A 144,179-nucleotide genomic window follows, 5' to 3' on the forward strand; every position below is an offset into this window, starting at 1 on the left:
CTATCATTCAAGGCACACATTGCATCAGTCACCCGGTCCTGTAGGTTCACACTCTATAAACTGTAAACTGTAAACTGTAGCATTAGTTAGTATTAGCATTTGTTAGCATTAGCATTTGTCAAAAAAAAGTAGGGTTCCAGGGGTCGCACAGCAATGTGTCACACATCCACACGTTCATCTCGACGAGCTATACAACTTACCAAGAGAAAGGCACTATCGAAAATGTAAGACTTAAAATCTATGTTTTGACGCCTTATGTGTTTTGAAAGCCTTATGTAATTTTAGGGGGTTTTGAAGACAATCTGAAAAAAAAAAAACATTTCATATCCACGCGTTCATCTCGAAGAGCTATACAACATACTAAAAGACAGGCGCTTAAAACCTATTGGTTTCCGAGTTATCGCACTTTGAACAAACTAGCATTAGCATTTGTTAGCATTAGCATTTGTCGAAAGAAAGTAGGGTTCCAGGGGTCGCACAGCAATGTGTCACACATCCACACGTTCGTCCCGACGAGCTATACAACATACCAAAAGACTGGCACTATCGAAAATTTAAGACTTAAAATCTATGTTTTGATGCCTTATGTAATTTTGGGGGTTTTGAAGACAATCTGAAAAAAATGAATTAATTTCATATCCACGTGTTCGTCTTGAAGAGCTATACAACATACTAAGAGACAGGCGCTTAACCTATTGGTTTCCGGTTTATCGCACTTTGAAAAATCTAAGATTGCATTTGTCGAAAAAAAGTAGGGTTCCAGGGGTCGGACAGCAATGTGTGACACATCCACACGTTCGTCTAGACAAGCTATACAACATAGAAAAAGAAAGGCACTATCGGAAATGTAAGACTTAAAATCTATGTTTTGACGCCTTACTATTATAGTCTTATGTAATTTTGGGGGTGATGAAGACAATCTGAAAAAAAAAAAAATAATAATTTCATATCCACGCGTTCGTCTTGAAGAGCTATACAACATAGAAAAAGAAAGGCACTATCGGAAATTTAAGACGTAAAATCTATGTTTTGACGCCTTACTATAGTCTTATGTAATTTTGGGGGTTTTGAAGACAATCTGAAAAAAATGAATTAATAGGGTTCCAGGGGTTGCAGAGCAATGTGTCACACATCCACACGCTCGTCTCGACGAGCTATACAACATACCAAAAGATAGGCAATATCGGAAATTTAAGACGTAAAATCTATGTTTTGACGCCTTACTATAGTCTTATGTAATTTTTGGGGTTTTGAAGACAATCTGAAAAAAATGAATTAATTTCATATCCATGCGTTCGTCTTGAAGAGCTATACAACATACTAAGAGACAGGTGCTTAAAACCTATTGGTTTCCGAGTTATCGCACTTTGAAAAATCTAGGATTGCATTTGTCGAAAAAAAGTAGTGTTCCAGGGGTCGCACAGCAATGTGTCACACATCCACACGTTCGTCTCGATGAGCTATACAACATACCAAAAGATAGGCACTATCAGAAATTTAAGACTTAAAATCTAAGTTTTGACGCCTTACTATAGTCTTATGTAATTTTGGGGGTTTTGAAGACAATCTTAAAAAAAATAATTAATTTCATATCCACGCGTTCGTCTCGAAGAGCTATACAACATACTAAGAGACAGGCTATTAAAACCTATTGGTTTCCGAGTTATCGCACTTTGAAAAATCTAGGATTGCATTTGTCGAAAAAAAGTAGGGTTCCAGGGGTCGCACAGCAATGTGTCACATATCCACACGTTCGTCTCGACGAGCTATACAACATACCAAAAGATAGGCACTATCGGAAATTTAAGACTTAAAATCTAAGTTTTGACGCCTTACTATAGTCTTATGTAATTTTGGGGGTTTTGAAGACAATCTAAAAAAAAAAAATTAATTTCATATCCACGTGTTCGTCTCGAAGAGCTATACAACATACTAAGAGACAGCCGCTTAAAACCTATTGGTTTCCGAGTTATCGCACTTTGAGAAATCTAGGATTGCATTTGTCGAGAAAAAGTATGGTTCCAGGGGTCGCACAGCAATGTGTCACACATCCACACGTTCGACTCGACGAGCTATACAACATACCAAAAGATAGGCACTAACGGAAATTTAAGACTTAAAATCTAAGTTTTGACGCCTTACTATATAGTCTTATGTAATTTTGGGGGTTTTGAAGACAATCTAAAAAAAAAAATTTAATTTCATATCCACGTGTTCGTCTCGAAGAGCTATACAACATACTAAGAGACAGCCGCTTAAAACCTATTGGTTTCCGAGTTATCGCACTTTGAGAAATCTAGGATTGCATTTGTCGAGAAAAAGTATGGTTCCAGGGGTCGCACAGCAATGTGTCACACAACGACATGTTCGTCTCGACGAGCTATACAACATACCAAAAGATAGGCATTTTCGGAAATTTAAGACTTAACATCTAAGTTTTTACGCCTTACTATATATAGTCTTATGTAATTTTGGGGGTTTTGAAGACAATCTAAAAAAAATGAATTAATTTCATATCCACGCGTTCGTCTCGAAGAGCTATACAACATACTAAGAGACAGCCGCTTAAAACCTATTGGTTTCCGAGTTATCGCACTTTGAGAAATCTAGGATTGCATTTGTCGAGAAAAAGTATGGTTCCAGGGGTCGCACAGCAATGTGTCACACATCCACGCGTTCGACTCGACGAGCTATACAACATACCAAAAGATAGGCACTAACGGAAATTCTACCACTTTTTCGAGTCACGTGTTCAAATACTGGATTCTGATTGGCTAAATTCCGGAGGTTATGACAGAACAACTGCCGCAAAGTTGTGTGAGGACTTGTCCGAGATCAATGCACCTCAGTGTACATCCGGGGACTTCAGGAGGTAGTCGGAACACCTTTCCCCCAACCAACAAATGACCGTGGCAACGGTCCTATGTTTACTAACGTGCATGCTATAGTCGCCGATTTATTTGGATCCAATGCAATCCGCCAACTTTAAAGCCCCTTTTCTCTGAACCTATGCCTTTCTGGAAGCGAACAGCCTCTATTTACGGCCGGAACGGTACTTCTAACTGACGTTAGCTTAGCTGTAAGCTAGACGCATGGATTAGTATGGAGTTGGCGCCATCTGTTGGTGAGTAGAAGATGTTGTTGGTGGAACTATCTGCTGTCTCGCGGAAGTTTTATAGGCAATAATGATTGTAACTTAAGATCCTTGCAAGTTACAACTATGTGTTTTCTTTCATGTATAAGGGAAAAAGTGGTAGAAAAGCTATTTACCACTCGGGGTCGGACATTATGCTCTGATAATGTCCTGTGTGAGGGTGTTATCGGACTCGGCTTCGCCTCGTCCGATCACCCCCTCACACAGGACATTATCAGAGCATAATGTCCTCTCACTCGGGGTAAATTGCTTACTTTAAGACTTAAAATCTAAGTTTTGACGCCTTACTATAGTCTTATGTAATTTTGGGGGTTTTGAAGACAATCTAAAAAAAATTAATTAATTTCATATCCACGCGTTCGTCTCGAAGAGCTATACAACATACTAAGAGACAGCCGCTTAAAACCTATTGGTTTCCGAGTTATCGCACTTTGAGAAATCTAGGATTGCATTTGTCGAGAAAAAGTATGGTTCCAGGGGCCGCACAGCAATGTGTCACACATCGACATGTTCGTCTCGACGAGCTATACAACATACCAAAAGATAGAAATTATCGTAAATTTAAGACTTAAAATCTAAGTTTTGACGCCTTACTATTAGTCTTATGTAATTTTGGGGGTTTTGAAGACAATCTAAAAAAAATGAATTAATTTCATATCCACGCGTTCGTCTCGAAGAGCTATACAACATACTAAGAGACAGGTGCTTAAAACCTATTGGTTTCCGAGTTATCGCACTTTGAAAAATCTAGGATTGCATTTGTCGAAAAAAAGTAGGGTTCCAGGGGTCGCACAGCAATGTGTCACACATCCACACGTTCGTCTCGATGAGCTATACAACATACCAAAAGATAGGCACTATCAGAAATTTAAGACTTAAAATCTAAGTTTTGACGCCTTACTTCTTATGTAATTTTGGGGGTTTTGAAGACAATCTTAAAAAAAATTATTAATTTCATATCCACGCGTTCGTCTCAAAGAGCTATACAACATACTAAGAGACAGGCTATTAAAACCTATTGGTTTCCGAGTTATCGCACTTTGAAAAATCTAGGATTGCATTTGTCGAAAAAAAGTAGGGTTCCAGGGGTCGCATAGCAATGTGTCACATATCCACACGTTCGTCTCGACGAGCTATACAACATACCAAAAGATAGGCACTATCGGAAATTTAAGACTTAAAATCTAAGTTTTGACGCCTTACTATAGTCTTATGTAATTTTGGGGGTTTTGAAGACAATCTAAAAAAATTAATTAATTTCATATCCACGCGTTCGTCTCGAAGAGCTATACAACATACTAAGAGACAGGCGCTTAAAACCTATTGGTTTCCAAGTTATCGCACTTTGAAAAATATAGGATTGCATTTGTCGAAAAAAAGTAGTGTTCCAGGGGTCGCACAGCAATGTGTCACACACCCACACGTTCGTCTCGGTGAGCTATACAACATACTAAAAGATAGGCATTATCGGGAAATTTAAAATCTGTTTTGACGACATACTATAGTCTTATGTAATTTTGGGGGTTTTGAAGACAATCTAAAACAATTAATTAATTTCATATCCACGTGTTCGTCTCGAAGAGCTATACAACATACTAAGAGACAGCCGCTTAAAACCTATTGGTTTCCGAGTTATCGCACTTTGAGAAATCTAGGATTGCATTTGTCGAGAAAAAGTATGGTTCCAGGGGCCGCACAGCAATGTGTCACACATCCACACGTTCGACTCGACGAGCTATACAACATACCAAAAGATAGGCACTAACGGAAATTTAAGACTTAAAATCTAAGTTTTGACGCCTTACTATAGTCTTATGTAATTTTGGGGGTTTTGAAGACAATCTAAAAAAAATTAATTAATTTCATATCCACGTGTTCGTCTCGAAGAGCTATACAACATACTAAGAGACAGCCGCTTAAAACCTATTGGTTTCCGAGTTATCGCACTTTGAGAAATCTAGGATTGCATTTGTCGAGAAAAAGTATGGTTCCAGGGGCCGCACAGCAATGTGTCACACATCCACACGTTCGACTCGACGAGCTATACAACATACCAAAAGATAGGCACTAACGGAAATTTAAGACTTAAAATCTAAGTTTTGACGCCTTACTATAGTCTTATGTAATTTTGGGGGTTTTGAAGACAATCTAAAAAAAATTAATTAATTTCATATCCACGTGTTCGTCTCGAAGAGCTATACAACATACTAAGAGACAGCCGCTTAAAACCTATTGGTTTCCGAGTTATCGCACTTTGAGAAATCTAGGATTGCATTTGTCGAGAAAAAGTATGGTTCCAGGGGCCGCACAGCAATGTGTCACACAACGACATGTTCGTCTCGACGAGCTATACAACATACCAAAAGATAGGCATTTTCGGAATTTTAAGACTTAACATCTAAGTTTTTACGCCTTACTATAGTCTTATGTAATTTTGGGGGTTTTGAAGACAATCTAAAAAAAATGAATTAATTTCATATCCACGCGTTCGTCTCGAAGAGCTATACAACATAGTAAGAGACAGCCGCTTAAAACCTATTGGTTTCCGAGTTATCGCACTTTGAGAAATCTAGGATTGCATTTGTCGAGAAAAAGTATGGTTCCAGGGGTCGCACAGCAATGTGTCACACATCCACACGTTCGACTCGACGAGCTATACAACATACCAAAAGATAGGCACTAACGGAAATTTAAGACTTAAAATCTGAGTTTTGACGCCTTACTATAGTCTTATGTAATTTTGGGGGTTTTGAAGACAATCTAAAAACAATTAATTAATTTCATATCCACGCGTTCGTCTCGAAGAGCTATACAACATACTAAGAGACAGCCGCTTAAAACCTATTGGTTTCCGAGTTATCGCACTTTGAAAAATCTAGGATTGCATTTGTCGAAAAAAAGTAGGGTTCCAGGGGTCGCACAGCAATGTGTCACATATCCACACGTTCGTCTCGACGAGCTATACAACATACCAAAAGATAGGCACTATCGGAAATTTAAGACTTAAAATCTAAGTTTTGACGCCTTACTATATATAGTCTTATGTAATTTTGGGGGTTTTGAAGACAATCTAAAAAAAATAATTAATTTCATATCCACGCGTTCGTCTCGAAGAGCTATACAACATACTAAGAGACAGGCGCTTAAAACCTATTGGTTTCCGAGTTATCGCACTTTGAAAAATATAGGATTGCATTTGTCGAAAAAAAGTAGGGTTCCAGGGGTCGCACAGCAATGTGTCACACATCCACAAGTTTGTCTCGACGAGCTATACAACATACCAAAAGATAGGCACTATCGGAAATTTAAGACTTAAAATCTAAGTTTTGACGCCTTACTATAGTCTTATGTAATTTTGGGGGTTTTGAAGACAATCTGATTTTTTTTTTATTAATTTCATATCCACGCGTTCGTCTCGAAGAGCTATACAACATACTAAGAGACAGGTGCTTAAAACCTATTGGTTTCCGAGTTATCGCACTTTGAAAAATCTAGGATTGCATTTGTCGAAAAAAAGTAGGGTTCCAGGGGTCGCACAGCAATGTGTCACATATCCACACGTTCGTCTCGACGAGCTATACAACATACCAAAAGATAGGCACTATCGGAAATTTAAGACTTAAAATCTAAGTTTTGACGCCTTACTATAGTCTTATGTAATTTTGGGGGTTTTGAAGACAATCTAAAAAAAATAATTAATTTCATATCCACGCGTTCGTCTCGAAGAGCTATACAACATACTAAGAGACAGGCGCTTAAAACCTATTGGTTTCCGAGTTATCGCACTTTGAAAAATATAGGATTGCATTTGTCGAAAAAAAGTAGGGTTCCAGGGGTCGCACAGCAATGTGTCACACATCCACAAGTTTGTCTCGACGAGCTATACAACATACCAAAAGATAGGCACTATCGGAAATTTAAGACTTAAAATCTAAGTTTTGACGCCTTACTATAGTCTTATGTAATTTTGGGGGTTTTGAAGACAATCTGATTTTTTTTTTATTAATTTCATATCCACGCGTTCGTCTCGAAGAGCTATACAACATACTAAGAGACAGGTGCTTAAAACCTATTGGTTTCCGAGTTATCGCACTTTGAAAAATCTAGGATTGCATTTGTCGAAAAAAAGTAGGGTTCCAGGGGTCGCACAGCAATGTGTCACATATCCACACGTTCGTCTCGACGAGCTATACAACATACCAAAAGATAGGCACTATCGGAAATTTAAGACTTAAAATCTAAGTTTTGACGCCTTACTATAGTCTTATGTAATTTTGGGGGTTTTGAAGACAATCTAAAAAAAATAATTAATTTCATATCCACGCGTTCGTCTCGAAGAGCTATACAACATACTAAGAGACAGGCGCTTAAAACCTATTGGTTAATTTAAAATCTGTTTTGACGACATACTATAGTCTTATGTAATTTTGGGGGTTTTGAAGACAATCTGAAAAAAGTGAATTTATTTCATGTCCACGCCTTCGTCTTGACAAGCTATACAACATACTAAGAGACATCCGCTTAGAACCTATTGGTTTCCGAGTTATTGCACTTTGAAAAATCTAGGATTGCATTTGTCGAGAAAAAGTATGGTTCCAGGGGTCGCACAGCAATGTGTCACACATCCACACGTTCGTCTCGATGAGCTATACAACAAATGTTTTGACGACATCTTCGGTGTCTTTGGTGGTTTTCGAGGAAAAAAGGTGAAAAATCTTGGGTTTCGACAAAATATCAGGTTTTTATTTTCTGTGTTCTAGATCTATAAATTCTACGTGTTCTAGATCTATAAATTGTTTTCTAGATCTGTGTTTTTTAGATTCTATGTGTTCTATATCTATAAATGCACAGATCTAGAACACAGAATGTATAGATATAGCACATACAATTTAAAGATGTAGATTATATAGAAACAGGACAGAAGGAGAATTAATGAAAAAATGATTTTAAATGAAAAGAACAAAAAGATCAAAAAATGTATTAATACAGTTGTACGACCAAGTTCCAACCCCTCAAATCAACATTCCTGTAAGTGCAATCAGCAGGACACCGCAGGGAATTGAACCCCATCCTAGTGAACCAGGAGTGCCAGACCAGCGTCTTTTGCTTCTTGACGTATTTACAGGTTGAAGACAAACGTTAACTATTAGACTTTTACGACACTGGACTTTACACCCTATGTGCTAAGAAGACACTGATAGAAGGAAATATTCTTGCATTAAATACATACATAGAATCAAACAATTTAAATAAACATTTAAAAATAAAATATGTTTTTTTTTTTTTCAAAATGTTGTAAATACAAAAATCAAGTGCAAACAAAAATGAATAAACATAAGTAGTAGTGAAGACAGCAGATACAAGATCACAATGTGGCGCGAAGCATCTGCCATTTTTACCAGTGAGTCCTGGGCAGGTTTCCCTTTTTGAGGCTTGAGCTAAAATGCCTTAAAATCACTCCCAATGTAAATGAGGTGAACAGTTGCCTTCAACAACAATATACACCAGAAACAACAGTAGGCCTAGTAACATTAGCTGCAGTTTGGTCTGTTAAACCCTCACCCTTAAGGACTTCAACACTTTTGGACTGACATTTTATAATATGACTCTATAAATATTATACATGAAGATAGTTGAGGTCCAGAGGGTCTCTGGACATCTTTCAGAGCCACTATAATAATACCTGTATGCAATAAAATAAATCCTGAGTTTTGAAGCAGGGCACTGCAGGGAATTGAACCCTATATATACATATAATACATACAACATAATCGCTAAAATATGCTATAAATATTATGTGCTGCTGGGAGTCAAAATTATGAATATATTGTGGGGGTGCCTCGGATGAAAATTATATTTATAGGGGTGCCCTGAGCCAAAAAAGTTTGGTCTATAGGATGTCTATAGTATGAGTTATACATCAATCTATAACATGCTGATAAATATATTCTTTGTAAACAACACCACCTTCTTATTCCCCTATGAGATACAATAATCCATCACACAGCAATAAGACAGGAGAGCGATTCAGAGTGAGAATGGAATGTTTACTATGGAGAGAGAGAATTCAAGACAGGTACAGTACAGACATAATGGTTCAATGGTTCGTGCTCTCTCTGACAAATTATGTTTTGACATGAGTATAAGTATGGTCATTTGGTCAGTCAGTGGATGACGTTTCAACAGTTCATAGGATTTTTCTTGTCCACAAATGACAAAACAAAGAGTCCATATACAGTAGGTGCCTGGGGAAGAGATGTCCTTGCTGTTGTCTGGATGACACCAGATGTCCCAGGCTGAGCCTTACAAACCAAAACAATTCTCATTGTTTTGGGTACAGGCTCCATGGCAGTAGATAAGGCCTCCTTTCTACCAGACAGAGACCTTGTGGGTCTGGTGCATGACATTAAAGATGGCACAGTCACGAGCTGTGCCTATAGGGTCAGTTGGTCAGTTGGTCATCAATATGAATTGATAAAAAGATGATAAAAAACCACTACAAAATGCCTAACACACATGCCATCTCTAAATTACATTTAAGCTTTGCATAAGCCTGCTAGGTTGCCTAGGCTAGGGCTAATGTCACAGCTACAAGCTAGGGGCTAAAGTGGAGTCTGAAGAGGTGAGTCTTCAGATCACAGCAGAAGTTTGGGAGTGAGTCTGTTCTAATTGCAGCGGTGAGTTTATTCCACTGTTTGGGGGCCAGGAGGGAGAAGAGAGCAGGGACAGAAAGGCTAGGACATACAATAGTGATTCATTCAATAGCATTCATCATTTGAATATAAACAGTTGAGTTCTTCTTCCAGCCATTTAGAGAGCACACTGTAATGTTGATGTGTTAATTCTTGGTAAGGTATTTGGAACAGATTTAAAATGCCAAGTTAAAATCCTCTTGTGTTTCAGTGTTGCAGTGGTCTTGTTTATGATTGTGTTTCAGTATTGTTGAATGTCACATGACGTTCTATCTGAGCAGAATTGATTCAGATACATAATATGATACTATGTAAAGTGGCTTGAACCTACAGTATAATAAAATGCATTTTAAAATAAAATAAAAAATCAATAAACACAAAATTAACTGAATGTGTCCTTGAAGGACAAATTTGTTTTTTTACAACAAGGTTTCATATTTTAGATTGTAATTAGATTAAAGAAAAGATGAGTGTTGAAGTTTCATTTACTGCTTTCTATTGTTTTATCCATTTTAGAGAGTTTGATTTCAGTGGGTGGGGGCATGCGTGCAAGTGGCTAAATATGTCTTTTTAGACTTAATGAGCCAACAAATTTGTTATTATTTACAGCAAGTCACACCTAACCATGAAAGGAAACCATTTAGTGCATGTACAGTAGGCTTATTGTGTTTAAAAAGACACTTTGCCACTTGCACGCATGCCCCCAACCACTGAAATCAAACTCACTAAATTGGCTAAAATAATAGAAAGAAGTAGGCCTAAATGAAATCATTTTAACACTCATCTTGTCTTTTCTCTAATTACAATCTAAAATATGAACCCTTGTTGTAAAAAAAAACAACGTTGTCCTTTACATAGGGCTTCCATGCTAATCCTCTCTGAAGTGCATTAAAGTCTCTCATGTTTAAATTGCTGCCCAAAACAGTCGGGTGGATTACGACCGATCAGCAGTGGTGGAAAAAGTACTCACATGTTTTACTTAAGTAAAAGTATCAATACTGCCATCGTGCCATGTAGAAATAGCCTACGTTAGAAGTAAAAGTCTGGAATTCAAAATGTACTAAATGTAGACATATATTGGTATCAAAATGTACTTAAAGTACCACAAGTATAAAGTACTCATTATGTCCCATTTCAAGATTTCAAATGTTTTTTTTTTATTTTTGTTTTTTTATATCAGATCTACAAGCTGCGTCTGACACTTTGAAAGCTTGTAGATCGCCTATTTCCAAATGTCTGAAATGTATATAAGGCAGAAGTGGTTAATGCTGTATGTTATGTAATAATAATCAAAATCTACAAAGTTAAAAGTATAATCTTTCTCTGAGAAGTTATATAGTGGAAATTGGAAATACTCCGGTAAAGTAAAAAAGACACATGAAGACAGTACGGGGAAGCAAAAACTCCAATCATTGATTAACATGTGATGCAACCCAGTCAGACAGTAAATGTTGAACCAGTAAACATGTTGCCTTATCGTCCACTGTGATCATGTTATATATTGACTGTGCATGTTTACCCATACTGCTTTACGGTATACTGTATTTACTGTACCGCTTCACCTCTGTTTCTGTTTCTCTGCTGTGTTTCATATTGCGGTGCTGCTGTGACGCAGGATCACTAATGTTGCAAACCGCATCTACCACATTTGGTAGGCCTAGGTCAGGGGTCGGCAACCCAAAATGTTGAAAGAGCCATATTGGACCAAAAAACCCCAAAACAAATCTGTCTGGAGCCGCGAAAAATTATAAAAGCTTTATATATCATCGTTGTCGGGTAGAAACCTTGTATGTCCAAAACTTCATTTTGTATTTATGAAAACCCTTTACTTTGCGTAAAAAAACATACAAATTTGAGATACAAGGTTTCTGCCCGACAGTGACGATAAAAAAATAGTTAAAACAAAAAAAAAAAATTTTCCATTTTCATATGGAAATACATTTCATTGTATCTCGGTTGCGTTGTAAATGAGTGCTTGCTCTCAATTGTATTTCCGAGTTTAAATAAAGGTAACAAACAACCATTTTCATACATTTTTGAAAAAGCTCCAGGGAGCCACTAGGGTGGCGCTAAAGAGCCGCATGCGGCTCTAGAGCCGCGGTTTGCAGACCCCCGGCCTAGGTCGAACAAAGTGGTTTTGAGAATCTAATTGTAATCTTACAGGAGGAAGTGCTCGTCGTACGTTGTGTCTCTGAACAGCACTGACGATAACACTTTGAACATAATTCATAGTGACCATCTCGGGGTTCAACCATTCTGTCGGGTGCTGGTTTACAATTATTCTAGAACCCCCAATGAGTCTATCATTGAGGATGGTTCTCTCTGTGTCTACTGCAAAGTCACATTCATACACATAAACATCAGTGCCTTGTCGTATAAAGCCATTTCTCCTGTGCTCATCAAGTCTCTCTAGGTTATTCCTAGTCGACATGCCGACTTTTATACATTCTTTTATTTTACCTTCAACTGTTATCTGCGTTGTGAAGCAATATATATAACCTTGAGTTACTTCTATGTCCTCAGAAGGATTGTAGTCACTGTCTGAAGTGTCAACCGCACTGCAAACGCTAGATGTTTCAGACTGATGTTCTATATTTTGACCACTCGCATATGAAAATCGACTCCCCAGGCCATAGCCCAGGCCAAAGGCTCCGAGCCCGGCCGCGATGCCGGCAACCAGGAACGGCAACGGCATGCCTCCACCTCAACAGGATCCTCTGGTTGAAGTAAAGTTGAAGATGAACACCTTGATGGGAGAAAAAAGTAGTAAATACATATAAAACAGGATCTACCTTGATCCTTATGCCTAAACATTTTAGGCATTTTGTAATATTTTGAAGGAAAATAATAATAGTTATATATATATATATATATATATATATATATATATATATATATATATATATATATATATATATGTGTGTTGTAACGGTTTCCACTTGTATTCGTGCAGGGGTGCCAGGTAGACTCTGTCTACCAGAGAAATATTTGATTAGATACTTCTCCTTTTTTATATATTTATGAGTTCTTCCTCATCTGGAGTTTAAACCATGTGAATACCGCACAAAGGATTTATATATAAAATATAACCCTTGTTGAGAAATAAACCAACACCACACTTTGACAATTCGAGTTCAGTTCACTTCTTTAGTGATTGAAAACAGCCCAAAGCATTCAACTCATCATCATCAAGTTCATCACAATTCAAAACATAACCCAGATCAGATCATCAATGCAAAACAAACCATAAACCAAACAATAAACCAACAGGAGGAGATCACTTTGCAAAACAAACAGAAGAAAAACAAAAACAAAATGTAGTCAGCTCACTCACAGAACCTTGGTTACGTACAAGTTACGTTTCAACCCGAAAACACACTGGAACGTAACACAGCATTGGCCGTGTACAATAGAATTCAATGAATGAACAACAGGTCTTTTAATAAATGAATAACTGTCCGTCCTCCGGAATGAACGCACGGCGCGCACGCACGCAAGCACGCAACGCAAGGCGAGACAATGCAAAGTCAATGTCAATGTTCCTCCACTTCACCGAGGAAGTCGGCAGGTTCACACAAGTCAAAACGAAATAAAGTTAACTCTCCCAGTTAGGATCGATTCAGACAGGCATGCATGAAGAGCTCAGATGAGTGAATTACCGTCCTGCGCAGCAGTGATGATGAACGGGATCACGGGAACAACTCCATTGGTGGCGGCGGCGTTCAAGTTCACGGCCAAGCAATGTTGTTCCTCGTTGAACAACACATCCTCCAGCGTCGCATCGGGCTGTTGTTTAATGCTCCGTGTTGGGATGCAATGGCTCCTCTTCCGCGGGGTTTAACGTCCACAACGGCCGGCCTAACGCACACTTTTTCACGGGCTAAACAAACAGCATTCACGCTGTGTGTAGAGGGTCTGACTTCCTCACGTTCACAGGTCCAACGGCGCTCACATCTCAAGCTCGCGCCAGGCGCAATGACAGGGCATTTAAAGTCAACGTCACAACGATGACTGCAGGTTGGGAAACGGACGGCTCGGGGACCATTTCGGGCCGTCACACTCCTCCCCCCCTGAAAGAAGTAAGGTCCTATCCTTACGTATCCATTAATTCATTTTCCATACCGCTTTGGGCTCCTTTTCCTTAACTGGTAACGAGAGGTCGGTACTTTAGCCACCAGCAAACTTTCCTCCTCTTCATCCGTATTCACAGACTTCTCCGCTGAGGGGAAAACAACTTTAGGTTGTGAGACTTCTGGGTCCGGGAAGCCAAGAAAAGTCTCCTCGTCGCTTTCCTCCTCCAAGATATCCAGAACTTTCCTGCGTTCCATTTCCTCCATTTCCTCTGCCGAGGGGTAACAGGCCTTAAGGCGTGAGACATGGACAACACGCATGTCTTCACCTGTGTCTTCCTTAACCGCTCGGTAGTTCAGAGGGCCTAGTTGCTCCACAATCCTATATGGACCTTGCCATTTAGGGGCAAGTTTGGCTGCGAAGGATTTTTCCTTCTTGGAATACGGATGGGTTCGTAACCACACCCGATCACGGACCTGGAACTGAAGTTCTCGTCTCTTCTTGTCGTAGTTCCTCTTCTGTTTGACTCTAGCTTTTGTCAGGTTCTTATCGACAAGAGCTTTCAAGTCATGAAGCTGAACTACCTGGTCGTAACAGGCAGAGTCTGGAGTAGCGTTCTGGGGTTGTAGAACCAGGTCTAAGGGTCCGCGAAGAGGACGACTTAGGTTCAACTCTGCAGGTGTGACTCCAATGGACTCGTGCACTGCAGAATTAAGAGCAAAGCGGAACTCATGAAGATGCTGATCCCAGTGTTTGTGCTGGGTTCCTACGTAAGAGGCGATCATGGTCTTCAGAGTTCGATTCACTCTCTCAGTGAGGTTCGTTTGAGGGTGATAAGCTGTGGTCAGCTTATGCTTCAGGTTCCACCGTTGGCAGGTCTCCTTGAAGAGGTCTGAGACAAACTGAGAACCTCTGTCTGACAAGATGAACTCTGGTACTCCCCAGCGTGTCAAGATCTCCCTTGTCAAGATGTTAGAGACAGTCTTTGCTGTGGCTTGACGCAGACCAAAGAGCTCTACCCACTTAGAGTAGTAATCCACGAAGACAAGCAAGTATTCGTTCTGCTTTGAGCTCTTCGGGAATGGACCCATTATATCCACTCCTAGCATTTCCCAGGGTTGGGAGACAATGGTCTGCTGCAACATGCCCGCAGTCTTCCTGCCTTCAGGCTTATACACTTGACAAACCCGACAGTTTTTGGTGTAGGTCTTGACATCCAAGCTGAGGTTTGGCCAGTAAAGCAAGGCTTGCAGACGTTTGTACGTTTTGAATCTGCCCAGATGACCTGCTATTGGGTGTTCATGGAAGTGTTGTAAGAGTGATAAACGGAAGGCTTGTGGGATGTACACTTGGTAGAGGGTTCTGTGGGGTAACTCCAACACACGGTAGACTTTGTCTTCGATGATAGTCAACTTTGTGGTAGAGTTGAGGACCTGTTCTCCATCTTCCAGGATTTTCTGGTAGATGGCTTGGATTTCTGGATCTTCCTGCTGGGCTTTCCAGACGGTCTCGTCTGAGACAGGAAAGTCCTCCTTGGGTGAGTCTCGTTGACAAGACAGCACTGTAGCACAAGTAGGTGGAGATCCAGGGTGGACATAGTCTACCGGAGCTCGGGATAGAGCGTCAGGGACTGTGTTGTATTTCCCCTTCCTGTATTCCACTGCAAAGGTGAATTCTTGTAAACGAAGTGCCCACCTGATGAGTCTGGTACTGGGGTTGTGCGTTTTGAACACCCACACAAGGGAGGAATGATCAGTGACGACAGTGAAGAACCGGCCTTCAAGATAGTATCGCCACTTTTCAAGTGCCCACACAACAGCAAGACATTCCTGCTCTGTTGTTGAATAGTTGCGTTCAGCTCGGTTGAGTGTTCTACTGGCAAACGCCAACACTTCTTCAGTACCAAGTCCAGTCCGTTGAGCAAGTACTGCGCCTAGTCCCACATCGCTGGCATCTGTATATACCACAAAGGGTAAATCAAAGTTTGGGTGTCCTAGTATTGGTGGGGTGACAAGGTGGTGTTTAAGGGTGTCAAAGGCAGCCTGACATTCCGCTGTCCATTTAAACTTCACCCCTTTCCGCTTCAGAGCATTCAGAGGGTCGGCTACTTGCGAGAAATTTGGCACGTACCGGTGGTACCATCCGGCCATACCTAAAAATCGTTGCAGAGCCTTGAGATTGGTTGGTACAGGTAAGTCCTGGACTGCTCTGATCTTTCCAGGGTCCACTTCGATTCCTGTGGCAGACACAATGTGTCCAAGGAACTTCAGCGAAGTCTGACAGAAGTTGCTCTTTTTCATGTTGACAGTTAAGCCAGCTTCCCTCAGTTTGTCCAATACCTCCTGGAGGTCTTTGAAGTGTTGCTCTCTGGTTTGAGAGTAAATGATTATATCATCGAGATAAACGAAACAGCTTTTCCCCTTCAGCTCCCCCAATGCCGTCTCCATAAGTCTTTGGAAGGTAGCTGGCGCGTTCTTCAGCCCGAAAGGCATAACTTTGAACTGGAACAGGCCTTCTGCACAAACAAAGGCAGTCATGTCACGGCTAGGTGGATCCATTTCAACCTGCCAGTATCCACTATTGAGGTCAAGAGTGGTGAAGATGACTGAGCCAGACAAGGAATCCAAGATCTCGTTGATGGTAGGCAGAGGGTAAGCATCGTTTTGGGTAACACTGTTCAACTTCCTGTAGTCCACACAGTACCTGTAGTCTCCTGTCTTCTTGGGGATGAGGACAACAGGAGAGGCCCAGGGCGACATGGACCGTTCAATGATGTCTTTGGCCAGCATATCCTGCAGAAGTTCATGTTGGATGCGGAACTTAGCTGGAGACAACCGGTATGGTTTTTGCTTGATGGGCATATCTTGGGTGATGTGGATTTTGTGCTTCAAAAGCCCTGTGCGTCCCAGCAGTGATGTACACACATCAGAATTCCTGCGCAGCTGATCCAACAGTTTGAACTCTTCGGACTGTTCCAGCTGAGCTCTCTTTACTGCAAGTTCAAGTAGATCAACTGGTTTGTCCTGGCTGGGCAGGAAGGGAGCAACAGCAGAAAAGAATGCGACAGTGGGCCGCCAATCTTCAAGTTTTGCCCCTTCTGACAAGAATGAATACTTTTTCCCCGGGTTGTGAGGGAACCAGTAACAGTTGTGTGTGACATCCATCTGGATACCACTGAGGTACATGAAATCAAGTCCCAACACAGCAGGGAAAGCAAGAGTTTGGGGAGGTAGAATGACTGAAGGAATCCCATAAGTCTGATTATTCAGTCGCAGTTCAACCTCACTCCATCCAAGAGGTTGCTTGGCTTCACCATCAGCCAGATACAAAGGACCTTCAACCCAAGGGTGAAGTTTCTGGTTTTTGCCCTTCACTTCCTTCCACAACTGCTCATTGAGTAGAGTGTAGGACGATCCAGTGTCCAGGATGGCCTTTCCTGTCCACTTTCCTACAGACAGAGGTAACACCAGCTGACGTGGTATTGGTCGATGAGGTGGAATTATAGAAGGATGAAGATAAGCATTTTCTCTGGGTCTTTCAGGCTGAGTCAAAGAACTTAGTGTAGGTGGGTGCTGAGAGTTAGGATTAGATGATTGTGTTTTATTTGAGGATTTTTGGTTTCTGGGGTGGTTGGGTAGCAGAGAGTAACAAGCCTCTGGGGAATGTCCCTTCTTGTTACATCTCCAACAGAATAGTCCAACATTGGATGCAGACTCGGACTGAGAGGATTGAGTTTGGTTAGTTTGGTTGGGTTGTTTGTTTGGCTGCTTGTTTGAGGGTTTGGTGCGCTGTTCGTATTGTTGTTGCAATTCTCTGTCTTTTTCAAACTGCTGCCCCAGCCGAACAAGTGCATCAACAGTAGTTGCTCGCTCTCTGAGTTGGCTGGCAAGCAGAGGATTGATATTTTTGAGAATCAACTTGATGACCTCATCCTCCTGTATTTCCGGTCTCCAGCGTTTACACAGCGAGTAGTAGCTGTAAGCAAAGTCTCGGATACTTTCCTTCTCACCTTGAACTCTGTTTCTGACTCTGTCGGCCAACTCGTCAGTATAGTCCTCAGACAAGAAAGCAGAAGAAAACTTGCGTTCAAAGTCAGGCCAAGAGTGAGTGTTGAAGCGTACCACATTCCACCAATCTCTAGCGGTTCCATGAAGCACATTTCGTAATGTGGCAAGCAGTTCATCATCCGCAAGAGGATTGAGGGCAAGGAAGTCGCGACACCTCTCAAGGTAAAGGAGGGGATCAGGAGTGTCATCCATTTTCCCAAAAGTAGGAAACTCCAACTTAATGGGCAGTTTAAGTGGCCGTCTACACACCTCTGTGTGTGCAGACGCATGAGCATCAGAGCCAGAAGGAATGGCAGAAGTGGTAGGTGATGGACTAAGAAGGTCCTGGGTTTGAGGACCAGGATGCATAGTGGAGTGCATCCGAGAGGGCGTGGTCGGAACTGGTTTGGGGTTTTTGGGGAACAAGGCCTGTTTTCCAGAGGGCGGTGCCGAGGTGGTCACCACAGAAACTGTTTGCTGTGACTTTTGCTTGAGAGTGGTCATGTCGACAGACATGTCCTTTAACAGTTTGCTGCATTGTGAGAGCTCCACCTGTAAGTGCGCTACTGCATCCATCAAAGGAGTAATTGTTGCATTTACTTCCTCGAGAAGCTCTTGGTGGTTGTGTTCTTCCTGTAGGTGGACTACTGCATTAATCAAAGGAGCAATTGTTGTATTCACTTCCTTGAGAAGCTCCTTGTGGTGATTTTGCAAGCGCCACTGAACGGCAGATGTGAGTTGGGTTCTGTGGTAATCAAAGTGTTTGTCCATAGCAATAGTTATTTCACGTTGCACATTTTGAGTCAGGGTGTCCATTGCATTTTTAATCTCCTCATTGGGTGAGTCTTCCCAAAAGTTTGGCAGATTGAGGTGTTCTGTTACGTTGGTGAACTCCATATCGACTGCTGAATGACTGGTCCTTCCTCCTGGATCTAGCACATTCCCAGGAATTTGAAATTCTCCAGATTGATGGTCAGGTTCTCCATTATTTCCATTTTCCAGCTCAGAATCAGAATCTGAATCATTTGCAACCAGAACAGCCGTATTGACGGGATGGTTTTCACTGTGGGCTTCGTTGCTTGTTGGATTATAAAATGGGTTATAGTAGGTTGAGTGGGTTGTTACATTTTGAATGGTTTCCATGTTTGCTCCATTGATGAGTTGATTGTCGACTCCATTGTTTGATTGATCGGTTGGATTGATTGTTTGATCGTTTGGATTGATTGTTTGATCGGTTGGATTGATTGTTTGAGTGTTTGGATTGATTGTTTGATCGGTTGGATTGATTGTTTGAGTGACTTGATTTTGTTCCATGTTTGGCTGAGTGACTTGTCCTTGATCCATGTTTAGTTTTATTATTCTCAATGTTTTATTTGTCCCATCTGGGGTGCCACTTTTATGTAACGGTTTCCACTTGTATTCGTGCAGGGGTGCCAGGTAGACTCTGTCTACCAGAGAAATATTTGATTAGATACTTCTCCTTTTTTATATATTTATGAGTTCTTCCTCATCTGGAGTTTAAACCATGTGAATACCGCACAAAGGATTTATATATAAAATATAACCCTTGTTGAGAAATAAACCAACACCACACTTTGACAATTCGAGTTCAGTTCACTTCTTTAGTGATTGAAAACAGCCCAAAGCATTCAACTCATCATCATCAAGTTCATCACAATTCAAAACATAACCCAGATCAGATCATCAATGCAAAACAAACCATAAACCAAACAATAAACCAACAGGAGGAGATCACTTTGCAAAACAAACAGAAGAAAAACAAAAACAAAATGTAGTCAGCTCACTCACAGAACCTTGGTTACGTACAAGTTACGTTTCAACCCGAAAACACACTGGAACGTAACACAGCATTGGCCGTGTACAATAGAATTCAATGAATGAACAACAGGTCTTTTAATAAATGAATAACTGTCCGTCCTCCGGAATGAACGCACGGCGCGCACGCACGCAAGCACGCAACGCAAGGCGAGACAATGCAAAGTCAATGTCAATGTTCCTCCACTTCACCGAGGAAGTCGGCAGGTTCACACAAGTCAAAACGAAATAAAGTTAACTCTCCCAGTTAGGATCGATTCAGACAGGCATGCATGAAGAGCTCAGATGAGTGAATTACCGTCCTGCGCAGCAGTGATGATGAACGGGATCACGGGAACAACTCCATTGGTGGCGGCGGCGTTCAAGTTCACGGCCAAGCAATGTTGTTCCTCGTTGAACAACACATCCTCCAGCGTCGCATCGGGCTGTTGTTTAATGCTCCGTGTTGGGATGCAATGGCTCCTCTTCCGCGGGGTTTAACGTCCACAACGGCCGGCCTAACGCACACTTTTTCACGGGCTAAACAAACAGCATTCACGCTGTGTGTAGAGGGTCTGACTTCCTCACGTTCACAGGTCCAACGGCGCTCACATCTCAAGCTCGCGCCAGGCGCAATGACAGGGCATTTAAAGTCAACGTCACAACGATGACTGCAGGTTGGGAAACGGACGGCTCGGGGACCATTTCGGGCCGTCACAGTGTGTGTGTACCCTGCACAGCATACACACACAAACACACAAACATCACGGATGGTTCTGCATACCTTAGTCCCAGAGATCAGTCAGGAGCAGAGTGGTGTTGTGGTGATGGTTTTATAACCTGTTCAGAGGGAGGGCCCACATTAAAACCAACACACCATAGGTCATATTATGATCTCAGGGCATGAGATAAGATTTACATGCAAACGCTATCAAATGGTTTATTATGTATTGAAGTCATAAAAAGAACAAAATACAAGACACCGTTTCAAAGGTCCTGTATCCTAAAATTCATTATTGTTCTTTTATTACGACCGCAGGTCGCAGTTTACTATCAAACCGTCACATCTTGACCCTATCTGTACTTACGTACGTATAATGGTTTATTATGTATTGAAGTCATAAAAAGAACAAAATACAAGACACCGTTTCAAAGGTCCTGTATCCTAAAATTCATTATTGTTCTTTTATTACGACCGCAGGTCGCAGTTTACTATCAAACCGTCACATCTTGACCCTATCTGTACTTACGTACGTATAATGGTTTATTATGTATTGAAGTCATAAAAAGAACAAAATACAAGACACCGTTTCAAAGGTCCCGTATCCTAAAATTCATTATTGTTCTTTTATTACGACCGTAGGTCGCAGTTTACTATCAAACCGTCACATCTTGACCCTATCTGTACTTACGTACGTATGTGTAAAGCTTGTCTTTTTTGTTGATTGACTCTCATGCTCTGACATCACTGTGATATCAGGGGAACCAAATCCCTTTTATGCCCATACAGTATAAGGAGATCCCTGTGATGCCAGGGGATCCAAATCCCTTTTATAGGACATATATACATAGATGGAGATCCCTGATGTCATCAATATTAAGCCCATATCTGTGAATATCTATGGGTATATTGGGGTCTCAATATGCTGTATGGGTAAATGGTCCAATATACATCACTGACCTAACCCTCGCCCTTTATCCCACAACCTTAATTAGAATCGCCCCGTGTGTTTGTGTGTGTGTTTGTGTGTGTTTCCATCTGTATAATTAGAATCGCCCCGTGTGTTTGTGTGTGTGTTTGTGTGTGTTTCCATCTGTAACTCCACGTTCAGCAGTTGTTCAATTGTCTAAAAAACATAATACAAAAATCAATAACGCATGTACCTTGCCCAACATCAACTTTATCACCTTCAGATGTGTCTCTACTTCTCATAATCCCCAAATGTTTAAAATATTTTCCCAAATTTTGGCCTGTAGGCGGCTTTGTCCTGTGATGCGATTTACATCACAAATGGGCGTCACCAAGCAGCGCACTCCCAGTCCGGGGGCAATTCCAGAGAGAGCAACATCACAGTCTGTCTGCTTCACACCAAGGGGGACTAACAGGCACACACACAAAGGGGCCAGGCCCCTGCAGGGGGCTGTAGGCTAGTTGTATATTAAGTATAAACATTAGGAGATTGCAGGCTGAGGTCCTTTAGTATCCAATTCAACTTTAGTCGGGGGCGTTAGGGAGCTAACATGGTCATTCTGCACAGATGTAGCCCAGGGCTTGCTCTAATGATTCAGCTAGGGCACCCGAGTCGGCGACCTTCGGGGTCGCCACAGCGGCCAAGTCAAGTTGGGCTCCCATTGACTTTCAATACAGGAGGAAAATACCCAGAAAAACATCTGCTTTAAGTAGGATGTGAGGGGTCTAACTAGGGGTCTGTCATGATTCTGAATCCATTGCAAGCATTTGTTTTGCATAAAAAAACTTTCCTTGGTCTAAAAACAACCTAACCCAACTTGATTATTGTAAGGATTAAAAGCATCTGCTAAATGTGTAAACTGTAAACCCTAACCCTGACCTCACCAACCCTCCCGTTGTTGTGGAACAGATGGGATGTAGAAAAAGCGAGATTTCACAGTGTGTGTGTGTGTGTGTGTGTGTGTGTGTGTGTGTGTGTGTGTGTGTGTGTGTGGTAGTAACTACAGGAAATCAAAGGAGCGTTCTAAACCAGATCAAACTGGTTCGTTCTTTTGATGCCTCACAAAGCACTGGTTCTCAGCACTGGTGTGCTCAGTGGCGTCAGTTCAGAAAAAGCTAAGGTATGGCAACATGACTGGTGTCTTGCATGCGCGCGAAGACACCAGTCATACCTTAGCAACAGGCATGATACATTTATTTGAAGAAGTACATTCAATTTTTTCCCCCTTTCTACGGTTTCTTGGGCTGGATATGGCAGCCTGGAACGGTTGTTCAAGTGCAGCTAAACTTGTCATGTTAGTAAACGTGTCACAATTAACAATAATGAATTGCACCTGTGCAGCTGACCTGCGGAACCTGGGAATATACAGTACCATTTTGTCAAGATGGGGAGAATACAAGTGTGGGGAATAATTATAATACCTTGTTAAAGTGACAATTTTTTAAAATTTTGCATTTGTAGTTATTTTACTGTAATTTAACAACATAATAACCAGCACAGACAGACAAAGAGACATTCATGGATTTACATTTATAAAGTAACTTTTATTTTCCCCCCTGGACCCAGGGTATGGCAGCTGCATACCCCTGCCATACCCAATTGACGCCCCTGGGTGTAACTTTATCTCTCTGCGTTGTGTGAATTGGAGACAACCTCTGTTTAATTCTGACAAAAGACAGAAACACACACGTCTCCAAGTGAGTGTTTTTTCATGCACAAGAGCAAGCTCCTTTCTCTCTTTTAATGCGGAAATACAGAAGCAGGCAACAATCCTTATAAAACACTTTACCTGACAAGACAGCACAAGTGCTCCTTTCTCTACAACGTCACTGTATAAGTAATTTGTAACTTCAATTATTAATGTGTTTCGCACAGAACGATAACAAAAGCCACAAACCTATTTTAATGGAGAAATACAGAATGAAGAGGTGGAGGTTGTGGCAGGACATTTATACAGGAGACAGTTAGGAGGGGACTTAAAGGAGCTGTGACCACTAATACACTATTTATACAGTATACAATGGAGAATCATCAGGTATATGCCTATGCACTTATAGTATTTATGTAATATGTTGTGTAATTATACACACTTATTGTGACCGTCAGATCGCAGTTACTATCAAAACCTCCGTCACACTTTTGCCCTACTCATATCTCCGCCACCGTTGCCCCTATCCATGCCAAACTTTGCACACACACTCCTTGCCTGCCAAACCACAACCTCCACCCCTGAGTTCTCACATGGCCCTCTTCTAGCACCACCATCAGGCCAATTTTCGCAAAAGCAAAACACATTTTTTGGACACAGATTTTGCCCTTAAATCACACAAAGCGGTAAAGAATATCTCTAAAGTCATGTCATCAACATGGATCTGTCCCATTTCCCATATTCCCTCCTGATTGGCTACCATTGCCTTCTAAAGTTTGTGTATGCGACCTGACAGTCGCTTATCTCCCGATTAGGGAGTCTTACTGGTTGTATTACTTTTATTATTTTAATGAGTTGAATAATATTCAGGGGTTGACACTAAGGTCTCAGAGGCACTTGCCCATCGGGCAAGTACAGGTCATGTTCTACTTGCCCGAAGGTAATGCCCACTTGCCCGAAAAGTAAATCGTCCATTATAACATGATAGGTACGATTTTAATTACCGCTCAATTCTTTGCTTATTTCTTTACTTTCTGGGGCTGTGCGATAAAATGTCATACCTCAATACCTCCAAATCCAAATACCAAATACTTTAGCTATGATTGAATATGTCTATGGGTTCACACTTTTCATTTTTTATTTTTAAATGTAGCAACAGTAAAAACAGCACATTATAGGTAAACAGTGCTCTTATTTTACATTCCACAGACCAGAAGACACAGCGCACTGGCCACGTTCAGGTGTTTAGACAGATATCTGGTGTTGTGTTTATAGACGGTTGTGTCCCCTCTCAAATGAGCACTTGCCCTGTCGGGCAACCCGAAAGCCAACTTCACCTGCCCTGACATTTTATTTACCTGCCGGGGGCAGGTGGGCAAGCCTTAGTGTCAATGCCTAACTTGATATTTTGCTTACAGACTGGCAGGTTGCTGATTTGAAAGGAATTTGGAATGCTGAACATTACCTGAGCCAGGGTAGGGAAATGGGTTTTTGGGAGGGTATTTGACATTGGAACACACATTGTCAACTATGGCCTAATTGTTTGCTGTGCCTCACAGAGCCTCCGGGTCTAACCAGGTTGAACGGGGCAGGTTGCCTAACCAGATACACAGCCTGTGTTTATGCAGTGAGAGCGATACATACAGTATATTGACGGGGTATGTGTGCATTGGTATTTCATATAATATAACGTACATTGTTTATAATGAACTATAATGAATGTCTTTATGGAGGGTAACCAGATGCATCTATATCTCTTGTAGGAGAAGAACCATTCACTGTTTTTGTGCACACAAATATGTACTGTAGGCTGGTAGTAGTGATTGGGATAATATCTGTCGGGCTATGTACAGTATGTACAATATTGGGGTGGAGTGACAAAGACATACTGGGCCATCCTTTCATTTGTTTGCTGTGTTTATCTGGTTTACTTTATTTACTCGAATTACTTTATTTATTGTATTTACTTATTTGAGTTTTGCGTGTTTCTATGATTTGATTTGTTTGGTTTGCTATGTTTATTTAGCTAGAGGCTCCAGTAGGCCCTGGAACTCACAACCCATACCCTCATTGCTCTTTACTCATTTGCCCTTGGGCTTAGTTCCATTTTAAGGTTTCATATTGCAGATTAACGCCTCTTCCCTTCTGTAATTTAACTATTTAATACTTTTGCTATTTGTAATAAAACGTGACACTTTTGGTACATCAGCCTCTGGTTCTGTTCATTCTGAACCCGTACTGGGGAACCTAACCTTGTTCATTACCTTGTCTAGCATATACCAGTGGGTCTCAACCTTTTCAGGCCGCGGCCCCCCAAATAATCATATTTCAACTGGGGACCCCCCACCCTACCAGCACTAAGAGTTGAGGGAATATATCATGGTTCTTTTGTGGAAATAGCAGATCTACATGCTCACAACGCCTCACTTTGCGAGGCGTTGTGAGCATGTAGATCGGCTATTTTCACTAATTTCTGCCTAATATTTGACAATTTGGCCAATGTTTAATTAGTCATTTTAGAGGTATTAAAAAGTCCTTAAATTGTCACTGTAGAAATGTGCAGATACCCTCTATACACTTAAACTGTATGTTGGGTTTGTTTACTGTTGAGAGAGAAAACAATGTTGCACATTAATTTAATCATCTGGGGACCCCCCTGGGGGTCCCGACCCACAGGTTGAGAACCACTGGCATATACAGTACAGTACATGTTTAATATGTTTATAGGATCCCTCACTCCTATTTGTGAGGGTGGCGTTGTCAGTACATAATTGAGTCCTTTCTACACATAATAAATTACATTTCCACTCACTCTGTTCACACGTATTAACAGCAAAATGTCCGTCTTCTCTCTGTGTGCGTCGTGTTCGCCATCTGTCTGTCTCTCTCTTCTTACTGTTAAAACAACTCAAAGAACAAACAACAGAAACCTTTCTCTCTGCCTCGAAGAGGAGGGAGGAGAGACAGTTCCTGAAGTCATGTGACTTACAGTAAACTGCAGAGCTGTGTGTGTCAGGGACGTGCTGGGCCACTGATTCAGCCCGGGAAAAAGAGTTGCAGAGGCCCTCATTGTGCGCTATAGAGAGAGATCTCTCTCTATAGCGCTGCTGCTACTCAAAGATTTGCCATTTCAGATCATGACAAGTGACAAGCCAGTGGGCCAATTACTGTGCATGAGTTATATTTCGTTGTTGTCGGGTGGAAACCTTGTATGTCCAAAACCGTTTGTTTTGTATTCATCATTTTAAAAATGATTTAAACTAGTGAAAACAGCCGATCTACAAGCACACAACGCCTCGCACCGCGAGGTGTTGTGTGCTTGTAGATCTGCTGTTTTCACTACTTTTGTGCGACGGCCTTGTATGATGAAGCAGGGCTTTGCTTTGCGAAAAAATGTACACATTTGAAACTTGGAGATACAAGGTTTCTGCCCGAAAGTGACGATTTACTTTGTTGGCCGCCCAGCCCCCAAAATGGAACGAAGGCCGACATTTTATTTAAATTTGTTTTCCTAATGGCCGGCCTGGACCGGCCGGGAATGAACCGCCGTTCGGGAGTTGTCCCGCTTATCCCAATGGCCAGCACGTCCCTGTGTGTGTGTAAATACAGGATATGGAAAGGTCGTTCCAGGCCACTCTGTTGCATGACAGTTTCATGGAGCGGAAAGAGCAGATCTACAAGCTCACCTCGTGTTGTCAGCGATACGCTGTGAACCTGTAGATCTGCTCATTTCAGTACGCATCACTGTGGTACCATGAAGTATACATCTGAGTATAATGTGATCATGAATCAATACTTAAGTATTTATACTTTATACTCTACAACAAACTAAAGTATTTATACTTTAATAATCAGGTTTTAGGAACACCCAGGACAGTTTTTGAATTTCTTCATTCGGTATTTAGATATTTGATATTCATTTTCTCCCATTTTCCCCCTTCCAGGACCTTCCTATACAAACCCATTATTAACTTCAAACTCCATTTTAACCACGATGGATTCAATGAAAACAACGGTCCTTTTTTCTGGTGACTCCTGAGCAGACCTTGTTTTTTTCAATAACTTTTTTTTATATAATCTTTTATTGTATTTAATAATTGTAATTTCCCCAAAAGATTAATAGAAATAAAAATAAAAAAATATCGAGAAAAAAAAAAAAAAAAAAAAAAAGCCCAGCCTGCTCACGTATTCGGAGGGTGTCAGGTCCTAGCCTCGCAGCAGCCAGAGTCTGGGAGTTCTCCATAGACAACGCATTACACGATGACGTAGTTACTCACTTTGACTGACAGGTCCAGTCAGTAGTCATCAGCGCATCAAAACATCGTCAGGAGAACATCAAATACGTCTTTTCAAGACAGAAATTCCAAAGATGCAAACTGTTGTTCTTCTTTAATTTCTGAGATTCCGTTGATTTCAGATAAAACTTCGCTTAATGCAGCTTTTATTTGCGTTTTGTGAACTCACGTCGGGTATGGGGACCGCCATGTTTGTTTACAAAATGTGAGAGCTGCAGCAGCCGCTCGACCAATCAGGAGCGCCGTGAGGCGGGTTGCTCCAAATGCAGCCTTTTGATTGGAAATTAGAACGCAAGTTCTCATAAAGAGACTGGATGGGAGGACCACCAGACCCAGAAAGGAAGCACATTGGTGATGACGGAGCTCAGGATGGCCTGCCAGGCTAGTCAGGTCCTGCCAGTGGCAAAGACAGTAGATTGTCAGGGAATTTGCAGAACATTGAGCTTGTAGATCAGCTATTTTAGCTGTTTTTATGACCTTCTCTGACTTTGAAGTTTACATTTCTGCTTGGATTCTGCTTTTCAATGGAGTGGTTTCTTGACATTTGCGAGTTTCTGCAAAAATACTTTCCATTCTCCATAAAAATTTGAAAGACAAAACAGGTAAAAGAAACCTGTGGGGGAAATACCACAGGTATTGAATACTGAAGAGTTGAAACAGCACGTCTTTACATTTAACTTTATTTTAGGAACACAGATGTTTACTCAAGAAAATGTCAACCTTTTTGAAATAAAACATAAAACTCAGTTGAGAGGCATATTTCTGCTGGCATGTGACTTTTTTTGTCGGATATTATATTTTGTTTCACATACACCAAATGTGCATTCTCAATGTTATGCTGGAAAAAAAAGTAACTCAAGTTACTTTTTCTATTTAACTTGAAGTTACATTTCTCCAGGGGTATAACTTTAACTTGATCTGATCAAGTTACTGCCATGGTGAGTTACTTGTAACCAGACCTGGAATTTCGTCATTTTAGGGGCAAGGCCACTAGTCTTTGGCATTTGGTGTTGTCCATTTTTTTGAGGGCACAAAGGCCAAATGTCAGGGCAGGAAGGCCATCAAATAAAACAAGATTTTAGTCCATTGAAACAATTTGTTGAATTTAAGGGTTAGGGATGATAACCTAATCTGCAGTGAAATAGATAAATGATGACATTTACAATCTGATCCATGCTCAGCCCTGCACCAATTAAAGTTACTGGATTGAGTTTAAAGACGGGGACTCGGGAGTTAAGATTTCAGAATCTCAACAAAAGAAAGAGACACTGGTGTTAACACATATTGACCAGAAAGAGAGAGCAGAAAGTGGTACAGTTAGCTGGGGCATTAAGGCCACTGTGGCCTCAGGTGCCGCGCTGTAAGCTTGTAGATCTGCTATTTTTGAAAAGTTGTGAAAATGTGGGCAAATGTTTGAATATGTGTATTTTTTAAACTAACATTTCTAACTCAAATGTTGTTTCTGGGGGGCGGGGGGGGTCCCTGGAACTAAGTATTTTAAGATGGAGGTCCAAGGCCAAATACATATCATTTTGGGGATCCTTCACATGAAAAAGTGCACTCGGTGCTGTGAGCTTGTATATCTGCTATCAAAATAATTGTGTGGGGGCCCGCAGTGAATCCTTGTATCCGGGGGTCCAGAATTTGGTGCGATGCCCCTGCAAACACACACACACACACACATATATATCACAGTAAACACACACACGTAGTGTACATCCCATCTTTATTTCCAGTGTGAGCAGACAACAGAGACTGCCTCTCCACATTCAGCGCTGTGTGACGTACAACTCTTTTCTGTCGTTATTTCTCAAAGAAGACGCTTCTAAATGCAACGAGAAAAAAGCACAGAATCACACGGAAAATACAGACATGTCATTGTTGGAGTTGGCTTTTTAATAAAAGGCTTCTCTACGGGAAAATAAAAACATCCTGTTTTCTTCTTTTTTTATCCCCTTCCCCTCCCCTCCCTTTAAGAACCGTTTAGGCCTAGAATTATTGAATGCTTTAACCAGTGAAAAATAGCAGATATACAAGCTACAGCGTGGCACCGAGGCGCACGCTGCGAGCTTGTAGATCTGCTATTTTTGAAAATGAGTGCAAATCTTTGAATATATATATTTCAAAGCGAATGTTTGTAACTCAAATTTTGCTTCTGGGGGGGACCCTGGAACTAGATATTTTGAGATGCGGGTCCGTGGCCAAATACATATCATTTTTCACATGAACAGGTTTGAGAACCACTGACATAGTAGTCTCTCAAGAACAGACTAACTGAGCTCCAGTTGAAGTGAAACGGACCTTTTCTTTGACGATGGCTGGCCAGATTGCTGACATAGAAACACAGGGTTATTCAAAAAACCTTAGGATTCAAAAGACACTTATAGAATCGGGTCAAAATTCATTTTCAAGTTTTTTCAAAAATATTTTTCAATAGTTAAAGCATGAAATAATGATACACAATAATGTGTACCCGTTCTAAATGGGTTGAACGTCTTTCTTGCTACGGAGCTTTCCTATGGAGCAACCTGCTTATCATACTACATTACCAAGGGGTCTTTGTGGTCGGGCTGTATGCTTATCAAACTACATTACCCAGGAGGCATTGTGGTTGGGCTGTATGCTTATCACACTACATTACCCAGGGGTCTTCAACGTTTTAAGACAAATGAAGCAGGGACCCCCCCCCCCCCCCCCCCACCCCACACACACACACACACACACAACCTTGTCAAAGATTCCATAGTGTTTCATCGCTTGCCACAATCACAATCATTCGGGTATTTTGGATTCACGTCAAATTTGTGTTTTCAGATATTTAACCACTTCTACCATCAATACTTCTCCCCTCTACACCAAACCTCTCTGCCCGAAAATAGACGATCTGCAAGCTCACAACGCCTTGCAGCATTGTGAGCGCGAGGCGTTGTGAGCTTGTAGATCTGCTATTTTTTGGCCAAAGTTCTCAGAATCTGGTTAAGAACCTGGCTAAAAAGGAGATTTTCTTTTTTTCTTTCTATCACACAAAGATTCAGAGGACCGCCCCTAGGGGGTCCTGGACCCCCTGTTGAAGACCCCTGCCTGACATTACCCATTCATCAGACTACATTACCCATGAGCCTCCGTTGCTTGGTTGTAAAGGCCAGCACACTCTTACAGACTGGTCACCATGGTTACCCCCCCTCCCCCTTCTGGTTTAGCAGGTTAATAGTAAACAGTGAGCTAATCGATATACAGAATAATATGAATAAAATAACGGATTAAAGAGGGGAAGGGGCGGGGGAGGGACTGACCAACGTGTGTGTGTGTTTGCTGGGAACTGTAGTTTTACAAGACGAGCCCCCCCTTTATTTGTAGTCTTTAGTGGTTATTATGGATAAAACACATTCTCTGAAAGCCGGTTCCAAACCGGTTTCAGCTGGGACCAGACCAACCCAAACCAGTCCCCGTCCGTCTGTCTGTCTGTCTGTCTGTCTTCTATGACTGAGCCAGCAGTTCCTGGACCAGTTCTAACTATAGGATTACTGTAGAGCTCTGGTTCCTACACCGTACGACACAACCATGTGTACTGTAACAGTACGCTTAATAAAAACACTGAAGCAAGCAGAGAGAGAGAGAGAGAGAGAGAGAGAGAGAGAGAGAGAGAGAGAGCGAGAGAGAGAGAGAGCAAGAGAGAGGGCACTTTTCCACCGGCAAAGAACCGGTTCTGGTTCTTTCTTCCAGCTAGGTGAGCTTTTCCACGAGAACCGGAGTTGGTTCCGAACCGTAAAAGTTGGTTACGAACGGGAACCAAAAAAATCCTTGGTTCAATTCTCCTTTTGCACAAAGTAGTGCAATGCAAGATAGAGGGCGCCAGATCCCTTTGAGTCACACCCTACCACTACTTCCTGTTCATCCACAGAGCATTGATTCTAGTCGTTTTCTCCATTAGATTAAAGTGCTTTGTATTACTTGTCAAAATACATTTTATTTGTCCGCCTCATCTTTTTACCATCCCAAGTAATAAAAGTTGAAAAAAGTGAAAAGAAATCTAATGGAGAAAACGACTAGAATCAATGCTCTGTGGATGAACAGGAAGTAGTGGTAGGGTGTGACTCAAAGGGATCTGGCGCCCTCTATCTTGCATTGCACTACTTTGTGCAGCCTGGTTCGCAAAAACGAACCATGGTTCCAAAGAAAGTTAAGGGCACAGGTTCTTGAACCAAGGTTCTTTTGGTGGAAAGGGCCCCCCCAAGAGAGTTGAGAGAGAGAGAGAGAGAGAGAGAGAGAGAGAGAGAGAGAGAGAGCAAGCTGTTTAAAACTATGTAAAAAGGCAGGACATTTTAAACAGAACCAAACAGTAACTGCAGGTTAAGCTAGCAGGGATACGTTTACGCTTTTTTCCTTTTTTTTCTCCTCTCTCCTCTCCTTTTATACTCCAAGTCAAGGAGGAAAGTACGAGAGCTGAAGCCCTACTTTTTATCAAGCTAAAACTGCTACCAACGAATCACAAAATACAGTATTTGTTTTTTTATTAATAATAATAATGATAATAATACTACCCCCCCCCCCCCCCCCCCCCCTCTATGTTTTATAAGCCCCGCCCCCTCCCCTCGACCAGTCCAAACCGCCACTTCCTCCAGTTAGCTGCTGGGACTCTGATCCGACCAATAGGATTTTAGGATCTCCCTCCGATCGACCAATAGGGGAGTTAGGACTCCCCCTCTGATTCCGACCAATAAGGAAGTTGTGATGTCCCTCCAATCGACCGATAAGAAGTTACGATTCCCCCTCATCCGATCGACCAATAGGGAAGTTGCGATGTCCCTCCGATCGACCAATAGGGAAGTTGTGATGTCCCTCCGATCGACCAATAAGAAGTTAGTATCCCCCCTCCGATCGACCAATAGGAAGTTGTGAAGTCCCTCCCATCACGGACCGACAGGAAGTCGTCGTTAACATCTCTCTCCCGTTTTGGACCAATAGGAGGTCGTTATATGTCTCTGATCGGAACCAATAGGAAAGTCACTTCCGCCCTCTGATCGTCCAATCAGGAAGTAACAACAGCTCTCTTCTCTGGTGCCCCCCCCCCCGTGCACGGCTAGTGGATAGGCACACGTAAAAAAAGAAAAAACTCTTAAACTCTTACGTCCTTTTCTTCCTTCAATCAGCCAATCAGAGTCATCCTACACACCTCCAGGTTAAAACAAACATCGGATAAGATCAGTTCGCGTTTTGCGACGTAGTCCGGGTCGACCTCGCGTGCGGTCCAGAGGGAAAGCGCCGCGCCGCTTCAAAACTCGACGAGCGGTTTTGTCGCGACTCCCAAACCCCCCGTTCCAACCCCCGAAAAAGTTCCTCCGATATGGGAGAGAGAGAGAGAGAGAGAGTGGTAGAGAGAGAGAGGACTTATAAGGGCGTATATAGAGTATCTGTGTAAAGACGCGTGGCCCGGTGGGCGACGTTGTGTCTAAAGACGCCCAGCGGGTGGCGCTATAGCTGGCAGAGTGTCAGCGTTTTTTTTATCTCCTCGTCGCCAACAGAGGAAAGAGGAGGAGTCTGGAGATTAGACGGTGGAAGAGGGAGAAGGTTTGCTTCGCCTTTCCCCCTCCGGAACTCCGCCGTACGCTAACGGTTCCATACCGTTACGTTACGTTTACCAACGTAGCTTCGTTGGTTTGCGGTTCCGTTTTCCCCGGCTGTCCTGGCTGTGTTGTGGAGCCGGTTTCTGTCGTCTCATCAAACGTTTTGGTTTGTCTTCGTTTTCCCGCCCGTCACCTCGGGGTGGGTGGGGTTTTGTTTGTGGTTGGTTGTCGTCGTGGCGACGCCCCCCTCTCCTCAGTGGGGGGGGTTCATGTTGCCGTGGCCGCGCTGAGCCTTCTGCTTCTGCTGCATCAGCAGCTGCTCCAACGCAGAGGGACCAGGCTGCATCATGGAGCTGGACCAGATGGACTGGAGTCAGAGAAACACAATGCAATACATGTTAAATACATGGAGCTGGACCAGATGGACTGGAGTCAGAGAGAAACATAATGCATAGATGTTAAATACATGGAGCTGGACCAGATGGACTGGAGTCAGAGAAACACAATGCATAGATGTTAAATACATGGAGCTGGACCAGATGGACTGGAGTCAGAGAGAAACATAATGCATAGATGTTAAATACATGGAGCTGGACCAGATGGACTGGAGTCACAGAAACACAATGCAATACATGTTAAATACATGGAGCTGGACCAGATGGACTGGAGTCAGAGAAACACATAATGCATAGATGTTAAATATATGGAGCTGGACCAGATGGACTGGAGTCAGAGAAAAACACAATGCATAGACATTAAAGGCCTAGAATTATTGAATGCTTTAACCAGTGAAAAATAGCAGATATACAAGCTCGCAGTGCAGCACCGAGTGTCGCGCTGCAAGCTTGTAGATCTAATATTTTGAAAAAGTCGTGAAACCGTGTGCAAATATTTCCAATTCTAATAGGACGGTAGCAGACCTACCTTCAGGCTGTCCAATAGGACGGTAGAAGACGAGTCGTCCATGGGCGCGTCCTGATTGGTCCAGGAGGTGGAGGCGGGGACAGTCTGATGCCAGCTGGGTTCAGAGGTCGCCGAGGACGCAGGCAGGAAGTCCAGACCGAACCCACTCACTGCTCCTAGAGCACACACACACACACACACACACACACACACACACACACACACACACACACACACACACACACACACACACACACACACACACACACACACACACTATCAGTTAGGGCATTCACCTAATATTCGAATATCAAAGTATAAAAAATTGGCCTGATGGTGGCGCTATATGGGACAGATCCATGTTGCTGACATGAGTACAGACCAAGTGTGTGCCGATTTGCGGGGTTTTAGGTCCAAATTTGTGTGTCCAAAAAATTGTTTTGAAAGAATCGGCCTCATGGTGGCGCTAGAAGAGGGCCATGTGAGAATTGATGTGGTTTGGCAGCCAAGGAGTGTGTGTGCAAAATTTGTCATGGGTCGGGGCAACGGTTGCGGAGATATGAGAAGGGCAAAAGTGTGACGTGTGACAGACTGACGGACAGCTGGTCGAGGTTTTGATAGTAACTGCGACCTGACGGTCGCAATAAAGAGAGAGAGTGAACTCACCAGTCTCTAATAAAGAGAGAGAGTGAACTCACCAGTCTCTAATAAAGAGAGAGAGTGAACTCACCAGTCTCTAATAAAGAGAGACAATGAACTCACCAGTCTCTAATAAAGAGAGAGAGTGAACTCACCAGTCTCTAATAAAGAGAGACAATGAACTCACCAGTCTCTAATAAAGAGAGAGAGTGAACTCACCAGTCTCTAATAAAGAGAGAGAGTGAACTCACCAGTCTCTAATAAAGAGAGACAATGAACTCACCAGTCTCTAATAAAGAGAGAGAGTGAACTCACCAGTCTCTAATAAAGAGAGAGAGTGAACTCACCAGTCTCTAATAAAGAGAGAGAATGAACTCACCAGTCTCTAATAAAGAGAGAGAATGAACTCACCAGTCTCTAATAAAGAGAGAGAATGAACTCACCAGTCTCTAATAAAGAGAGAGAATGAACTCACCAGTCTTGTCATTCTAAATAAAGAGAGAGAATGAACTCACCAGTCTTGTCATTCTAAATAAAGAGAGAGAATGAACTCACCAGTCTTGTCATTCTTCCAGCGGTCCAACAGGCGGCGCTCTCTGCTGTCAGGCGTGCCGATTGGCCCAAAGTTGGAGAAGGGCAGGGAGGAGGCGTGGCTGTGGGTGGGGGGGGAGGAGGGCAGGCTGCTGGGGTTGGAGGAGTGAGGAGACTGGCTGGCTGGGGTGGAGTGGTCTGAGAGAGAGAGAGACATTAACACATTGACCGCCATTTTAACATACCTCCGTACTCCCACCTGCCATTCGTCTCCATAGACTTCCATGTAATTGGGTGTGCACGGATCATGCACACCCATGCCTAGATAATGCACCACGTGTGTCCACATTGCTCACAGCTTTCAAACAAAAAAATCCGAATGGAAATCCGTTCAGGCATTCATGAGATAACAGCCACTATGTTTAACAAAGATGGCTGCCAAAATGGCTGCCATGCTTGAAAGATGGGGTTGCTATGGGGGTTAAACATGCAATTTCGCGATTGCTATCATGCCTACTCCATTTTTGGGGGTCAAATTTTTTTTTTTTTTTTTTTTTTTTAATTCTCGGGACTATCGGGCCTGGCGGGGAAAGACATTGGAATAATCTCGGGACTATCGGGCCTGGCAGGGAATGAGTTAACATGGTTAGATTTGGGTAATCTAAATTTATACTTTAGCTATTGAAAAATAGCAGATCTACAAGCTCACAGCACGGCACTCGGTGCCGTGCTGTGAGCTTGTAGATGTGCTATTCCCTGTTCTCACTCCTCCCATCCAAAAAAACGTTACCAGAGCATCAAATCGCACAAAATCGTCAGGTTGCTCAACGAAGGGATGAAAGTGAAACGTAGGTTAAGCATTTCTAAAATGTACACTGTTACACTGTATGGTACTGTCGTTGTTGGGACTTGTCTTGTGTGGCCTGCATGGTATGTGGGTCCACACTCCTGTCGGTCACTGTGACCATGTCTTTGTGTAATAAGGCTGAGATGCTCCTGGCACAAGCATTTCATTGTATCTGTACCTGTATGGACTATGTGTGACAATAAAACTGACCTGAACCTGATATACAAGCTCACAGCACGGCAAGTCTTTGAATATATCTATTTGTAACTCAATATTTGCCTCTGGGGGGGTCCCTGGAGCAACATATTTTGAGATGGGGGTCCGTGGCCAAATGTCATTTTGGGGGTCCTTGATATGAACACGTTTGAGAAGATTTAGAAGAAGGATTTAGAAGACATTTTTAGAATCGGGTAAAGACCATTCAAAGACTTAAACAAGTATTCGCGTATATTTTTCTAAAATACCAGATCTACAAGCTCCCAGTGTGGCACCGAGTGCCGCGTTGGGAGCTTGTAGATCTGCTATTTTTTAATAGTTAAAGCATAGAATAATGGTTAGAGTGGTTCCAGGTCCTGTTATATTGTTAAGCTACTCAAGCAGTGAGCCAAGCAGGAAAGCCCATTGTGTGCCTCTGTCCGTGGTGCTGGAATTACTGTATTTCTGACTTCAATGGTTTTTCAAAGTGACTGTCACTCAGTTATCCATTAGATTTAATATGTTCTACAAGTCAAAGCCAGTGGAAAGAGAGAGTCGTGTCACTCCCGTTCACTTCGCCAGGTCCTTTACACCAGGGGTTTTCAAAGTGGGTGACAGGGCACCCTGGGGAGCCGTGACGGCAGTCCAGGGGTGCTGCGAGATAATTTGATAATATTTGGCATTCATTTGAACACTTAAAAAAAGATTTAGTATCATTTTAAACTAAGGTACAGTAAAGTTGTAAAGTACACAGTTATTTTCAGTCAGTTCTAACCAAAATGGCTATTATCTCAACGCTTTCCTCACAACATAATCACTAAAATATGGCATAAACATAAGGTGTTGGGACTGGGAGTGAAAATTATGAATATAATGTAGTGGCCTTGGATGAAAATAATATTCATAGGGGTGCCCTGAGCCAAAAAAGTTTGGGAACCCCTGCTCTACGCACAGTCACACACATCTATTGGTGTTTAGTGACAAACCGCGACCGGAAGTTGTCAGAATGCTTTGAAGTCTATGAGGGGTGAAGTGACAATGAACCACGTGACCAGCGCCGTTTCTGACCCCACAGTGGCACAACTCTCCTTGGAGGGCTCTGCTACAAGCGCTTCATTCTAATGAGGAATTTGAATATGTGACACTGTTGGTGTCGGCGTCTGACAGAAAATCTTGTGAACGTACCATGTTTACTGGTGCTAGATCCAGTGAACATACCATGTTTACTGATGCTGGGTCCAGTGAACATACCATGTTTACTGGTGCTAGATCCCGTGAGAGTGTTGCTGGGACAGAGAAAGCTTGATAATAAAGTTGGTTTTCTTGATTTTAGTATGAACATTTGGGGAATATTGTGTGTCTTTGTGACAATGGGGTCCAATGTTTGGTTCAGTGAGCATGGAGCTAAAGAATGGTTCAGAAACTGTGGTTACGTTCACTCTCCCATTGGAGTGAATAGACTCCAATCTGCTTCCTCTCCCATTGGAGTGAATAGACTCCAATCTGCTTCCTCTCCCATTGGAGTGAATAGACTCCAATCTGCTTCCTCTCCCATTGGAGTGAATAGACTCCAATCTGCTTCCTCTCCCATTGGAGTGAATAGACTCCAATCTGCTTCCTCTCCCATTGGAGTGAATAGACTCCAATCTGCTTCCTCTCCCATTGGAGTGAATAGACTCCAATCTGCTTCCTGTCTCCTAAAAAGGTATCCACCTGCAGTACTTCACAAACCGGAGATGAAGAGTCTTGGACCAGAGGTGTGTATCTGAAAAGGCACCGTTGTGTTCACTTGAACCCAGGGGCATAGTTCCGCCGATTTAAAATGAGCCCAATACGGAACTAAAACTTCCTATGTTTGGCCGCTAGTTGCATTGTTTCACCCCCCGGCCGGTCGCAAAAAGAATTGTTCTCCATTGGATCCCATTAATTTTCCCCTTTCGTTTTCTAACCTTAATTAACACTTTAATACATACTTTATGGTTCCTATCGCTAGTTAAAAATTGCCTTTCAATCACCATGATATGCGTTTTGTGAAAATAAGGTCCCATTTATGTTAAAATTGATGATAAAGTTGCTGTGTTCTTCTTTGTGTGCTGTATTTCGGGAGGCTCCGACCACATTCTCCCATGTAGCTCTGCGGTTGCACGTGTCCGTTGGCAGTCAATAGCCTCCTCTGATCGCATTTCAATCTATGATGGCAACACCCATGCCAAGGACCCATATTGTTTCATTTGCGCTGCATAGAAACCAATGGCGTCGCTTTGTCCATATCTTTTATACAGTCTATGCTTGGACCACACGGAGGTGCTAAAAGTCGTGGGGACGAAGATTTACTATTCTGGCCCCCTTGTTTACAACATCTACCGACGCCGAGTCGGCTCAAGCGGACTTCGCAATGCTCGACACGGTGACTCACTCGCTTTTCTCTTCACAGATGAGTAAGCCTGGCTACGCGAGGCTAGTAGCAGGGTGGTTTTAGGATTCACGCGGACCAGAGTCGCAGGGCTAACAGGATGTGATGTCACTTACCGGAGGAAGCAGGAAGTGAAGGAGACCAGGGCGTTCCCTCAAACAGCGAGTAGAGGGAGGGCTCCTGGTGCATCATGGGTAGGTCGGGTTTGGAGGGGGGGGGCAGGGTCTTCCCGTAGGCCTGGCTGAAGATGCTGTTGTTCTGGTAGTTCTCCTGCGCACACACACACACACACACACACACACACACACACACACACACACACACACACACACACACACACACACACACACACACACACACACACACACACACACACACACACACACACACACACACACACACACACACACACAAAAAGTGCATCAGTTAGTTGGGTGGTCAGCACTGTTGATATTGTCAACTAAAACTAGGATGAAAAATGTCCGTCGACTACCTTTTTTCACTGGCGAAAAATATATTGAAATATATAATTTAGTTGACAAATAAAAACTAGACTAAAACATTGGGGAGGGACTAGTGAAGAAGAGATCCAGTAGAAATCAAAGAGAAGTTCTTTTACATTTGGTTTGTGTTTGGTTTGTGCTCTGGTGTTGCACTCTGAAAATAGCAGATCTGCCATTTTCAGCACATTTTCAAGTGTAACAACCACCAAGGCACCGCCACAATATGTTTAGTCGACAAAATCAACTGTAGATTTAGTCAGCTTAAACTAGACTAAAAGTAAACATGTCAGGCGACGAAAAATGGACTAAAACCAAATTCCAAGATATTCAAAAGACTATGACTAAAAATAAATCACAATTTAAGATGCTTAATTTATAGGGGTGTAACGATACATTTTAATAGCGATTCGATACATATCACGATACACGGTTGACGATACGATACATGGACGATATTGGTTCATTCATGGCGATACGATACGATTCGATTCAATGATTTAAAATTGATATAGTAACTATTTAGCAAAGACATTAAATCTGTGTGAAAGGTGTGGATAGTGCAGATTTTTAAGGGAAACATCTATTATTATGGATATAAATAAGTAAACACAGTGATTATCTGCCAAATACATGGACATTGTATATTGACAAACCTGCACCTTGACATGAACCCAGAGATTATCACATTTATCGATAGACCAGTGTAGCTATATGGAAAGGAAAAGTAATTAAACCCCTCCTTTTAATTTTTTCTTCTTAAAAATGCTAAATACAATGCCCAAGTAGGTAGTATCGATACAATCGATTCTTTGCACTGCCGATTCGATACGATACAAAATAAAACGATACGATTCGATTTTAGCTGTTTTCATTTCGATATACTTCGATTTTTTAAGTTTAAAACGATATTTCGATACAGTTACTATATCGTTACACCCCTATTAATTTAGTAAGATGGCCCCTCCCACGCTTCGCCTATTGAGTGGCATATGATGCATCAGTTGTTCAGGGTACCAACCTGTATAGGGAAGCCAGACAGGGGCAGCAGAGATGATGATTGGCTGATGCCCTCAGGACCGCCCTCCATCCTGTTCTGATTGGACAGCTGTAGGAGACATGAAGACATTATGAGACATGGACAAGCTGAACAGATAGACAGTTAGACAGACAGACAGACAGACAGACATGAAGACATTATGAGACATGGACAAGCTGAACAGATAGACAGTTAGACAGACAGACAGACAGACAGACAGACATGAAGACATTATGAGACATGGACAAGCTGAACAGATAGACAGTTAGACAGACAGACAGACAGACAGACAGACAGACAGACATGAAGACATTATGAGACATGGACAAGCTGAACAGATAGACAGTTAGACAGACAGACAGACAGACATGAAGACATTATGAGACATGGACAAGCTGAACAGATAGACAGTTAGACAGACAGACAGACAGACAGACAGACAGACAGACATGAAGACATTATGAGACATGGACAAGCTGAACAGATAGACAGTTAGACAGACAGACAGACAGACAGACAGACAGACAGACAGACAGACATGAAGACATTATGAGACATGGACAAGCTGAACAGATAGACAGTTAGACAGACAGACAGACATGAAGACATTATGAGACATGGACAAGCTGAACAGATAGACAGTTAGACAGACAGACATGAAGACATTATGAGACATGGACAAGCTGAACAGATAGACAGTTAGACAGACAGACATGAAGACATTATGAGACATGGACAAGCTGAACAGATAGACAGTTAGACAGACAGACATGAAGACATTATGAGACATGGACAAGCTGAACAGATAGACAGTTAGACAGACAGACATGAAGACATTATGAGACATGGACAAGCTGAACAGATAGACAGTTAGACAGACGATTGAAAGTGATTTCAAACAATGAGATTGATGTTTGATAGAATTGATATGATGTTTAATCATATCTGGAGAAGACATGGCTATGTGAGGGAACTTATTCCACATCAATTATTAAAGGGATATTCCACTTTCAACAGGGAAACAGGGGAAGGGCCTCTCTCTACATACACACCCATTGTAAACATGATAGATTCATTAAAAACACCCATGTTTGGTGACTCATAATACCCTGCTAATACGTGAGCAGGCCGTGTTTTATCCATAACTTTTTTCATTTTTTTTAATAACTATGTGGGAAAATGGAAAAAATGAAATACAAAAAAAAGTAATTATTAAAAATAAATGAAAATAGTTATCGAAAAAACACTGAAAACAACAAAAAAGGCCTGCTCACGTATTTGGAGGGTAATAGGAGTCACCAGAAAAACATAATGGGTGTTTTTAATGAATCTATCATGGTTAAAATGAAGTTTGAAGTTACAATGGGTGTGTGTGGGGAGAGGCCCTGGTAACATTTACATCAAATATCTAAATATTGAATCAAGCAAATTAAAAACTGTTCAGGGTGTTCATAAAAGCCTGATTAGACGATATAATTACAAAAAAAAAATTAAAAGTTAAATATCCCTTTAAGTAAGGGATAACATCTCGCTCAGCGATCATTATGGAGTGATAGGAGCCCTTCAGGCTGATATGGCACCAACGCGGATAAATACAATACTGGCTTCCAAGCAGTTTCAAGGGGCACACTTGACCCTTCTCAGGGGCACACCAAAGGTCCCCAGGACCAGTGGTTGAGAAACACTGCACTAACTGATTCGCTCACTGACAGCCTCCCAATCACACACACAGTGGTTGCAAACGTATGCTCAGTAACATGACAAACATTACATAAATAACAGGAAATATAAAGTACTGATATCTGATCTGTCAACATACAAGGTGAAAATGATTCACCAGAATTCTTTAATTCTAGTCTTATTCTAGTAAAATACACACTGTTCAATGTATTGGACACGTGGATGCAGGACCCTGGATGTGAAACAGTCTTTTACACGCATTTGTTTTTATTTTATTTTATTGTTTTAAAGGAGTAGTTCACCCCAAAATGACTTTTTTTCTATTGATTACTCAGGCCATGGAGACTAGAGTTCAATAATATTTTTAGTTTTTTGTCACATTCCTAAGACAAAAAATTGATAACAATAAATGTACCCCCATTCGTTCCGGATGGTGACCCGTTTCGAAACGGGTCACCATCCGGAATCAATGGGGGTAAATTTACAAATTTTTGTTTTAGGAATGTGACAAAAACCAAAAAATATTATTGAACTCTTAGTCTCCATGGCCTGAGTAATCAATAGAAAAAAGGTCATTTTGGGGGTGAACTACTCCTTTAAGGATCCACATAACTCTGAGTGTATACAAATGCAACTAGTAGGGGTCCATTTGGTTCTGTGTGTCCATGTGGTCATTTTGGACCCTTTGGAAACCCCCTGAAATAACCCTGACCCCCACTCTGAGAACCACTGCTCTACACCAGTGGTTCCCAACATGTTCAGGTCCAGACCCCAAAGAGAGGTAGGATGTTTGACCTTTGTGCCGTGTTGCGAGCTTGTAGAGCGGCTATTTCAGAAAAACCTTTTTAAATGTGGGAAAAGAAAATTGGATTTTCATTCGAGCCGTGCCCATACATGTGTCCCGACCTGCTGTAAACAGTGGTTCTAAACCTTTTCATGCCAAGAACCACCTCAGAAAATATCTGTCTGTCCAAGTTAAGTACCTCCATAAACTGATGTTAAAATACAGGTGTGTACACCCACCCCATCCTATTCAGCTATGTACAGTTAACACAGGAGGACCATTTACTCAGTTTAAAATGTTCAAATCTTCCATTAGTGGCCAGGTGTGCCGTCATGCTCATTTCAGCATGGCTGGAGAGCCTATTTCAACCAATTGCTTGGTCAGAAAAACTATCTGAAGTATATTATACATATTTCAATCCACTTTTTTGGGGAGACTCCTTTGAGTACCACCAGAGGGTGCTCATGTACCACCAGTGGTCCATGTACCACAGGTTGAGAACCTCTGCTGTACAGTCCCAGTGCAGACAATCAGGTCACTTTAACCAATGAATTTACAAAACCTTTCCAGAATATTTAACGAAAGTTCCAGTTCTATATAACAACCATTCATCACAACGAGTCTCTTACTCCTATGTGCAATGAATGCACAAAGACAGTAGGTAATACAGCATAGAATGGTGATAGAATGAGCTTGTAGATCTGTTTTTGTCACATGCATTTAGGCTGCAATCACGCCCGTTCGGCGAAAAACTAATTATGTTACATATCTTGTACGATGTTATGTTTTAGAAAAGGTTTATATTTAACACACACACACACACACACACACACACACACACACACACACACACACACACACACACACACACACACACACACACACACACACACACACACACCCCTACAAGCACACAACGCCTCGCACCGCGAGGCGTTGTGTGCTTGTAGATCGGCTGTTTTCACTCGTTTAAATCATTTTTAAAATGATAAATACAATACTGGCTTTCAAGCAGTTTCAAGGGGCACACCAAAGGTCCCCAGGACCAGTGGTTGAGAAACACTGACTTAGATGATGGAGAGGACCTCTATATTTACACACTCACTCCAGTGGAGACACATTGTTACTGTTGAGCACAACCTTTCATCTCCAATAAGAGTAGCAAAAAAATAGCCGATCTACGAGCTCAAAACGCGTCGCAGTGTGGCACATTTTGAGCTTGTAGATCTGCTACTTTTGAATTGGAATCCTGAATTATCTTTATTTTTTTTTAATTGGAATCCTGAAATGTAACATTTAGATTTAATTTAAAAAGCATTTAGTTATACTTACTGTACGGTATGTTAACTTTATGAGCTAAAAATACAAATACATTGGGCAAAAAAAAGACTAACATTTTAGTACTACTATACTAGTCATTAACACATTGGCCGCCATTTTAACATTGACTGTTTGGCTCCCCTGCCATTTTGTTTAATGAAAAAAATTATATATTTTTTTTATATTGACATTTTTCCTAAATTCTGTATTCTGTATTTTGTGTCATACAGTACCTGAAATGAAACAAGACCACCTCTAGTCTCACCAAAAAATAAAAAAATAAAATAAAAAGCTTTTTTTTCTATAGTTGCAGCCATCTCAAAATAGCCATTTTTGACCAAAATCCAGCTATAATTGAAAAAACTGGAGTTATTGACCTTTTTGTGAAAAATCTATTTTCAAGCGAATAACTCACTTGATATTTGTCTTTATGGCTTCAGGCATTATCAGATAAGTGTACTAATGTAATTATGTAATAGGATTTTTTTTTAGAATTTTCTGTTTAGAAAAATGCAGAGAAAAATATTTTTATTGGCTATGTCTGACCATAAAACTCAGCAATTTCACATACTGTTTTGCAGTATTTGTGTGAGTATTTGTGTGAGCCCCCACTTGGGGGCGCGTTCTCTCTGTCTCTGTATGTCTGCTTTGGTCTCAGCTGTTTTTGGGTCTGTACAGGTGCACACACACAAATAGACATCAAAGGGGGCATGAGTCTTTTTTCTAACATGTGCTAGAATGTGAAAATAGCAGATCTACAAGCTCTACAAGCTCAACACATCGCTCTGTGACACATTGAGAGCTTGTAGAGCTTGTAGATCTGCTATTTTCACATTCTGGGACATGTTAGAAAAATGTCTCCCCCTGCCCCAAAAAAATCCTCTGCACTGCCCTGCAAGAGCAGGGCAGACGCATTTTGCTAACGAGGCGAGGCTGTTGACGTTGATCGATCGCTTGTTGGCTGTAGTTGATCGCTTGTTTTGGTGGAGCGTGGGCCAGGGACCCCCAGTCCCCCACCTGGTTCCCTAAGTGTTGGCTGGAGACCAGGGACCCCTTTGTGAGACCCCATCGACAGGGACCACTTGTCCCTGCAACTGGATCATATGAACTTTATGTAACAAATGATCGGCTTATTGATTGATTTTACAATGTTATGTAACTCTGCACTGCTCTGCGGAGGTCGGCGAAGCGTTGGACCCGCGGACCCCTTATTGGTTGTTAGAAAGGCGACCAGGGACCCCCACCTTTGCAAAGGCGATCATGGCTTGTTTGTGGACAAAGTTTGTGGACTAAATACCATTATAAAACTAATATTATAGCCTGGATATATGGGTGTGGATTCAAATCAACCATCATCATTATCAGGTACGTTTTAGAAGCATTTATATGGCAAATTGGCGATAATTGTGTGTTTTGTGTCTTGAGAGAGAGAGAGAGAGAGGCAGAGGCAGATCTCACTATAGCACTGTTTTTTATGGGACTGAACACCATCAGGGGGTCCAACAGGGACCACTGAAACAGAGATACAGTGGAGGGAAGCACACACACACACACACACACACACACACACACACACACACACACACACACACACACACACAGCTGTTCTCACACTTTTTTTTCTTCTCTTTTTTTTTCCGGCAGCCAGCCTTTTGAGCTCAAATGCGTCTTTTGCCAATTAACTGTGGTTGGGGAGATTTATACATTTGTATTGCAATTTATACATTATTACAGTCTTTTTTTCAAACACACTTACTTTGATGTGTGATATGTGTGAGACAGAAGGCTCAAATTTTGTCACGGGCTGGAGAAAAGTGTAATTAAACATTACATTATATAAAAGCAAATTCTCGGGACTATCGGGCCTGGCGGGGAACGACATTTAAAATTTCTCGGGACTATCGGGGGAGGCGGGGAATGAGTTAAGCTCCTAATATAGACTGAAGTAATTAAAGCGGGTTATGTTTGCATGTTTGGAATTGTAACAGCATGACATGCCCCTAAAAATATTAATTAAAATATAAAAATAATATGTCAATATGACGTCAAGAATGGCCTGTCAGCTCCCTTCATGGCTTCTTAAGTAGGCAAACCTACAATGCAATGCTTTGTTCAAGAGTCAGTAGCATTACAAAGAACCCCAAAACCTACCACAGAATGGGATGAAGACATTTCCCCCTTACAGTAAGTGTGTTTGTCTAAAATGTAACACCAGTGCTGCTATTCCAAAGCCCCCCTCAGGCCCTCAGCTAAAACATGTTGGATGGGTAGATCATGTTGAGCTGGTCATTTTAAAAGTAGATCTCACATCAAAAAAGTGTGAGCACCCCTGATCTACAGTGTTGTCCATCAACTATGACATTTGAACAGACAATTTCCTTCACTTCAAATAAAAACTACTGACAATCAATATAGCTGTAGTCCAGGAACAGGGTTGGAGACTCGGCCAAGAAATATCGGAAACAGAGACACTGCAAGCGGACATATGAAGTGGTGGATGCCGTCACTTCACAACTCACTGTCACACTCTCAAGTATGTCAGGGCAGTCTGGTTAAAGGGGAACACACACTGGATGCGGAGGCGGCGCGGAAGCGGCGCGTCAAAACATACGACCCCGTTATTTTCAATGAACGAACCCACACCGGCGAGTCAGACTGCCGCCTCGCCTGCCGCACCGATACGCAGCTGTTCTATTTTTCCAGCGTTGCCACGCGGTGAACATGTTCTCCCATGGTTCTTCCCACCGGGGGAAATGGATGTGCTGTGTGGCAGCGCGTTGCATCCAGTTGGGGTTACCGGGCAGCCGTCCGCGTTCAACGTGTGCTCCCCTTAAGACTGACGTCTTTTAATGACTTTTCATCGTTCGCTTCTTTCTGACGGCTCACGTCTCTTTCTGTCTGTCAGTCCGTCTCTCCATATCTATGTCAATATAGCCTCTAGCTGTTACTCGACTGCCCGTGATGAGTAAGTAAAACGTTTGGGCAAAGTGGAGTTTGCTTCCAGGTTGCTGGACGGGCAAGTGTGTTTGAGTGTGGAAGCAACTGTTGTTAGTTTGCTACAAACACAACTAGGGATGAGGACGATAGGAACAATTCATGTCACGATTATGACCAAAGAAATTGCGATTTACGATATTATCGTGATGGAGAGATGGTGGCTTTAGATCTGTACAATTAATCAACTAATATAAAAACAAACAGCAGGAACTGTTACGTCTACGCTGTAAGATTCTCAGGCCAAGAACACAGTCATATGACTGGAGATCTGTCATTTTAATCCACTCAAGCTCTATTATACTTCACCATACAAGGAGTAGTGAAAACAGCTATTTTCACTATTTCACTATTTGACAATAATATGGCATGCCCATTGCCCAAAGCAGGCAATGGTTCTAGAATCGTGTGCTTGAGGATTGAATTGGAGAAATAAAGATTTAGTAACTTGGTAAAATCCACATTATGATATGTGGCCAAACATATCTAAATACGATGGTATGTCAGCAGGGGGGGGTGGGGCTGGGTGGGAATGTGTCAGGGGGTTTATGGCAGTGGTTCTCAACCTGTGGGTCGGGACCCATTGAGGGAGGGGGGGTCCCCAGAGGACAGTGAAGTGACAATTTAAGGACATTTAAGATGTAAAAAAAAAAATATATATATATATATATATATAAGAAACTACTATTTTTTTTAATGAAACACTACCCAAAATGTCAAATTCTGTGAGAAGCATTTCTTTTTTAACTAATTTAATGCCATCCCCGATGAAACTGGAAAAAAAAAACGCCGCTGTACGGCCCTGCCGCGCCTGAGGAACCCGAAGATTTATTATGCATTCACGGGTCTCAAACTCGATTTACCATGGGGCCGCTGGAGGCAGAGTCTGGCTGAGGCTGGGCCGCAAAAGTAGTGAAGTGAAAAGTAGTGAAAAGTAGTGAAAACAGCAGATCTACAAGCACACAATACCTCGCACCGCGAGGCATTGTGTGCTTGTAGATCGGCTGTTTTCACTAGTTTAAATCATTTTTAAAATGATAAATACAAAACAAACGGTTTTAGACATACAAGGTTTCCACCCGACAACGACGAAATATAACTCATGTAATTGGCCCACTGGCTTGTCACTTGTCATGATCTGAAATGGCAACTCTTTGAGTAGCAGCAGCGCTATAGAGAGAGATCTCTCTCTATAGCGCACAATGAGGGCCTCTACAACTCTTTTTCCCGGGCTGAATCAGGGGCCCAGCATGTCCCTGGGCCGCACTAACATTAAACTTTCATATTAAGGTGGGGGCCACAAAATATCGTCTCGCGGGCCGCAAATGGCCCCCGGGCCGCCAGTTTGAGACCCCTGCATTAAACGTTATGAAACAATTAAAAGTATGATCGCTGTTTATCGCCGATCCGGACTGGATCGGCCCCTCAGAGAACTGTTTCCTAAGTGCTTCTGCCTGCAATGATGGTTTTGTTTTTTTCCAAGAAAAATATGTTTAAAAGTGATTATTTTGGTGGGTCTCCAGTTCAAATGATCATTTATTTGGGGGGGTTCTTTTCTGGGGGTCGCAGCCTAAATAAGGTTGAGGACCACTGCGGGGGGTTTGATCATGGATAATGAAAGGTGCTCCAGGCTAACAGTACATACAAAGATGCTGTGTCCAGGAGCCAGAGCCTGGTAGAAGGAGTCTGGAGGCTTAAACAGAAGCTGCTCCTCCTCCTCAAAGTCTGCAAGAGGACAGAACAGGTCCGGAGGCAGCAGAGGAGAGCTCTGGGGGTCCTGCTGGAGACACAGGGAGAGGAGACAGGAAGGAGAGGAGGAAGAAGAGACAGAGACACAGGGAGAAGCGACAGAGGGAGAGAGACAGAACAGAGGGAGAGAAAACAGAGGGAGAGGAAGAGAGAGAACAGAGGGAGAGAAACACAAAGGCATGAAGAAGAAGAACTACCGACAGGAAGAGAAAACACACAGACAGGGGGACAAAGATCAAGTGGGAAGACAAGTCTGGACTCCCTCTTTCTCCCACGTGTATCAAAACAGCGTCCCGATTCCGACAATGGAAGCTTGTGATTGGCTGAACCGGAGGTAGGGAGCGCTCCGTTGTATTCACCTGGACCGTGCGGAGGTGCCGAGAGCTCAGGTTATAGGTAATTATAATAGGCCTACATACGATGTTTCATAACACAAGAAATAATCATAAACATTCTATATTTATAAGGTCAAGTATTATACTTAATAATAGGGACTTACTAGAAGTTAAGAACCATTATCATAGTTCTAATAGGCCTACATTTACAGTAGTTTAGGCATTTTGGTTTGATGTGGGCAGAACAATTTGTCCTTGTTTGTTATTTGACTATTTTTACTAATTAAAGACACTTCATAGTGAATTAGTGATTATATTATAATAAATAGCCTATGTCATGATTGTTGTTATAGCTAGATCAGATTGTGTTTATAATATAACGCCGGCGCGCCTCCATCATCTCCACCGAAAACAAGCGCTTCCCCCTTGTTCCATTGTCGGAACCGGGATGCTGTTTTGATTCACGCCTTTCTCCCCAGTGTTTCAGGCGTGCCCAAAGGCCCCAAACCTAACCTTAGAGGCAGGAACCCACGGCAAGATAGTCAAGTGGTTGGGGTGGCATCGGATTGTTAAAGTTAGAGATGCTCTGTTTGAAATTTATGGGGCCGATACCGATCACCGATCAACTGGAATCATTATCTGCCGATATCTGCCGATACAGATATTCCCGATCACAGCGTCAAATACATAAATTCTTCTATTTATTACGTTACTGTAGCAGCATTTATATATTTAATGATTCTTCGTACAAAACATTGACATTGTATATTAAGTATAAACATTAGCAGATTGCAGGCTGAGGTCCTTTAATTAGTATCCAATTCAACTTGTGGGAGTTGAAGCTGAGGTTACATTCAGTCCCTCAGGTAAATATTGTGAAAATAGCTGATCTAGCTTGTAGATCGTCAAAGCCGATAGAGGCAATGCCAATCAAAGGCGATAGAGGCATTATGAGCCAATCACGATCACTCACCGGTCAAATGGCACATGTCTAAGTATTTCACACTACACAAGTGTTTTTCTTGCAATCAGCTGTCATAAATGTAGTTGTGGTTTTCACAACACCATTGATCGCCGAGAAGGCATCACACTGCAGGACATTTCACAGGACGTATAGCCGAGTTGTAGCCCAGCTTCTGGCCAACGAGAGGGAGTGTTGTTGGGGACTTGACATTAGCAGCACGAAGCTCAGGGATTGGTTGAGAGGGATGTTTTGATGTGTGCGCTGCCGTGTGTTTGTGTGAAACACAGTTAAAACCAGAGAATAAAGTTGGAACGATAAACTGAGGATTACGTCAACCAGTCGATCCTTCTTTTCTTTGGAGCACAACACAACACATGGACCCAAGGAAAGTACTGTAGGATGGGCTGGTACTGTTCTCTCACTGATTGAAACCGATGCTTCTCTCTGTGCTCATCTCAGCCCAGTCTGCGACAGAGCCAAATATCTAACCTGCCAGATATTCAGGAAGCTCTCACCGAGTGCTGGAATCGCACAATGATCTTCTTGTCATTCACACACAGCGAGCAAAACCTCTGCGAGCAAAGCCTGATCTTGGGTCAGATCTGGGTTTTTGTTGGTGAGAAAATGGTCGGCGAGAGCATAATCGGAGCAAATATATATAAATATAATATATCTTGCAGGGTGTACTCGCCTTAACCACAAACACAATGCCTAACCATAACCTTAAATCTTTTGAATAAAAATGTAATTGAGTTTTAGTCTTTTCGTTTTAATGATATCATTTCTGTCTGGGCTGTGCCTATTCGCAGCATGTAGAAGTGGCTAACAGGCTGTCAGAAATGTACTCTCTCTAGACTCTTAAAGCAGACAGCAGGTAACAGTCGCTTATGTTTTCTTTCATGCTCCCCAACTCATTATTTTACAAACGTCACAATTCAGAATTAGTGTTTTAATACCACCGACATGTTGATGTTAAATTGTTGCTGCTGGAAGGGATTAATAATCCACATACTTTCGCTGACTGGGCATTTTTCTGCACCCTCTCCAGTTCTTATGTAGGGTTGCACGCACGCACGCACGCACGCACGCACACAGTGCCAGTTAAAGTTTATGAAGGGGAAACTTGAAAAGTAACATTTCAAAAACAAGCATCACTGAAGTAAATCTGATCCCAAACTACTGTGGTCAGAGAGTGACGGCAGTGGCTCGGGAGGTAGAGCGGCTGCTTGGCAACCGCAGGGTTCCCAGTTTGATCCCAGGCTCCCCCAGAGTCAGAGTGGAAGAATCCTTGAGCAAGACTCTGAACCCCCAACTGCTCCTGATGAGCAGGTTGGTGCCAAGCATGGTTTCCTCTGACATGGTTTGTCGTCACAATCTACTAATCTAGCTCTGCCATGCTGCATGTTGTCATTCTGTATGTAGTACATAATTACCTCAGGCAATCAAAAGGGCACCTTTTGTGATCGATGTAAAATATTGATACAGATCCAAGTTAAAAGATATTTTGTATCTGTATCTTACCATCCACTTGAATGGAGACAGATATATTTTGTATCTGTTTATCTGGCCCAGTGGGAATGGGCCTTTATTCTGCAAAGACCTTGACACCGAAATCACACTCCCACGGGATGTATTAGTTTGTCAACTTGTTCATCATCTATAACTCAATGGTCCCAGAGATGAAAAACAATAAAAACTAATGGTATCAAATGGTATCTTGCCCGCTCCCTCCACTTGGATTTCTGACCATTCCCGCACGGCGCACATCCCTGCAATGATTCCATTTCTGATCACCCGCAGTTTATTTCTCCTCCTTCCCCCAACAAAAAGCGTAATGCCATCATGTAATCCCACATATTACTGTCCAGTCCCACAGCTATAAGCCTGCAATGTTTCCATTGAGATCTAGATCTCCCTCCACTGGTGAGGTTCCAGACAGGACTAAATTGAGATCCAAATACTGTACAAAACAGAATGAGATATTGAGCAGGTGTGCACAAGAGAGGGGCTGTCTATTTGTGAGGAGTTGCTCACAGAGAGAGTGCACAGCGTGAGAAGAACGAATGTATGTGAGAGAGAGAGACAAAGAGAGGGAGAGAGAGAACAGACTCTGCATTGTCCGCAACTCGGTAAGGGAAATTCCGTTCTCCTCTTTAGAAAAGTAGCCAGGTGCTATACTATACGTGTGGTTTATTGCGGGAAGGTGTGGGACTTTGCAGGGCCCGCAGGTTATATTTTGACTGCCCGTTCCCGCCTGCAACATTTGCGTTGGGACCTGCGGGTACCAATGCAGGGCTCTAGTCCGGGCCTAAACAGTGTTTCTCAAATGGGAGTACGTGTACCCCTAGTGTGTCTACTGCAGGGGGTACAGGAGGAAATGGGAATATGTATTTTACTGTTATGGTTAATGACAGTATTTGTGTGAACCTTCTCATCTGTAAATTGTTAAACCAAATGACATCAATACCTTGACTAGTAAAACTGTTATTGAATAGAAAGCAATGTTTATTTGCCATTATGCTGTTTTTTTAACATAATTGGCATTGGAACTGGACTTTTGATATAAATGTTATAATCAGTCAGGGGAAGGGGGTACTTGTCTTCAGATATCAGTATAAGGGCCCGGGACCCCTATGGGGTCCTCAGAGTTACTACAGGGGGTCCTCCAAATCTTTGTGTGATAGGAACTAGTTTTTTCCCCCTTTCTTATATTAACCACTTGAACCCTAGCGTCCAGATTCTGAGAACTTTAGTTAAAATAGCGGATCTACAGTGAAAGGTCAAGTCTATTAAGTATTGACGGTTCAAGTGGTTAAATATCTGAAAACACACATTAACTAACAATGAAACTATATCTATGAAAAGGTTGAGGGGGTCCCTGCTTCATCTCTCTCTCAACTAAGGGGTCCTTGGCCTGAAAACGTTGAAGACCCCTGGCCTAATGCATGTCAAACTGGCAGTCCTTGACTTTGCAAAGGCTGAGAACGATCAACCCTAACACCACCCACCCATACAACCAAACTACAGTACCCAAACACCACCACCAGCACCCCACCCATGGTCCTCACCTCAGTGGGGGGTCCCCCTCTGGGTGCTGCGGGGTCCTGCTCGTTGCAGAAGCCCCCAGGAGGGGGTCCCGGGGGTCTCTTGTTCATACGGTACGAGGCCTCCCAGTAGAAGTCCTGCATGGACACGTCAGGGTACTTCATCTTCTTGTCCAGACTGGAGGACCTGCATGGGGTAGAGCAACAACAACATCTCACCACTGAAACTATGCCTAATATGTCATTTGTGAAACAGTGTGAAAGGAGTCGCCACACCAGTGTTATTATATATATTTTTCGGTATGCTAACTAGTATAGATTTTCGGCCTGGACCGGCACGAAAACATCGGGTAGGGACGGGTTCGGGCAGAATTTGAGAACTACTTTAGGGTAATGCTGCTATAGGCAGGGGTGTTATGCATCCTTACGAGCCAGATATGTGGATGTACCCTGTGTGCATGCATGCACACATGCATTTGTGCGTGTGTTTGTGTAATTGAGCTACATAAAAACTGGAGAGGGTGCAGAAAAATGCACATCCACCAAAAGTATGTGGATTATTAATCCGTTCCAGCAGCATCAATTTAACATCAACATGTCGGTGGTATTAAAACACTAATTCTGAATTGTGACTTTTGTAAAAGAATGAGTTGGGGAGCATGAAAGAAAACATAACTTTAGTTTTTTTTTTTACAACAAGGGTTCATATTTTAGATTGTAGTTACAGAAAAGAAAAAGTGAGTGTTAAAATGTTTTCATTTGCTTCGTTCTCTTATTTTATCGCGTTTACCGTGCTAAAATGTGGGGCATGCGTACGCATGGGGGCATGCGTACAAGTGGCTAAATATGTCTTTTTAGACACAATAAGCCAGCAGTTTCTTTATTGCTATTTACAGTAACACTTCTACCCCCCATAAGTCACATCCAACCATGAAAGGTTGCGTTGTATCTTGGGAATGGGCTTATTCTGTGTAAAATGACATATTTAGCCACTTGTACGCATGCCCCCAACCACTGAAATAAGAATCTCTAAAACAATAGAAAAAAGTAAATGAAATAGTTTTAACACTCATCTTTTATATTCTTTAATTACAATCTAAAATATGAACCCTTGTTGTAAAAAACTAAAGTTGTCCTTTAAAGGAGAGAAATTTTAGCTACTCCACACAGTCCACAGTGCCCCTTAAGACCTTGTATATATATATGTCCATTGACCAGATTTTCACCTTCCGGGAAATTGCGAAGGAAAGTAGGCTTTCAACTCCCAAAAGCCGTCTTTGTTTTGGTGAGTAGCGAAACTGTATTTGTTTTGATTTTCACAACAGATGAGAGGTGCGCAGTGTTTCCTCGGATCATTACTGACATACAGTAGTGTTAAGGAGAACTCGTTCTAACGCTATGGACCAGAGCTACTATTTGAGTATCCCTGTGACACGGGATGCTGACAGAACCCTCGCTAAAAACCACAGGACAAAAATCCACTCATCCTAGACAATTTTTCCTCCTGGCCCCCAAACTGTGGAATAAACTCCCTGTCGCACTTAGAACTACAGACTCACTCCCTAGCTTCCACCGTGGACTGAAGACTCACCTCTTCAGACTCCACCTAAACCCATAGCACTACTGAAACACTCCCCTTCCCTCAATGACCATACATGAAGCTAGATAGCATTTTTTAGGTTTTATATAAAGCTTTTTACTGATTAGGTGCGTGGTCTACCTACGTTATTTTGTCTAGATTGATATTTCTATGCATTTGATGTATTGTTGTTGATGTATTGATAATAATAATAACCTTGCCTATTGTAAATCGCTCTGGATTAAGAGCATCTGCTAAATGCCTAAATTGTAAATTGTAGGACAACTCTATGGACATTTTTCAATATATATTTTTCAAAGCAAAATTTTGTAACCCAAATCTCTGCTTCTGGGGGTCCTTGGAAGATGGGGGGTGCGCGACCAAATACCTGTGATTTTGGGGGTCCTTGACATAAAAAGTTTGATAACTACCAATTTAGAGGAAGGATTTAGAAGTCAGGTCAAAGACATGTACACATTTTCATGATTTTTCAAAAATAGCAGATCTACAAGCTCACAGTGCGGCACTGGGTGCCGTGCTGTGAGCTTGTATATCTGCTATTTTTCAATAGTTAAAGCATAAAATAAGGGTTAGAGTGGTTAAAATCTAACGTTCAGTGCTTACATGGTGTTCTGGTTGGCCTGGGGTCCGTGTTGTTGCTGCTCGTACATCTTGAGGGCGTCCTGGGGGGGCGGGGCCATGTAGTAGGCGGGGTTCTGGGGCTGCTTGACGGACAGCTGCAGCTTCTGCTGCAGAGCGGCCTGGTTCTGACTCCACATCTGAGCTGACTGGTCAGGATGCTGGACCTGCATGTACTGGAGGAGGTAACCAGGACAAGATGTTTATTATCCTTATTCATTATAATCATCGTCATTATCATTCAGGGGTTGACACTAAGGTCTCAGAGGAGGCACTAGCCTGTCAGGCAAGTACAGGTCATGTTCTGCTTGCCCGAAAGGTACATCGTCCATTATTAGATTATAGGCAACATTTTAATTACCGTTCAATTTAATTTTCTTTTTTTTTGTCATTTCTGGGGCTGTGCGATAACATATTTGGTCATGACTGTATGACCGGAAGCATTCTGAAAGTTGTGAGGAGGCGACGGTCTGGACACATGAGAGAGACCAGGCCTGAGTTATACGAGGGGTCGCGAGCCACACACCACAAGCACCAACACTTTGAGTTATACGAGGGGTCGCGAGCCACACACCACAAGCACCAACACTTTGAGTTATACGAGGGGTCGCGAGCCACACACCACAAGCACCAACACTTTGAGCCACACACCACAAGCACCAACACTTTGAGTTATACGAGGGGTCGCGAGCCACACACCACAAGCACCAACACTTTGAGTTATACGAGGGGTCGCGAGCCACACACCACAAGCACCAACACTTTGAGCCACACACCACAAGCACCAACACTTTGAGTTATACGAGGGGTCGCGAGCCACACACCACAAGCACCAACACTTTGAGCCACACACCACAAGCACCAACACTTTGAGTTATACGAGGGGTCGCGAGCCACACACCACAAGCACCAACACTTTGAGTTATACGAGGGGTCGCGAGCCACACACCACAAGCACCAACACTTTGAGTTATACGAGGGGTCGCGAGCCACACACCACAAGCACCAACACTTTGAGCCACACACCACAAGCACCAACACTTTGAGTTATACGAGGGGTCGCGAGCCACACACCACAAGCACCAACACTTTGAGCCACACACCACAAGCACCAACACTTTGAGCCACACACCACAAGCACCAACACTTTGAGCCACACACCACAAGCACCAACACTTTGAGCCACACACCACAAGCACCAACACTTTGAGCCACACACCACAAGCACCAACACTTTGAGTGCCTAAAGCCCTTATCAGAGTCTGCGGTGAAGAGCCTATCATCGCAAATTTTAGGTGATAAGCTATCCACCTAAAGTGAGAAAACAAGTGGAGGCCATCATAGTCAGTCACGGTGAAGTCCTATCACTGTGACTGATTGGTCTAGATCGACCAATCAGTGAACGGGGTGATGGGCCGATCTGTCTGATAGTAAAAATCACACCCGTGTGAACTGAGCGGTGGTTCCCCCCCCTTCTCCCCGGTGTGTGTGTGTGTGTGTGTGTGTGTGCGTGTGTGTGTGTGTGTGTGCCTGGTCTGGCCTGGCCTGAACAACAGCGCCCCTCCCTTAACATGTGTGGTCAGAAAAGGTTACTGCAGGCTACAGACAGACAGACACGCAGACAGACACGCAGACAGACAGACAGACCCACACACACACGGCCACGTATAGGAGCGTTGTGACCACCGCTCAAAAACAGAGAGATGTGTCGGGGTTCGCGGTGGAAAGCTCTTCACCGCGAGTAATGACATAATGTTGTAGTTTTATGACTTAAAAAGACTACACCGCGGTGGATAGCTTATCACCGCGGTGCCTACTATGATAGGGGCTTTAGACGTCCACTCCACCACCCGATCTACTGCACTCCACCGGCATGCCTTTGGTTGACTTCCCCTTCCTCATTCACATCCATTCTATCTAGCTGCAGTAAAATGGTCTTTTCTCTGTTTGTTTTCCCACATCGCCCCATTTTCTATGGACCATAGCTGACTTGTGGATCCTTGCGGTTGTATTTTTTTCTTCTCGGTGTGAAAGAAGACATGTGGGGGGGCGGCCGTGAACGGGAGCGGCCGTGCGCACAATGGACACGCGCAGCTTGCATGAAGCGATGAAAAATCTGATAAATAACATAGGATTTGGTTATGGCAGATAACAGACATTATTAACCCATTTAGGCCTAGAATTATTGAATGCTTTAACCAGTGAGAAATAGCAGATATACAAGCTAGATCTGCTATTTTTGAAAAAGTCGTGAAAATGTGTGCAAATCTTTGAAAATATGTATTTTCAAAGCGAACGTTTGTAACTAAAATTTTGCTTCTGGGGGTGGTCCCTGGAACTAAATATTTTGAGATGGGGGTCCGTGGCCAAATACATATAATTTTGGTGGTCCTTCACATGAAAAGGTTTGAGAACCACTGACATAGTAGTCTCTCAAGAACAGACTAACTGAGCTCCATTTAAGTGAAAAGGACCTTTTCTTTGACGATGGCTAAGCCAGATTGCTGACATAGAAACAGGATTCAAAAGACACTTATGGGGCTTTTAAGCCGTGACATCATTTTGTAGGCAGAGGAGAACTCTGCCCCCAGAGCATTTTCTGTCCCTCGCTATTTCAACAGATCCGAGACAAAAATAACGACTAAAGTATAATTCTAACACTTTCCTTTCAACAACAAAGAGAAGAAAAATTTATAAATAGTAAAAATAGTAAAAAGATTCACGGAAACTGGGGGCAGAAATTCTCCTCTGCCTACAAAATGATGTCATACTTAACAGCCCCTATATTTTCACGATGTAAAAAAAAATAGCAGATCTACAAGCTCACAGCGCGGCACTCGGTGCCGCGCTGTGAGCTTGTAGATCTGCTATTTTTCAATAGTTAAAGCATAAAATGATGTGTACCGTTCTAAATGGGTTAAACCTCTGGCATCCTGAGTGTTAACATTTTGTAGTCCAGTGACAGGTGGATGAAACTAACCTGCTGCATGGAGGGGTGATGAGGAGGGCTCTTCCTCATTGGCTGCTGCTGCTGCATGGGCTTGGTGGGCGACGCCCCCTGCAGCAAAGCCTGCTGGGAAGGCGTTGGAGGCGGAGCCTGGCCCTGGGGGGGCGGGGCCTGCTGCTGCTGGTTGAGGGGCCCCTGGCCGTTCAGGGGCCCCTGGCCGTTGAGGGGCCCCCCCTGCGAGGCCTGGCCGGGGCCCGGAGGCCCCGAGGGCCTCTGCTGGCTGTAGGGGATGTGGGACTGTTTGGCGCCGCCCTGCTGGTAGGGGACAAAATACAATATCACCATATTTATCCATGCGGTGTCACGATACACTATCTTATCACGATTCTTTTTACATATATTTTTTTCAGGTTACTTAACAGTACAACCACCTACAAGATAACAATACTCTGACAGTATACAATTTGTATACTGTCAGAGTTAAGTGGAGACCATGACATTGTAAAGATTGAGAACTACTGATTTAGACCAAAATGCAGGTTAAATTAAATTCTGCAATGAATCTCTCTATTAACAATTCAACAGGATTTTCATTGTATCACAATATATATATATCACGATATATATAGTGTTTTTATAACTGCGATATTATTGAATGTTTTCTTTGCTTGCTATTTGTCATGTCCAAATACCAAGGACTTCCAAAGTAAACAAGACAGTAAAAGGTCTTATTTGGGATGTTCCTTTTAGGCAGGGTGTTTAACTGTACTTGTACTGTACTACATTTATATTGTATTGACTATACTTGTACTGTTCTCCATGTTTATCTGATAAAATAAAAGGCATATGGTGGAGACATTGTATCTACCTGCTGGTTGTGGGCGGAGCCTGCGGTGGCGGGCTGCAGGAAGGAGCCGGCGGTGGCCACGCCCCCGGGGGAGAAGGTGAAGGCGGGGCTTACCTGCAGCCCGGGGAACGCCACGGGAGGAGGAAGCACATAGGCTGGAGGAGGGAAGCCTGGGGAGAGGGGAGAACCAATCACTATGAGGTATACTGAACCCTGGAGGGGAGAGAACCAATCACAGTGAGGCATACTGAACCCTGGAGGGGAGAGAACCAATCACAGTGAGGCATACTGAACCCTAGAGAGGGGAGAACCAATCACTATGAAGCATACTGAACCCTGGAGAGGGGAGAACCAATCACAGTGAGGCATACTGAACACTGGAGAGGGGAAAACCAATCACTATGAGGCATACTGAACCCTGGAGAGGGGAGAACCAATCACTATGAGGCATAATGAACTGGAAGAGGGAACCCCTGGTTGTCGCAGGTACAATTCCAGGCCAGGTTGGCAAGGTGTGGAAGTGTCCCTGAGCAAGACATCTAACTAGTCTCGCGTAGCCAGACAACTATTCCAAGATCTCTGAATGCTATATAGAGTCTGGAACAGCAGCTCCCTAACGGCGAGTAATGGAAACGAGCATTACCGTTCAAGAACATATATTTTAAAATGTCATTTCTGCTAAGCAGCAAGCTAAACATGCTTATATGATTTTTATTTATATAATGATAAATGTGTGCAATGTGAGACTGAAACGGAAGTGACGAGGGGGCTTCACTTCCGCTTCATCTCGCACTCATCGTTTCTATTTCCGTCTGCCAGACTGTATGCCGGGAGCATTTGACCAAATCGCGGAGGCAACAGTCTGTACTCTGCTCTGCTGGGTAAAGGGGGAAAAGCTCCTTGGTGGTGTATGGGGATGTACCTGGTCTGCTGGGTAAAGGTGGAAAAGCTCCTTGGTGGTGTATGGGGATGAACTGGTTGCTGCAGCTGCTCTGACTCTGACTGACTGGAGTCTTCCTCGCCTCCGACACCGGAGTCTTCCTCATCTCCACCTGCGCCTTCACCTGAGCACGAACGCACACGCACACGCACACACACACACACACACACACACACAAATTGATCAGACTGTATACTGCTAAATTCTTTCGAGCCCATTGGCCCATTAAACATTTAAGTAAAAAAAAGCAATTAAAAAGAATCTTGAAAAAAAGAGGAGAGATCCGAGCACTCAAAAAGTTAAAAGAGGAGGAGAACGGACATAAAAACTGGGTACTTTATTTCATAACAAAATAATAAAAGCCAACATGTTTGTAAAAAGAATCTTGTTTCAAATACTTATAGCTGATCTACGTTGTGAGCTTGTGTTTCTAACAAAGCATAGAGGGAGTACAGTAAGTGGTACAAGTTCACTTCATGACACAAGTTTGCTTAATTAAAAGTAGATTATACAAATACAGGTTTGATTAATAAAAAGTCTACCTAGAACTGTTCAGTTCAGTCCATGATAATTAGTCTCAATATTTTATCCCCTGATTGTTTATTCTTTTTATTTAATCATTTAGCTAATTTTGATCGGGCTGCAGTGGCTCAGGGGTAAAGAAACCGTCATGAGAACACAGAGGCTTCCCGAAGGGTTCCCAGTTCGATCCCGGGCTCCCCCAGAGTTAGTGTGGAAGAGTTCTTGAGCAAGACTCTGAACCCCTAACTGCTCCTGATGAGCAGGTTGGTGCCTTGCATGGTTTCCTCTGCCATCGGTGTATGAATGTGTGTGTGAATGGGTGAATGTAATGCACAATCTATGTAAAGCGCCTTGGATAAAGGTGCCATAAACACGCACCCGTTACCATGCGCACAGATAACGATCAATCAATCAATGATTATAATATATTAACCACCAAAACCATATATAGTTCAGTGCACATCAAATAGAGAAAATGGCCTAGTAGGTCGGCTGTTTTGGCCCAATGTTCGCCTATGTTTGCCTACTATGCACAGAACGGGGATGCTAGGGTTCATATGGTTATAAGTGCCCAAAAAATACATAATAATACAGTTTGATTGAGTGATTTTCTTTACCTGTTTCCCCACCTCCGTGGTTTTGTCGTGTCCAGTCTTCTTCACTTCACTCTTCCTCTTTCCCTCTCTCTTTATGTCCTTCCCGGTGGTGGTGTTGTTTCCTTTCCTGTCGTATTCTCTCCCGCTGCGCTCTCGCTCGCTCAGCGGAGCGTTGTTGTTGTTGCCTCGACTCTGCTGCTGCTGCTGCTCCCGAGGTTTGATGTTCTCTGTAACACACACAGGTTTTCAACGTTTAAACAGCAATGCATCAAACGTCATGTCATGTGGAATAAACTCCCTGTTACACTTAGAACGGCAGACTGAAGGCCTGTCCATAATGTCTCCGACCACCGATATTTTCATAGTAAAGGTCCGGTTCAACTACAAAATGAAGTCACTCTCAACTTCTGAAAAGCATTACGCCGAATTCCGTAAGTTCGAAAAGCTAGTAGTGTATAGTGATATAGGCCTACTAGTGCAGTGTTTCTCAATCATTGTGCAGCGGACCTTTGGTGTGGCCTTTGAAATTTGGCAGTGAAGTCACGATTTAAGGACTTTTAAAACCTGTTTAATATCTCAAAAAATAAAATAAAATAGACCATTACAGCATCAAAAATAATCAACAAACTATAAAAACTGGTAAAACATTGGCCATTTTTAAAGTTGAAACAAAATAAGTTAAGAACCAATTAACCAGTCTGCTTGAAAAGTATGCATCTGTAGCAGCTAGTTGACAGTGCAGAGAGACATAATTGCCTTCCTTTGATCCATTAACAAGGGGCCAATTACTACTTAATGGCATCAGCTGCCAGCTGGACACAGAGTCTGACACAATCACCTTCCCTCTGCAGTGCTCTGTCTGTCTCATTTCTCCAAAAGCCCTTGAATATGATTGAAAATGATTAAGGATTACTGTGATTATGGTAAGCTTACATTTCATATCGCATTCACCTTACCTGTAACTTTCAGTACTCCCAGAAAAAAAAAAAAAAACTTTTTTTTTTTTCGATATTTTTTTCCCGATCTCCGATCTTATAAAAACGGCCATATCGGCGGCCGATCCGATCACGTGATCGGGATCGGGCAACACTATCGGAGACAGTATGGATGGACAGCCCTTCACTCCCTAGCTTCTGGCCCAGGCCTGAAGACTCACCTCTTCATACTCCACACTCCCTAGCTTTTTAATTTTTATTTATGTTTTTTTATAAAGAGTTTACTCAATAGAAGCTTGGTCTACCTACGTTTTTTTTTCTTCTTAGATGACCATTTCTATGCATTTGATGTATTGATGTTTATGTATTGATGTTATTACCTTGCTATTGTAAATCGCTCTGGATTAAGAGTGTCTGCAAAATGCCTAAATCGATGTGTTTCCTAAGATTTCATTATGTTTTCTATAAATTATACGGTTTACAGAGAGGACCCAGTCCCCCATCTGAGGCAAGGAAACGCAGCACTCAAATCGCTTACAACAAATGGCACCGATGGAGCTGAAATTCAACCTGACTTAACAGAGTCTCAAAGATCAGGTTAGAATCCCTCTAAAACACTGCTTTTTCTTAGTGCGGTACTATGCAAGCCAAGTAAAGTCCTTGAGCAAGACTCTGAACCCCTAATTCAGGGGTGCCCAAAAGGTAGATCGTGATCTACCAGTAGCATTAAGAACCACAAAACCTACCACTTCCATACAGAATGGGATGAAGACATTTCCCTCGAGTATTTCCCATTTATTTCCCCCTAACAGTAAGTGTGTTTGTCTAAAATGTAACGCCAGTGCTGCTATTCCAAAGCCCCCATCAGGCCCTCAGCTAAAACATTTTGGATGGGTAGATCATGTTGAGTTATTTTAAAAGTAGATCTCACGTCAAAAAAAGTGTGGGCACCCCTGCCCTAGTTGCTCCCGGTGAGCAGGTTGGTGCCTTGCATGGAGCACCCCGTCCTCACTGGACTTGGGGGCGGCCATAGCTGAATGGTTAGGGAGCCTGCCTGGGGAACCAGTTCCCCTGGTTGTCCCAGGTTCGATTCCCGGCCAGGATAGCAATGTCGATGTGTGTCCCTGAGCAAGACTCTTAACCCCTAATTGCTCCCCCCCTCGCGCTCCTTGTGGGCTGCACTGGGTTCAGCTGGGTTAAGCTGAAAAAAGCAGCTGGGTTGGGCTGCGATACCCGAATTTCCCTCGCGGGAGGAGTAGGTAACTATCATTATCATTATCATATCATTCCTACAATCTATGTAAAGCGCCTTGGATAAAGGCGCTATATAAATTAATGCACCATTTACTGAAGGTGTATTGTGTCCACTCCGGTACCTTTAAAGGTGACCACATGTCTCTCTGTACCTTTAAAGGTGACCACAGGTCTCTGTACCTTTAAATGTGACCACAGGTCTCTCTGTACCTTTAAAGGTGACCACAGGTCTCTCTGCAGTGCTCTGTACCTTTAAAGGTGACCACAGGTCTCTCTGCAGTGCTCTGTACCTTTAAATGTGACCACAGGTCTCTCTACAGTGCTCTGTACCTTTAAAGGTGACCACAGGTCTCTCTACAGTGCTCTGTACCTTTAAAGGTGACCACAGGTCTCTCTACAGTGCTCTGTACCTTTAAAGGTGACCACAGGTCTCTCTGTACCTTTAAAGGTGACCACAGGTCTCTCTGTACCTTTAAATGTGACCACAGGTCTCTCTGTACCTTTAAATGTGACCACAGGTCTCTCTGTACCTTTAAATGTGACCACAGGTCTCTCTGTACCTTTAAAGGTGACCACAGGTCTCTCTGTACCTTTAAATGTGACCACAGGTCTCTCTGTACCTTTAAATGTGACCACAGGTCTCTCTGTACCTTTAAATGTGACCACAGGTCTCTCTGTACCTTTAAATGTGACCACAGGTCTCTCTACGGTGCTCTCCGGTCCAGAGTTCTGGCTCTTCCCGGCAGACAGCACAGACTTCAGAGCACTGCTGCTGCTGCTGCTGCTGCTGGTGTTGTTGTTGTCATGGTGATTTGTGTTGTTGTGGTCTCGGCTCTGCTCTCCGTTGCTGCCAGACTCCTGCAGCACCGGGGACTCCTTCTCCTGGGGGTCCTCGATGGCCTGCTCGGGAATGTCACTGAGGAAGAGGAGGACCCCGTCCTCACTGGACTTACACTGGATCAGTCTGGGGAGGGAGAGAGAGAGAGAGAGAGAGAGAGAGAGAGAGAGAGAGAGAGAGAGAGAGAGAGAGAGAGAGAGAGAGAGAGAGAGAGAGAGAGAGAGAGAGAGAGAGAGAGAGAGTTAGTGGAATGTCACTGAGGAAGAGGAGCACCCCATCTTCACTGGACTTACACTGGATCAACCTGGGGAGGGGGGGAGGAGAGAAGAGAGAGAGAGTAGGGCTGTCACGATATGAAATTTTACATGACGATTAATTGTCACTCAAATAACTGGCGATTAACGATTTAATTGTGTTTTTGTCGTCGATAATTACATTTCTGTTTGGCTTTTAGGCTTTGAAGTTGTACATGGTAGATATGACACATAACCCAAATATACAAAGAAATTACTGACATATTTGACAACTTACTACTTAAAAAATAACTTTGATAGTGGAAATAGCAGATCTACAAGCTCACAACGCGTCGACGCGTTGTGAGCTTGTAGATCGGCTATTTCCACTATTTTGGACATTTTTCAACATTCACGATTATGATTATTATGACAAAATAATTGCGATAATGTCAAATAATCACGATTAGACGATTATGTAATAATTGTGACAGCCCTAAGAGAGAGAGAGAGAGGGAGAGTGTGAATGTGGGCTGTACTTGACTGAATGACAAAACGTTAGGGAGTAAATATCTCACAAGGGAGTTCAAATGATAGTGATATGTTAATTAGAGCTTTATGTGTAAATGGATTATCAAATGGATTTCAATGATTCATTCCCATATAGTTTATAGGAGTAGAAAAACTCAAACTAAATGAAAGGAAAGTTGGATAACTCATAGTCTCGCGTAGCCAGACAACTATTCCACAATATCTGAATGCTATATAGAGTCTGGAACTACAGCTCCCTAATGGCGAGTAATGGAAACGGGCATTACCGTTCAATAAAATATATTTCAAAATGTCATTTCTGCTAAGCAGCAAGCTAAACATGCTTATATGATTTTTATTTATATAATGATAAATGTGTGCGATGTGAGACGGAAACGGAAGTGACGAGGAGGCTTCACTTCCGCTTCATCTCGCACTCATCATTTCTATTCTGGTTTGCCAGACTGTATGCCGGGAGCATTTGACCAAATCGTGGAGGCAACAGTCTGGCCACGCGAGACTAGATAACTCATGAATAGATCGAAACCAACATGTTTATAAAATGTAAATACAAGTGTGAATAGCATCATTTATTTTGACATTCAGGCTTTGCAAAAATTCCCTCCCTGCTCAGCGAATTAAGAGACAACCATCATTACCCATTGAGAGCAGGGACATGGATGTACAATAACAATCTCCACAGGGAATAGAACTTATAGAGGGAGCAGAGCCCATTGGTGCTGCTGGGGTGGTGGGAGCAAACCAAGGGTCCAGGGACGCTCACAGCAGAAGGAAGACCAGTAAGACTCACTAATCAGGAGATAAGCGACCGTCAGGTCGCATACACAAACTTTAGAAGGCAATGGTAGCCAATCAGGAGGGAATATGGGAAATGGGACAGATCCATGTTGATGACATGACTGTAGAGATATTGTGTACCGCTTTGCGTGATTTTAGGGCAAAATCTGTAGGAGCAGTGTGGCCTGATGGTGGCGCTAGAAGAGGGCCATGTGAGAAATGATGGAGGTTGTGGTTTGGCAGCCAAGGAGTGTGTGTGCAAAGTTTGGCATGGATCGGGCCAACAGTGCCAAAGATAAGAGTAGGGCAAAAGTGTGACATGGTGGACACACCACCGGTGGAGGTTTTGATAGTAACTGCGACCGTGAGGTCGCAGTTTTTTCCGATACCGATTTCTTTAGCTAAGAACTAGAAAATAGGGTTGCTCCAATACCCTTTTTTTCAGGCCAAGTAGGCCTACAAGACATACTTCAAGAAGAACACTAATGCCAAATCAATCACAATAGTACAATATCCAAAATCACAGACAATATCCAGTCTAATATGACCGTCTGGACTAGGCAGGAGGAAAGCAAAGGTAATCAGCACCATCTGTATTCTGTAGGCTGCCACTAAGTAGACTGGCAGCTACTTGCTAATGTTTACTTTAGTCACAGGACCAGAGCATCATGCTGTGCAGTTCCATAGACACAATTGGCATAAAACCGGTATTTATGTCAGTGACCTGCCAGACACCGATTCGGCCGGTTTGATATCATACCTGCCGATTCTTTATATTGGCCGATTCCGATTTCCATCCCTAGCAGATTCCCTTGGTCCCCCGATGCATATGCACCAGAGCTGAAGGAGGCGTCTACCTTGCTATGTCTATGAGTATATCTGCCTGAGCTAGCTGGCACTGGCAGAAAGGTATCTCTCTGTACTCACCCTGGCTGGGTGTCAGACAGATCATTATTGATAGTTATTGATCACTACTCACCCTGGCTGGGTGTCAGATCATTATAGATAGGTATTGATCACTACTCACCCTGGCTGGGTGTCAGACAGATCATTATAGATAGGTATTGATCACTACTCACCCTGGCTGGGTGTCAGACAGATCATTATAGATAGGTATTGATCACTACTCACCCTGGCTGGGTGTCAGACAGATCATTATAGATAGGTATTGATCACTACTCACCCTGGCTGGGTGTCAGACAGATCATTATAGATAGGTATCTCTCTGTACTCACCCAGGCTGGGTGTCAGCCACCCATCTCCCCAGGCTGAAAGGTATCTTTAGGTACTCACCCAGGCTGGGTGTCAGACAGATCATTATTGATAGGTATTGATCACTACTCACCCAGGCTGGGTGTCGGCCACCCATCTCCCCAGGCTGAAAGGTATCTTTAGGTACTCACCCAGGCTGGGTGTCGGCCACCCATCTCCCCAGGCTGAAAGGTATCTTTAGGTACTCACCCAGGCTGGGTGTCGGCCACCCATCTCCCCAGGCTGAAAGGTATCTTTAGGTACTCACCCAGGCTGGGTGTCGGCCACCCATCTCCCCAGGCTGAAAGGTATCTTTAGGTACTCACCCAGGCTGGGTGTCAGACAGATCATTATTGATAGGTATTGATCACTACTCACCCAGGCTGGGTGTCGGCCACCCATCTCCCCAGGCTGAAAGGTATCTTTAGGTACTCACCCAGGCTGGGTGTCAGCCACCCATCTCCCCAGGCTGAAAGGTATCTTTAGGTACTCACCCAGGCTGGGTGTCAGACAGATCATTATTGATAGGTATTGATCACTACTCACCCAGGCTGGGTGTCGGCCACCCATCTCCCCAGGCTGAAAGGTATCTTTAGGTACTCACCCAGGCTGGGTGTCGGCCACCCATCTCCCCAGGCTGAAAGGTATCTTTAGGTACTCACCCAGGCTGGGTGTCGGCCACCCATCTCCCCAGGCTGATGAGTCTCTGGTGTCTGGTGTGAACAGGAACCTTCTCTCTGTCCACCATGATGTCCTGGTGGCCTTTAGTGAAGTCCAGAGTCCTGCAAACACACCAGATAATGACAACAATGATGAGACACAGCTGTCACTTGGCCAGGTTAACTTAATCCCATTTAGGCCTGAACTAAGTTTTCTGAAAAACATCAAATATTATTCATATATTTCAAAAACAAATATGGTGCTACATACTGTACATGTACTGTACTACACTAAAATGAGTTCCCGGCCTGAATGGGTTAAAGGACAACTGTTTTTTTACAACAAGGGTTCATATTTTAGATTGTAATTAGAGAAAAGAAAAGATGAGTGTTAAAATGTTTTCATTTACTCTTTTCTATTGTTTGAGCGTATTTTGCCATTTTGATTTGCATGTATACAAGTGGCTAAACAGGTCTTTTTAAAACACAATAAGCCAGTGATTTCTTTACTATTTACAGTAACACTACTAGCCTCCACAACTCACATCTGCCCATGAAAGAAGTAAAAGCCACTTGTACGCATGCCCACACCCACTGAAATCAAAATCATTCAAATGGCTAAAACGATAGAAAGCCGTAAATGAAAACATTTTAACACTCATCTTTTCATTTCTCTAATTACAATCTAAAATATGAACCCAGTTGTCCTTTAACCTGGAATAAATAGACGTTTCAAAGACTCTGACCTCTAATGACATTCCTAGGGTAGGGTTTTCTTGTGCCGTTTTTTCACGGCGAGCACTTTCACTGTCTCAGGAATTTGCACTGACCCTTTTTTGATCGGCATTGCACTGATGAGTATTATTTATCTGCGAGCTACGGTGAGACACTCATGAGGCACTGCACTGTAATGGGCATTTTATGTATTTTCACTTCCATATACCGTTGCCTTGTACAGCAGGGGTTCCCATACTTTTTTGTCTCAGGTCAACCCATAAATATTGTTTTAATCCGAGGCACCCCTACGTTATAATTTTCACTCCCAGCACCTTATATTTATAGCATATCGTTGTCGTCTGGTGTAAACCTTGTATGTCTAAAACTGTTCATTTTGTATTTATCATCTATAAAATGTACTAAACTAGTGAAAACAACGGCTGTTTTCACTAGTTTTGTGTGACAGTCTTGTATGATGAAGCAGGGCTTTGCTTTACCAAAAGACGTAAACATTTGAAACTTGGAGAAACGAGGTTTCTGCCCGACAGTGACGATATTTTAGTGATTATGTTGCGAGGAAAACGTTGAGATAATAGCCATTTTAGTTAGAACTGACTGAAAATAACTTTGTACTTCAAGTTTAAAATGATACTAAATATTTTTTCAAGTGTCCAAATAAATTCCAAATATTATATTATCTCGCGGCACCCTTTGACTGCCGTCACCCACTTTGAAAACCCCCGCTGTACAGGACTCCTACTATGTTATCTTCGACAACGTTGAACTGCCAGGGAGTGTGTGTGTGTGTGTGTGTGTGTGTGTGTGTGTGTGTGTGTGTGTGTGTGTGTGTGTGTGTGTGTGTGTGTGTGTGTGTGTGTGTGTGTACATACCGTAGAGCTGGTCTGAGAGCCAGGAAACCTTGCAGTTCAAACTCCTCTGGCAGTGGAGTCACTGAGAAAGAAACAAAACAGATGTCAGACCAGTGTTTACATTCAGCCTAAGTGATTAATCAGACAGTACAGTACAATGTAATAAATGATAGTAAAACTAATTTGATTGATTTGCTGATGTATCAAAAGAAAGATAAAAAATGTTTTGATTATAACAACAGGACAAAATAATGCATTCAGCTACGCAAGTCAAAACAATGGAATGCTCTACACCACAGGGGTTCTCAAACTTTTTGATCTCACAACACCATATTATTAGCAAACTTTTTGGCGATGTGGTGTTGGGGAACAACAAGAGAGGTTTACCTGAAGAGCTTCCGTCGTTGTGTTTGGGCTGGAAACTGTTCAGTACCGACACCAACCAGGGCCAGATACTACAGGGAGAAACACACACATCAGAATATTCAGCTGACCTCGTCCACCCAGAAGTCCCGAACCTATACATGGGCAACTGGCGGCCCGGGGGCCATATGCGGCCCCCACCTTCACTTAATGCGGCCCGCAGGTTAATATCAGAATACTGATATATTATTGATTTCAGCTGTTACAATTCTAAACATAACCTGATTTAATTCTGTCAGTCTATCTTAGTAGCCCGGTATAGTAGTATTAAAATGTTTTTTTGCCCTCCCTCCCTTCAAAACCGCAATGCCTGAAAAACCACCCATTCATTCACAGTTGCCTTTCCCAGTTGACCTTGTATCAACTCTTGTTTTTCGTGTTTTATTGCTTTGTGTCTCTAAAAGGTGGTTGCATATTGGTGCTTTTTTCGTTGCCTTTTCTAAATCCAAAATCTGCAAAAAAACATTTGTTTAGGGCAAGGACCCCTTAGCTGAGAGAGATCTCAGTTTAAATATCTGTATTTAAACTGAGACCATGTAAATATTAGCAGGAAGTGATATATGGGCAGCGATCATTCAATGCAGTTCAGATTTTATAGCAGGAAGGCATACTGTAGTAGTTAATAGCAGGTCCTCCACACGAGGGCAAACATCTCTGCCGTTGAGCCAAGACATAAAGTCTGTTTGGATTGGAGAAGTTTTCAGTTACATGTAATAGCTCTTTTCAACCAGTAGGAGTCCTACCACACCACATGATATAAACATCTCAATAGAGATAGTAGACACGTTTATTGTACCGATTGGTCAAAAATGACATTGTATTGATTCTTGTGAATTGAATGTAACTTGACTGTAAAATAAAACCACCATCAACATTTTACGCTCTCAAGAGTTAAAGATCATTAAGGGTCCATTTGGTTACCAACTCTCCATCATTTAGCTGGGGACCACCTGGAACCCCCTTCAGGACCACTGATTAGAAACCACTGTTCTAACCAACAGAGCAACAATGGACCCGTAGCTAAACCCCACCCACTCCACTCTGCCAGATCAAGTTCTGGCAAGCTGTGCTCGTCCCCCATACTGTATATAGACATGCAGTTTACAGTATATGACGGATTTTCCCCGTATAAATAATTGATAATTTCAGGAGCAAGAGCCTGATGAAGGTCTGAAGAGACTGAAACGTTGCTGAATAAAGTTATAAGTGAAGACAGTGTGCGGGACTCCTTCTCTCTTCTCAGGAGCAAGAGCCTCAAAATCTTTTCCCAGTCAAGTCAACAAGGCCTGCAGTCGCTACACATGTTGAGAACAGATTAGGTAGGGGTCAGAAAGGGACACTCACTACTACCGTTTGTCCACCACACTCTCATGAAAGACGCTGGAGGGAGGGCGATCTCTTTTGGGTCCCAGTCTCGGAGACGCGTCCCAACGGTGGGAACATTTTGTTATTGATAATCTGTTGGCAATAAAACGCATTTGACAAAAAGAAATGCTAACCTGCCGACGCTCCTTCCCCCGTCGGTCAAATGCTAACCTGCCAATGCTGGTGAAAGCTCACCTGGTGAAATGCTAACCTGTATGTGCGCGGACGGGGACGCCAATAGAGATCACCCTTGCTGAGACGCTGAGGACACAGGGAGGGACATAAACAGTAGGGGACAGAGAGGTACTGAGAGGGACACTCACTACTGGCGCTTGTCCACCACGGTCTCAGTGAAGACGCTAGAGGGACAGAGAGAGGGACGGGTAGGGACAGAGGGACACAGAGGGGACAAACAGAGGGACACTCACTACTGGCGCTTGTCCACCACGGTCTCAGTGAAGACGCTGGGTCTGAGACGGATCCAGTCCAGAGACACCTTGATGGCAGGGAGAGGACATTCCACCATCACCTCCTCTCCTCTCTGCTTGTTGAGCAGCACACGACTGCACATCACTCCTAGGAAGGACACTGCACACACAGAGAGAGAGACAGAGTGAGTCATTTGTGTAAGTCATTTATTGCTGGTGTGGTGTGGGAGTTTGACCTATATGAGAGCAGGGCTACTGTAGGTGTAGTTAAATAGGGCTAGGTGTTGCAAAATATGATAAATGTTTTATGTTTAAATGGTCGTCTTTGAAAGACAAACTTACGGTAAGGTCAGAAATCCAGTGGGACAGGGCGGGCATTAGCCTGACACTCAGCCTGAATTGACATTTCGTTTCACTTCATTATTCAAAAATTGACATTTCGTTTCACTTCATTATTCAAAAATTTAAAGGGGTGTGGCTAGCGATTCAGGGTCTGGAACTAGGCTAGGCGGGCATGGGATCAATCCCTTTATCAGCCTGCTGGTTGGTCCCTGACTGACCAACCAGCAGGCTCTTTCTGCCTTGTTCTGCCTTATATGGTTGTTTATGTTGAATTTCTAAAACCTCATTTTTGGAGGAAAAAAATATAAAGATATGCCCAAAACTATACTGAGATCTTCCTTTTTACTCACACCAAGAAAAACACGTTATTTCAATGGTAGTGGATGGCGCTGCGACTCTCTAGTCTCGCGTGGCCAGACTGTTGACTCTGCGATTTGGGAAATGCTCCCATCAACAGTCTGGGGCACGGAAATAGAAACGATGAGTGCGAAGTAAAGCGGATGTGACGCAACCGCTCCCTTGGTGCAGTAGCAATAACCTACTCCTACTGGAAGCGTTATGTTTCCTTTCAATATTTCTGGGGGCGTTATTTCATCTTTCTCTGGTGTTGTTGGTGTTACCTCCATCTTAAACTATACACCCATAACAAGAATAGGCCGCTCGAATGTCTTTGTCTGAGCTATTGTGCTTCTGTTATGTTTCCAGTGGGACTACAGTTCAGTGCAGCACTGGCTACTTCCGATACTCGCCGTTCGGGAGCTGCCGTTCTAGACTCTATATAGCATTCGGAGATTGTGATATAGTTGTCTGGCTACGCGAGAATATTACTGAACAGTCACAGCAGTTGGCTCCAGCATGCATGCTGCTCTACAGTGTGTGTGTGTGTGTGTGTGTGTGTGTGTGTGTGTGTGTGTGTGTGTGTGTGTGTGTGTGTGTGTGTGTGTGTGTGTGTATCTTACTGAACAGCCCTAACAGCTGGCTCCAGCATGCATGCTGCTCTACAGTGTGTGTGTGTGTGTGTGTGTGTGTGTGTGTGTGTGTGTGTGTGTGTGTGTGTGTGTGTGTGTGTGTGTGTGTGTGTGTGTGTGTGTATCTTACTGAACAGCCCTAACAGCTGGCTCCAGCATGCATGCTGCTCTACAGTGTGTGTGTGTGTGTGTGTGTGTGTGTGTGTGTGTGTGTGTGTGTGTGTGTGTGTGTGTGTGTGTGTGTGTGTGTGTGTGTATCTTACTGAACAGCCCTAACAGCTGGCTCCAGCATGCATGCTGCTCTACTAGAGATGCGCGGATAGCGGTTTTAGCCGCGGTGATCCGCGGTGCAGTCGGATTTGGATCAATCAAATATAATTATTAATTCATTTTGGATATCCGCGGATGAAATAATGCAGGAAATAAACTATGGCCTAATATATCTATCAATAAAAAGCTAAATCTAGGTATGCTTGTGTCTGTGTTAGTGTGTGTTATTTTGTATAATTTGTAAAGTAACCATCATTTTTCATGAGGCAATGTGCAGTCCACGATAAAACTAAACAGCTGTGTCCACTTAAACGGCATCACGGCATGCATCGTCGCACTCATCATTACCTCTTGTTGCGCTGCGTTTAAAAGTGAATCTCTCCATAGTCCATATTGTAAAGTACTGTACAGTAGGTAAGTTAAACTTCCCACTAAGTTGTGTTTGTTCCTCTCTCTTTCGCTCTCTCCCTCGCTCTCTCTCTCTCTCGTGTGTCTGACTCTGTCTGCCTGCATGTCTGTCTGCATCGACGCAGCACCGACTCAAAAAAAAAAAAGAAAAAAAGAAAAAAGACGAACGGAGACATTCCGTAGGCGCTAGATCAGTGCATTTCTGTGATCGCACAACTAAGAAAACTAACAGGGAATAGCCTACCAGAAAATAATATTAGCCTAATAATAAGGGTAATAATAATAATAATACTTTTGAAGTTGCGGATGAGGATGGATGCGGATTTATAAATTGGATGATATAATTAATGCGGTTGGATAATGGGCGGATAATTAATTTGCGCGGATGGATTCGGATGACTTCAGAAGCCTATCCGCGCATCACTATGCTCTACAGTGTGTGTGTGTGTGTGTGTGTGTGTGTGTGTGTGTGTGTGTGTGTGTGTATATCTTACTGAACAGTCCTAACAGCTGGCTCCAGCAGGCATGCTGCTTCACAGTGTGTGTGTGTGTGTGTGTGTGTGTGTGTGTGTGTGTGTGTGTGTGTGTGTGTGTGTGTGTGTGTGTGTGTGTGTGTGTGTATATCTTACTGAACAGTCCTAACAGCTGGCTCCAGCAGGCATGCTGCTTCACAGTGTGTGTGTGTGTGTGTGTGTGTGTGTGTGTGTGTGTGTGTGTGTGTGTGTGTGTGTGTGTGTATATCTTACTGAACAGCCCTAACAGCTGGCTCCAGCATGCATGCTGCTCCACAGTGTGTGTGTGTGTGTGTGTGTGTGTGTGTATATCTTACTGAACAGCCCTAACAGCTGGCTCCAACATGCATGCTGCTCCACAGTGTGTGTGTGTGTGTGTGTATATCTTACTGAACAGCCCTAACAGCTGGCTCCAGCATGCATGCTGCTCCACAGTGTAGTCGCTGGGTTCCAGGTCGGTGTTGAGGTCTCTGAGGTGGTGCAGCTCAAACAGGTTGATGACCGTGATGTGGACCAGCTGCTGGGAGCTGAACGCTGAGCGCACAACCAGCCTCTGAAACACACATACAAAAATACAATATCACGATATTTGTCAAAGCTGTATCACGATTCTTTTTCATTTAGTTTTTTTATGATTATTACAAGGTTACAAAAAACAAAATAAAAACGAGTCTAAAGCCCTTTGCACACAGGACAGTAGTGTTTTTTAGTTTTTTTTTTTTTCGTTTGCTGCATGAATAAAACACATTGGATTTGGTGTGCAATGCTTTGCGGAATCTGCACTGCGGATCCCAAAAGGAGTCATAAAAGGAGTGATGAGTTTTTCACCGCATGCGACAAGACGCACAAATCAAACTGGGTTTGATCGAGAAAAAAATGCACGGCCACAGCCACTCGTCGCACGGCTAATTCGGATCCGGTGTGCATGAGGTCGTAGAGAATCATTGTTTTCTTTAAAAAAAATGAAATTGTCCGTTTCATCTGTGCGGATACACTCGCATGTGTGCAAAGACCTTAAATTGACCCTTACAAGTATGTAACTCTGACAGTCATAGCCATAGTATGCATAGCTTCCATACAGTACAAATTATTGATGTTTTTGTTTTTTCTTGGTCTACCTACATTTTACGTTTACTACTTCTATGTATTACCATCCTCGCTTATTGTAAATTGCTTGTCTGCTAAATGCCTAAAATGTAAATTGTTAATACAAAACGACGGTTAACAACCTTCTCCTGAACGCTCCAGCAACCTCTGAAGTTAATGTAACTTTCCTCTTCTACCCCGGATTTGTTCCTGCTCAAGTGCTGAATTATTTACCGATGAGCTAATAGAGCACAGAATCTGACCCTGGTCAAGATTCAGTGTCTAGGTGAGAAACGACCTTTGACACCATCTAAATGTCTCAATAGAAGAGCAGGGAGACTGAATATATACAATGTGTTTTTACCTGAAACTGTTCCTCCAGCTTCTCTCTCAGGAAGCTGAGTTTGTCCAGACTCTTGCTCAGGTAAACGTGTCCATGGAACTTAATGAACGCCTTGATGAAGTCTGAAACGCTCCATTTGGTCTTCACCTCGTCACGACTGCATACACACACACACACACACACACACACACACACACACACACACACACACACACACACACACACACACACACACACACACACACACACACACACACACACACACACACACACACACACACACACACACACACACACACAGAGAAAGTAAGTAAACACCATGACAGTGACACAATAAAATGTTATAACAAAAACAAGAAATGAGAGCCTCGAGGAGGAGTAGCATTGTGAATGTTTGAGTACTGTATGTGTTCTGTGTGTGTGTGTGTGTGTGTGTGTGTGTGTGTGCACCTCTCCAGAGCTTTAGACAGAGCTTTCTGCAGGTTGGTAGAAGCAGCAGGGAAAGGGAACTTGACGGCGATGCTGCGACAGTAATAGAAGATAGTGGTCAGGTGATCTCCTTTAGAGGACGCCAGGATGGCAAGCTGGTTGTAGGGCTGTCCTGTTGTGTACACACACACACACACACACACACACACACACACACACACACACACACACACACACACACACACACACACACACACACACACACACACACACATTAATAATAGTCTATACCCGGTGATGGCCAGTCAAAAGTACAGACTCCGGGTTACACAGAGCAGCCTATATGCTTAGCTAAACTTTGGGAGACCAAGTGTGTTGTGGTCTTGTTGTTAATAACACATTTATTGCAAAGCTAGTGAGAAAGACAGATAATGACAATATGAAGATGATGATTGATTAGGAATAAGGAAGCATTGATCCTAGGAGATTGCTGATGGGGAATATAGATAGATGCATTCTGACAGATTATTGATAAGGAATCTAGAGTAGTGTTGTCAAAAATATCGATTTATCGAAAAGTATCGATTTTGAATATAGTATGGATTTTCAATATGACTTTTCCATAGTATCGATAATATCGATACTCAGTTTTTACCCCTCTCGTTGGTTTACACCAACGTTACTTTTATGTGTATCCTTCCTACTTTGGCTTATTCCTAGTTATTTTAAAGGCCTATTTGTACTTAGAATGTGAAAACATCAAAGGCAGGCCTTTAAAAAGTGCACTACCATCTACCTCAAGGAGTTCTGTATTTTTCTTTAAATAAACATTTTTTGCACTAAAATCGCAATGGTTGCGTGGTATCGAAAATGGTATCGAGTATAGACATTTTTCATTTTTTTATCGAAGTTGGAAATCCAGTATCGTGACAAGCCTAATCTAGAGTATATAGACGATGACAGATTGTTGATGATGAATCTATAGTATAGTATTATAGATCAGTGGTTCTCAACCTTTTTTCTGCATGGGCACACTTTTCATGCCCCAAGAATCCATGGGCACACGAACATAATACGGGGGTGTAAATATCGTCACTGTCGGGAAGAAACCTTGTATCTCCAAGTTTCAAATGTGTATGTTTCTTCGCAAAGTAAAGCCCTGCTTCATCATACAAGGCTGTCGCACAACAGTAGTGAAAACAGCTGATCTACAAGCACACAACACCTCGCACCGTGAGGCGCTGTGTGCTTGTAGATCGTCTGTTTTCACTAGTTTAAATCATTTTTAAAATGATAAATACAATACTGGTTTTCAAGCAGTTTCAAGGGGCACACTTGACCCTTCTCAGGGGCACACCAAAGGTCCCCAGGACCAGTGGTTGAGAAACACTGGTACAGATGATGACAGACTGACCATTTGATGGAACCAGCTGAGCAGCATGTCTGTAGTAGGATTCTGCCTGGCTGGTCTGGTTACGATACCGAGCTGTGAAGATACATAAAACATTATTATTAATATCTATATGATACCGAGCTGTGAAGATACATAAAACATTATTATTAATATCTATATGATACCGAGCTGTGAAGATACATAAAACAATATTATTAATATCTATATGATACCGAGCTGTGAAGATACATAAAACATTATTATTAATATCTATATGATACCGAGCTGTGAAGATACATAAAACAATATTATTAATATCTATATGATACCGAGCTGTGAAGATACATAAAACATTATTATTAATATCTATATGATACCGAGCTGTGAAGATACATAAAACAATATTATTAATATCTATATGATACCGAGCTGTGAAGATACATAAAACATTATTATTAATATCTATATGATACCGAGCTGTGAAGATACACAAAACAATATTAGTATTTATCTATATGATACCGAGCTGTGAAGATACACAAAACAATATTAGTATTTATCTATATGATACCGAGCTGTGAAGATACATAAAACAATATTATTAATATCTTTATGATACCGAGCTGTGAAGATACATAAAACAATATTATTAATATCTTTTTGATACCGAGCTGTGAAGATACATAAAACAATATTATTAATATCTTTATGATACCGAGCTGTGAAGATACATAAAACAATATTATTAATATCTTTATGATACCAAGCTGTGAAGATACCCAAAACAATACATTTATTGATGTAGTCCTTTTCTGAGAAAAGATATACATCAATTCATAATGAGTTTGTAATGTTTTATACAGTAAACTGAGCTTTACAGAAGATAAGACGAGCTAAACTTCAAACATGAAACTGAAATCATTGTTCCACAGACATAGGGAGAAAATGGCTCCTAAAAGACCGAGACAAATACTGTACATAAAAACATTTAAACAATCTGCATTTAAAAAAAGGTACAATCTGTAACTTGTCCCACCCAGGAGTCAAACCCAGGTTATCCACATGAGCACTCATAGGCCATTAACTGTATGCTGTTGAGACAGCAGTGTTGTGTGCTTCATGCAGTACTACTTAACACCAGTAGATGTCCTACCAGACCACAGGAGCAGGCAGACCAAACACTGTAGTTTGTTGTTTATTATATTGTGTTAGCATACTGATTGACCAAAAATAATGTTTTATTTACAAAGAAAGGTAGAGGCATTCCGTTTTAAATGGCTTCCAAATTGTCTTTATGCATTTGAAATGAGACATTTAACAGGCTGCTAACATTACAACCCTATAGGGGTCCCCCAGGGCTCTGTATTAGGTCTGCCCCTTTTTTGCCCTCAACATCTTTACAAGAAATAGCTGATCTACAAGCTCACAAGCTCACAATGAGAGCTTGTTTATCAGGGCTGCACAACTAATTGAATTTCAATCATGATCACGATATTGGCTTCCCACAATTAAATGAACGTAATCGTCCGAATATCAACACTTATTGACGTGTCAATTAGCAGGAATGGAGCGCAATATCAAACTGAAACAGTGCTCTGTTGATTTAATTTAGCGTTAGATTTTGGTATTCTTTCTGATATGCAAAGAAAGTACAGGAGGTGAATTAGCAGAAATGTACAGTAGCACAAAATGAATGTGAAAGCAGTTTTATGTTTAAGTGAAGGTGCAGTCAAAAGATATTCATACCCAGGACCATATGGCATTGTCTAACTTTTTAGACAACATTTTATTTTGGATTAATTTGATGTCTGCTTCTTGTGTTTCCCCTAGGATGAGGTTGTAACTGTGGCGGTCTGGGCTCTACTGTTGTAACTGTCTTTGTTTCCTAACTAATGCAGTGGTCAGCCTCGCTGGGGGAGACAAAAACCTAAACCTAACATTGATCCAAATAAAATGATTTCCTACACGTATGCTGGGAAAGGATGGCTAATGCTTGACGTTGCACATCTGCCATGGTACCATCTGCTGTTGCAGGGAATCATTTACCACGGTCTGGGAAATGGTGCATTTATAGAGCTTTATTCCAAAGCTCTTTACATAGATTGCCATCGTTGTGTGAATGGATGAATGTAATGCACAGAGGAAACCATGCAAGGCACCAACCTGCGCATCAGGATTAACTATGGGTTCAGAGTCTTGCTCAAGGACTCTTCTACACTGACTCTGGGGGAGAGAAGAACATGGCAGCGTGCAGTAGTGCAGCAGCTACTCTAGCTCCTGGATCTCATGGCTACAGGGGTTAAAGCCAACAGAAATCCCAAGACTGAAACTTATTTTCAGACCATGTCCCAATAGGTAACATGTCATTAGGTCGAACACCCTTTGGATCGACCACCAAACCCTAATCCTAATCTCAGTAAAACTATGCCTAACTCTAACCCTAACCCTAAACCTAACCTCAGTAACTGTGACGCGGGTGATTATCTAACCTGCTGACGCTGTTCGACCCAACGGGAGTTCGACCTATGGGGCAGTCCCCGTCCCAATATGTGATTTTAGAAATGTGGCGCATGCAGCGCACACCAATATTTGTGGTACTGTTTCTCTTAAGTTCTGAACTGCCTTCACTGAATGTGTGTGTGCCAATCCATGCTTCATTTTATGTGTTTTATGTTGTATTCTATGCTAGTCTGGCCAATTCAAATACTCATATCTTGACATTATAACTGCTTTTTAGTTTGGAGATCACTTGACTAGCGTATTGACAACTTTGTCATTCATGCTGTGGCCATCGCTACACCTCTCGCTTGTTTATTTATTATTTTGTGGATCTGCACTGATCTCAGAATCCTCAAGATTGGAATCAGTCCCAGGAACTGATAACTTTAACCCCTGTGGCTATCCTGCTTTGCCATGTCTAGGACCTGGGTAACACATTTTGTTCTGTACTTGTAATGAATGACAAACAATAAACTCCTCCTCCTGGGATCAAACTGGGAACCGTGCGGTTCTCCATCTAGCCGCTCTGCCGGCCACTCTACCCCTGAGCCACTGCCGCCCCAGTTCCTTGTGTGTCACAAGGTAAATAAGAGGTAAAGACATCCACGCCCCTTTCCCTATCTCGCAGTTCCAACCGGCAGATTGGTCGCACCATGGGTGCCAAACTGCAGATTGGTGGCACCATGGGTGCCAAACTGCAGATTGGTCGCACCATGGGTGCCAAACTGCAGATTGGTCGCACCATGGGTGCCAAACTGCAGATTGGTCGCACCATGGGTGCCAAACTGCAGATTGGTCGCACCATGGGTGCCAAACTGCAGATTGGTCGCACCATGGGTGCCAAACTGCAGCCGGAAGTTGGGTGGAAGACTGTGGAGCAGCCTCCCAGCAGCTCATTAAGTTCATTAACAAACACTATTTATGAACAAGTGAGACCTTTATAACATACTCAGCTCAGGAAAATAAAAGAAGGCATGTCACACATTTTTTTGTGCTGTGTGGATTTTCGATGTGCGCACTGTGTCATTTTATAGCAGTATCTAAAGAGCAAAAAGTATGTTTCTAAACGTGCCAAGTATCGCGAGACTATCCACTGTTTCCTGTCTGGGAACCAAATCTCGTGATACTTCAGAGACAGAAACGATTATTATTTACTGTTATTATTATTATTTCATTATGTACTGTGCACATCGAAATGCAAGTGATTGTAAAAATACCTTTGATATGTCTTCTTTTATATTCCTGAACAGATTATATGACAAAGGTCTCAGTCGTTCATAAATAGTTTTTGTTCCAGGTTTGTTCATGAGCTGATCAAGCCGGCTCCATTCACTGACGCGACCGTGGTTTTCCCAACGACCCTGAGCGCAACGGTGGGGGCGGGGGAGTGTGGGAAGGCCCATCGGCCCTTTTCGGCCCCCACCGTTGCGCTCAGGGTCATTGGGAAAACTGCGGTGCCTTCACTGACATGTATTTTATCGCACTTCCGTGCGAGTTCTGGCACCCATGGTGAGCTTCATAGCCAGACATGGCGCATGCCCGGTGGTCACGTGTTTCCATTCCTTCTAAAATATTCCTTGGTGTATCACAGAAAGGCTAATTTGCATCTGGTCCTAGGAACCAGACATTACTAGTAGATCTTACCTATGTCTCCCAGATGAACCAGACATTACTAGTAGATCTTACCTATATCTCCCAGATGGACCAGACATTACTAGTAGATCTTACCTATGTCTCCTAGATGAACCAGACATTACTAGTAGATCTTACCTATATCTCCTAGATGCACCAGACAGTGCTGGCAGATGTAGGAGCAGGAGCTGGGCTGAGGAGTAACGATGGCAGAGCCGTTGTTCTGCTTGTTGCTGATGATGCCCAGCTGAGAGGACTTGACCCGACACGGCAGGTCCACATTGAACACCATGCAGAGCTCCTGTAGTAACTGGAATACATCAACATTACATTAGTGTTTAACTCCTACTCCTACATTACCCTTTTAACTAAGTTAACACTTTGACGGCCATAGTTTTAACTACGTTAAAAGGTTTGAGTACCTATAAAGGTGCTACATAAATTGCATGTATTGTCACTGTCAGAGCTGCATCAGATAGCAATGCCCAGGAAAGTGTTCCCACTTTATACAACCATACATATTATAACTCCTCTAATAATTACTAAACGTTACACCATGCCACATGTTGTTGCTGGGTTTTACACCCGGTGACACCCGTCCAGGACATAATATCGTAATAAATTAATATAACATAAGCTCTAAACAAATACAGTGGGTTCCCCGATTAGTTTTCCCCAAGGGCCGAATCATGTCTACGTTACCAAGCCGAGGGCCACAACATTGCAGGGGCGACGGTGGCGTTCCCACTACTCCAGCGACAGTTCAGATATTGTCGTTATCGGGTGAAAATCTTGTATGTCCAAAACCGTTTGTTTTGCATTTATCATTTTAAAAACGATTTAAACTAGTGAAAACAGCTGATCTACAAGCACACAACACCTCGCACCACAAGGCGTTTTGTGCTTGTAGATCTGCTGTTTTCACTACTTTTGTGCGACGGCCTCGTATGATGAAGCAGGGCTTTACTTTGTGAAACAACATACAAATTTTGGGTTTCCACCAAACAATGACGATATACTAGTGTTGTTGCTGCTCTTATACCACCATTATTACTGGGGTTGGTGGGGGCCAGACAGTAGCCCCCCGGGCCGCCTATTGGGGAACCCTGCAGCACACTCTTGTAGTAACTAGGACTACATAGGACCAAGTAACATACCAGTACACCTCCAGCCCTGATTTCTCACATGGCCCTCTTCTAGCGCCACCATCAGGCCGATTTTTGCAAAACACATTTTTGGACACTGCTCCTACCGATTTTGCCCTAAAATCACGCAAGGCGGTACACAGTATCTCAACAGTCTTGTCATCAACGTGGATCTGTCCCATTTCCCATCCCGATTGGCTATGATTGCCTTCTAAAGTTTGTGTATGCGACGTGGCGGATGCTTATCTCCTGATTAGGCAGTCTTACTGGTGTACATGTGTGTAGAGTCCACTGGCAGCCTCCATTAGGGTTGTAGGGTATCATTATAACCTACCTGTGTGTAGAATCCACTGGCAGCCTCCAGGAACAGTGACAGGTTGGCCTGCACTTCACTGCGGTTGGGGTTGGCTCGGTTCTTGGCCTGGCTCTGTAGAGTTGTGATCTGGTTCTTGAAGGCGTGGTTCCACCTGGGATTAAGAGAAGAATAGAGTCAATCCCCAACACTGGTAAATACTCAGCTCTGTTTTATTGCTTCAACGTTTCCGTTTGGATCTTCTTCCCACCTGGGATTAAACCACCACACATGTTATCAAATGTCAGTAACTGTGACGGCGTTACTGATTGGGATTCTAAAGCGCCTTTCAGGCGGCCGGCGAGTGACGCAAGCGTTCTGGCTTTAATCAGCCGGGGATCGCACCGCTGTCTCTCATGTGGAGACACAAACACGCATAGCGCAGAAAGAAAAGAGATGACCACATTCCAGCTCTTGCCACCCGCAAGCGCATGGATGAACGAGCACGCGTGGGGGAGACCTGCATGGCCTGCTGTCCTCCCCGCCCCTCAACTTATCTGCACGTCCCAGATAAACGCCCGGCTCTCACTGAAAATGAATTACTAAAGGTACGTCATCCGTTGTCCGTCTGAAAGGTGCTTTAGTTAAGTTCTCCACTTACAGGTCTTGTTCTACTTTCTTGTCCAGAGCGTACTCCAGATAGACTCCAGTAGTAACAGTAGTAGTAGTAGTAGTAAATATACTTACAGGTCTTGTTCTACTTTCTTGTCCAGAGCGTACTCCAGGTCAGTGACCAACATCTTCTGGTAGAGATCCTGCAGAGCCTGGCGAGACGTCCACACCTCTGCTGCTCCTAGCTTACAATCTGACACACACACACACACACACACACACACACACACACACACACACACACACACACACACACACACACACACACACACACACACACACACACACACACACACACACACACACACACACACACACACACACACACACACACACACAGTACAGTGAACTAGAGTGACATCACTGACAGGGATTCCATCCTAGCTATCATTCAGTGAGTGTCCTCTCCTTCACTAAGTGTGCCAGCTTAGCTCACAATGAGCTGACAGGGACATTTACAACGATAGCCTACGCTGTTGTTCCACAAAACACTGACACAAAAGATGTACTGTACTGTTGCTGCCACTCGAGTCTCACCCGCTTTCTCAAAACAAAACCCTGACAGACACGTGCGCGCACGAGAGAGAGTAAATGCTTGTTCATTTCCTTGAACTTTTACATTCACGCTTTGGGTCATACTCCCTAACAGCCCCTGGCACAGAGGACTGGAGGGCAGCCTGTACATGAAATGAAATGATTTTCGTTTTGCCCAGCACTATTCTACACACAAATGTTGAGCAGGAGTTTCGTCAAAGAAAGACCACCATAGATTAGAACAGGGGTTCCCAAACTTTTTTGTCTCAGGGCACCCCATGAATATTATTTTGCATCCGAGGCACCCCTACATTAAATCGTCGTTGTCGGGTGGAAACCTTGTATGTCCAAAACCTTCTATTTTTGTGTTATTATTTTTAAAATTATTTAAAGTTTAAAGCGATGCGAGGCGTTGTGTGCTTGTAGATCTGCTATTTTCACTACTCGTGTGACACTTTTGTATGATGAAGTAGGGCTTTTATTTTACCAAAAAACATACACATTTGAAACTTGGAGATACAAGGTTTTTGCCTGACAGTGACAATATTAATAATTTTCACTCCCAGCACCTTATATTTATAGCACATTTTAGCGATTATGTTGTGACGAAAACATTGAGATAACAGCCATTTTGGTTAGAACTGACTGAAAATAACTTTGTACTTTAAGTTAAAAATGATACTAAATACATTTTTAAATATCCAAGTACATTTCAAATATTATCAAAATATCTTGCGGCACCCCTGGACTTCCGTCGCGGCACCCACTTTGAAAAGCCCTGGATTAGAATAAAGGGTTGGTTAGTGGTACTGGGTATGATACACTACAGCTCACTGTACCAATAGAATACTCATGAAGAGTTGGAAAGAAATAACTACTATCCACAACTTTCCCACGTCCCATCATGCATTGCGCAGAAGGCGAGCAGCATTTCTGGTGTCGCAGCAGAGTGTGATCTACAAGCTCACAACGGTTGCATCTGCGACGTGACGTGAGCTTGTATGTCTGCTGTTAACCGGATGTGTCCCGCAGATAATGCTACAGTAAATCCTGCAGAAACAGGTGGATACCACTATAATAAACATAGCATCAAGGTTGTTCAGTGTTGATATTTGTGTTGGGTCAACATCACATTCACAGAGGGGAACAAAATGCTTATGAAATCAATAAAAGAAAAGGTAATGTCATAGAACACATACCTGTCATGTCTGCCTTCAGGGCCTCTGCCTGCCTGCTCACATGTAGAGAGAGAGAGAGAGAGAGAGAGAGAGAGAGAGAGAGAGAGAGAGAGAGAGAGAGAGAGAGAGAGAGAGAGAAACAGATAAAGAGAGAGAGACACAGGCAGAGAGACAGATTAGTACACACAGAAACTACATGTATATCAATATGCATAAAAGTGATCATAAATGGTAAATGGTGCATTTATATAGTGCTTTTATCCAAGGCGCTTTGCATAGATTCTGCATTACATTCACCCATTCATTACATCCACCCATTCACACAAATTCGTACACCGATGGCAGAGGAAACCATGCAAAGTTTTGCTTAAGGACACTTCGACACCAACTCTGGGGGAGCCTAGGATTGAACTGGGAACCCTCTGTGTTGTAATGACGGTTTCTCTACCCATGAGCCACTGCTATCATTTCATCAGCTGTAATTCTCTTTATGAAGATTCCATCAGAACCATCTGACACAGGGTTAGGGTGGTTCCCTAACCCCCCCCCCCCCCCCCACACACACACACACACACACACACACACACACACACACACACACACACACACACACACACACACACACACACAGTCAACAAGTGTGATTCACCAATATGGTTTCCAGTGGGCTCATCATGAACACTTCATAAACTGGTAAACCGTTTGTCACTGAATCTAAAATGCCAGTTCAGACGATCAAGTGAAATCAATACAACATCAACACTCACTAACACAGTGTGAGCCAGGGCAAACTGACACAAAGAGAGGACCAGTAAACCAGGGGTTCCCAAACTTTTTTGTCTCAGGGCACCCCATAAATATTTGTTTAATCTGAGGCACCCCCACAGTACATTATCATTTTCACTCCCATCACCTTATATTTATAGCATATCGTCGTTGTCGGGTGGAAACCTTGCATGTCCAAAACCGTTCGTTTTGTATTTATCATCTAGAAAATGTACTAAACTAGTGAGAACAGCAGATCTACAAGCACACAACGCCTCACATTGTGTGCTTGTAGATCTGCTGTTTTCACTAGTTTTGTGCGACAGTCTTGTATGATGAAGCAGGGCTTTGCTTTACCAAAAGACGTACACATTTGAAACTTAGAGATACAAGGTTTCTGCCCGACAGTGACGATATTTTAGTTATTATGTTGCGAGGAAAACGTTGAGATAATGGCCATAGAACTGACTTCAAGTTTAAAATAATACTAAATATCTTTTCAAGTGTCCAAATAAATTCCAAATACTATCAAATGATCTCGCGGCACCCCTGGACTGCCGTCGCGGTGCCCCAGGGTGCCCCGTCACCCACTTTGAAAACCCCTGCTGTAAAGTATTGGGCTGCATGACAAGTTTTTTGGAGATCAGTGACTCTGTGTCCTCGGGTTACAGAGGAAAAGGACAATGCAGAGTGGGGTCCAACAGCGAGAGCAGAGCGGTTAACCTGTAAAAACTGTAAAGTGTTGATTCTTTTACACATTCAAAAATGGCAGATGTACAAGCTCACAGCCCGTCACTTCGTGCCACACTGCGAGCTTGTAGATCTATTGTTTTTGGACATTTCTGAAACATCTTCAAAGTGTGGGAACCACCGATTCATTCACAGATTAAAAAAAAAAAAAAAAAAGAACCACTGATTTAGAAGGCATTTGTAGAATCAGCCTTGGGTCTTGGTGGGTTAAGTAATGTGCGTACCACATAGGCTCCAGTGGCAGACAGAGAGTCCCGGGTTCAATTCCCGAGCCTGGTGGACCTAAGGTGCTGGCATGTCACTCCCCTCACCCTACTCTCTCTCTCCCCGTTTCCTTTCTCGCTATGCAGTGGACAATTAAAGGACAACTTACTGGTAGTTTTTTTTTTACAACAAGGGTACATATTTTAGATTGTAATTAGAGAAAAGAAAAGATGAGTGTTAAAATGAAAGATTTGTCAAAATTACATTTGTCACCAGCATACAAAATGAGTTGACAATAATATTAGCAAAAACAAAGAGCTAGCCCTGAATGACCACCAGTAAGACTCCCTAATCGGGAGATAAGCGACCGTCAGGTCGCAGCGTGATTTTAGGGCAAAATGTGTAGGAGCAGTGTCCAAAAATGTGTTTGAAAAAAATCAGCCTGATGGTGGCACTATATGGGACAGATCCATGTTGATGAGATGAGTGTAGACATACACCAAATGGATCCATCTAACGCATGCCAAAGACACTGGCATTTACATTCACCCAGATGTTGTTTAGAATAGTCGTTTATAACCTAGGAATGAGATCCTTGTGCACACATGTTTAGAGGACAGATGTTTATAACCTAAGAATAAGAACATTGCATTCTTGATTTTTACTGATGCTGCAACAATGCCCAGACCGCTGGCCTAGCGGTCAGGGAACCTAGGCTCCTATGTGGCCTGACAATGCATTGCGGGTTCGAGTCCTGTTCCCCACGATCTTTACTGAACGTCTCTCCCCATCCCTTTCCCCCCGTTCCCTGTCAATCTCTACTTTTACGGTATAAATCAAGGCATAAAAGCCCAGCAAAATATCCTTAAAAATATATACTGTATGTGTCATGCGCAACCAGAACAACATAATACTTATGACTCATAACTACCTGTAAGATGTACACGGTAGCAGTAAACACACCTTGCACAGTGAAGACATCATCAGTGAGGCTGAATGAAACAAGCTAGCAGCACAGTGTTGGAGCAGCATGCTGCCATCCACACAGAGACAGTCTGGGTTTATTACAGCCAGATGCTGTCAAGCCACACTGAGCAGCATGTGTTACAAGTAACTGCTGGGGCTGACACGACTCACCATTATGACATTTTACATGACGATTAATTGTCACTCAAATAATTGCGACACAATTTAATTGCGTTTTTGTCGTTGACAATTGTATTTCTGTCCTGCTCATCCACAAGTTTCCAGCATCCCATCGTGCATTGCACAGAAGGTGGGTGGCAGTTACGGCGTCACAGCCGAGCCGAGCCAAGCGTGATCTACAAGCTCACAGCGGTCGCATCTGCAACGCGACGTGAGCTTGTATTTCAGCTGTTCTCCGGAAGTGTCCCACACATAATTCTACAGTAAATTCCCACGGAAACAGGTGGATATACTGTATGACACTTAACCTACATATAGAAAGAAATTACTGACATATTTGACAACTTTATGCTTAAAAAAGAACATTGACATTGGAAATAGAACTCCGATCTACAAGCTCACAACGTGTCGCATCGTGACGCGTTGTGAGCTTGTAATCTGACAATTCCACTATTGTTGAAAATGTTTGAAAATATGTGAACATTTTTCAACATGTAAACGATTGTGACGATTATGACAAAATAATTACGACTATGTCAAATACTTGTGATTAGACGATTATGTAATGATTGTGACAGGCCTAACAACTGTGTGGATTTATTAGCTGTAAAACACAGTGTGTGAGCAGCAGCTGGACTGGTCTGCCTGCCCTGCAGAGAATCCACAGCTGTCTGAACACTGAAAACATGTGGTGCTTTATGAAGTAGGAGTGAAACAGTTAGTCTACCAAGTAATCTAAGAGGTGGATTTAAATGATTATGAAAAATAATCGTTATAATCGGTCATTCAATTAAGTAATCGAGTAATAATCCATCCCTATTTAATAATAATAATAATAATAAAGCTTTATTTGTATAGCACCTTTCATGACATGAAATGCAGCTCAAAGTGCTTTACAGAGCAGAAAATGAAGCACAGTTACTTAACAGAAAAAATAAAATACACATGAATACAATAAAGCAGAACAATAAAAACATAAAACATTGAAGAACAATTTCAGAACAGTGTGGACGTCAATAGCATCAAAGAGATAAAAAAATAATTCAGCTAAAAGCAAGAGTAAAGAAATAGGTCTTGAGCTGTGCTTTAAAGCTATCCACAGAGGCTGCCTGTCTTAGGTGTAATGGGAGTTTATTCCAAACTGTCGGTCCGTAGAAGCAGAAAGCTGCTTCACCATATTTTTTATATTTCATTTTAGGCACATCGAGTAGGTCAGCACTAGAAGACCTGAGTGGGCGGTTTGGAACGTATCTATGCAGGCAGTCATAGAGGTACGAAGGTGCCAGACCATTTAGAGCTTTATAAACAAGTAAAATAATTTTAAAATCAATCCTAAAAACAACCGGGAGCCAGTGTAGCGACGCTAAGACTGGAGTAATATGTTCTCTCATCTTAGCTTTAGTTAAAACTCTGGCTGCCGCATTTTGAACAAGTTGCAAACTGTCAGTTGTTTTCTTTGGCAGACCAGAGAGAAGTGCGTTGCAGTAATCAAGCCGAGAGAAAACAAAAGCGTGGATCAGCGTTTTTGCATCGTCCAATGTTAGATAGGCTCTAATTCGCGCAATATTTCTAAGGTGAAAGAAGGCAATCTTGGTGACATGATTAATGTGTGTATTAAAATTCAATTCAGCGTCAATGATCACTCCCAGGTTCTTTACAGAAGTGTTACTTTCTTTAGACAGGTTACCAAGTCTACTTATTATTGATTCTCTCTGCGCAGTAGAACCAATTATGAGAACTTCTGTCTTGTCCTCATTTAGTTTGAGAAAGTTCTCACTCATCCAGCATTTTATGCTAGACACACACGTCAGCAATGGGTCTAGAGCACAGGGGTCGTCCGGAGCTACCGAAAGGTACAGCTGGGTGTCATCAGCATAGAAATGGAAATTCACACCGTGAGCGGAAATAAGTTCTCCCAGCGGCAGTATATAGAGGGAGAATAATAAAGGACCAAGAATTGAGCCCTGTGGAATACCAGAGCAGATGTTGTGTTTGTTTGACTCAAAGTCAGCTAGATTAACAAAGTAGCTTCTGCCTGTTAGGTAGGAGTAAAACCAGGACAAAGCTGTGCCTGACAGCCCTACCCAGTGTTCAAGACGTTGTATTAGAATTGTATGGTCAATTGTGTCAAAAGCCGCCGTTTGATCCAGCAGTAGGAGAACGGATACATTTTTGTTATCAGCAGACACCCTAAGATCATTAATTACTTTTAAAAGTGCAGTTTCTGTGCTGTGTCCTTTCCTGAAGCCGGATTGGAATTTGTTGTGCACCTTATTGTTCTGCAGAAATACATCCAATTGATGAAAGATAATTTTTTCTAGGACCTTGCCCAGAAAAGGCAAATTGGAAATGGGTCTATAATTACACAGCATGGACGGGTCGAGGTTGTGTTTCTTGAGTAAGGGCTTAACTACGGCCGTTTTCAGTGTTTCTGGAAAGACACCTGATTGTATAGAGTTATTTACTATTTTTAGGATATCTCCAATCACACAGTCTACAACCTCTTTGAGAAATGGCGTGGGTATTGCATCCAGCGAGCAAGAAGACGATGTCATTTGCGATATGGTTTTACGAAGTTCCTCTTCATCAATTTCACAAAATGATACTAGGCTGCCCCTAGATTTATCTACACTTTTACACATGGCACCATTAACCGCATTTGCATTTGTGACAGTATTATTCATAATACCAGCTCGAATGTTCACAATTTTGTTGTCAAAGAAGGATGCAAACTCATTACACTTTGCTTTAGAGGCAAGGAGTGACTGCTTGTAGGACTGGGGGGGGTTTAAGAGGCGTTCAATAGTGGAGAATAAGACCCTAGCATTGTTCTTGTTCTCATTAATAATTCCGGAGAAATAGGCCTGCCTAGCCAGACGCATGGTTTTATTGTACGTGGCTGTTAATGACTTAAAAATCTGTAGATGGATAGTTAGTTTATTTTTTCTCCAAGCTCGCTCTGCTTTGCGGCATTGTTTCTTGAGTGAGCGTATATGATCGTTTATCCAGGGTGTTTCTTTTACTTTATGTTTCTTTTTAGTTTTCATAGGAGCCACTATATCCAGAGCTGACTCTAATTTAAGATTAAAATGTTGAACCATATCATTTACTGAGGGAATATCAGGAAGGGGGGGTGCACATGCAAGATGGCGAGCAAACTCTTCTGCTGCCGATGCCCTGAAAAATCTCTTTTTTATAGTATATTCTCTATTGTATTTTTCTAGATCAGAGACAGTCATATTAAAACACAGTAAATAGTGGTCCGATAAGTCAGGCTTAGCGATGATCCTGTCCATAGAAATACTTAGCCCTTTAGAGATCACCAGGTCTAGGGTGTGGCCCTGATTGTGGGTTGGCCCGGTAACATGCTGAACAAAATCAAGGGAATGTAATAACTGTAAGAAACTCATAGCAGTAACATCTGTAACAATATCCACATGTAAATTTGCATCGCCAGCAATCAAGGTTCTCTCATAGTCAGTGGAACAGATAGATAAAAGTTCTGATATTTCTGTAAGAAATAAGGCTTTGCTACATTTTGGTGGGCGATATATGGTAATCATTAGAACAGAGGATTTACTCTCAAATAAGTTAGCTTGGTATTCAAAGGATGAAAAACTTCCAAAAGACAGGTTCTTGAATTTAAAGATGTCAGAGAAAATGTACGCCAAACCTCCACCTCTTTTTCCTTCGCGCACTGATTGAATAAAATGATAGTTTGGTGGGCAGGCGACGCCAAGTGCAACAGCTCCATCTGTGCCCAGCCAAGTCTCTGTTAAAAAGATTATATCTAGCTTCTCTTCACAGATTAGATCATTTACAGAGGAGGGCTTGTTTAAAAGTGACCTGATGTTAAAGAGGGCCAGATTTATTTTTTGACATTCTACTGTACTATAGTCCCTACAGGGTATGTAAGTTAAATTTGATAGATTAGCAGAGCCACTGCTTGTCCTGGACACTCTATTTGAAATTACAGTAGAAATATTGTGAGCCTGCTTAGTAAAAGCGCCTAGAGGAGCATCGGGTCCAGATACGGTTGTTGCTGGGTATAATATCGGACCCAACTGATATCAGTGGCTGAATGTATTGTTCAGCTGGGAGGCCATGTATTGGCCCAGTATTGTCCCAGCTCGTTGAGGTCGTGGAGCCATGTTCAGCTGGGAGGCCATGTTTTGGCCCAGTATTGTCCCAGCTCGTTGGGAGGCCAGGTTCTTCTTTCGTTTAGGTCGTGGAGGGATGGGTGGGGGTGAAAGAACCCAGGCCACAGATTTCTGGGGCATGGCAGGGTCAGTTTCGTCCGTTTTCAAAGATGGTGGTTGTGGAGCCGGGCATTTGGCCGGTGGCGGTTGTGGAGCCGGGCGTTTGGCCTGGCGTCTGGCCGGGGTCATTTTAATCCCTTTGTTAATTAATTCATTCATCCCATTCGTGAAATCTAGGAGGGGCATTGGCGATAGGGAGAAAGAGAAAGATTGGGAAGATGGGGCTTGTTCTTCCACGGTTGACTCTCCAGCCCCTTCCTCTTCCTCTGTCGACTCATCGGTTGACTCTCCAGCCCCTTCCTCTTCCTCTGTCGACTCTCCGTTGTCTGTTGACAGTTCACTCTCATGGTTCGAGCCAGCCACGGCTGAGGCAGGGAAACCATAGAACGTTTCTTCGTTACTCTCCTCTTCCTCTGTCGACTCTCTGTTGTCTGTTGACAGTTCACTCTGCTCATGGTTCGGGCCAGCCACGGCTGGGGTAGGGAAACCAGAGAACGTTTCTTTGTTACTCTCCTCTTCAAATATTTCCCTGATCAACCCAATCTCTGCATTGACGTCATCTGCTTCTGTGGAGTCTTCCACATTCTCGTCTTTGGCAGAGAGGGCTTTGGCAGGGACAACGGTGTCTGTTGTTGTTTTGAAATCTCCTCCGTTCGCCAAGGCCGTTCCCCCCTCGGCCGGGGGGGGCACTTCGGTAGCCAAAACACCATCTTTTGCAGCTTCAGCAGGGGCAGCTGTGACTTCAAGGGTAGCAGATAAAGGTTGCTCATCACTATCTGTTGTTTTGGATTCTTGTGTTCTGGCCGAGGCTAGAGCATGGAAAACATTTTGAGTGAATAGTTTCACCCCTTTTTTGTTTAGTTGTTTCGCATCAGCGAAAAGGTGTCTTCTGTCATAGAAAAAGCTGAAATTGTCAATAAAATGCACATTTTTGTTGGTGCATGCAGCTAAAAGCCATTTGCTCAGAGAAAACAGTCTGCTGAAGTTCTCATCTGTGCCTCTCATAGGCGGTAGGGGGCCGCTGATGCTTATCTCTATGTCGCTGAGGGAGCTCAGTGTGTCGAATAGAGCCCTGAATCTCTCCCTTAGGATTTCCGACTGGTTTTCTTCTGTGTCACATGTGCCAGTATGTAGAATCAGCGTTTTCACCGTTGGGTGTTCGTTGACAAGATCCAAAATTCTGTCTTTCATGTCAGAGATTGTGTCTTTGGGAAAACAAATAGCTTTTGCCTTCCTGTTTCTTATGCTTTTGACATCTTTTAAAGCGGCATCGCCCACAATCAAAACATCAGGATCAGTCACTGAGGTGCTTACCCTGCTGGGTGGGACGTTCTCTCTGTCAACAGAGGGACTTCGGGGGGCTTCTTGCAGCTGTTCTGTTAGCCAGCCCGGGGAAATGCTGCCCCTGTCATCGGAGAGGCATCTTTGGTCCTCGGCCAGTGGCGTGAATCTGTTAATCAGCTGCACACTCGGCGTTTGTGGAGATTTGACTGCATTTGTGTTTTCCCCTTGGCAGTGGCCCATTTATGAAGGGGTGTCGAAGCAGCGCTGTGCCGGGGTAGTGCCGGCCAGTCATCATCGGTGATAAGAGGGCTTTGGGAGGGAGTCCTGCCCGTTATACGTTCTTTCATCTTCTTTGGCTTTTCGCCAAGGGAATTCCAGGCGAGTGGTTTATCCAGTCTTCGGATTTGTTTGAATTGAAATATTTCCGTTTCCAGTACTGCCATCTTCTGAAGCAGTTTTTGATAGTCCTCTGTGGAAATAACAGGGGGCATCCTGGTGCTAGTTAGCTTTAGCTAAGTGCCACGTAACCAGTCACTGGAAATACAAAGTAAAAAAGAAAATGTATTTTGAAACGGCAGAGCAGTCCCAGACGTTTATAGCGATCCACTTGTAGTTTCCCAAAGTGAAAAAATAAAATAAAAAATCGTTATCAGCAGAAGAAATGTAAGCATAGCAAGCATAAGCAGGAGCAAGCAAGGACACGTCCGCACACGACCAAGTTCCGCCGCGAGCATGTCATAGGGGAAACGTTTCAAAGGATGTCATAAAACAGGCCTGGGCCACAGGGTAGTGGTCCAGGTACCTAGGCTGGTAATCCAGCCCTTGCAGCGTTGCAGGTTCGAGTCCTGATCCTGACGCCCGTTGCTGCGTGTCACCCCCCTAATCTCTCTCCCCGTTTCTTGTCAGCCTACTGTACACCCCACGAATATCTTTAAAGAAATATATATAATAATGTTATAAAATAGTGTAAATTGCAGATGTACAGTACAAGCGTCAAACGAATTTGTACACATCCGCAATCTTCACTATTTTTGCACGACAACACCATTGTGCAACTCAGTATAAAATAATGCGGGTGACTATAGACAGAATCATACTTGATATACTAATGGATAATACTCAATGGTCCACGGACTGCTGAAGCAACTGAAGTCACAGATCAATTATCAAACAAGAATGAGAAAGAATGTCACTTTAAAAAGTTCCAACTAATAATAAATGTCCTCAGTTCTCACTAGGGGTGGGCGAGACGATACAATGTCTCCACCATATGCATTTTCAGAGGTATCTTATATATATAATAACCATAACAACCAACATGAAAAAGAATCGTGATAAAATCGTGTATCGTAATACAGCTTGGGAAATATTGTGATATTGTATTTTTCCATATCGCCCACCCCTAGTTCTTCTCACACGCTTTACTGTGTGTTTTCTTTTCAATGACACAGTGATGGAACACAGCGGTAAACAAAACAATACAGTACATACTCTGGAACCTGATGCAGGCTTCAAATTCATAATTAGTGCACAATTTTTACGAAACAATAAGCAATCAGTTTATATAATGGTATTGTACTGTATAAAAGTCATTTGAAAATCACTGTATTCTGATTTTAGTTACATTTTGGCAGCAGAGGCTCACGGGTAGAGAAACCGTTAGGAACACGGAGGGTTCCCAGTTCGACCTCGGGCTCCCCCAGAGTTAGTGTGGAAGTCCTTGAGCAAGACTCTGAACCCCTAACTGCTCCTGATGAGCAGGTTGGTGCCTTGCATGGTTTCCTCTGACATCGGTGTGTCAATGTGTGTGAAAGGTGCTATATAAATGCACCATTTACCATTTACATTTTAACGCAGCATCCCAAATGCCATGTAATATGAACTTGGTTGAATATGTCGGACTGCAAATCCAATAACTATGTTTAATGTTGAAAAGATTTGGTGCCAGGGACAACCCCAACTGCCACTGAGGGTGAGCAGATAAATACATAATAATGTTTGAAAAGTACCACTATCATCATTAATAAACACATCATACATAGACTGTCTGCCACTGCTTGCTCATCAGATGAACACATCCAGTGTTTAGGAAATTGCAAGGATGTCCCTCTCATCATCAACATTATCATCACCACCACAAACACCCCCTTCCTCTCCACACACACACACACACACACACACACACACACACACACAGCTCCTGAACTGAGAAATATGTTCCAACACACACACACACACACACACACACACACACACACAATATCACTAAGTGATGCTGTGAACTTGGGGGAATACAGGGTTAATAAAAGGTGACCAAATATTCTTCAGTCCCTCAAACCAGGACCCCAAACTGTTAATAATGTAGACCCTCCTCATCAGATCAATAATCCACTGTTTAACAGATTCATAAATAAACACACTGGTTATCAGATTCATAAAAACTGACCCATCGATTATCAGATCATTAATGAACACATCGAATATCGGATCACTTACAACACAGCCACTGTTAACAGACTGGTGTACAACACCACCAGATTAATAATCCGTTCATCATATTAATAAATGTCAGATCAATAATCCAGTGTTTGATGATAAAACAGCAAATAAACCAGTTTATATCTGCGTAGAGATGCTGATAGCCACACTAGCATGCTAACGCTAGCCAACACATCAAACACACGTTAAAAAACAAACCCTGAACCTGACATTAAAAACACACAAAGACCAACAAAGCCCGTTTCTAACCGAAACAATAACAATAATATCATTTTAATTGTATTTTAATCATCATTAGCAGCGCTGGAGGACTGTGTTGTTTACGTGATGCTACAGCTAGCATCCCGGCTAAGCTAGCTTGGCTAGCCTAGCCACCACAACAACAACAACAGTTTAAGGTTAATTAACGTTAATTGCGGTCTAATTAGCGGCTTCAAAGGCCCCGCCAGGTTGGGCAGGGTTGTTTAAAGGTGTCCTACCGGAGGTATGAGGCGCAGAGGTTCATCCTGCACTGAGGAGTTGTGATTCACACAACCAGCGACCAGGGAGCTAACGCTAATGCTAATGCTAAGCCCGCCGCCATGTTGTTTCCTCTCTGTCTGTCACACTGACATGGGGAACTTTAATGCCTTTAAACAGGGTGTCTTCAACGTTTTCAGGCCAAGGACCCCTTAGTTGAGAGAGAGATGAAGCAGGGACCCCTTAGTTGAGAGAGAGATGAAGCAGGGACCCCTTAGTTGAGAGAGAGATGAAGCAGGGACCCCTTAGTTGAGAGAGATGAAGCAGGGACCCCTTAGTTGAGAGAGAGATGAAGCAGGTACCCCTTAGTTGAGAGAGATGAAGCAGGGACCCCTTAGTTGAGAGAGATGAAGCAGGGACCCCTTAGTTGAGAGAGATGAAGCAGGGACCCCTTAGTTGAGAGAGAGATGAAGCAGGGACCCCTTAGTTGAGAGAGATGAAGCAGGGACCCCTTAGTTGAGAGAGATGAAGCAGGGACCCCTTAGTTGAGAGAGAGATGAAGCAGGGACCCCTTAGTTGAGAGAGATGAAGGGGGTCCAACCTATGTTCCCCAGGTTCTATGTTCCCCACCTCACAGCATTAGTTTAGTGGGGTTATGGTTAGGGTTAGGGGACCTGGGGAACATAGGTACGGTCCCCCTGGACCCCTTAGTTGAGAGAGATGAAGCAGGGACCCCTTAGTTGAGAGAGATGAAGCAGGGACCCCTTAGTTGAGAGAGATGATGCAGGGACCCCTTAGTTGTCCCTTAGTTGAGAGAGAGATGAAGCAGGGACCCCTTAGTTGAGAGAGATGAAGCAGGGACCCCTTAGTTGAGAGAGAGATGAAGCAGGGACTTTTGAAATCATGTCGATGTGTGTTTTCAGATATTTAACCACTTGAACCATCAATACTTAATAAACTTGACCTTTCACTCTGTACTTCCCCTCTACACCAAACCTCTTTGACGAAAATAGCAGATCTACAAGCTCACAACGCCTCGCAGCGCGAGGCGTTGTGAGCTTGTAGATCGGCTATTTTTTGGCTAAAGTTCTCAGAATATGGACACTATAGGCGTTCAAGTGGTTAAGATAAAAAAGGAGAAAAAATGTTTCTATCACTCAAAGATTTGGAGGACCCCCTGTAGTAACTCTAAGGACCCCCTAGGGGTCCCGGACCCCCTGTTGAAGACCCCTTCAACACATGTTATTATTAATGATAATAACAAATAATGTAATTTTGTTTTAATAATGATAATTAGTTGGGGTTGTAATAACATGGACGGTTGTGTAAAAACCATACCTGGCAGAAGGAATTATTCAGAATCTTGTGGGAAATGTTTTATGGTAAAAGAAGTGCTGCCTTGCAATGATAAACCAGGGGAAAAAAGCACCCTATGCTCATGGGCCTCCAGTTCCAGTTCTGAATCAGAGGGAAGCCGAGGATTGCCGAGAATTGCCGAGTGGCACCACCGAATGACGCTCTATGTCAGTGGTCCTCAACCTTTCAGGCAGCAACCCCACAAAATCATAATTTAAGTGACAGCCTCTAATATTTGACAATTATTTGGCCAATGTTTAATTTGTCATTTTGGAGGTATTAAAAAGTCACACAGGCAGAGAAAGTGAAACACTGGCAGTGCTCTAATGATGCAACAGACTACAGACACTGGCTGCAGTAGCCTGCATTTACTCATTACTGTAACATTTTCAGGTACTTTTACTTTAGTATGTCCAAGGCAAATAGCCTATAGTCTACAACAATTATTTGAAAACAGTAGTTTTATTAGTCACTTTGCAGATGTAGGTTTTTACAAAAAATAAATGTGTACATTATCCTTTTCTACAGTAGGCCTATACAGCAAAATCCAATGGGGGAAAAAAGGAGACCCGCAATCCCTCCCACCCATAGGCTACTACTGTTCAGTGATATTACATTAAATAATAAAATAACATTTTGCCATGAAAAAAACCTTATCAAATTGTGTACATTGTGCATAATTAGGCTAATTAGTAACCTAGGCAGCTACTTTTACTTTGGTAGTCTACTGTATACAGGCCTTATAGGCCTTTTACTTAAATGAGCATTTATATGTGATAGATACTTTTACTTAATTGAGAAATGAGAGTATTTATTCTACCACTGGGAATAACACGTGGAAAAGTGTAATATTTAATGTCATTGCATCTTATTTTTGAGGGGTTCCCATAAAAACATTGCTCATCCTCTCAGTGATGTCATTATGTGCGCATCCCGCATCAAAAACTCATTCAAGTCGCCCAGGGACTCATTCATGTCATGGTCCTGGGGTCCCGGGGATGCGCCTCCATTGGAGTCCATGTTAAAATAATTTACTTCTTCTACTTAAGTTGCTATATTAGTTTAGATAGTTTAATTAGTTTTTTTAATGTATTGTGTAAGATAAACACTGTAAAGATTTATTATCAGTTAAACCTGGAACAGCTAAAAACTATTTTCACTAGTGGTTCTCAAAGTGGGGTCCTGGGTCCTTGAGGGAGTTCCAGGGGGTCCCCAGATAAATGATAGTTAGGAACCAAATAGAACTTTATGGGTCTGTAACTCGGTGAACAAATGGAACCAAATGGACCTGTTCCATTTGTACTCTAGTATTTTAACATTTAATATAAATTGGGGTCCCAGTGATATAAATATAATTAAATGGGTGTCTGTAGCCTAGTGTATTTAGAAATCCTAGTTCTAAGTTCAAACATTAGCCAAATTGTAAAATAAATATAAGAAATAGGCAAACATTTTGAAAATAGCTGATCTACAAGCTCACAGCGCTCGAAAACGTTGTCCTCAATACTTTTGTATTGAGGACTCATAAAACTTTTCTGGGACCCATTTGAATGACCACCTGTGGGTCCCGGGACCCATTACATTGAAAACCTAGTAACATCACTGCCCTCTCCCACCCACCCCACCAACCACCAGCTGTTAAACAGCAGAGGAGAGAAGGGCACAGTTCAGATATACATTACTGTATGTCCCTACAGGTACAGTCAGTATAAGCAGAAACAAGTTGAATCAAGATGTCAATGTTACGGCCTGGCTCTTGGCCACAACAAATAAAGGGGAAACGAGAGAGAGAGTTTTAACTAAAAGCATGTGAGTGATTTTATTTACATACATAAAGACAAATGTGCAATCAATGAAGCAGGCCTACTGTCAAATAATAATGCAAACAAATAAGGGAGACCCACTTGCTCTCTGTGTGGCCATGCTCGGGTGGAAAGTGGGTGGCAGTGGCTCAGGAGTAGAGTTGCCGTCTTATAACGCAGAAGGATCCCAGTTCGATCCCGGGCTCCCCCAGAGTTAGTGTGGAAGAGTCCTCGAACAAGCCCATGAACCCCTAGTTGCTCCCAGTGAGCAGGTTGGTGCCTTGCATGGTTTCCTCTGACATCGGTGTATGAATGTGTGTGTGAATGGGTGAATGTAACGCACAATCTCTGTAAGGCGCCTTGGATAAACACAATATCATGTGCCCGGCTCAGACATAGAGAAAAATGTCCCTTGACAATAAATTCAACCAAGAGACTGGTTTGCCAAAATGTTTGGTTGAATGATGAATGTCATTAACACGCAATAGGCTAGCCTGGCAGGGCCCGACGTCATACTGGGTTCACTCACTCATTCCTTCCCCAGAAGGAATGAGTGAGTGAACGCAGTATGACATCGGGCCCCGCCAGGCTAGCAATAGGCTACCTGTTGATGAAGTGAGTGCCTTGAAGCTGACAGAATTCTCTGTTCATTTAACTAGGTTATGGGCATATCAATATTCTAGCCAATTAAATTAAGCCAAATACAGCGTTCAATATCGCTCCCCACAGCTTGGCTGCAGTCTGGTCACCAAGAGGAACTAATGAATGTAGCCTGGCATTGCTCATACTCACTGCGTGTCACCACCAGGGGGTGGGAATGAGTCGGGCTGGAACCCAGGCTAGAACTAATGGCAGAGAGCTACAACAGGAGAAGCTCTGTACAAGACTATGTCCGTCACCCAGCTGAAGGGGAGAAACATTAAGTGACACCTTACACAAGCTTCTCTACCAAACCCCCCTAAAACAGACTTATACAGCAGTGTTTATACCATGTTCATTACATACGACAAACCTAACATGGGATAACTTCCCCAAAAGTTGAAACATTTCGGCTGCCAAACCTAATATGGTTTTGCCTGCATTATGGTTAAAAAAACATTACAGCTGTTGCCCTAGCAACAGGTCATGTGACAAAGAAAACAACAAAAAGAAAGTCATTTCTCAAGAGGAAGTTGTGGTGGTGTGTCAACGGCAGCAGGGAGCAGAGATAGCATCAGCATCATGCTGTTGACTTCCTCTCCAATGCCTCCTCTCTTGTTGCTCTCCTTCAGCAGAGCTCGTGGCTCAGCAAGGCTGCTGGGCTGCTCTGGGGTCGTCAGTAGCCGGGGACTGGCCAGGCCATATCTTAGCCTAACCACATTTTCATTGACTGATTGAAGACTTTATTAGATGTTTGCATAGGAAAGGGTACACTTTCATGACAGTACAGTTCACTGGTACGAGGTCAATGTGCTTATTGAAAGTCGCTCTGGATTAAGTGTCTACTAAATGCCTAAATTGTAAAATTGTCAACCAAAAGGAGATCCAAGACAGTCTTTTGGCTTATATTTACATAGGAAACCTTAATGTATCGTATATAACATTGAATGACAGACAGATAGAATGCAGTATGCAGAGGATATCAAAAAGATAACAATAAAGTATACAACCTTCGTCGTAAAACAGAAAAATAAATAAAATATATGGTTGAACCTGACACCCTGATACTCTGACTCTGCACTTCAATCTTCATGTACAGTACAATGCATTGATACTCTTATTGCACAATCACCATTTACATCCACAATCACAACACCAGAGGCAGCTCCACTAATCACGTTCAACCCAGATTTGGCTCAAACAAAGGGTTATATTTGTTCTAAAAGAACACAAAAATGTGGAATGCCCTACAGACGGCCTTAAAGGAATAGTTCACCCCCGGGTGTTACAAATGTACTCAGTGTCTGGAACAGGGCTAGGCCACCTTAGGCACGGTGCCAACAGGCACAGGGGAGGGTGATCACTGGCACACTGGCAGAAGAGAGAGGATGTTTGGTTTGAAATATATTTTTTAAAATGTAATCAATTCAATCAAGTCCCCTCAAATCCGTATGCAAATTACATCCTGCACATAATTCTACCTTCATTCAAACTCTGATCTCTGACTGGGGAGGGAGTCTGGGAGATACCGGTAGGTGGTCTAATGATCATTACATCCTGATGTGAAAGAAAATATTTCTAAATGAGAAAACAATCAAAATCGTCTGGCAATATTATATTTTTTCATAATTAAACTTATTGCGACCGTCCGTCTGTCTGTCACGCCACGTCACACTTTTGCCCCTACTCCTATCTCTCCCACTGTTGGCCCTATGGGGCTGTTAACTCATACAGTGCCAGGCGACTTTTAGAGCAACTTTCTCACTATGGAGTTCCCTGCCAAGCGACTTTGGGCGACTTTTACTTAGAATTTTTTTTTTTTTTTGGACCCAATTAAATCTAGTAAACATGATTTCAATCGCGATTTTGCATGTTCCACCCCCCATACAACCCCATCTTTCAAACATGGCAGCCATTTTTGTTTACATCTGAAGAAAACATTATGGCTGATAAATCATGAATGCCTGAACGGATTTCCAATCTTTTTTTTTTGTTTGAAAGCTGTGAACAGCCTGCACAAACATGGTGCATGATCTGTGCATGGGCGTGCATGATCTGTGCACTATAAATTACATGGGAGTCTATGGAGGCTTCTGGCACTAGTGCCACTCGAGGGGCATTTTAAATTGGCAGTAAGTGAGTTAAGTATGACATCATTTTGTAGGCAGAGGAGAATTTCTGCCCCCAGTTTCCGTGAATCTTTTTACTATTTTTACTATTTACACATTTTTCTTCTCTTTGTTGTTGAAAGGAAAGTGTTAGAATTATACTTTAGTCGTCATTTTTGTCTCGGATCTGTTGAAAATAGCGAGGGACAGAAAATGCTCTGGGGGCAGATTCTCCTCTGCCTACAAAATGATGTCACGGCTTAAAAGCCCCATAGATGCCAAACTTTGCACACACACCCCTTGGATGGCAAATCACAACCTCGAGCCCTGATTTCTCACATGGCCCTCTTCTAGCGCCACCATCAGGCTGATTTTTGCAAAAAACATTTTTGGACACTGCTCCTACAGATTTTGCCCTAAAATCATATGCGGTACACAGTATATCTCTAAAGTCATGTCATCTACAATAAACTGGGCGTCAGAAAAGACAGTTTTAAACTTGCCACAGTGACAACTGATGAAGTGTTTAAAAAATTGAGCGCCCTACCTCAACACAAGGCCACTGGCCTTGATAAAATTCCAGCTAGATTTCTCAGAGATTCAGCCGCCATCATTGCTCCAATCATTACCCACATAATTAACCTTTCCATCGAACAGGGTCATGTCCCCCAGGACTTCAAACTAGCAAAAGTAACCCCCCTACATAAAAAAGGTAGCAAACTAGACCCTGGAAACTACCGCCCTGTTTCCATTCTTAGCTCCATATCCAAAGTCATGGAGAAAATAGTCTACAAACAGATTGCAAGATATCTCAATGAGAATAATCTGATTTACGAGTTCCAATCTGGATTCAGAAAATCTCATTCCACTGACACATGCCTTCTCTATTTGAATGACCAAATCAAACGCGAAGCGGATGATTTGCGGCATGGTCATGATGGACCTCCAGAAAGGCATTTGACACCGTAAATCATGCTATTCTGATTGAGAAACTAAAAGCCATCGGTCTTGACAGCGCAGCAGTGAGTTGGATGCAATCTTACCTGGTGGGGAGGGAACAGGTGGTGGAGATTAACGGTACCCTGCCCCCCCCCCCTCCCAGTAAGCTGTGGTGTTCCTCAAGGTAGCATACTGGGACCTCTGTTGTTCCTAATATACGTGAATGACATGGCATCTGCTTGTGACTGCAACCTGTTCCTGTTCGCGGATGACTCAGCTCTCCTAGTCTCGGGCAAGGACCACTTGCAGGTTGAAAAGTCACTTAACTCTGAACTAAGTAAGATCTGCACATGGCTTAACGACAACAAATTATCAATTCACCTGGGAAAAACGGAGTCCATCCTCTTTGGATCAAATCATAACCTCAAAAAAGTCGATATCTTCACAATCAAAGTGGGTGACAAGGTCATAACACGAAAAAACGAAATCTCTTACTTAGGATGTATCCTTGAAGCTAATCTTTCCAGTGAAAAGATGACTTCTAAAGTAATAAATAAAATCAACCAACGAACTTGTTTCCTACAGAGGATCGCCCCAATGGTCAATTTCAACACACTGAAGACCATAACTGGTGCAATAATCCAGCCCCTCTTTGACTACGGAGTTCACGTATGGTATCGTGACGCCCCACAAGCCCTTAAAACTAAACTCCAAACAGCCCAAAATAAACTAATTAGGGTCCTGCTTAACCTTCCCTATCAGACTCACCTCACCGCTACTCACCAGTTAAGAGTGGGGTGGCTCAGAGTAGATGACAGAGTACAGCAACTTGCAAAGGGCCTGGAGATACACTACACCACTATGATACCCAAGTACCTGTCAAAATACTACTATAAACATTAAGGATGTCCATAATTACAACACCAAAGGCAGCGCCACAGATCACTTTCAACCCAGAGTCAAAACCAACAAAGGGTCAAACTCTTTTTTCTGCTATACCACCAAAATGTGGAAAGCCTTACCGAAGGCCATAAAGGAGTGTGGATCACTAGCATCCTTTAAAATTGCCCTGAAAAACCGGGCAGCAGCCGTTCCCAACTGGTAAAAAAAACTAACCTAGCCCAACCCTACCCTCCCCTGCCCCTTCTTTGTATATACTTACGGTTTTGTTTAGACTTAATGTTTTCTTTTTCTTTTTTGTTCTCTCATTTTCTTTTCTTTACATATCTACTGCATAGTACTGTGTTCTATTCGTCTGTCATTCAATGTTATATGAGATACTTTAATGGTTTCCTGTGGAAATAAGCTTAGTATTTTCATGGATCTCCTTTTAGTAGACCTTGTACCAGTGAACTGTACCGTCATGAATCTGTACCTTTTCCTATGCAAACTTCTAATAAAGTCTTCAATCAATCAACATGGATCTGTCCCATTTCCCATATTCCCTCCTGATTGGCTCATTGCCTGCTAAAGTTTGTGTATGTGACGTGGCGGTCGCTTATCTCCCGATTAGGGAGTCTTACTGGTTGATATGGTACACTGACTATCAAGAAAATAAAAACATGGCACTTCATGTCATAAGGTTGACGACCCCAGGTCTGGAGTATATTCAGTAGGCTAATTTACTGTATATATTTTTGAGTGGTGGTCTCACCGCCACTCCTGTAATTGGGTTTCACGATGTCGTGTCTGTCTGTCTGTATGTCTGTCGCCTGTCATACCTCTCTTGACCACACACACAGACCACAAACACACACACACACACACGTTGAAGGAGGGGCGCTATTGAGCAGGCAGACTCACTCAACACTCTCTCTCACACACGTTGCAAGGAGGGCACGCACGCACGCACGCACACACACACACACACACACACACACACACACACACACACACACACACACACACACACACACACACACACACACACACACACACACACACACACACACACACACACACACACACACACACACACACACACACACACGTCCGCGACTGGGTGACATAACTCTGAGCACGGAGAAAAGTCCGACGCTGAGGTATACGCAATGTTGTGCTTTGATTGGAAGTGGCTGCCGCTGAATGGAGCTTCCTGCTTGTGTTCCCACTACTTTACCTTTTTCGGCGCTGTTGTGTGCAGTCTGCACTGCAGCCTCGTCCGTCCGTCCGTCCGTCCGTTCAACACACATCACATCACCCAAGTAAATCCTGGCTTATACTTCTTCATCACGGCGTGTTCCGTGACAAAATGTGTCTGATCTACAAGCTCACAACGCGTCGCGGATTGCAATCCATGTATTTGACTCTTTTTATTTGACTATTTTTATTTGACCACCACTCAGTTCACAACAAGGTGTGATTTTTTCTTCTATCATTGTAAATTGTCTAACAGAAGGGATCTGTGGCTTGTCTAGAGTTCTCAACGGGCCTGAAAATTAAGGCCCGGTCCTAACTGGGCAGGCCCGAGGCCCTACCCGGCCCTACTAGTTAGCATACATTTTAGGCCCTACCCGGCCCGAAAACCTTCGGGTCAGGTCGGGTATGGTCGGGTCTATAACAGAGTAATAGTAATAAAATAATAAAAAAATATATTTTCTTTTTTCATTGAGCCCGAGGCCCTACCCGGCCCTACTAAATAGTATACATTTTAGGCCCTACCCTACCCAAAATGTCGGTCGGGTTCGGGTATGGTCGGGTTCGGGCAGAATTTGAGAACTCTAGGCTTGTCCCACAACGGTGGGGTTTCTTCTTCATCTCCTAGTCCATGGGCCATACGAGATGTCGGTATCCGAAAGGTGGCAAAGGTTACCATGCATTTTTGAAAAGCTCTATATCTGTAGATAATATTTTGGTATGATAACCCTTTCTGAGACACAGCTACATTGGTGTTATCAGCTACTAGAGTTGGTGTCCCATTAACTTTACTATACAGGGAAAAAAAACTAAAAAATAATCTGCTTTAAGTAGCATATGAGGGGTCAAACTAGGGGTTTTTCATGATTCTGAATCCATTGCAAGCATTTGTTTTGCACAAAAAACATTCCTTGGGCTAAAACAGCTCCCACAAAAGTGTGAAAAGTGATGACTCATCACTTTTCATCACTAAACCATAGTCTTGTGGGTCAGTTTTTTGCCCAAGGAATGTTTTTTGCAAAACGGATGCTTGCAATGGATTCAGAATCATGAAAAACCCCTAGTTTGACCCCTCATATGCTACTTAAAGCAGATTATTATTATTTTTTCCTGTAAAGTTAATGGGACACCAACTCTAGTAGCTGATAACACCAATGTAGCTGTGTCTCAGAAAGGGTTATCATACCAAAATATAATCTACAGATATAGAGCTTTTCAAAAATGCATGGTAACCTTCGCCACCTTTCGGATACCGACATCTCGTATGGCCCATGGACTATCCTCTTCGATGGCCTTTTTGAGAATCACCCACAACACACACACAACACACAAGTTACAACACATGTCAACACAACACACAACACATGTCACCACAACAACAAGTTGACTGACAGAACAGTGGTCATGTAAACAACACTGCATCAGGCCTACAAGCAGTACGAATAGAAGTGTAACATTCTTGGTTGAAAGTTAAATCGGGCAATATCTCTCAATTGCTGCGTCCTGCACGGTAATAAACACAATATCCACAGACAATTATTTAACCAAAAGACAGGCTTGCCAGAATCTTTGGTTGAATGTTAAATATGGAAAATATTAGTCATTACCATGCAATAGGTTACCTGATGATAAAGTGACAGAGCAGTCGCCAATACTAGAAGCTGACAGAATTCTGTTTATTTAACTAGATTATGGACATGCCAATAAATCTAGTTAAATACAGCAACGTTCAATATCGCTCCCTGCAACCTGGCTGCAGTCTGGTCATCAAGAGGGACTAATGAGAGAGCTAAACCAGGAGAAGCTCCATACAAGGCTATGTCTGTCGGTCACACATCTCCATTCAGAAACATTGCCATTCAGAAGATTGACTTCCATTATTCTAAATGGAGGTGTCACCTAAACCTAACCTAAACCCTAACCCTAACCTGAGTGGGGGTATTTCTGAATGGGGATGTTTCTAAGTGGGGGTGTTTCTGAATGGAACCCATCTAAATGGGACAAACAAGTAACACCTTACACAGAAATCTGTTTGTTCATTCAAAGAATCACCATGACAACGACTTTATAAGAAACTATTTGTATTTTTGGCGGAAAGAAAAAGCACACACATACTGTACACACCAAGCCAAAACTGTACATGAATTAAAACCAGTAAGATGCCTAAGGGCGAAAAGGGCCTTCACCCTAAAGGGCGAGGTCGCGCCATGTCTCGGCCAATGATGTATATCATACCAGTCATGGAGACCCATGATACCCATATATGAAGATCCATGTATATGGAAATATGCTGTGAGACCCCAAACATGCTTACTCAGTTATTCATTATGTGAATGTGCATCATTGCCGACGTCCTCAAAGGGCCTTTCGCCAGGCGTTAGCCAGATGAGCGTGAATGGAGCCACCTTGCCTCTCGAAGATGATCCAATGCTCTTCGCCCTGCATGCCTTCGGCAATGATGCCACATACCACACTAACAGATAAGGGCCATATAAGGGCATTACAGGGAGTGTGTGGTTCCCCTGACATCTCAGTGATGTCAGAGGGTCAAACCACGCGTTACATGGATGTTACACGGAGACATGATGTGACGGTTTTCATACTAAACTGTGACCTATGGTCGCAATAAAAATATATACAACATATACCAGTAAGACTCCCTAATCGGGAGATAAGCGACCGTTGGTCGCTTATCTCCACAAATAGGCCAAAAGTTTGTTTTACCAATTATTACACTCTATGTGAACATTTACCTCCACCTCTCACGTCATACGGGTAGCCATAGTTACACCTGGAATGTTGAATCTCCATATATGGAGATAACCTACGCATCACACAAAGTCTGACCTCACCAGCCCATACTTGGGCATGGACGACTTATATCTCCATATACGGAGATGGCCATATATGGAGATACGATGACATCACAGAGTCCACAGCTGATGATGTGGCGTGATGTCATACAATACACAAACAAGCCCTATATAAAGGGGCAATTCTCACCAGGGAAGAGAGCATTGCCTGGAATGTTGAATCTCCATATATGGAGATAACCTACGCATCACACAAAGTCTGACCTCACCAGCCCATACTTGGGCATGGACGACTTATATCTCCATATACGGAGATGGCCATATATGGAGATACGATGACATCACAGAGTCCACAGCTGATGATGTGGCGTGATGTCATACAATAAACAAACAAGCCCTATATACTGATGCGATACGATGACATCACAGAGTCCACAGCTGATGATGTGGCGTGATGTCATACAATAAACAAACAAGCCCTATATACTGATGCGGAGATATGAGCAGGGCAAAGGTGTGACGTGTGACGTGTGACTGACCGACGGACGGCCGGTGGAGGTTTTCATAGTAAACTGCTCCCTGACGGTCGCAATAAGCGACACAAATAGGCCAAAAGTTTGTTTTACCAATTATCAAGACATACGGGCAGTTGACAGTTTGCCATGGTTACTCATTGAAGTTGAATCTCCATATATGGAGATAACCTACGCATCACACTAAGTCTGACCTCACCAGCCCATATTTGGGCATGAGCAACTTATGTCTCCATATATGGAGATATGATGACATCACACAGTCCTCAGCCGATGATGTGGCGTGATGTCATACAATACACAAACGAGCCCTACAGTATAAAGGGGCAATGGACCAATCCCCAATCACATACACACCCATTGTAACTGTTACAATGGGTGTGTATGTGATTGGGGATTGGTCCATTCTTGCCAGGAAAGAAGCATTTCTTCGACTCAGACCTTATCGCCAGGGTTGGCTTATAGCAGCTGTCGGTAGGACCATATATGGATTCTGTTAGTGTGGATCTCCTAACAGGGCATCATCTGGGATACAATCCCTTTTATGCCCATATATGGAGATCCCTAACAGAATCCCTTTCATGCCCATATATGGAGATCCCTAACAGAATCCCTTTTATGCCCATATATGGAGATCCCTAACAGCATCCCTTTTATGCCCATATATGGAGATCACTAACAGCTAACAGAATCCCTTTTATGCCCATATATGGAGATCCCTAACAGAATCCCTTTTATGCCCATATATGGAGATCCCTAACAGAATCCCTTTTATGCCCATATATGGAGATCCCTAACAGAATCCCTTTTATGCCCATATATGGAGATCCCTAACAGAATCCCTTTTATGCCCATATATGGAGATCCCTAACAGAATCCCTTTTATGCCCATATATTGAGATCCCTAACAGAATCCCTTGTATGCCCATATATGGAGATCCCTAACAGAATCCCTTTTATGCCCATATATGGAGATCCCTAACAGAATCCCTTTTATGCCCATATATTATGGAGAAATCCCTGCTCTGAGTATCTGACATCAGTGTGATGTCACCTGTTTATGCCCATATATGGAGATCCCTGCTCTGCGTATCTGGTTGCTATGGTAAACAGTTGGTTGCTAGGGTAAAAAAACATGGTTGCTATGGTAAACAGTTGGTTGCTAGGGTAAACAGTTGGTTGCTAGGGTAAAACCATGGTTGCTAAGGTGGTTGCTAACGTACACTAACAGACCAGCAACAACAGACTGTTGCCACAGCAACGTACACAAAGGTTTGTGTACACATGTGGTGTGATGTCATACTGATGCGGAGATATGAGCAGGGCAAAGGTGTGACGTGTGACGTGTGACGGACGGACGGACGGACGGACGGACGGACGGACGGACGGCCGGTGGAGGTTTTCATAGTAAACTGCTCCCTGACGGTCGCAACAACAAATGTACAACATGAAATCAAAGGTTGCAAAGGGCAAGTACATAAAAATATAATCAAATGCGTAAAAGAAATAAATCCTAAAATGACAAATGACTAAAATGACAATTTCATCTGGACAGGTTGTTAAAATGGATGTAACAAAAAACATACATTATATATACAGTTTATGAGGAGTGGAAAAAGTACCCTGGGGAAAATCTACTAACTCCTCTAACAGCCCAGGACGCTGCAGGTACCAAGAATACTTTTACTCCAAGGAAATAAGCAAAGCTTTTTATCTTTTTCTTTTTGCCTTAGTGGTTCTCAAAGTGAGGTTCGGGGACCACCAGGGATCATGGTCATGGAAATGGTTCAGCTAAATTGTTGATAGTTTGGAACTAAATGTACATTTAGAGATCTGTTTCTCTGAGAGTGTACAAATGAAAAAAAGGAAAAGAAAGAAAGAAAAAAAAAAACATTAAATTGTCACTTTAGAAATGTGCAATACCCTGTATACATTTACTGTATGTTGGCTTGTTTACTGTTGAGTGATGTAATGTTGCACATTACGTTAATCATCTGGGTACCCCCCAAAATAATTTGTTTGGGAACCACTGTTTTAGAGGAACTCACAAAGTAACATTCATCCACTAGAGAGATGACACTTCATGATGACAATACTGACAACAATAACACTTTTGTACCAAAAGAAAATATCAGATCTACAAGCTCACAGATCTATATTACATGTCAACTGTAACCTTTAAGCAGTAAACATAAAGAACAGTTCTTCCCTCAGAGCACAAGATTTCCTCCAGGTCTGTGAGATCTAGAAGGCATTCATAGTCCATATGAACCATGTGACTCATAGGTCTGTAAGATCTGGTCCATATGAACCACGTGCGTGCATGCATGCGTGTGTGTGTGTGTGTGTGTGTGTGTGTGTGTGTGTGTGTGTGTGTGTGTGTGTGTGTGTGTGTGTGTGGGGGGGGGGGGGGGGGGGGGGGGGCGTGCGTCTAATTGACCGACTGATCTGATCAGTAAATAGAAAGCAGGCTTTGGAAGCTTGGTATCACCAGGTTTAATCACTACAGGTATGTAGTTCATGATAACGTGAGCTTGATCTACAAGCTCACGTTAGATCTGCTAATTTTGAACAATTTGAAAATGCTTGCCAGTAACCAGAACATCCAATATGACCCACAATGCTTTGTGTGTTGAGTGTGAATGCAGTCAGTGTTTAGAGAGTCTTTAGGAATCAATCAGGAATGAGTTGAACATTTAATCTGAATCTAATTCTAAAAATGAATCTGGATCTGGACCTGGAGGTGGAAGTGGAAGTGGAAACAGCAGGTTATTCTTCAGAGTGTTGATGACATCAGGGATCTGTTGCTCTCTGCTCTCTCCTGTCTCCCTCTTGCTGACCTCCTTGATGACATTATTGAGAACAATCTGGATGTCTTCACCACCCCTGTAACGCACGCACGCACGCACGCACGCACGCACGCACACACACACACACACACACACACACACACACACACACACACACACACACACACACACACACACACACACACACACACACACACACACACACACACACAGGTTTGCAATTGCTACTTTGTGGGGACATTACATATAGTCTATTATCTTTGTGGGGACATTCCATTCATTTTTTATGCAAGTCCTGTGGCCTTACCCTAACCTCTATCCCTAAACCTAACCCCTAACCCTAACCCTAACCCTAACCCCTAACCCTAACCCTAACCCTAACCTAACCCTTAAACTAACCCCTAAACCTAACCCTTGCCTCGTGGGACACTAAAATCTTTCCCCACAAGGTCTTTTTCTCCGATTGTACTATCTTTGTGGGCACCTATGGGCCCCCCACAAAGATAGTATTGCAAGCCCCCCCCCCCCCCCCCCCCCCCACACACACACACACACACACACACAACACACAGACACACACACACACACACACACACACACACACACACACACACACACCACACACACACACACACACACACACACCACACACACACACACACACACACACACACACACACACACACACACACACACAGTGATGTAAACATGACATCAGGAGTGTAAAGTGAACCACATGAACCCTACTGTCTGAACATTAGATCTACAAGCCCAGTATGAGCATCCACATACTTTATACAGCTGTTTTCAGCAGATAGATTTGGTGTAGAGTAGAGTTAATTTTATGAGCCATTATTTTATTTAAGTCTTAGTCCAGTATCCATCGCCCTTGTTAGTTTTTATCACATTTAGTCAGCCTCATCCTGTCTTTATTTAGTCAAGTTTAGTCGACTAAAAGTCAAGCCTTTTAGTCTTCATCTTAGTTCAAGACAACATAATGTTGGTGAAAATCTTGCATGGGGGCCTGGCGGGGGGTCATTACGCCACTGATCAGCCTAGTTTTTATATAGCAAGCAAGTGAGGCGCCAACTCGCACAAATCAACACCAGGAAAGCTGCGGGACCTGATAACATCAACCCTAAGGTGCTTAAGGGTTGCTGCAGAGCAGCTCGCTGTCCCCCTCACGTATCTCTTCAATCTCTCCCTGAGGACGGGGAGGGTACCACAACTTTGGAAGTCCTCCTGCATTGTCCCGGTGCCTAAGAAGACCCGTCCCTCGGTCCTCAATGATTACAGACCAGTTGCCCTGACATCACAAGTCATGAAGGCCTTTGAACGGCTGTACTGAACCAATTGTAGACCGGCGGTCAGTGAACACCTGGACCCCCTTCAGTTTGCCTACCAGGCTGACATTGGGGTTGACGACGCATCACCTACATGCTCACAAGGCATTCACCCACTTGGAAGATCTGGGCTGCACGGTCAGAATCATGTTTTTTGACTTCTCCAGTGCTTTCACACTATCCAACCTCCTCTGCTGGCAGAGAAGCTTGCACTGATGGGGGTGGACAAGGGCTTGGTGGCATGGATCACAGACTACCTTTCAGGCAGACCACAGTACGTGAGGCTGCAGAGTTGTCGGTCTGATGTGCTGGTGAGCAATACGGGTGCCCCCCAGGGCACTGTGCTCTCACCTTTCCTGTTCACTCTCTATACATCGGACTTCCGCTTCAACTCCAAGACCTGTCACCTGCAGAAGTTCTCAGACGACACTGTGGTGGTCAGCCAGATCTCGGGTGACAACACGGCTGAGCACGATGGTGTGGTTAAGGACTTGTGCAGTGGAGTGAGGCCAACCACCTCAGGCTCAACGCGAGCAAGACCAAGGAGATGGTGGTGGACTTCCGCACTTCCAAGAGAGTCCCCCCGGTGCCAAGCACCATTAATGGAGAGGTGGTGGAGTTTGTGGACAACTACAAATTCCTAGGAGTGCACCTGAACAGTTCACTGGACTGGTCGAACAACGCGGAGGCGATTCACAGCAAGGGGAAAAGCAGGTTGTTCTTCCTGAGAAGACTGAGATCGTTTGGCGTGTGCAATAGGATGCTACAGATGTTCTACCAGTCTGTCATGGCAAGTGTCCTCTTTTTTGGAATAACCTGCTGGGGTGGCAACAACAGAGCGGGGCGACACCTTTAACCTAAATAGACTGGTGAGGAAAGCGGGCTCTGTTGTTGGGTCCTCTCTGCAGGGGGTGGAGGAAGTTGCCAAGGTGCGAACGGCTAGGAAGTTGGACTCCATCTTGAACAACTCCTCCCACCCCCTCCATCTTGAGATCTTCAGTTACTGGAGTAAGAGAGGAAATGACCGTTTTGTCTACCCAGGGCGGAGATGCGAGAGACTAGGAAAGTCTTTTGTACCGGCTGCTCTCAAGCTGTACAACGAGACACACAACGGTCGATTGACAAGGACTACCTTCCTAACGTAGGACGATGGTAGCCTTTTTTTCCTTACTGGAACTATATCTGCACTGACTTTGACCTCTAAGGACCTTCCAGGGAGGGTGTTTTTTTGTGCGTCTTGCCGCATCACCCTTTCTTGTTTATTTTTATTCTTTTTTGCTAGTTGTTTTTATCGCTCTGACCTTTGGACACTGCACTATTAGGTTGTGTTAGTAGTTTTCTTTTAGTATTTCTGCTTGTGTTTGACATGATGTAGAGATACTTGTTGCACTAACTAGCATTGACTGTATGGTCACTTTGATTTGGGCACTGTATTATTTTTTGATAGTCGTGCTTTAAGACACTTTATGTATATATATTATTCGTTCCCTTTCCTGTTGTACCTTGCTCTTACTGTACTTACTGTACTCTGTACTCTGTTCTTGTTTTTTCTTTTTATCTTTTTCATACTTCTCTGTAACTTTGTAAATAACCTTATACTGCTGTGCTGCCTCTGGGCAACAAATTTTCCCCCCTTGGGATAATAAAGGTATCTATCTATCTATCTATAGTTTTTATGTAGTTTTCGTCAGTGATATAAGGTAGTCGACTAACATTTTTCATCTTAGTTTTAGTCGACGAAATTAACACTATTGTAGAGGGAGAAAAGGAGCAGATCGATTATAGAGCCCTGGGGAACCCCGGTCAACTATAAGGTTTAAATTATGAATTACACTAATTAATTGATTATGAAAAATATATTGATTTTAGTGTGACACCATTGTGTGACAAAGTATAAAATAAAGTTGTTAATCAGACTCATCAATTTAGATTATGGAATAATCTAAATAACAATAATAATAAGGGTAATAATAATAATAATAATAATAATAATAATAATAATATGGACCAAGTGGACCAACATTCCTTAATAATGTATTCATACATTAGTTTATATTCATGTTTGTTGTGTTTCATATTGTTAATTATGTTGTGAGTTACCTGATGATGCCGTCACCCAGATGTCTGCACACAGACTGTGTGAAATAGCTTCCATTAATGTCCCACCATGCATCAGAACCCTGCTTGTTTGCTACGGCGACCAGGAAATCTTCTTCCATAGAATGTTCTTCAGGCAGATCTTCCTCCTCCAGGCCAGCCTCTAATAAGAACACTTTGGGTTTGTTCTTCAGGACAGGACACTTCTCTGCTTTAAAAGGGGCAGTCATGTCTTCAATGGAGAGGATCTGCCTGTCAGTCCCATAAACACCACCCTTGGCTCCAACACTATGAATGTAACAAACCAATGCATCTGTGTGCTGTAGAGGATTCTCTACATAGAGGTCAGTGAACTTCTCGCCCCATCCAGACCATTCCTGTGCATTGAACTGCTGTAGTTCAGTGATGTTCTCAGAAGAGATGCATTCCAGTGTTTTCTTCATCTGACTTCCTGTTAGGTTTTTACACATCAACACCCTGAAGCCCAGCCAGTTCAATAAAGCTCCCATTTTACCTGCAGGGAGGAAAACAAACACCTTCACTCATTAAACACTTTCAACCTGATGTCCCTGTTTTCTGTATGATATTATAGTTTATGAATTAATAAATAAAACATGAAAACATACTGAGAAATAAAAAAAATAATAATGCTGATATATACTACATACAATGAAAATAGCAGATCTACAAGCACCATGGGCGACCGTACTATGACATGACAAAAAATATCAGTCGACTGCCTTTTTTCTCTGACGAAAACTAAACAAAAACTAAGCTATGGTGACTAAAACTATGACTAAATATATTGATAATTTAAAATGTTAAGGAGGGACTAGTGGAGAAGAGAATCAGTAGAACTAAAAGTAATTTTATGTTTGTTTGTGCTCGGGCACTCTGAAAATAGAAGATCTACAAGCTCAAAAAGCGTCACAGAGTGACACGTTGTGAGCTTTTAGATCGGCTATTTTCAGCATGCAACCAAGTGTAAAATCTGCCATTATGACATCATCAAGGCACCGCCAAAATACATTTTAGTCGACAAAATCAACAGTAGATTTAGACGACTAAAATATGACAAAAACTACATAGAAGACTAGATGAATAAAACTAAATCAAAATGTGCTATAAAATTCAACAGTAGGCGACTAGGCCTTCATCTCCCGTGGAACAGCCTTCATAACAACATACTGTAAGGAACCATAAAGCACATCTGGTCTGGACTCATTTAAGACACGCCTAAAAACCTTTTTATTCTTTTCCATTTAAAATTGTATGTTATTGTCAGCAATATTATTTATGCTTGACAACATTTTTAACAATTTTTTTAATAGTTTTTTGTTCATTTTGTTGATTATGTTATTAACTATTCACTGTGGATGAGAAGTGCTATGCAAATCAAATGCATTTATTATTATTATTATTATTATTATTAAAGCTAACCATGCATCATGGTCCAAAGCTTTTCAAGCTATTAGATTGTCTATTTTTACCATTCTCCACTGAAGTAGTAATTATGAAATATGACCAAACATCCATTTAGTTTAGTTTTCAGTCAGGGAATATTAATAAAAACCTGGGAATAAATTCCTTACCAAACAATTTCTTCACCAATGTATTGGTAAAGGTGTCTAGTAACACATCTAACAAAGATTGAAATTCAACATCCGTAGGAAAATCTTTGACAGCTAGGGTAATTCTGGGTCTCATTCACTTACAGTTCATAAAAATGATGGTTTAGTGATGAGTCATCACTTTTCACAGTGGTATGGGGGTCCATATTTAGCCCAATGAATGTTTTTCGTGCAAAACAAATGCTTGCAATGGATTCAGAATAATTAAAAACACCTAGTTAGACCCCTCACATCCCACTTAAAGCATATTTTTGGGAGTATTTATATTCCCTTGTAGTATATAGTAGTGTATAGTAAACATATTTCACATTTTCTCACAACTTTCACAAGTTCACGCACATTTCGCATAGTTTCGCATTTTCATCACATAAAACCCTGCATAATTCACCTCATAGTCAAGGATTTTTGGCCGCAAAATCAAGGATTTTAGCCCGCATAATCAAGGATTTTTGTCTGCGTTTTTCAGGAGGGTCTAAACAGTAATGAGGGTATTTGTCACAGTATCAACTCAACATTCATACCAGCATCACTGTTTCTCCAAGATGGTACACCTCCACCCTCAAACCTCTCATTGGCAAGGATCAAACAGAGACCTCTAGGTCTGCTGTTCATCTCATACTTCTCCTCCTAAAAACACCACAGACACATTTAGAGTTAGAAACACACACACAATAATACACTACAATGTCTGAAACACACACACAATAATACACTACAATGTCTGAAACACACACACAATAATACACTACAATGTCTGAAACACACACACAATAATACACTACAATGTCTGAAACACACACACAATAATACACTGCAATGTCTGAAACACATACACAATAATACACTACAATGTCTGCTACACAACTAATCCCAACACACTGCATGTACAGTATTACTGAGATGTTATGGAAACTAAACAACTTATTACTACGCTCTGTAAGACACAGGAGTTTTCTATATCCTAGTACTGTTACTGTACAACATATTATTGTCTCCACCAGCCGAAGGCATGGGGGAGAGTATGTTTCCCCCTTCGTCCGTCCGTGTGTCCGTCCGTGCGTCCGTGCGTGGGTGTGTCCTCGCAGTTTGTGTGCACCTAATCTCAGTCGCCGTTAGCCCGGTCGCTGCCAAAGTGAGCACACACATTCCCTGGATGCCAATCTAGAACCTCTGCCCTAAATTTTTCAAATGGGCCTTTTCTAGCGCCACCTAGTGGCCGATGTTCGCAAAACACATTTCTGTGCACTACTCTTACAGATTTTGTCCAAAAATCCTACCAATCGGTAGGCAGTATCTCGACAGTCATGTGATCGACATGGATCTGTCCGATTTTTCATATTCCATCCTGATTGGCTAAGATTGGCTTCCAAAGTTTGTAGGATTGAGCCGTTTTGATCAAAATGCCTCAAATCCCAAACGCAAAGTGCAATTATCATGAAATCACGCACACACATTCCCACTAGGTCGAGGAAGAAATGCCACTTCAAATTTTTGAAATCAGCCTCATGGTGGCGCTATAACAGGCCCATTTGTGGTTTTACCTATAACTCCACCGATCAGTTTCAAACTTTGTAAGCGCACTCACTAGAGGCTAAGGATAAACCTTTGCCCTGCATTTTTAACATCAGCCTTTTATAGCGCCACCTTTGGGCCGACTTACGTAAAACACATTTTTGGATATTACTCCTTGAGATTTTATCCAAAAATCACGCAAATCGGTACACAGTATCTCTATAGTCATGTGATCAAGTCCGATCTGTCTGATATTTCATATTCCATCCTGATTGGCTAATATTAGCTTCCAAAGTTTGCAGGATTGCTCCGTTTTTGAACAAAATGCCTCAAATGCACACATTCCCACTAGGTCGAGGAAGAAATGACACTTCAAATTTTTGAAATCAGCCTCATGGTGGCGCTATAACAGGCCCATTTGTGGTTTTACCTATAACTCCACCGATCAGTTTCAAACTTTGTAAGCGCACTCACTAGAGGCTAAGGATAAACCTTTGCCCTGCCTTTTTCACATCAGCCTTTTATAGCGCCACCTTTGGGCCGACTTATGTAAAACACATTTTTGGATATTACTCCTTGAGATTTTATCCAAAAATCACGCAAATCGGTACACAGTATCTCTATAGTCATGTGATCAAGTCCGATCTGTCTGATATTTGATATTCTATCCTGATTGGCTAATATTAGCTTCCAAAGTTTGCAGGATTCCTCCGTTTTTGAACAAAATGCCTCAAATCATCAACGCAGCTTGCGATTACCGTGAAATTTGCCACACATATTCCCACTAGGTCAAGGAACAAATGCTACCCTTTTCACATTGGGCTGTTATAGCGCCACCAGCAGGTAGACTTTAGCAAAACACATTTCTGGAACACAATGCTTCAAATCATGCATGCAGCGTCAGATTGCCATGAAAGGTCTAAGGTGACGAACATATGCCACCCTTTTTATATTGGCCTATTATACAGTAGCACCACCAGGACGCACACCCTGGTGGAGACCTGTGCTCGGAAGAGCACTGCTTCTAGTTGTGAATGTTTCACTACTTTTACTTACATGTTCTTCGACCTCCTTCAGTAGACCTGTATGGGGGGAGGGGGAGCAATTCAAATTATTTAAGATTTTTTAATAAAAGGTTTAAAACTATAATGGAATAGATTAGAGCACTGGTTGCCTAACAGTGGTTCAGGACCCATTCAACGGACCCATTTTTATGGGTCATGAGTCTATAGAGAAAATCTCCCTAGTTCCCTACATTTAGTTTTAACTATCATTATTTTCAACAAAAACAAAAAAAACATCAACATTATATAATATTTTTCAAAATAATGTCATACATAAGTAAGTAAATCAATCAAATAAATCCCATAAATGTAAAAACAACTATTAAGAAGTAGTGAAAAGAGCTGATATTACTGTATTTGACAACACATGTACACACACATATTTTCTCATTTTTCTCCTTTTATTCTCTCTGATCTGTGTTGTATGGATGCTATGGTTGTAATTGTCCTGTATTGTTCTACATTTAGTCATTCTGAAAAAGTTATGAAATAACTAAATGCCTCTTGGCCAGTTCTTTTTAGGGCTTTGGGACCTATTTTGCACTGTGTCTTATGCCTGTATGACAAATATTATTTTTAAAATAGTGAAAATAGCCACTCCACAGAAATGCATTGTGAGCTTTTTCCACAATTTTAAAATGTTTTTCAAAATAATAAATCATGGCTAATAAGATTAGTCATAACCATACCCCTTGTCTCAATGTGGTTTAATGCTAGTTAAATAAATGCTAAATAAAATCCTAATAAAAGCAAAGATGAAAGGCTTCTTTCTCTCACCTTGTCTCTTTGCTTTTTGGAACATCTCGTTGGTGTAGAAGCTTCCACCGTTCTTCTCCATCAGCTGGTTGATTTTCTCTAGCAGCTCAGTGACCTGAGAGGGATCCTTGCTTTTGTTGTTAAAGACATGATAAAAACCACTATACTTGTTGAGTAATTCTAGTAGTTTTGGAGAATCCTTCACAAATTCCTCAACTGAACATTCAAGCTGGTCAGGATGAGTGAAGAGAATCATGGTGTATTCATTTGACATTTGTCCAAATGCTTCCTGAATATTTTTTAAACTTTTCTCCTCCTCCTCTGTGAATCTTATTCCCAGTCGGATCACAGCCAGGAACGCATGGGGACCAGGAGCAGCACGAGAAACACATTTTCTGATCTCTCTAAGGTTTATGTCTTCGCTGAACCCGGTGTCAAAAAAGCCTGGAGTGTCAATAACAGAAACCTTTCTACCATTCACTTTACCACCGAGCTTCTTACAACTCTTTGTCTGAGATTCTGCTGAACACTTGGATTCAAACCCATTAGAACCCAAGATGGTGTTTGCACTGGCACTCTTTCCAGCTCCAGTTTTCCCAACCATCACAATCCGAATTTCATCTTCATCTTCTATGAATGAGGAAAGACAGACAGACAGACAGACAGACAGACAGACAGACAGACAGACAGACAGACAGACAGAGAGAACCTCAGTGATTTATGAATTTATCATTTAAAGTGTGTGGATCATGTTACAGCAACAGATGACAGGTTAATTATTGCACAATTTTCAAGGAATTATGACATGCTGTTTTTACCAATCATAAAGGTATTTGTCCTGGTCCTTAAAACCTGTGTTAAAATGTTAAAACTGAAAACTCCAGAGAGCCATGGCAGGCTTTTGAGTTGTAAACATACTGTATAAAACCTGGGTGAAAATGTCCAATCTCAATAGGCACTAACTGCATATGTCTTTCATGCTTGTCTTACTAGTTGAGGGCAACTGTCATTTCCTTCGAGGATCAATAAATTAGGCCTATTTCTATTCTAATCTCTCTGCATCTCCAATGTCACCAAAACATGCAAGATTAGAAATGACGTGATATCATGCATGTGTGAGACTCGGAAAACACATTTCGTTCCATTCGTCTATCTACTCTTACAATTATTAAAAGTCGAGCACATCCATTTTTGCAGGATTCCTTTTGCTGGAAATAAAATAAATAGTCAATACTATTCCACTAATACATTTAATTCTGAAAAAAGAAAATAAATAATCATTTTCAATTCAGTCAATCGTTGTGTTTTTCCCTGTAGTTGTCTTTTTTTAATGTTAGGAAATAGTGTGGCGATTGATTTGAAATAGTTTTGAATATCAGTTCATCCATAAAACAAAGCACCCACCTTCATTCAATGGCCTCGTCATCTCTGAAACACAAGAGAGACATTTAATGTTGGAGCAAAATTACTTTTAATGTTTACTTGAAGGACTTCATAACGAAAGCATTTTATTAAATCAATGCTTTATTGTACTGGCCAATCATAGTGTGTCTTTTCTGGGACTAGGTAAAACACATAACAGCATAACATTTGTAGGACAACAGATCTAGTTCCATGTCGTTGTAAAGGTACCACAGTGTGATGATGAGGTGGGGAACTTAGAAAGGATCCAGGGCAGCTCTGTCCAGTTTTTTACTCAGCCCATTATATTGCATTCTTATAGTTGTTATTGTGACACTATACAGATTATGAGTCCTAACATTCAATTACTGTATTTTTTTTTCATGTGGCTTCCCAGTCCAACCTGATGTATTTTATCTTTTCTTTTTTTCTATTTAGTATGTTGCTATTGTATCATTATATGCACTCTGTAGTGGGTTGGTTTTTATGCATTGTACCCTACACTGATCACTAATAAGTGGTGATGTCTTGTTGATTACTGATTGTGGGCGCTATTTAATGACGTCTGTCTCTGTCTCTGATCCTGATGAAGGCCAAACGAGGCCAAAACGTGTTGGTTGTTTTTTAATCCTTGCCATGTATTCCTGAATAAACCTTTTCTACATTGAAACTGGACAGAGCTGCCTTGGATCCTAAGTTCCCCACCTCATCATTACACTGTGGTACCTTTACAACGACATGGAACTAGATCTGTTGTCCTAAATTAATAAACCCTTTCGAAAGAGCACCTGTTAACAGTTCTTTTTTATCCACGCAGCACTTCTACTTCTTTTATCTAAGCATAACATCTGTTGTTGTGGGCTCGCCTGAAATGCGAGCCCACAATTTAGATGTTGTCATTATTTCTATACTATACTAATCATATCAAGTTCTCCTCAAAAACTTTGGCACCTTTCTACTCCTACACACTTATGCGTCTCCTCATGCCGAACAACTTTTACCCTCTGACTTTTGACCTCTGACCTTTAGATCTCCCACAATTTAGAATTATATGAAAAACAGTAAAAATCTATCTCCTCCTGGATTTTTTGCGTTACGCGCACAAAACCTTTTTCACATGAACCAATATGGTGAAACTGTCTGGTCGGATTTCTTTTAAAGTGAAACATTATTTTTTAATAATTCAGTGAATATTGCAGTTTTATGGAAATTATTCTTCTACCTCTAAATCAAACATACAAAGTCACACGTTCATGGCATTTGGCAAAGATGTAGAGGGTTAGTCCAAATATCACTGAAACCAATCTTATTCCAATCGGCCAAAGGGGGGCGCTATACGAAGCGTTTGAAAATTCAAACTTTAAACAGTCATAAGTCATGCCTCGTTTCGTTTGAAGACATGCAACTTGCTTACACGCGTGCCTTGACTCAAGCGGAAGACATCTGTGTCTTTGTTAAAGGTCCATGAAACACAAAATCACTTTTTCTATAAATATATATTATATCAATGAGTCACTTGTGATAGGGAGCAGTGATATGGTTCAATTTGCCCATAGGCTTGGGGATTCAGAGCTTTCTGCTGTCACTGTAGCTATTTCTGTGTACTTCCAGTTTCTAGGTCGAAAATAAATCTTTGGCGCCACTCATTAAATATTAGCTATCACTGTTCTATTGTGTAATGTGACGTAGGCATATCTAATTAATATTAACGTTTGTTTAATATAGAGTTGTATGAAGGGGGGGCGTGGTTTCATTCTGCCCTCGTTGTGGCGTCTCGTTGTGTCGTTCATAGCATAGACTGTAGGGCTGTCGCAGTGGGTCACTTGTTGCTGTTTGTATTTCGGAAACACATTTTAAAACCAGCCATTGGTGTAAAAACAAAAGTATAAAGATTCGGCAACTCCATGTTCTATAACCAGTTAAAATGGGCAAGTATTTTACAAACAAGCTGTCTGAGCTTTTATCCATGGACAAACTTTCTCCAGCTCTGGACTGTTTACCTCGGAACCGAAGAAGAAGGGACGCTAAGCTATCGCCGATAGCTATTTTCTGTGTAGTGTGTGTGTGTGTGTGTGTGTGTGTGTGTGTGTGTGTGTGTGTGTATGTGTGTGTGTGTGTGCGTGTGTGTGTGTGTGTGTGTGTGTGTGTGTGTGTGTGTGTGTGTGTGTGTGTGTGTGTGTGTGTGTGTGTGTGTGCGCGTGCGTTGTGCCAGTGCTCGCACACACACACACCGTCCGCACACGAAAAATAGCAGATCTACAAGTGAGCTTGTATATCAGCTACGTAGCCGTAGCAGCAGCAACTTCTCATGTAAACACGTTGGTTTCGGCTCTACGGCTATTTAGCTCGGCTACATAGCCGATATACAAGCTTGTAGATCTGCTATTTTTCGTGTGACACACACACACACACTACACAGAAAATAGCTATCGGCGATAGCTTAGCGTCCCTTCTTCTTCGGTTCCATGGTAAACAGTCCAGAGCTGGAGAAAGTTTGTCCATGGATAAAAGCTCAGACAGCTTGTTTGTAAAATACTTGCCCATTTTAATTGGTTATAGAACATGGAGTTGCCGAATCTTTATACTTTTTACACCTCCAATGGCTGGTTTTAAAAAATGTTTCCGAAATGTAAACAGCAACAAGTGCCCCACCGCGACAGCTTCGCTCTGTCTCTCTCTGATAGTTCTAACACAATGATGTGCACGCATTACCCCGCCCCCTCCCCCCACAACAGCAGATAACCACGCCTACATTTCAGATTTCTTTTCATGTTCTGAAATTCCATAAAACAAATAAAGAGGCGGGGTTTCTTATCCCTTTAAGTAAGCTCCGCCCTTAGATTTTCCGCCATTTCAGTTTGTGTAACGCTTAAACACGTTTTTGTCCTGGGATTTTTCGCGTCACATGCACAGACACATGAACTTTGGACCGATATCTAAAGATCTGTGTTTTTTTTACATTGAAACATTCTTTTTTAATAATTCAATGAATATTGCAGTTTTATGCAATTTTTTCTTCTGCCTCTAAAACATTCACGCAAAGTCACATTTTCATGACAAAATAGTGTAGAGGGTTAGTTCAAATATCACTGAAACCAATCTTAGCCAAAGGGGGGCGCTATATCATTTTGAGCAGTTTGTGAAATGCTTAAACCTGTTTTTATTCTGGGATTTTTTAGCAATTTGCATGAAACATTCTACACACAATAGAAACAAACACCACACCACACCATCTCTCTCTCTCTCTCTCTCTCTCTCAGAGATCGGTTAGTGTGGAGACATTAATCATTGTTATCATTATGGATACATATATGAATATGATGTTTAAACAGTTAGACTCACCAGTTAGTTTTTTCCAGTAAACATATCCCAGTATTGATGCCAGCAAGATGATCATCACTATAATCACAACCCCTGCTGCCCCTCCTGCAGTCAGTCCACTCTCCTTCACTGTGTGAATAATTATATTACATTATATGATTAATTATAGTCATAACCTCTTAAACACACTGAGTAATGACACAACTGTTGTCAACATTCTTCTTTTTTGGGCCGAGCGTGAGAGTTTCATATTCAGCGCCGCAGTTACAACTTCATTCTAGGGAAAAAATATATATATCTTGAATAGAGTTACAATATGACAGAGTCTCGTGGGACCAGACGCAAGACTTGCAACCTGTAGGTGTTAATGAGCGTTCAAAACAATCTGTCCAAAAACACACCATCCTGCAATAGAACGGTTATAGTGCAGAGGTTGACACTAAAGCCCCTTTTCCACTGGCCCAACACCACACCACTCCACACCGCCCACTTGTGCCAGGTTTTCCACTACAAGGACCTGGGTAGAGTTAGGGCAGTCAGGATTAATACATAATCGTCTAATCGCGATTATTTTTTATATTCGCGAATATTTTTCATATTCGCGATTATCGTCAATTATCTAATTTAATTAAAAAAGTAGTGAGTTTTGACAATAAAACCATTCTTAAACAAGTTAAACTTCACGTCAACACTTGCATTCTTGAATGCGCCTCCCCCTTGTTGCCACGGGGACCTGTGAACGCTCAATGCTGGTCCTCCTCAGTCAGTCAACACAACGCACTGCCGTCACACAGCACAGGCAGGCTGGCTGGCTAACTAAAAATGCTTAAAAAGTGTTTCAACCGATCCGATCAATTACTTTTTCCAGACGGTCGGAACAGACACATGTACCATACACATCCCGGGACTATATTCCTTTTGATACGATACAGAAAAAGGAGTTCACTTTCGTTTCAACACGTACAAAGGACTGGAGTCAATGCCTTTACTGCAGCTGCAGTGGAGTTCTCCCTCCACTAACGCTATGGACCAGAGCTAAGCTTAGCACTGCTGCTCTGCTGTGGAGGATGATGATGATTACACACAGACGGCGACTAGCTATAAATGTTGGATCGTGTCATGATAAACATTATAGGCTACTGTCGCTATTTTCAGCTGTCGGCTATTTTTGCAGTTGTCTGCTATTTCCACAACGCAACGCAACGCCTTGTGAGCATGTAGATCGGCTATTTTCACAACGCACCGCGACACGTTGTGAGCTTGTAGATCGGCTATTTTCACAACGCACCGCGACACGTTGTGAGCTTGTAGATCGGCTATTTTCACAACGCACCGCGACACGTTGTGAGCTTGTAGATCGGCTATTTTCACAACGCACCGCGACACGTTGTGAGCTTGTAGATCGGCTATTTTCACAACGCAACGTGACGCGTTGTGAGCTTGTAGATCGGCTATTTTCACAACGCACCGCGACACGTTGTGAGCTTGTAGATCGGCTATTTTCACAACGCACCGCGACACGTTGTGAGCTTGTAGATCGGCTATTTTCACAACGCACCGCGACACGTTGTGAGCTTGTAGATCGGCTATTTTCACAACGCACCGCGACACGTTGTGAGCTTGTAGATCGGCTATTTTCACAACGCAACGTGACGCGTTGTGAGCTTGTAGATCGGCTATTTTCACAACGCACCGCGACGCGTTGTGAGCTTGTAGGTCGGCTATTTTCAAATAGCTACGGTATAAAATAGGGCTAAAGTTAGCAAGTAAATGTAGTTACTTTACAGTTTACACCACTGAACTGATGTTTAAAAAGCAATTAAATTGCTCTTCATTAAGGTACAGTATGAGTATGAGCTCAAACAGCCTATTATCATAGTGGCATAAAATGAAGGGGGGAAAAAAGACGATATATTCGTCAATCGCCGATTATTTGTATGACGATTAATCGTCTGGAGAAAGTCCTAATCGTGACAGCCCTAGGTAGAGTGGTGTGAAAGTGGTACTAAACGCGGTACTAAAAAGTATCCAATCTAGAGTAGGTCTGAGCTAGGCCAAACAGGGCCAAACACTTCATAATGACTGATCACTCGCACTGACTTTTCATTTAGACCACCAGGATATAGTTGTAATACATCATAATTGATTGTATTGTGTTATAACCACTATTATAATGTATTATAATTATCATAGTAATACATTAATACTTTATCGTGTTATAATCACAGTTATAATCCATCAGTTGTAATACAAATTCATATAGAATTATAATCACAGTTAAAAGGGTCAATTTGTTTCTTACCGATAGGGGTACTTTTGTGTAATGGGAAATGTAGATATTTTTATGTGGTGCCGTGTGGTGTGGTGTAGTGTGGTGTGGTGTGGTGCTAAAACTGCAGTTGAAAAGGGGCTTAAGGTCTCAAAGGCCTGTCAGGCAAGTACAAATGTAATTACTCTTCAATTTAACACTGTCTAGGGCTGTGCGATTAAACAAAATGTCATACCTCAATTCTTATGCCAACAGGGGCGTCAATTGGGTATGGCAGGGGTATGCAGCTGCCATACCTTGGCTACAGGGGAAAATAATGAAATGTAATTTTCATTGTGCCTGTTGCTAAGGTATGGCAACATGACTGGTGTCTTGCACGCGCGCGAGGGCGCGCGTGCAAGACACCAGTCATGTTGCCATACCTTAGCTTTTTCTGAACTGACGCCGCTGTATGCCAAATACCTACATAGCTATGAATATGACTATTGATTGATTGAAGGCTTTATTAGAAGTTTGCATAGGAAAATGTACAGATTCATGACGGTACAGTTCACTGGTACAAGGTCTACTAAAAGGAGATCCATGAAAAGACTAAGCTTATTTCAACAGGAAACCATTTAAGTATCTCATATAACATTGAATGACAGACAAATAGAACACAGTACTATGCAGTAGATATGTAAAGAAAAAGGGGGAAAAAAAGAAAAGAAAAAAGTAAATCTAAACAAACAGTAAGTATATACAAGGAATATACAGTAAATCTAAACAGACAGTAAGTATGTACAAGGAATATACAAGTATACAAGTATATACAAGGAAGGGGCAGGGAGGGTAGGGTTGGGCTAGGTTTTTACCAGTTGCGAACGGCTGCTGCCTGTAAGTGGTTTTTCAGGGCAATTTTAAAGGATGCTAGTGATCCACACTCCTTTATGGCCTTCGGTAAGGCATTACACATTTTTGTGGTATAGCAGAAGAACGAGTTCGACCCTTTCTTTGAGTTGACTCTGGGTTGAACGTGATCTGTGGCACTGCCTCTGGTGTTGTAATTATGGACATCCTTAACGTTTATAAAGTATTTTGACAGGTACTTGGGTATCATAGTGGTGTAGTGTATCTTGTACACCAGGCCCATTGCAAGTTGCTGTACTCTGTCATCTACTCTGAGCCACCCCACTCTTAACTGGTGAGTAGCGGTGAGGTGAGTCTGATAGGGAAGGTTAAGCAGGACCCTAATTTATTTATTTTGGGCTGTTTGGAGTTTAGTTTTAATGGCTTGTGGGGCGTCACGATACCATACGTGGACTCCGTAGTCAAAGGTTCACACTTGTTATTTTATATTTTTAAGTGAAAACAGTGAAAACAGTGCTCTTCTTTTACATTCCACAGAGCAGAAGGCAGAGCGCTCTGGCCACGTTAAGGTGTTTAGACAGATATCTGGTGTTTATAGACGGTTGTGTCGCCTCGAGCACTTGTCCGGTCTGAAGCAAACTAACCTGCCTGAAAGTTAGTTAGTGATGCACTGCAATGCCTGTAGTGCATCTGAAGCATGTCTGAGATGTTTTTAGGTCAAAATGGATACGTTACACAGGATCATGCTGTACTAGACAACTATAAGGGTACTACTGTATGTGTAACTAAACTGTGCACTTGAATCTCTGTTGTGGACAGAAATTAACTGCAAGCTGTCAGAAATTAAACCATTGCAGTGCAGGAACAGTCAGAAATCCAAGCGGGCAGGAGTAAGGGTTCTAATTAAAGAGTGATGAAACCTTCATTACCTGGGATGTCATAGCGTGTCTCAACAGGGGTTCTAATTAAAGAGTGATGAAACCTTCATTACCTGAGATGTCATAGCGTGTCTCAGCAGTGTGGTTGAAGCGTGGTAGATGAACTCTGCAGGTCACGTGTCCTGGTCCTGTCACTGTCACAGTGCTGTTGACAACATGACAGTGTGGAGAAGGTGTGTCTGTCACTGAGGAAGCAGCAGGGAGGTTGTTTCCCTCACTGTCCAGCCAAGACACCTCAGGTTGTGGAAACCAGCAGCCAGAAGCACAGGTCAAAGATGAACCATCGTCTTTTGATGCAATCACTGGCACAGACACAGCCCCTGCAACGACAAATAACATGATTGATTATCTATCTATCTATCTATCTATCTATCTATCTATCTATAGATTGATTGATGAGATTAAACATGTGATTAATTAATTACAAAGCCTCTTATTAGATCATTTGTTTTAATCGAGTCCCAGATCTAATGTGAGCTTCTATTTTTTTATGTACACTGCAGTGTTTTTGTTTTGTTTTTAACCCTGGCTACTGTAGCAGTTCAACAGTTCAGGAGTTGAATTTGAAAAGTCTTTCTGAACAATCAGTTTTTAATGAAAGCTATTCTGTCCTGCTCTTTCCTTCCTTGTATTTTACATCCATGTATTGACCATAACCATAACCTTACCAACATGTAACTGGATCACACTGCTTCTGCGGGTGCGCAGGGCCGGAGCTTTACAGATGAATCTCCCCTCGTCTGAGAGCTTCACCCTGAACAGCTTCACTGAGATGTTTCCACGAGGAAGCTCGTCTTGGAACAGGGACGTCCTCTTTTTGTACATCGGGTTCAGAACATCAGGTTGCGCAACTCCATGTTGGAACATGTTGACATATTCTGGCCTCAGGTCAGGTCTGTTCCACTCCACTGTGTCCTTGGCCATGTTCTGAGGTGGTTCAATGTGACAGGGAAGGATCACATCATCTCCCTCCATGGCCAGCACAGGCTGAGAGGACCCGATCACCTGAGGGTCTCCTTAAAACAAAACACAATGGTTTTAGTGTAGTGATAGTGTCATCATGTGTAGGACAAAACTAAATGGTTTTAGCATGCACTCTGTGATTGACTATTGACTACAAGTGTGTATGATTGCAAACAGAGGGACTCTGAGAGGATTAAAGTCTCAGTTGGCCTTTATACTTGACAGGAGCACCTTGTATTGCTGTATGGCACTAGACAGGAGGATGTTGTTCACAGTCAATTAGTGTCGAATGATGTCTAATAATTCTAATGATGTCTCTGGACCATTAATCTTCTTCTCTGGGCATTCCTGTATTAATTCACTCTGTGCTGTTCCCCTGATATTCCCCATGACATCATACTCGGATGTCATAGTACTGACATCACAGACTAGCCTGGACACCATATATGGGCATAAAGATCTGCCCAACGGGCACTCCCAACATTAATTCTGAGACGCCAACATTCAATCAATCATATACTGTGTGCACAACTCCAGTCTCCATTCAGACATGTCTCCTTTCTGACATGTCTCCATTCAGACACTAACCCTATCTCTTACCCTAACCCTAACCTTAACCTCTATGGAAGTGTTGCCACTCCGACAATAAAGCCCCTTATACACGTAGTAATTTTTTCATCAATATCAACCAGCAACGACCAGAGGCGTCAATTGGGTATGGCCATTGGCAGCGTCATTGGATGAATTATTTTGTGCCTACACCCGTGCAATACACCAGTCATGTTGCCATACTTTATCAACAGGCATGAATTTATTTTAGGAAGTACATTTTTTTTTTCTCCTTTTGGCAAAGGTAAAGCAACTGCCATACCTAGCCATACCCAATTGACGTCTCTGGTCGTTGCTGGTTGATATTGATGAAATAATTGCTACGTCTATCATGGGCTTTAGAAGTCACTGTCTGAATGTAGACATGTCCCCAAGGAGCTCATAGTACTGATCACATACTGGCCTGGACACAGAACACCATACATGGGCATAGGAGGACACAGAACACCATATAGGGGCATAAACGGGTGAAACAGTGCCCACATTTCTGACATCACTGATACCACCACCTGGACTGTGCATGCGCCCCACCATGGTAACAGCCATGTGCTGATAACAATGCCCAAATATGGAGATGACTGATACTGGGTTCAATCCCTCAAATACTGTGAAGTGTGCACCCCCTGGGCACAGGACTAGTATTAATAAATGACATGATTACGGTGGTCCATGTCTATTGTTGGCTACAGTGCAGTCTCATGTCTCATTTTCTGGCTTGAACTTTGCCCTTCTTCAGGTATGACAGCATGTAAATCCCAGCAAACATTTTGAGGTATATTAGACGTCTAATATACATCTAAACTTATACTAGACGTCTAAGTTTATACGTATAAAAATGGTCTATAGTGTAGGGTATAGTAAGTGAAGGTAGGTAGGTCGTTTTCAAAACTTTCCTGTGATGGGATTCCTTGGGACTTTTTTCTCTCACTAAGGACATATTGAGAATACAAAATCAGTTGAGTTTGCTACTATTGCAATTTGTTTTAGGTTTAGCCTAATTTTGGCCTAAGATTACTGGACTATAAGCGTTTCATACAGCATTCCTGGTGATGCCAGTGGCACACAAGTAGACCATGTACATAGCCTACTTGTGCGCAGCGTGCAAGTTGGCACCTTGACAGAGTGCAGTTGTAGTAGTTAAGAGTGTGGACATGATAATGGGCTGATCCTCCATGTAGTAACAGTAAGCTTGAAGTACTTTTGGAGAAGCATAAGTAGGGATCGTCAACATGTTGGTACATGGACAAACATGTCCTTGTCAAGACTTGTCTGTGTACGGTATGTGAGACAACTCAACACTACAACCACAGTGATATCTGCACCACATGGTACGGTATGTGAGACAACTCAACACTACAACCACAGTGATATCTGCACCACATGGTACGGTATGTGAGACAACTAAACACTACAACCACAGTGATATCTGCACCACATGGTACGGTATGTGAGTCAACTCAACACTACGACCACAGTGATATCTGCACCACATGGTACGGTATGTGAGACAACTCAACACTACGACCACAGTGATATCTGCACCACATGGTACGGTATGTGAGACAACTCAACACTACAACCACAGTGATATCTGCACCACATGGTACGGTATGTGAGACAACTCAACACTACGACCACAGTGATATCTGCACCACATGGTACGGTATGTGAGACAACTCAACACTACAACCACAGTGATATCTGCACCACATGGTACGGTATGTGAGTCAACTCAACACTACAACCACAGTGATATCTGCACCACATGGTACGGTATGTGAGTCAACTCAACACTACAACCACAGTGATATCTGCACCACATGGTACGGTATGTGAGACAACTCAACACTACGACCACAGTGATATCTGCACCACATGGTACGGTATGTGAGACAACTCAACACTACGACCACAGTGATATCTGCACCACATGGTACGGTATGTGAGACAACTCAACACTACGACCACAGTGACATCACATGGTACGGTATGTGAGTCAACTCAACACTACGACCACAGTGATATCTGCACCACATGGTACGGTATGTGAGTCAACTCAACACTACAACCACAGTGATATCTGCACCACATGGTACGGTATGTGAGACAACTCAACACTACGACCACAGTGATATCTGCACCACATGGTACGGTATGTGAGACAACTCAACACTACGACCACAGTGATATCTGCACCACATGGTACGGTATGTGAGTCAACTCAACACTACGACCACAGTGATATCTGCACCACATGGTACGGTATGTGAGTCAACTCAACACTACGACCACAGTGATATCTGCACCACATGGTACGGTATGTGAGACAACTCAACACTACAACCACAGTGATATCTGCACCACATGGTACGGTATGTGAGACAACTCAACACTACAACCACAGTGATATCTGCACCACATGGTACGGTATGTGAGTCAACTCAACACTACAACCACAGTGATATCTGCACCACATGGTACGGTATGTGAGACAACTCAACACTACGACCACAGTGATATCTGCACCACATGGTACGGTATGTGAGACAACTCAACACTACAACCACAGTGATATCTGCACCACATGGTACGGTATGTGAGTCAACTCAACACTACAACCACAGTGATATCTGCACCACATGGTACGGTATGTGAGTCAACTCAACACTACGACCACAGTGATATCTGCACCACATGGTACGGTATGTGAGACAACTAAACACTACAACCACAGTGATATCTGCACCACATGGTACGGTATGTGAGACAACTCAACACTACAACCACAGTGATATCTGCACCACATGGTACGGTATGTGAGACAACTAAACACTACGACCACAGTGATATCTGCACCACATGGTACGGTATGTGAGTCAACTCAACACTACGACCACAGTGATATCTGCACCACATGGTACGGTATGTGAGACAACTCAACACTACGACCACAGTGACATCACATGGTACGGTATGTGAGACAACTAAACACTACAACCACAGTTTAAAAGACTTGTCTGTGTACGGTATGTGAGACAACTCTACGCAGTGGAAAAGAGCACGAACATGGCATCAGTTGAGAAGGAGCACCAAGGAGTGGAGAACTGGACAAGTACAGCTGATTTATGTCAGTTTAGAGCAGGGGTCTTCAACGTTTTCAGGCTAAGGGCCCCTTTGCTGAGAGAGAGATGTAGCAGGGACCCCCACTATATATTGTATACAATTGTATTGCAGATTAAAACAGCTTAGATTTGACAGCACTATCAGTGTATGTTTGATTAATGTGTATTTTCAGACATTCAACCACTTGATCTGTCAATGCTTAGTATGCTCTTCTTTTCCCTCTACACCAAACCTCTTTGCCAGAAATAGCCGATCTACAAGCTCACAATGCATCGCAGCACGAGGCGTTGTGTGCTTGTAGATCCGCTATTTTTGGCTAATGTTCCACTCGGAATAGGGATGCTATGCTAGGGGTTCAAGTGGTTCATGTAAAAAACATGATCCACAGCCTCACCATCAGACTGTAACATCAAACTCTTGGTTCTAGTGACTCATACAATCCTCCAATACGCGAGGGGGCTGTTTTTTTTATATATATATATATATTTTAAATAAACAATACTACTTACACTCTTATATTATTCTTTGAAACTCTGTTATGACTTACTTTTGACCTCAGTAATATTTTGTCAAATACACTCTTATAATTGTACTGACCTTGTTGCGTCGTGTTTGGGGGTTTAAAGGACAACATTGTGTGTTTACAACAAGGGTTAATATTTTAGACTGTAATTAGAGAAAAGAAAAGATGAGAGTTAAAATGTTTTCATTTAGCTTTCTATCGTTTCAGCGATTTTAGCTAATTTGATTTCAGTGGGTGGGGGCATGCATACAAGTGGCTAAATATGTATTTTTAGACACAATGAGCTGACGATTTCTTTGTTACTAGCCTATATACTGTAACACCACACCACTATAGCCCCCATAAGTCACATTTGCCCATGATGGGAATGTGCTCATTGTGTCAAAAATAACCCTATAACCCTAAATACATATTTAGCCACTTGTATGCATGCCCACACCCACTGAAATCAAAATCATTAAAATCACCAAAGCGACAGAAAGCAGTAAATGAAAACATTTTATCACTCATCGTAAAAAAAAAAAAAGAAGAAGTTGTCCTTTAAAGAACAATGGGTTAAATATCACTTGCCAACAACAAAGCGGCCTGCTATGTAAATACAAATAATAATACAAAAACTAGTGTCTAGTTATCTCCACCCCTGAGTGCCCACTCATCCAGGACAGGTGCCCACATGTCCATTTAGAACTCAGTTATCCCTGGTGCCCACTCGTCCAAGGTGCCCAATTGTCCCTAGTGGCCAGATGGTTTTGGTGCCCACCTATCCTGTTACAATTGATATTGTTTTTATAAATTAATTTATTTTCAGCCAAGGACATCAACATACTTCAGTCGAGTGCGCCAGCATGTTATAAGCAAAAATTGACACATTGAGGATGCCTATGTTGCAAAACAAATGCAGCTGTTTTATTGAAAACTATTCCTAAACAGCTAAAGTTCTCCCATTTCCCCCACATCATTATCACTGGTGCTTTGGTCGTTGCTTTTCAGGGGGGGAAGGTCATTTATTGACGTAAACCAAAACAGTGATTTAAATCTAGTCCTATTACATTTGCAAATTGTTACTTTAAAAAAATATTTTCTAGATTCAGTTAATTCAATTAGAAAATACTGCGCTGCAGAAAAACTAAAAGCTTGCTTTGAACGGACCCCAGGCTGCAGGTTCCCCATTTCATCCCCAAAATGTTTTTTTTCTCCATGCCGTTCATTACTCACAGCATGGAGACTTGAGTTCATTGGGCCCGATTCACCAACCTACTTACGAACGTTCTTACGAAGAAATTTGTTCTTAGACCCTTTTAAGAAGTTTTTTAAGAAGATTTGGCATACACCAATGTTTTCTTAGCTGTGATTTGTTCTTATGTTAAGAAAAATCGAACCTCTGTTCGAAGTGGAGCTGTGTGTGTGTGTGTGTGTGTGTGTGTGTGTGTGTGTGTGTGTGTGTGTGTGTGTGTGTGTGTGTGTGTGTGTGTGTGTGTATTGCAGTTGATGCTCAGGGCAGGCTAGACTCAACAGCACCTCTCTGGTCACCCAGGGTACTCAGGCTACACCAGAGGCTACATACAGACAGACCCACACACCAGAGGCTACATACAGACAGACAGACCCACCCACACACACGGCCATGTATAGGGAGCTTGTGTTCCACACAGCTCCAAAAATCTACGCATACTGTAGAGCACTCTTAGGGTGGCCTTTTAGTTCTTAAGTGTGACATGCTGTGCTAAAATAATGTATTCTTTAAGTTTCATCAATTCTACAGTTGTATAATAATATGATTTAAATCATCAAAATATTTGTATCATACTTTAGAGCAGTGGTTCTCAAAGTGTGGTTTGAGGACCCCCAGGGGTCCTTTAGGAAGTTCCAGGGGGTCCACAGTAAAACAAGGAAGAGTTTTACCATTTTAACCCAGTTTTAAAATTTGTTTGAAAATAGCCGATCTACAAGCTCACAACCGAACGCATAACCATTACAGCCCAATTTGAGCTTGTAGATCGGATATTTTTTAAACACTTTGATAAATCTTGAAAAATCTTCCCAGGAAGAAAATATTTTCAGGTGGGGGTCTACAGAATGTATGTTAATTTGGGGGTCCTTGAACCACTGGTTTACTGACTAGTTTTCAACAGGTCAGAAAATTTGCCCCCCACCCTCCCCTCGGCACAACCCTTCAACCCCCCCCCCCCCCCCCTCAACAGCCGCCACACGCCCATTTTCCTGGCCCCTTCCTACCCTTGCACCATGCACCATATCCCAACCACCACACCCCTACTTCCACCCCATTACATACCAAGCAGCTGCTAACTTAAAGCCCCTCTACACCCACCTACCAGCTTTCAGTAATAAAATGTTTTATATCCACAACTAATGCTATTTCCAAACATGAAATATGGATAACATTCTAATTTCAGCAAATTTACATTGATGTCTATAGTGAAATAATAAAATACATTCATTCATTAAATTCATTCATAGGCGTCTACTAGGGGTGTAACGATACATTTTAATAGCGATTCGATACATATCACGATACATGGATAACGATACGATACATGGACGATATTGGTTCATTCATGGTGATACGATACGATTCGATTCAATGATTTCAAATCGATATAGTAACTATTTAGCAAAGAAATTTAATCTGTGTGAAAGGTGTGGATAGTGCAGGTTTTTAAGGGAAACATGTATTATTATGGATATAAATAAGTAAACACAGTGATTATCTGCCAAATACATGGTCATTGTATATTGACAAACCTGCACCTTGACATGAACCCAGAGATTACACACATTTATCAATAGACCAGTGTATCTATATGTTAAGGAAAAGTAATTAAACCCCTCTGTTTAATAAAAATGCTAAATACAATGCACAAGTAGGTAGTATCGATACAATCGATTCTTTGCACTGCCGATTCGATACGATACAAAATAAAACGATACGATTCGATGTTAGCTGTTTTCATTTCGATATACTTCGGTTTTTTAAGTTAAAAACGATATTTCGATACAGTTACTATATCGTTACACCCCTAGCGTCTACCTATGATAATTGGGATTACCTGGCACACCCCTTCACGTTACGAGGATTGGCATTCATCATGATAAGAACATAGTTAAGAACAATTTTGCCTTCCTAAGAACGTTTCATGAATGTGACTGGACTTCACTTAGGAATTCACTTAGGAAGAAATTTAAGAACAAGTTAAGAAGAAAGTTAAGAACTTATTGGTGAATGAGGCCCAATAATAGTAGTTCACCCCCAAAATGATTTTTTTCTGTTCATTACTCACAGCATGGAGACTTGAGTTCAATAATATTTTTTTTGTATTTGTCGCGTTCCTAAGACAAAAAAAAGACAAAAAAAAAAAAAGATTATAGTAAATTTACCCCCACTGATTCCGGATGGGGACCCGAATGCATTTGGGTCCCCATCCGGGAATCAAAGGGGGTGTATTTACTGTGATCAAATTATTGTCTTGGGAATGCAACAAAAAACTAAAACTGGGGGTCGCCAGTTAAAATATGATGTTGGGGCTTGGGGGTCGCGGCCTGAAAGGACCATTTATATAAGATACTTTAATGGTTTCCTGTGGAAATAAGCTTAGTCTTTTCATGGATCTCCTTTTAGTAGACCTTGTACCAGTGAACTGTACCGTCATGAAACTGTACCTTTTCCTATGCAAACTTCTAATAAAGTCTTCAATCAATCAATCAATCAATTCAAACCACTGGATTAGGCTATGGTGCATCGTCACTCGTTGTATCTATAGAGCGTCGCAGCGGAAGTGGATTCCTGGGGTCACTTAATATTCCCCATTCATTTTCGCCATAGACTTTTACAAATATATTTATAACAATTATGTTAAGCCTCGAACCAAGCCATCCAGGATGGAGGTGAATCATGATCATATAACCTTTGATCCTATGTGAAAACATATTTTAATATTACATTATTTGATATACTACATTTAATAACTACCCTTTGTTTAGCGATTTTCAAAATGTTCTTTTCATAGAAAAAAAGGTTATATGGTCATGATTCACCTCCATCCTGGATGGCTTGGTTCGAGGCTTAACATAATTGTTATAAATATTTTTGTAAAAGTCTATGGCGAAAATGAATGGGGAATATTAAGTGACCCCAGGAATCCACTTCCGCTGCGATGCTCTATGGGGGCGCGTTCTAGCATGCACGTGCGCGTACACGCGCAATCACTGTTCCATGGAGACAGGAGTAACTGGAGGTTAAAGATGGCGGCGGATTCTGTGCTGCTGCGCAGATTGGGAGTTACGTATGGGAGTGGGAGTTACTTGTGTCGAATGGGAGTTACTTGTGGGAAAGGTCTTCGATAGTGTTGGGAGAGAGAGAGAACTAGCGGCTCGCCGCTCCAATCGCATCCGTCTTTGGGTTTGGGGTCTCGGCCGCGGACTGCCTCCAGTTACCCCTGCCCTAGCCTGACTGCAAGCGTCCAGACTCATCACTACGTTTCACTTCGGGAGAGAGTCTGAGATTGTGGACGGAGATTCTACTTCAGCATGGGCGGGCTAAAGCCTATTGACGTCACACACACACACACACACACACACACACACAGACACAGACATACACACACACACACACACACACACACACACGCTTAGAACGGCGACGTGGCGTGACATTGCAAAAATACGTTATTTCTCATAACATATTATATGACTGCATGTTTACGTTAGTGCAAAATGGTATTAAAACGTGATGAAACGGCACTATTTTATAGTTTATTAAAAGAATTCGAGTCGAATCTGACTCCGCCATGACAGTTTTCACGGACCAATCAGAGTCCACTAAAGACTCACGTGGGCAGAAGAGCACCAATCAGAGTCCACTAGGCACTCTCACGTGGGCAGAACAGCTCCGAAGGGAGGGGGCTGGGGGGGGGCTGGGACCGGACAAGCCTACCACGTGCCTCAAGTCTACAGCCCTGATTGGCCCATTCAATTCGCCCGCTCTTCAGGCGAGCCTGAAATAAAATAAAATATCTGCGGGTTCAGTCCACACTACACACCACCCACCAGCAGGGGGTGGTGATGTGCGGACTGAAGTATCAGGCTACCCCTGCCCTGGCGATATAACAGGGGATATGGGGATATATAGAGAGTAGAGAACCAGGTGCACGGGGCAGCAGCCGTTCCACTACTATCCGACTTTGGAGCATCGGAGTGGGACGGCTGAGTGGCTCGTATCGCGGACCACCTCCGCCCTCCGGGGACACCTGGAGGTATCGCGGAGCTCCGGGGACCTGTGTAGCCGGGAAAAAGACCCTTCTAACGGGGTGGCTCACGGACGGCGCCCGGGGACCATCGCTCCGGGGGACGCAAATGTGGTCGCGCCGCTGCAGAGGACCGCCGCCTCTGCAGCCCACTTCGGATAGGAGTGGAACGGCGGCCGTCCCGTGTCCCTGGTTCTCTCTCTATATATCCGCATGTCCCCCTGTTATATAGCCAGGGGTCCCTGGAGGTGGTCCACGGCACGCGTGCCACTCGTCGCAGACACTAAAACTAACCCCCTAACTCTATCCCTAACCCTAAACTTAACCTCAGTAACCGTACCTCAGTAACTAACCTGCCGACGCTGGTCGGAACAGCGGCCCGTCGGGATAGTGAGCGGACCCCCGGTAATATGAGCCCCCGACCCCCGTCCAAAATTCGCTGCGCATTAAGTAGTGTAATTACGGTAGAAACTGCGAGAGTGGGAGTGGGAGCCGAACGGCGAGCACGCCCATCACGCTACGCCCATTCGAAGACCATACGCCACGCCCATCTGCGCCCATCTGCGCAGCAGACTGACTCCAGTTAGGGCCCGTGCAGACTGGGCCGAGCCCGGGGCCGATTCCCCGGGGCCGATTGTCGGGATGATCCCCCGGGAAAATCGTTCGGTCGGCCCCGGACTCGGTCTTGGGTTTGAACGGTACCCCGACACGATCGGATTATGTTAATTAGCTTTTTATGACCTCGGGACTCGTCGGGAGTGCTCCCGATAATATCAAAAAAGCTTGATATTCTCGGGTCATCGGGTAGGAATCCTTTACAATTATTTTCGTCTGAATGAGCACACGGGATTGCTTCAGATTATATGAAGCCAGCTCTTCCCTTTTTTTTAGGCTGCGCAGAGTGTAGGCTATTCTGTCACCTCACAATAGAATAGCCTACACTTTTATTATTATTATTAGCCTACTTACTTTTTACTTTAGCCTACTTTCTCCCTAAAATGTTGTAATCACTTGTTCAAAAACGTTATAGCCTATAGCGTTCTTTTTTTTTTCTTTTTTTCTTCTGCGCAGTCATTTGGCGACAAGGCAGTGTATTCTATCACCTCACGAAAGCCTTTCCCCATATATATATATAATATATTTTTTATATTTATAAAAGATAATACCGTAAATCACCATTTGAAACGCCTGTTTCAAATAAGCGCACGGTTCGTATAAGCGCCTGGGCCGTTATTTCTTATTTGCAATTAAGATTATCCTTATTATGTTTTATATAAGAGCCCGGGCTATTATTTGTTTGGTTGTTTGGTATTATTTGCTATTTATTCAACTTAACTGGTCATTTATGTTGCATGGCAGTGGTGCGCTGAAAACAGCAAATCTACAAGCTCACAGCAGTGCTGTGACAGCACGTTGCAAGTGCAATGCACCGCACTCACTGTGCGTCGCTAGGGTCATATGTTGCATGCATGACGGTAGTGCGCTGAAAACAGCAAATCTACAAGCTCACAGCCCTGTGGACAGACACTTCTAAAAATGTATATGCTGCCCAGCCCAGCCCAGTCAGCCCAGTGCTACGCTACTATGACGCGCAGGACGCACTGTCTGTGCGTCGGGGAACAGATTGCCAAAGGACTCCAAAAAAAGAGAGAGGAAAAAAGGAGTCTGCTGCTCTCTGCGCACTGCTGGATCAGAATAACTCATTACCTGTTGCTGCCTCTTTTTATCCAGTCCGCATTTTGAAGAAGTAATCCATTATTTTGAGGTGCAAGGGGAATAAGGCTCAATACCATAATGGTTTAATGTCAGGATAGTGGAGCTGTTCAGTGGTCATGTCAGTGAGTCAGAACACCGCAGCTGCAGGACTTCTGCGCTAATTGGGTCGTTGGCTCGTTGACTACAGACCTAGATGCGTCTTTGCTGGCATGCGGTAATTGATTATTTTGGAGAAAGATTCCCTTAGTATAAATAATAGTCCATTTGGTTACCATTTGGTCTCCATCATTAAGCTGGGGATCACCTGGAACACCCTCATTGTCAAAACATTAAACAAATGGCAATTAAACTGACGTTAGATAGCGAATATATTTGTTTAATTTCGTCATTTTAATATTATAAAATCACAACCCATTTCCTTAGAATATATGTATGTAAACATGGTTTAATCTTAAAGTCCACTGTCTTTTCCTTTTCTTCTGTGGCGGTGGTTCGTCGTCGTCTTCGCAACACAGCAATAGTACGCATAAACTCAGTGTCAGACTCCGTATCAGTGCTGCTACTGCTACTGCTAGCGCTGCTAGTGTCCGTGTCAGTGTCCATCTTCGAAATTGAACAAGTGAGTGAAGAAAGAGAGAGAGAGAAAAACACTCTTGATTTTATCCCTCTTGAGGGGGCGGAATTTTCATCTAGTCGCGTCTCTCATGGCACCACCCCCCCCCCGAGATCGTGGGTGGCTAGAATCGCGAGACGTCGGTCTCATTTGTAATGGTCTGAGATATTTCACTTGGCACAGCGGGATATACCGGGCCCGAATTCAAGACAGAGGATCGCTGTCGTTTGAAATGATCACCGATAAACCCCCGGGGACGAGATCTGATCTGATGCAAAATCGCATCTCGTCTGGGGGGCCTCTTACCCATACTTGGTTCCATGCCGTTCCTGCGCGTGCATGTGGAAAACTATTGGGCCTGTAGAGACTGTGTCGCCACTCGCCAGAGTGCTGTGGTGGTAGCCAGATAAGTCGCCCTCTTTCCAAGTCGACCTCAATCGAAGAAAAGTCACTCGGGAAATGTCGACCTCCAGTCTAGGAAATCACGACCTAAAAAATTGGAAATGTCACCCCCCAGTCTAGGAAATCCCGACCTCCAAATTTCACTCGAAATTTGGATATCTCACCCCCAGTCTAGGAAATCCCGACCTCGAAATTTTAACAAATTATAACAGCCACTGTGATTCTGTCTCATCATGAAACGTCCATAATACACAGGAGAGAAAGGAGGCGGCGGACTGAAGATGCCTATGCTCGCAGCACGCACACGCACACACGCACACACGCGCGCACACACACACACACACACACACACACACACACACACACACACACACACACACACACACACACACACACACACACACACACACACACACACACACACACACACACACACACACACACACACACCTCTTACTTGGGTCCAGTCAATTTGAAGAAATAATAATCCAGCGTTTATAAGGTGAGGACAATAAAAAGGGGACATCCTTAAGGCAAACCCAGATAAGGCAAACTGGGCAAATGTACTGCCCAGGTCTCCTACTGTAGAGTAGCCTCCTTTTGTTATGGTGAAATGAATAAAGAATTTTGAGCAATACGATGGTTATATGTCACAGTTATTGTCCACGACATTGCAAGCGGCGCGAAGGCCAGCGGACCAATTGGTCCTGCTTTATTGTCCACGACATTGCAAGCGGCGCGAAGGCCAGCGGACCAATTGGTCCTGCTCTTCGCGCCCGAGCGGGTTACGAAGCCGTGGTGAATGCAATCATTATATTAGCGTTTATCGTGCAAGCGCATGCAGGTGAGCTCACATTTCACCATAACAAATCTCTCTGCCCTTAACATTTCACCATAACAAATCTCTCTGCCCATATGGCAATGGTAAAACACACTTAAATGGGCTGGCATTACGCACGATGCGTAATGCGTGCCATGTCTCTCCATTAGTGTTCCATAATCCATACATCATTGTTGCAGCCAAAAATGTCATGGCAAAGCTGTTGTGGTCCAGGTAGGATACAAACGCATACATTTTCTGTCCATATTCCTCTATAAACAGCGTCTGTCTTTCTGCGAGCAGAGCAGAGCAGAGCAGCTGCGATAACTTCTCTAACGACCAATTTGTCGACGTGCAGCGGTGTCGCGCAGACAATCTACAAACTTACAAGGCGTCCTGACTCCTGAGATGTGCAAAGTGATGTATCATGAATCATTCTTATATCTATGTGATGTGATGTTGTTGCCTACTGGCAGCAGAGAAGGGGATACTAATTATGAACATAAACAGCTCGTTTTTCCACATATCTCCACACACACACACACACACACACACACACACACACACACACACACACACACACACACACACACACACACACACAGGAACACTATCCAAACGCATGGTGCTTTTATAGAGGAATATGGACAGAAAATGTATGCGTTTGTATCCTACCTGGACTCATCATTGTCATCAATGCAAAGCCCCTTTAGAACCACAACAGCTTTGCTGTGACATTTTTGGCAGCTTGAAAGGAAATACATTTAGACAGCACCAAGATGAAGCATGGAATGGCACCTACAAAGTTAGTTTCAACGCACTTTGACCACAGGTAAAAGCTCATAGCTGCAGCAGCAGCAACCAGCGGCGTCAGTTCAGACAAAGCTAAGGTATGGCAACATGACTGGTGTCTTGCACGCGCGCTGACGCGCGTGCAAGACACCAGTCATGTTGACATACCTTAGCAATAGGCACGATACAGTGCATTTTATTATTTCCCCCTGTAGCCAAGGTATGGCAGCTGCCATAGCTTGCCATACCCAATTGCCGCCTCTGGCAGCAACACCGGCACCGCCACTGTCACTACACACAGCTGCTGCAAGCTGCTTCTCCCATCTCCTCTGCCTGTCACATTCACTCTCAGCATGATTACGTTGAATAAATATTTTTGCCTGCTTGAAAGGAAATACATTTAGGCAATCCAAGGTTATAGTTTCCACGCACTTTGACCACAGGTAAAAGCTCATAGCTGCATGATTACGTTGAATAAGCATATGATCGTTTTGGTGGGAATGCGTTCTCTGTTTGGACATTATAGCTACGATAGGATAGCTTATATCTGGGGCTGTCAGTCCAATATTGTTGTTATGTTGTGTGTTACTTATTGAGGACTGTTATTGCGGGCTCTGGGCAGGAGGGGGCACAGTACACCAGACTAGGGCACAAGGTAGCCAGCAGGGATACACCTATTGCAGGAAG

General features: G+C 42.7%; 1 protein-coding gene across 4 annotated transcripts; it reads right to left on the reverse strand.

Annotated features, from left to right (window-relative positions):
- Positions 1 to 32,012: 32,012 nt before the first annotated feature.
- Positions 32,013 to 96,487, reverse strand: smg7 (SMG7 nonsense mediated mRNA decay factor). 4 transcript variants are annotated; one of them, XM_080726172.1, is made up of 25 exons: positions 96,374 to 96,487; positions 85,009 to 85,040; positions 83,351 to 83,468; positions 82,646 to 82,778; positions 81,305 to 81,476; positions 77,057 to 77,128; positions 75,664 to 75,814; positions 75,235 to 75,370; positions 74,175 to 74,337; positions 71,285 to 71,444; positions 69,456 to 69,523; positions 69,090 to 69,150; positions 67,486 to 67,605; positions 63,853 to 64,136; positions 61,005 to 61,210; positions 59,848 to 59,989; positions 58,947 to 59,095; positions 58,112 to 58,390; positions 55,117 to 55,307; positions 52,938 to 53,100; positions 40,026 to 40,112; positions 38,621 to 38,774; positions 35,074 to 35,247; positions 33,901 to 34,055; positions 32,013 to 33,343 (listed from the first exon to the last, which is right to left on the reverse strand). In XM_080726172.1, the coding sequence occupies exons 1-25, from the start codon at positions 96,397 to 96,399 to the stop codon at positions 33,230 to 33,232; spliced, it is 3,510 nt and encodes a 1,169-aa protein (XP_080582298.1). In that variant the 5' UTR covers positions 96,400 to 96,487; the 3' UTR covers positions 32,013 to 33,229. The 4 variants fall into 4 exon arrangements, with proteins under 4 accessions (XP_080582298.1, XP_080582299.1, XP_080582297.1 ...); XM_080726173.1 differs by having other exon boundaries at positions 33,901 to 34,049; positions 58,112 to 58,393; XM_080726171.1 differs by having other exon boundaries at positions 58,112 to 58,393.
- Positions 96,488 to 144,179: the final 47,692 nt, after the last annotated feature.

Source organism: Nannobrachium achirus (genome assembly GCF_963921795.1).
Source record: "Nannobrachium achirus genome assembly, chromosome: 5".
In the NCBI taxonomy this organism is placed as follows: Eukaryota; Metazoa; Chordata; class Actinopteri; order Myctophiformes; family Myctophidae; genus Nannobrachium; species Nannobrachium achirus.

Bases quoted from the DNA above. Each gene is read 5' to 3' on its own strand.
- smg7 (XM_080726171.1), bottom strand. From the start codon at position 96,399: ATGAACCTCTGCGCCTCATACCTCCG. The intron at 67,606-69,089 runs GTATGTACACAC...GTGTGTTTGCAG, and splicing joins GCTCTCAGACCAGCTCTACG to GACTCTGGACTTCACTAAAG. The intron at 40,113-52,937 runs GTGAGGACCATG...TGTCTCCTACAG, and splicing joins GAGGGGGACCCCCCACTGAG to CTGTCCAATCAGAACAGGAT.